Here is a 144,179-nt window from a genome sequence, read left to right as displayed (position 1 = left end):
ATAGTAGTTTAGATTATCCATAAAAAGCAATGGCAGTGTGCACTCATCTACCTTGGCTGTTTATCAATGCTTTTATCCTGCTTATTCAGAAATGCTTTATTCTCATTCCCTAATTCTGTTAATCATCTAGAGGCGCACGGGGGAGGGGGGCGGGGTGGGAGCAAGATTATTGTCACCAAAGACACGAACTCAGATGCACGAACAATACAAACATAACAAATAGGCTCTCGAAATGAAAAATGAAAGAGACGCGGAAGGCGAGGGAAGGGAGCAAAGGAGGAGAGAGAGAGAGAGGGAGGGAGGGACGGCGTCAGAGAAAGAGACTGTCAGGGTCAATCACTGGAGCATAGCCACTGTCTGACATCTTCTCAATTTCATTTGATTGAGCGAAACACGTTTATGCTTGCGATCGGAGGACGCCAGGCGGAGGAGTGAATGATTCGGGCCACGGCCTTGACAAGCAGGGCGTTTGCTCGAGCTATCGATGGGCCATAAAAAGTGCAGTGTGTGTGTATGGGGGTGAGGGCTACCCTCTGAATGGGAACATATCGCAGCCACAGTTGTTTAGTTAGGATAGAGATAAATATAATGGCGATAATCCTCCCTAGGCCGCCCCCAAACTCTTCCAAAGGGCAAATGTTTATTTTTTGCAAATGTTTATTGTTTATTGTTTACAAGAATGGATATCATCCCTTTTTGTCGTATCTTTAAACCTAGTTGCTCCTCTCAAGTAGTGTGTAATTGGGCAGCCTTTGAGAAATCTAAACTCGGCATAAAGTGATCTCTCTTTAATTTAAAATCACTTTTCGTTTCTCCCAACTGCTACGATGAGAGTAAGTTGAGAGTAAAATTGAAAACACTCCCCCCCCCCACACACACAGGGCTTCCTACTGTAGCAGTCTGCACACCACTAGGAGAGCCTAACTTGATACACAGTGCCTTGGAAGACTGCCATGCTGGCCAGCTCAAAACAATGCTGCTGCCTCTGCTGCTAGGCCAGCTCACTACCTGGCTTAACACACACCCACACACACACACACACAGACACACACACACACACACACACACTCCTGAAAAGAGGGCACCTTGCTAGAAAAACAGAGTCTGGCACTAGAATGTGTGTGTGTGTGTGTGTGTGTGTGTGTGTGTGTGTGTGTGTGTGTGTGTGTGTGCGTGTGTGTGCGTGTGTGTGTGTCTAAAAAGAAAAAGAGAGGGAGAGAGAGGGCGGGAAGGAGACAAAGAAAGATGAGTTTCTCTGATGAGTGGGCATTACTGAAGGAGCTTCCATATCAGGATGTCAAGTGTTTGGCAGCATGTGACCACAGGGGCCAGAGCCGGGGACATAACCCTGTCACAGCTGCTGCCTGCGCGTGTGTGTGTGTGTGTGTGTGTGTGTGTGTGTGTGTGTGTGTATGTGTGTGTCTGTGAGTGTGTGTGTGTGTGAGTGCGTGTGTGCGTGTGTAAGTGCGCATGTGCGTGCATATGTGCATGTGTGTGTTGCGCGTGTGCACTCTCCGGCAAAAGTGTTCCTCATAATAACCAAGACAGGCCTCCCTAATGACAGAGGGAGTGTAATCAGAGACATAAACACCAGCATGTCCTCTTATGCCCCACACAAACAGGGGACCACAGGGTCAAGGATGGGTCTCTGTGTGCCAGGAGGAGGAGGGGGGGGTTGGGGGCTGCACAGCAACTCAAGGCATGACACAGCTAAAGCCGGTGCCACCACCAGCCTGGCAACTTGTGAGGAAATGACTGGCGCCCGGCCACGGGGTACAGATGATTCAGTGGCCAGGGGGGAGTTCTGGAGAGAGACACGTCCCTCAGAGCCTCTCAAGGATGAAGTGTGACCACCAGTCTGTGTCTGTGTCTGAGACATTAACAGACGTAGATGACAAGGCTGATCAGAGGTCAGACTCATGTCCCCACACTTCTCCACGCCAAAGCAGATACAGCTAAAACAACACACTGTATTCGTACACTCCTGTGGCTCATCTGATCAAGTCAAGGTTTGAACAACACTAATCAAATGTAAACAAAACAAAAATTCACATTGGATACAAGTATCTGCTAAACTAATAAACCTACAAATTGAAATGTATATGTAAATGTATGTGACTTCTGCTTTGTAGCCTCCCTTCCTTAAAAACTGCACAAGGTCGGGCTCGTATCCCCTCTTCAGTCACTCTCCCCAGATCACGCCTCGTCCCAAGGCCTTGTCATGTAACACGTGTCGGCGGTGACAAGTCATCCCTCTCCAAATGAGGACGGCAATGATGTGATAATGAGGTGTGTGCAGGTTGCTGCCCGCGAGCGCCGAGCAGCAGCTGTGACTGTTGCCCATCGAGAGTGCAAGAGAGAGAGAGAGAGAGAGAGGGAGAGAGTGAGAGAGAAAGACAGAGACAGAGAGTAATATGGATAAAGGGCGGGACAGAGAGAGGTGGAAGAGAGAGCAAAAGGGAGAGAGAGAAAGAGAGAAAGACAGAGAAAGAGAGGCACTCATTCACTCAGTCACTCAAAAGGCCTTGCGGGAACCCCCGTGAGTAGCTGGAGGCTAGCGGTTAGCGTCCTACCTTACAGTCATTAGAGGCAGCTAGGTGAGGCTCAGGCAGAAGGTAAGAAAGGACAAGAACCTCATCGGAGACACTTTGAAATCCAAAAACTGCACTTGAAAAAAAAAAAAAGCATTTGAGGTAACAAGCCACAAAAGTGATGACAAAAAATGCAAGCATGTCTGGCAAAGCATCACATTGATTTCCGCGGTTTATCTACTCTCAACAACAACTACAGTCACCACTTAATCTAACATAAAAGGTTCTCCAGCGGTCTGGAGTCACAGATTTTCTAGTATGGCAATCAGCCAGTGAAAGGGGTTAGTTTAGGCTATAACCTTCTTAAAGCAGTGTTTGGAAATACAGTTGCACTAGAAGGGAGTAATGTCGATACTGATTGGTTAAAGGTTAATCCAATTACTTCAAATTGAATTCTGGACTACGCCCTTTTTTGAGGTCATGAACTCCAGAGGGAATCCAGTGGGGCATCGCCAGACGGCGATGATGACAGTGACATTTCCAGGAAGGCCAACACCTGGCTAAGAGATAACTCTTTGTTTTGTGTCCAGTAAACACTTGTGGTTTTTGTGGTGCTGTTCCTGACACCTCAGTAAGCAGGTTCTCAAATTCACTTTCAATGTGAACGTACGACAGAACCTGTCCCCACTGCGTGAAGAAGCCTAGTTCTTACTTGCATCCGTAGATGGCTTTACAAGAAGAGTCCGTACACCACCCAGTTTGTCCCTATAGTGTTTATCAAAGGAAATCTCCGACCCCATGATTATCTATTGATTAAGCATTGAACAAAACCTGAAACCAATTCCAATATTAGGTCTCAGAGCGCCTTAATTAAATGTAAATGTTGTGTGATTAAGCCTCTGTAGGGGCATTAGGTAAATCTGCTCACAGATCGGTGTAACACAAGGGACGCTTGTTATCAAGAATACGGTAGACGGTGTGTGTATGTGTGTGTGTGTGTGTGTGTAAGGCATGAATGGTCCAGCGAGGGCTCCCTTTCATACAGGCATTCAGCACTTCCAATGCTGCGCACAATAAGAGCCAGGCCGGTGTAATGTGTTATGTGCAGTGTGCAGTTAGGGGGAAGAGACTGACGGACGGACTCGGTGTGAAAGCACAATGAGGCTGAGGAGGGGCACCGACAGAGGAGCAGCCGTCTGAATAGATCAAAGCTGTGGACAAACACCGACCGGCATTTACATACACACATAAACACTGGGTCTCTCACACGTACATATGTTCATTTACACACACGCGCACACTCACATACGAATACACACACAGATACATAAAAAGCACACACGTACACACACGCACATAATAAGCATAGGATACTTTTCTCATTACCTTTCAAACATAGGTCTGACTAATGCTGGAGAAATCCCAAGATTCAAGAATGTCTGCCAGACGTCAGAAAACACTGGGTGACTCATGTGCACTTCTGCAAAGTCCCTTTCCGCATCAACATCCCTTCTGAGTAACTCCAAATGCTACAAGGTCACACACACACCTGCTCAGCATGAGCGGTGATGTTGGGAGCTCTCCCTAATCTCACACTGCCACTTGCATAGCCATTACCAGCGCTAGCTTTTTCTCTTTGCACGACAAACACATACACACACACACACACACACACACAAACACACACACACACAGTCACAGACACAGACACAGACACCTTAACACAAATTAACACATGCTCTCACACTTCCCCATTCAAGAGAAAAAAACTACATCAAACTCCTACTTTAATAGTGCTGGGGAAAAAAAACATCTCTAGGAGCTCGTAAAATGTCGAGTTGAATTGTTTGCAACTGCAACGGCCTTACAGTGGGGATACACCACCAAACTGTTTGGTACATTCAGTGCTGAATTTTCGGATGTCAACTGTACCACGAGTGTGCTCACTAGCAATTGGGGCACACAGGTTACCTGGGCAAGCAATTAAATGTGCAGTCCAGCACAAACAGGAAGAGCAAGTATGGTGATGTCACCATGTGGAATGTCCAATGGAAATCTCCAGTATCCTGTCCTGAGCAAAGTGGAGAACCACAGTGAACCCCCAACCCCAGATGGGGTGGGGGTTGGGGGTGGGTCACGACCTCTGCAAGGACTTGTAGACTTGGCTAAGAATACCAGTACCACACCACTTTATTAGCCACAGCATCTACATCAGCCACTCACTAAGTGCTGAGGGGCTAGTTAAAAGCAATTAGCATAGTTCGGCTGATATCAAACAGATGTAATATAAATCCCTCTGCTACATCTTGGCTGGTGCTGGAGTAGCTGTGATGCGAGAGGATTCTAGAGCAACTAAAGGTGGCATTCAGATATATAATGATAGCATAGATAAACTGACAGCAAATGGGAATCTTGAAACAAGGATTATGTGAACACTGTAACATCTGCCTATATGTCTCTTCACGTCTGAGAGCTTGATGCTTGCTGCTGGTATTTCATTACCTGTTCATTTTTCCCCCCAGATGCAAATGATCAAATTGACTGAGGTGACCCTGTGTCTGAGCCGCGTGCCCTAGCCACCAAACCTACAACCACTCTGACCACACCGGTGGGTCTGGGGCGTGTGAACAGCCAACGGCAACGTGCCCCTCCGCGGGGGCACCGGAGTAGGTGGGCGCCGCCGTACCACACCACACTTCACTTCGCCGACAGCGCCTGACAGCGTGAGCTTTGATTGACTTCCCGATGATTGGACTGGGTGACTCCAGAGAAATTAAAACCGGCTTACAGGCGCTTCTCCCTTCCTCAATTAACCCATTGAAATGAGATTAACCCAAATTATTGCCTGCTACTCTTCTTTTTCCCCCCCTCTTCTGTTTTTTTTTTACCCTCCATCTTTCATCATTTGATATATGCTTTTTGCAGTCACTCCATGAAGGGGGCATGAATGAGAAGGAGAGAGAGAGACAGAGACAGAGACAGAGAGAGAGAGAGAAATTGAGGAAGGAGGGTAAGAGATGAACACAAAAGCTTCAAACAGGTGCGGTGCGTGCCCCTCCATCCCTACCCCCACCCCCCAGGAGCCTTAGGCTCCAAACAGGTGCTTTTATTGGGTCCTCCACTGGCTGCACCTTTACAAGTGCTCTGCCTCACAAAAGCATGGGGCATTGTTTGATGGTGTTCTGTGGCGGAGCTTTGGCCCCGGGAGGCGAGTGAGGCAAGCGACCTAATTAGAGCAGCAAGCATCCCCGGGGCTGAGTGACGGATGGACCTGCCAATCAGGGGGAGGCTCACACACATGCACCGACACACAGACACACACACACACACACACAATGAGAGTCACATTATGCACACATTATATACACAGACACATGCCAGTGGAGACATATACACACATACAGTCATCCAAACATAAACATGGACATGGATATAATCTCACACAAGACACACACACACAGACACACAGACACAGACACACACACACACACACACACACACACACTTAGGTTAAGCTCTCTCCAGTGTCAGTCTCCTGTGACTTCTCACTTGACAGAACAAGGGACAGAGGGAGGATGCAGTGGAGGTGAGGGTGTGTTTGACGTGAACAGAAGACAAGCCCACACCTGTGACAGAGGCCCTTTCCTGAGCGCGACACAAAGACACGTTTCGCGAGGGCAGCCACGCGGGCTTGCCACTTTAAAAAGCACAGGAACAACCTCAAACACTGGCCCTGGATTAGGCTACATTATTGATGAGGAAATAAATAAACCAAGCCCTTCTTTACCAGCTTGTCTCGTGTGCAACTTAATTAACTCTGACAAGAGCAGGCAGGAAGAGAGCAAGAATAAGAAGGAGAAAAATGAAGAAAAAACGAAAGATGGGGTTGGGATGAGGGGGGGGGACACGAGGAAAAAGGGGAACTAAAAACAGTTGCTAGGCAACATATAACATCTGTAAGACTTGAGCAACTTATTCAATTTTCAAGCCTCGGTCTCCAGGGTTACGGCAGAAAGATAACATTTTGAACAGTTTAGGGGTGTTTTCTATTGAGTGTGAATTACAAAGGGAAGTAACAGTCTCTCTCTCTCCCTTCTCTCTCTCTTGCTTCCTCCTTCCCTCCCTCTTTTTTTCATTTTCGGCCTCTCTCTCTCTCCACAGTTCCACCTCCCCATGTGTAGTTTCCCCCAACACCTGGTTCTCATTTGTGCACTCAATTTGAAAAACATAACCATCTCATGACTAACACATAAGAAACCGCCCACAGAATCAGACTGCAAGATCTGGGCAGTTTTGAAGATTTATCCCACAGAAGCCCCGGTCAGACCAGCCATGATGGCTTTTTAAGATGCTGAAACTTTACCCTCACAAGAAAAGCGTTCAACCATAGTCCACGGTCTGCTTATAGAAAACAATACAAAGACAGGGAACTCTGAAATACATCTGTCATGTGAACAAGGGACCAGTGGCTGATAATATCTGGACATGCTTAAACATTTGTTATCTTAGTAGGAATGATTTCCCTTACCCTCCTGGAGGTATTAGTAAGGTGCAATCTCCTCTTAGGCTGAAGGGGGGGCCAGAAAAGGACATGACCCGGCCGTGCACCTACCACCACCCACCCCCACCTCCCCTTGACAACTTTCTCCTCTCAGCTGTTGCGAGTCAACATGACTCCTGGGCTTTAGAGCTGATCTGAGCCATGCAGGGAAGAGGAGGAGCCACAAGCCCAGGAGACAGCTGCAGATCAGGGCCAGAGCCGTGCCAGACCTGAGCCGGGCTCTGCTGCCCAAGAGTTAGCCGTTAGCCGCTCTATGGAGGCCTGTGTGCAGTCCAGCATGCTGGCTGCTGTCTGTGGTGGGAGAGAGAGGGAGAGCGCTGAGGCGGATCTTCTCCATGCCCGAGAACAGGTCTTGACCTGCAGCTGGCAAAACCCAGTCAGCGCCTGTAATCTACTGTTTGCTTACAGAGCGGGGTGTGTCAGCGAATCAGATATGGGAGAGAGAGAGAGAGAATCAACTGAGTTTGCCCTGCCGTCCCCCTTTCTCTCTCTCTTCTTCTCTTTCCCTCTCCTCCTCTCTCTCTCTTCTTGTCTTTCCCTCGCCTCCTCTCTCTCTCTCTCTCTCTCTCTCTCTTCCACCCTCCCTCCTTTCCCTGGCCCTCGTCACTCTCCCACTCTCCCCCCTTCGCATGGCAGAATGTGACCTTAATAAAGTCTTCACATTCCCTCAAGCTCTTTCTTGTTTCTACCTCTCCCTCTCTATGTCTCTCTCATACACACACACACTCACTTTCTCTCCTCCTCCTCCACTTGCTACAGATACACTGAGTTGACTTGTGAGGATCAACATCTGGGCACAGCTTGGCCTGCGGCTCCCAATGCATCGGTTGACTTAGTATGGTAAACAATATTGGCATCAACATGTCTCAGTGACTTCATGGGGAATACCATGATGTGTGTGTGTGTGTGTGTGTGTGTGTGTGTGTGTGTGCATAAGGCAACCGTAATTCTCCTTCCCATTTGGTTAAATCGAACCGTTCCAGATCATTCCAATGAACTAACCAGGCAAACTCAAACAATATGTTGCCGTCGCTGGTTTCCATGAGCTATGATCACAGAGGAGTAAACTCCAAAGAGGTTCCGCGTGTGAGGCAGAGCAAGTTTGTCGGAAGTCGTGTTTGACATCATTTTTGTAATAGAGCAGATTTGCTCTCGATCCCCTCTAGATGGGCTTTTGCGGTTTGCAATGCCACTGTGCCATGCAGTCTTTTTATCTTCACACACAAATTCTGCTGCCACCTGTTATTTTAGACTCTCTGGGTGGTTTCAGTCAGTTGCACAATGGATATTCCCCCTTTTGTGAGTGTACAAGGTTCATCAAAACAATTCCACATCCTTGCAATATTCGCAGTCTTTGGGTAGTGATTGCTTGAAATCAACATGAGGTTCTGCCTCTGACTCTCAAAATAAACACAGCCGATCACACACAGAAGAAGTAGTTTTTTTTCCCTACGCAGCAACACAGAGCAGAATGCTACATTACCTAGAGAAAAATGCTACAGATACAATAAGAGTTGTAGCGCGCGAAAACAAACACACAGGCCCACACTGCATCGGCTCATAGACAAGGGGGTGGGCACACACTTTTGAGCAGCGCAGGACTGCATTTGATTGGCCGAATAAAACCAGTAACCTGAGACAGGCAGACAACACTGCGGCTCAGTGGGTATCACCTTTCCTTATCATCTCCCCTGGTAGCCGCCAACCTGCCTGTTTCAGCCACTTTTCCCCTTGGCCTCCACCTCTACCTCCACCTCCACCTCCACCCCGCTCCTCCTCTGCCCCCCTGTTACCCTGTGCGCGAGACAGCCCTCGCGGACTAAGAATAGCACACAGCTGGCAATGCGGGGTCTTACATATTTCACACTCGGTCCGCCGTCGCTCCCAAAAACCCGCCCTGGCGATCTCTCCCTTCTCTCTTTCCGTCGCTCTCTGGTCACAGGCAGGGGTCGCTGTCCAGCCACAGCTCACCTTAACCTAACATCGATCGCATGCATCTCACTGCACTCCCACACACAAACTGTACTCATACTGCACCTACACACGCACCATCTCTACTTACACACACACACACACACACACACACAAACTCTAAACACACTGCACCTACACACTCAAACTCTACACACGCTGCACCTACACACACACACACACACCATACGCAACCGCTCGAACAATTTTAAAAGGGGAGAGTATTTATTTTTCCCAAGATTCATTGTGTGGAGGGCCCCTCTGACAACAGTCCCTCCCTCCTTCAACTCTTCCCTTTACCTCAATCATGGCTTCGCCAGTGGAGGCGACAAGGCTCATTAATAGATCGATTTGCAGTGAGGTAATCTATGAGGGAGAAGGAGGAGAGGAGCTGGAGGAAGCCCTCTCCAGATGCTAAGGATGCTCTCTCTGAAGGATGCAGAGGAGGCAGGGGAACATGGGGAGCGAGGGGTGGGGGGGTGTGGGATAGGGGAAGCGGACCACCGTCTGGCTCTGGATACGTTCCATCATCTGTGACTTTGTGTGCCACCCGTAACCAGCGCCACCACCACTATGACAGCGGCAGAAGGAGCAGGAGAAGGAGGAGCAGCCGTGATGGGGTGACTGGCTGGGACTCCCAGCAGCCTGTGCCCGTGGGGAATGCATTTTGGACAGGGAGCAGGGAGGAGAGCCTGGACACCGGTCTGTTGGCACAAACATACCCACACACACACACACAGAGAAAGAGGGAGAGGGGTGGGGGGGAATGTACTGGCCAAGGGACAGATTGAGTGTTGGCCCAGTCTCAACAGGCATGTATACACTCCTGAGTCAGAGGTACATCTGAGTGTGAGAGTGTGACTGTGACTGTGTGTGTGTGTTGGGGGGAGGGCACCAAACCATTGTCACACATCCCAATGCAGGCCACTTGCACCTTCATGAGCAGAGCAGGCCACTAACCTACATAGAGCGAGTCACGTTTAATCATGCTCTCTTCCTCTCTTACATTCCCCCCCTACCCCCTCCCCCTCTCTCTGTATGTGTCTCCATCTTATAAAGCAAAGTCATCATTATACTTTGCACTCTCTATTGGCATACAGTTTGGTTAATGAGCACCTCTCAGCTGATCACATTATACTTCCACTTGACGACACTTAATTAGCAGCATTTCAGTTGGAGCAGCCTTGTCTGGGGGGAAAGGAGAAAGCTCCTTTAATTAAAACAAGACAAACTCAACATGTGTTTGTTGGAACACGTGCCTGTGCCTCTTCCGAACTGTTTGTGTGTCTCAATGTCTGTGTGTATGTGTATGTGTGTGTGAGTTCTCTTTCTCTTTAACACACCCACCCACCCCCACCCCCACCCCCACACACACACACACACACACAGGCTGTGTTTTGACCCATGGTTCATATATTTCAACTGTGGCTACAACATAAGTCAGTGAGACCTGCCCAAACTACAGAGGAATGGCTCGCTCCTCTTGCCAATGGGCCGCAGCTTGTACTCAGGAAATGCACATCACACATAATACTTTCCTAAAACGAAAACAGATTCCCCCTCCTCCTCCTGCTGCTGTTGCTGCTGCCTCTGTCCCTCTCCCTCTCTTTCTCTACTCACTCGCTCACTCACTTCTGTCTTTTTTTCCACAGAAGACAAAAAAAACACACATAGACTTCACCAGGGCATTCTTTGAGCTTAAGACTTTACTAACTAAACTATTTATAACTTTGTTCTTCTCTCTGCCTACCAATTCCCTCACTCGCCAGGCTTTGCCATGCATGTGCTGGTCTGTAGCGGAGTGAAATAAAGCCCGTAGAAGTATACCCAAAAGTGCCATATGTTTTAGATTTTTATTGGCATGGCGGAAGAGAACTCAACAAATTGATCTTAAAATGCTCTGCAGTGTGGTGGGTTTTTGTTCAGGGAACATTGTTCAACAGGCTACAGACGTGTGCGTGCGTGTGTATGTGTGTGTGTGTGTGTGTGTGTGTGTGTGTGTGTGTGTGAGAGAGAGAGAGAGAGAGAAGAGAGAGAGAGAGAGAGAGGACTGGAGTGGGCAGGCGCCGTAACTGTCGCACAGACGACTGGCTTTAACGGCCAGAGAGATGCGTAGCATAAAAAGGTATTACTCTTTTTATTTCCCTTTGCTCATTCTGAACAGCTTTTTTATCTATCACCTGTGCAACCCCCCCCCCTTTAAGTGAGCAATCTCACTACCTACTGCTCTCTGCTTGACACGCTGGCCTGCTGATTCAAATTTCATCTTCAAAGGCGATCTTCAGTGCAAAAGTTGCACTGATAACTTTGCCTGTTCACAGTTGCACATTGTTTCTCATAAGCATTGTGGGAGTAGGTACACAAAGTGGCTCTGTACTAGCACCGTTACATTTTGACTCAAGCTATTTGCATGACGAGGCATGTTAGATATTAATGTTATGGATTCAGTAAATTGTATATGAGAGCAACTCAAACAGGCCTGTAACTCTCATCACTGGTACACTAGTTTTATATATCTTATCGATTTACAAAATGATTTAGTGCCTTTATGTCTGCCCTCAAATCCTGATTCCTTCCTTATTCAATCATGTTATCTAAAATATAATCAAATGTAAATATGAGTGCACAACACAACCACAGAAAATACCTGCAACATTGCAATCAAAGAAGGGCGTGTTCATGTGTAATAAATACAAAAAAAACTTCTCTTGTTCTGATACATCCCTTGTTTTCCAGGCACCTCTGCCTGACTGCCATTGTCCATTAAATCACATCCTTCAATCAATCTCCTGTCTGCAAAGTCCACAAAAGCACCACCATAACAACAACAAAAACTTGGGAAAAAATAATTTGGGAGATGGGCCGGATTCAATGTCCTGATAAAAAATTGCAATTTGAAGAAATAACTTGCCTAAATCCAGTGTCTGCCTGATAATCTTGAAGAGCTACTGCTGATCTTTCAATAATGACTTTCAAAGTGGCAATTGCGCTCCGAGACAACTGGAGACATGGGGGCTGGAAGCATTGCTCGTGAATCCTCCCACAAAATCACTCCATCTCCCTTCTGCTTTTGACTAGATGTTGAATAAATTGGTTTTCGGGTATCTCTCATTTAAGTTAACGCCAGGTACAGCAGCCCCTTGCACGCATTTCAGGCGACTGGATATGTAACATAGCGCCTCATTAAATGGTAGCCTACTAGCACATTTTTCTTTGGGGAGATAATATATCAATATTATTACATAACCCATGAATAAAAATCAAGAAATATCTTCCGTTTCAACTAACTTGCTGCATGCATGGATGCATTGCTGTGCAATTGGTTTAAGTGACCTTCATGTCTGTGAAATGTGCATGTGGATTTTAAGGATATAGGTTATTACCAAGGCTCAGCCCATTGCCTGTCACTCTTTGTTGCCACGCTGCCTGAATACGTTGTATAATTTAACGATAAACACGCACCCTCCACCCCCCAAGGAGAAAAAGAAACAGCACTGAACGATCTTAGCATAGTGTGTGAGACAACACGTTGTTTATAATGAGAGAAGGTACTCGTGTCACCCAAGTGAGGTCCCTGCTAGATGATGCTCTAGGAATCTGATTGATGTATTCCACACTGTAGTCTCCTCACCTCTTGTTAATGATTGGCAAATAACAGCACCAGAAATTGGTTCACCTTTGTACCCAACACACAGTTGGGCTACTACTAGGCTTCCCTGCATGTGTCCCTATTTAAGCTACAACTGGTGTTTCACATCGTATTAACATGTATTTAGATTTGTAAGCATAATATGTTTCACTGTACCAGGGAGAAAATGTTGGAATGGCAGTCTTCAAGGCTTGCCCCGTTAGCCACCCAATTCGCTGTTGTAGTCATAATCGTCCGCCGATGGGGTCGTCAGTGCAGGGCATGTCGAAATCCGTGATCGGTATCAGAACCGAGCAGGGGGTGGCAAATCGGTTCCCTCACGAGTAAGCCACGCCACCGCTACAGCACAGAGAGCTGACCGCCAGATCAACGGTTTACTCTGTTCAGTAAAATTGTAGATAAAAATGTATCTGGAGGGGTGTGATGAGGGTAAAAGAAACAAAATATTGGCTAACCCCTCCTATCTATTCCAAGAACGGACTAATAGTTTGTTTTGTAAATCCAAGTATGTTCGCAGATTAGAGAAATCACACAATCCAGGTCAGGCGGTCCAAACCTAATCATTTTCAGATGTAAAATATGTATCCGTGTTTTTAATCCCGGAGGGTAGAAATTGCGATCCGTGTCCATTCCAGTCTTCCTGCCGATAGTTTAACGATTAAATAACAGCATAATCCATAAGAAGTTGACCTATTCAGATTTTTCCCAGTGATAAAATCCATGAAAATGAACAAATATAGATGTTCACAGAATCCAGTAACTTCTTTCAAATGATCCAGTCGTGGTTGTCACGTTTATTTCGCTCTGCCTTGAACAATAAACAGAGCATGCAAGTGTCTGCGACAAAATTTCTCAATAACTGGTAACGAAGAATGCAAAAAAATCTATTCCGTCAGACCAACAAGCTTGTGCACCAGTTGTGATAGTTTTCGAGAATTGCAGGAGCTATTTATAGAAATGTTTTCTTACCGCCGCCGTGCACAGTGTAACGCTGCTTGCCTACTACACAACAGGCAACAGAGAACAGGAATGTTTAATCCTTCTTTCACTTTGCAAATAACACCAGTCTGCAGACAAGCAACGATGAAAATACCTGTCTATCACGTTCAGCCACCCGCGGTTGTTACAAACACAAACGTCGTCTCGAGAACAAATGTTTCAATCTTTAGATAAAAATGTTCTCATTTCTCCAACAAACCAAAAAGTATAGTCCGTCCACCATCAGGAAAACGGCAGTACAGCGCACCAAGGTTTAAAAAAATCCTTCCTTCCTTTCTGTTTTATATCATTACGAAACGTCCTCCCCCAGATATAAGGCTGCAGCTGAAAGATTTCTTTTGCTTGTTACAAGTAACAATAGCAGCAGTAATGTGTATCACAAAGACGATGACAGCCCAGAAATGGAGGCAATCCTCTGGCGTTATGATTAACAAATAAATGCAGCCATCTGACCAAAGCGGACGAAATTGGTTATCTCCTTCAAATCAGCAAGAAATCAAGCTGAGGTTTGTTTAAATAATTGTACAAACGTCCAGAATACACCAGCCAGCAATCTTTCCAATCCATCGGGTTAAGAAGCAGTGACTCCCTTTTCAGGCATTGTTTATATCTCAGTGTCTTTACTGTAACATTCGTAAGTGAGCGTATGTGTGTATGTATGAATATGTGTGACTCCCACTTTGTGTGTGTATGTGTGTGTGTAACTGCTTACGCTAACAGCCGCTAGCAGCCTCGCTCACAATCCGACAGCCCACCACGCATAGCGATGTAATGGCGGCCGGCAGTGTACGAGGGAGACTCGCTTTCCCATTTGGCAAAGTAGAGCACTCACGTGATCAAAGCAAAGGATTACAGCAGCGGTTTAGCATCTTTGATACACGCCTTGTTGCGACGCTAGAGGCGCCCGTTCCGAGTATACACCCTGACTGCCAGTCATGAATGATCACACAATTTCTTTACTAAAACACTGCTTAAGACATTTTCTTGTCATCATAAAAATAATTCCTGTTGTGATCTATCATAAAGAGAAAGACCCCCTGTAGTCAGCTGCAGAATTATACTTATTTCAGAAGCCACATGTATGTAATTTAACCCCTTTATCACTGTAGCCTATCTTATTTCACACAGTGAATAATTGAAAATATTTTTTGCCTTAATAAATGGACAAGTTAGAGAGAGGAGAGCTGCGTCCAGTTGCTTTCATCAGGGGGTCAAAGGGCGCAGAGATTTGCTGATGCTGTGGCCATCCCCCAGCACTGAACCGCAAAAACTTAAAACCCAGAGTAGTGAATTCTGCCATGCCTCTGAATTCCCTAATCAAATCAAACATCACTGGACACAAATCGTGCTCCTTAAATATCAACAAGTAGATTATTACATGCAATCAAAAGTTCTGATGTTGTTTGTGGGAGTGACAGTAAGAAAGACTTACAGAGAAAAAGTCAAAAGAATATGAGGACATCAATTAATGCTCACACAAATGTGACGACACACAGGGTGCTATATTTCTGACGACAGTCAAAAGCAGGCCTGATAGGTGCTCCACTGCCTCAGTCAGATGTCATTTGGAACTGTGCCTTTCCTTACAGGGTTCAAAAGAATCACAGGAAAGAGATAAAGAGATATGAATCAGAAAGTGGGAGCTTAGCCTAGCAGTTATTGATTCTGCCAGCTCAAGGAATATAGCCGAATTCATTTGTAGTCCCCCCCCCCAACTCTCTTTTTTTCTCTCTCTCTCTCTATTTCTGTCTCTCTCTCTCATTCTTTCTCTATTTTCTTGTTCAATATCTCCTCCAGGCTTCTAAAGCACTCTCCAAAGTATCTCCACACCTTTGTAGTGCAAAGTCTCTGAGCTCATACAGTGAAGTGCTCTTCTCTTTAATAAATCTACTGAATATAATACTCCCAAACTTAGCTGTGTACAGTATGTAGAGGATGCAGAGGAAGACGTCACACTCTAATGTGAGCGGCGTGTCTAGACCTGGTATTGAGTCTTTGTAAGGTGGTGCTTTCTCTGTGTGTGACTATATTCCTTTTGATCTGGTGGCATTCCTGAATTTTTAAAGAGTTGTGGGACACTGATGGTTAAATTCTTCCTGGAACTGTTCTTGGAGATCAAAGCATTTCTGGACTACTTGACAGAAGTATATTGAAATAAACCTCTGTGGAATTCAATGTCGTTCCAGTTTTTTTTTTTACACAAAAGACATGTTTTCAGTATATTAATTTCCTCTGAATGCTAATGCAGATTACATGTTTAATATTTTGTGCTTGTATAATTGGTTATTATTTAGACAGACTATCATTCACGTCAACACATTTCCTTTTTCAGTAAAAGTAGACATCTCCTTTTTCCAGTGTAACACATCCTTTCTCAACTGCTGGCATGAGGTCATGTAATCAAGTTTCCAGAGCGAAAACCACATTATCACAGCTTCTCTTATGAAAACAGGTTCATACTGCAACAAAATGTACTTAAAAAAACTGAAAATTCCCCACAATCACATCCCATCTCTCGTTTTCTCTCTCTCTCTCCAACCACTCCAAACAAGGGGATGTCTGGGGGAAGAATAGATGGTATGCATTATAATGAACAGGGGCTGACACTGCCCCATCCATCATTCTGCCCAGGAAAATTATAGTGGTCCAGCCAGCGAGAGAGCCACTCAAAGCCACTTCCCAAGGCACTAGGGCTGGCTAAAGGTCCTGAGCCTTTTCGTAAGCTGTCGTCGCCCGGGTAGCAGCCTCATCAGCCTCCTGCCTCCATCCGCACTGTCCCAACGACTCTACACATGGGGGATCAATAGTTTTATACGTCTGGAATAAAAACGTCTTTGTGTTTAATACTTTATTGTTGGTGTATTTTCCCCCTTTCCTCAACACGTTCTTGTTAATTTCCAGTTACTCATAAAACCGCTGTCTGACTTCTCTCTGATGAATGACGAGTGTCTTTGTCCCCCTGTTGTTTATGGCTTGGGCGGCTAATTAATGCCATGCATGTCTGTGTTTTTGAAAGGAATGTGCACTCCTTGCCAAGGTCCTCTCAAACTGCATCTAGTCTGCCTTGCCCAATATAATTCCCCTTGATTTGGCATTATTTCTGGCATATGGTGGTTATTTCATTTTATGTACTTTCCACATTCCTTCTTTGGTGCTCCCAATCTTTGTCTCTGAGCTCAGAGGAGAAAAAAGTGTTTTAATTATACTGAGTGAAATTACTCACTTAACGCTTTAGATACATTTGTTTTTGGCCCTGCTTCTGTTGTGCGGATTACGGTTTACCACTTATCCCCATCCGTTTGGCTTGTGCCAGCAATCATATCTCAGAAGGCTTTCCCCCCTTTCATACAGACCCCAGACAGCGCTGTCGGCATTTGCCTGCGTGATTTGTTTGGAAATCCTTTGTTAATTCAACAGCACATTCATTTTTGAGCCACTGTAGTATACAACATCCCCCATTATATCAGCTCTGATTCCTAAATTCCTCTGATACTCATAGTTCTTGTCAGACTCTGATAGTGCTTTGGTTTGCACGCTGCAACCTTTCGGACAGCACTACTTGTTTCGTATTGAATAAATGGTCAACACCATCTTGTTATATTCACCGATTCTCACAAGGCCACTGCAGCTGCACAGGCTGCGGAAAGGCAACGGATTATTGACTTAACCTCCCCATCTTTCTGAGTTTTTTAGCATTCATCCATTATTGATTTAGTGCTATTTACTGCCCTGTTATCTGACCACTTTGGAATTTGTGTGCTTCTGCCCCTTTTCTATCACGGTTAAAATTTAGATGTGCTTGACACCTGATCTTTCCTGAGTGCTCAGAACGTTGCCGTTTCTGTTTACACTTGCCCCTGTATTTACACACGAGTCTCACATTCATACAGACCTGAGTCAAACTGACACTGCCATTGTCTGAGATCCTTTGGAGCGGGTGAAAGGATTTGATTCTTCTGATCTGAATTTCCTTACAAGATGTCATAAGACTCTAACAAGGTCCAAACCAGTCCCCTTTGCTCACCCCCTAAAAATCACACTTAATTTCCCCATGAGCAAAACTGGTCTTAGCCTTAAGCTGACCTCAATAAATTAAGCCTGTTTAAATAAAACACTTTAGTTATTGCCTCCAGAGTGACCCCTCGTCCACCCCTGACCAAGCGACAATACATTGCGATCCATGTGTGTTATTGAATGATATACAGTATTCGTGTTCTCCTAACCGTCCTGTACACGTAATGCTAAAACTCAATACTGCTTGCAGTCAGAACATCAGTCACAGAACTCTAATCCGTCCCCATTTGAACAGCAGTGAGTGGCTGTGACAGAGGGGAGGGGGAGGCCAACTGTGTCTTTAAGGAGAAATTGACATGGTGAAAGAGAGAGAAGGACTGGCACACTGAATAGGGATGTCTTCACAATTGCACAGGAGCACCAGATCAAAGAGGACAAATCCCCTGAATGTTTCAGAAATGACCGATCAGTCTCAATGAATCATTTCTTATTTCCAGCAATATAGGGTCTCTTTTTTGCTTAACAATTGTAATAATAGCAGCACAAAATAATACTGGTATTAATGGTTTTATTATCACCAGAGTTGTCTTTTATCCGACATTTTTATTTAACATCCTTATGCATTATTTTCCACTCTGAGGAGCTGTCTTGAATTATTCTGACAAAATAATTTTAAGGCGCTTTTGGAATTGTGACAAAGAGCAAGCGGATGTCTGAAGCTTCAACTGTCTTCACTTTCCACATTGCAGCACAGAAGATGAGGCTGTGTGTGTGTGTGTGTGTGTGTGTGTGTGTGTGTGTGTGTGTGTGTGTGTGTGTGTGTGTGTGTGTGTGTGTGTGTATGTGTGTGTGTGTGTGTGTATGTCTCTCTGTGTATGAACACACAAGGGGTGAAGGGGAACCCTCTTGCCCACTTGTGGCCTTCAATACAAGGCACAAATCAAAGAGGTCTGTGGCCATCGAAGTGACAGATGAACAATGTTCCCATTCTCCCAGCCCCTCTGAACACCCCCATCCATCACCGGCGGAGAGATTAATTCAATTCATCAGTTCTTTGTCTCCTTAGGGCTCCTAATGTGACCTGATATTGCTCAGGGGTGCCTCATAATAAATGTTTGTGGATTTGATCTGGGACCGCCTTACTCACAACCGAATTAAAACATTACTCTTAGCCGCGCACCGCAACACGTTCCCGCTGTGGCCGCGGTTGCTGCTGCTGTTGCTTCTTCGCCCTCCCGAACCTGCCAATAGCAGCAGAATTTCAATTATTATAATGAGCGAGAAAAAGGCCAGCCGCAGGCGAAAAAAAAGTGGAGGAAACGGAACAAGGGAATACAGGGGGTCTGGAGAGAAAGATGGGCGCTTGGGGAGTGTGAGAGATTGCTGTTGATGGTTGTGGCGGCAAAGTGAACTCACCTCGTTTCTCCTTCAGTAAGATGTTGCCAATGTGTTTACAGTTGTCTATTGCTACTAGGCTGCTACATAAGTTATATTGTCAATTAGGCCTATACTGGCGCCGACTGAGATCCAGTTATTTGGTAAATAATAAATCTGACAGTAAACATTAAGACTGAGGTTCTAGTATGCATGGGGCATTATGCCAGACATCAAAAAGCCCGTGTGCATGGATTTGTGCAGCTTATTTTAAAGTTGATCAATCTCGCCGTGTTAATTTTAATGCATAGGCCATGACAATATTGTCTCTATAGCATGCATGAATGCTGCATCTTGTAAAAAAATAAAAAAAATAAATAAATAAAAAAATCACAATAACATATACGATGTCTCAGTTTGGGCTGTCTTTAAAATGCCTGTTTGAATCACTTAATGAAAATACATTAGCTTTAACAATAAATGCACATGCGACTGAAAATGATCAAACACGAGCCGGCATCCATTTAACAACTGCTTTCTCTCTCCATCCACTTCATTTTTATGCGCCCCTCCCCTGCCGTGTCCTTCTGTTGAGACATTTTTTTCCACCGTGTGCATCAAACCCAGGCTTTCCCAGGAGAGCCGCTCGCTGCCAGCTCCTGGAATCGCTGGCTGCGTAAACCAGCCATGCAGGCTCTCGTCTTTGACAGGCGCACAATTGATACCGCTAGTGATTGCAGAGCCCCCTTGTGGATTAAATAGCGAACTGTGCTGACAAGGTCAAGGGTATTCTTTTCTGTTTAGTCAGGTAATACGGGCGAAAGACCAAGGTATTAGATTCCAAAAATAATCACCGTGTTGTCTTTTAAAAAGGCGATGAAAATGTGGCTAACAGATTTCAGCAATAAAACAATAATTATTCAAGATTCCTTTACAGGCATCTTTGGCTTCCGCCTTTGAATCACTAAATATTAAACACATTTCGCCATTATGCGAGGCAATGGATCTCATTAAACTAATCTAAAGCACTGCTAATATGAGATGCTTTCACTTTGACATTCAGTGACGGTTCATAGCCAGCTAAAAGGTAATTACGTTTGAAATAGAATTCAACAGTCATTACAACCACTTATTAGAAAGGGAAAAAAGAACGACAATCTCAGAGTTCCTTAGTTAATATTTATTTAATAGGTCCCTGCTGGGACGGTACCCAAGTCTTCCACCCCTCCATACACAGAGATAATAGCTTAGTGCCAGAGCTCCCGTTGCAATTAATAACACCAAGGGCACAGCCACGGTGAGGAGCCAGAATGTACCTTTACCTAAACCTGAAAAAGTAAATATATGCATAAGTAATACATACATATAGACCATCAACACAAACATGCATTATGTAATGTAATGCACAAGCCCACTTTATATTACACACCCTTGTAAGTGTATGCAAATATGCATGTAAAACGAACCTTTTGCACCTTTCCAAAGTGGATCTTCATTTGATTCAGGAGACTCCTTGAGGATTCTTATGGGACCAACAATTACATCCTGCCACAAGCCTCCTGGAGAAAATACAATTGAAAAATACTCAAAACTGAATGAGAGATTTGAGGAGATCCAACATTTGGAGAAAGAATGAAGTAAACAACTGAACATACCACTGCTTTTTTTGCATATAGAGTTACAGCAACTGCAGAGATCATTTTGGGAAGCATCATCAAGCAGCTCCCATCTCTGCTTCTCCTTCCTGTAAGAACAGGCCTTCTTGTTAACGTCAAGCCTGTGGGCCTCCCATGAAACCAGCCTACAGTGGAGGTAGACCTGGGGACATAGAACCTCAATGAAAAAAAAAAGAAAAAATGAAAAAAAAAAGTTGGAATAGCTAGTCAGTGTCACACACACACACACACACACACACACACACACACACACACACACACACACACACACACACACACACACACACACACACACACACACACACACACACACACACACACACACACACACACACACACACACACACACACACCTCGTCTGCATCAACAAAGCCGAACGCAGTTAGAGAGAGACGGATTTCAGAAGGTTTCTCTCTGGGCAGAAATGTTGAGTTTCCATACTTGCTTTCTAGAAGACACCTTGAAAAGGACAAACATGTGCCTTAAACATTTGCAACATTCAGAATATAAAATTTACAATGGAGTTCCAGTAGTGGAGTTTTTTTTAATTAAATGGTAAGGTCTAGTTTTGATGGTTAGTAAAGGAAGACCATACCCATCGTCAGTGATCACAGTGTACGTGTCATTGGCTACGTTTGGATCTGGAGACGTGGTCATAATACATTCATCCAGGAAGATCTGCTGTGGTACACCCGTCTGCTCAGCCACCGAGGCCCTGAAGGGGATATTGGAACCCACAGTGAAGGTAGCAGATTGAGCTGGACCACTGAAGTCACCTGCAGCAACATAGAAATCGTATCAAGTGCTTCAATTGAACATGAACAACAGCCTCAAACTATAGATGCATAGACCATTGCATTTCATTTCAAAGAAACACAATCTCTTGTGGACACATGTCAGATTTCCCTTGAGGTGTGCAAGGCTAAATGATCCTTAAATACAGGTCACATATTTCACTCCAGCGCTGATCAGGTTTTATGTTGTGTTCCATAACAAGCCAGGATGAACTATAGTGCCCATGGCAGAACTGTACTTTAAATGTGCGGACCTAGTCTCATCCTGGTAGACCTCTGCCACCCACTTTTGGACAGCAGTAATTTAGATGCAAACCTAGCCAGTCTACCGGTCTCAAAAAGGACAATATTTGAATGATGACAGCATGGTAAAAACGGTCATGATGACGTAGCACAGGAAAGGTTAAGGAGTATATATATTTTAGAGTGCCATAGAGAGAACTACAGTGACACAAACTCACCATTCATTATCTCCATTATGAAGATCGGTTTCTCGTCATGTATGCCAGGCTGAACTGATGGGGAAGTCAACGGTTCAGGCCTACAGAGCATAAATAATGAAATATTTTTTTTAGAGGTTAAAGCCACCAGAGCATCCAGCATACCTGATGTAGTTCAGGAAACCTTCACATGCACACATTCACACAAACAGGTCACAACCACCTGTCAAATTCACAATCCACAATGTAAGATACAGCTGGAACAGCTAGGCCTGGTCTGTAGGTTAGCAAATTCATGAAGATGATCTTACTTCCAGAGTCCTGAAAACAGAGAAAATAGGAATAAGGTTTAGATGAACTGATACAACTCTTGATGCGAAGTCACCCAATGCTTGCAGGCTTACCATTCTCTGAAAGAGACAGTCGTTAAAAGCTACATGGAAGACCACCTCGTCCACACTCACACTTGAGGGGACACAGTTACCCAGGAGAACAGTGTATGGGTTTTGTATTTGCTCTTGTGTCAGTTTTAGGGGCCATTTTATTGTGACCGCATCAGTTTTGCAGGATTTATGAAAATAGGCTGAAAAGAGAAAAAGCAAGAAATGCTAGATACAAGTCTATTTGTAAGTCAATTTAAGTCATGGGTTATGGTAATCAACATTAGCCTACTGATCAAAAGTCAAGGCCATCTTCATAAATTGTTTACCAACATACTCTACAAGTCATCTACATTAGACAGGCAGATAACCGTATTACCCTCCTGAGCCACATAAGCTGCAATAAGGATCAAGATGAGACCTCCCTGTAGAAAGAACATCTTCTGGCCTGACTGACAGTGTTAACACTGCTTGGCTTTTGTCAGCTAATGACGGTTAAGCCAATCAAAATGATGGGTGGCAGCTGGAAGCCTACCAAGATCTGCCTCAAACAAGACCCAATTAATCAATTTAAGAACCTTGGAGAAAACACAATTTGTCAATTACAGTAAGACGTCTTCTTGAATACACGCTCATGTGATTACACTGGACTGGCATTGACTGTCACAGCGCTCTTAGGTTTCTGGCAGGTATACTACACAAAAGTTGACAAATCAAAATATCCTTTTTATTTTAGCAAATGTCAAATAAGGCAATGAGTATACATCCTGCCTTTAATGCATTACATATTTTCCGAATGTAACACCATGCAGTGAAATAAATGTCGGAGGATGCAGCTATTTGTGAAAATTAGCTTGTGAAGCTACCCGATAAAGCAGTGCATGTGGCCTCTACAGAAGCCTGGGGCACGTTCAATCTGAAAATAGTGTGCACCGTTTTGCTTTCATCAGGCCTCGAAAACTTTAAATAAACATGTTCTACAGTGACTTGCAAAAGACATGAAAAACATTTTAATTTTCACAATTACATAAGATCCTTAGCCTACACATAATTTCCCAATCAGTACTTTTTATTATATATTTTCCAAGGCAAAAAAGTGATTTTCCAACATTAAAAATAAAAAACGACTTGCATAAGCATTCAAAACCCTTTAAGTTTGAGTGCCAGATTAAGCAAGATGACATATTATTCACAGATGATACAGAGGTGCCACTATGACCACAACTGATCATAATTACTACCCATGTGGTTAAAGTAGGCTACAGATCTCTACAGATTATTTAAGGATCAACAGGTTGTGAAATAACTGAGGGAATAAAGACTAAAGATATTATTCTATGATTTCTATGATGCTATGATGAGTAAAAGACTTTAAGAAAGTATCCAAGTTTTTTTTATGTCCAATTGAGCACCATTGAATACAATGAAAGTTGTAGAGCCTGTCACACCACCCAGATGCTTTGTAAAAATAGCAAGATATTAATTACTGACGGAGGCCACCGCTGTCCACACATCTCCCTAAAAAATCTACACATTCAGTGGTTGAAATTGGGGTTCAGGTGTAGGAGTGTACAATCTTAAGAGCCATCCATAAAACTGGACTCTATTGGAGGGTGGCAGAAAAAGCATTGATTTAGAAGATCCACATTAAAGCATGGTTGGACGTTGTCTCAGATATGGGAAAAGGTTTTTATAGTTATCTGAGAGTCTAATCAGAGATAGCATGACACAATGACAATACTGATGAAAATATGTGTAAGTATCTTCTGTAAAACAGAAAATGGTGATGACCTTTTTTCAAATCACTGTACATTTTGTTTGGGGTCTGGGCAACTGTGGATACTGTATGAAATAATTCATTAATAAACGTTGTCTCCCTCAAATATCAGTGTTCTCATCTGACCCGATAATTTTTTTTTTAAAAACCTGTCGACTCAGACTGACCAAAGTCGTCATCCAGCAGATTCAGCAAGCACACAATCATGAAGTAATTTCATGGGGTAAAGGTGGAGTACAAAGAAAATTGGTGTTAAAGTCATGTAGCCCCCAAATTAAGAAAGTGCTACTAACTATACTTAAAAAATACCTGCAAAAAAACTATCATGTAAAAACTACCATGTAAAACCACAAAAGTCACAGGCCAGTTCAGAAATGTCTTTGTTTAATGGCATGTGCATATGACATGTTACAGGTGGAAAACCTTGCACTGATACAAACTCTTACGGTTTGTATACATTTCTGTGAACAGCAATGAAAGGAACAAACCCTTGCGATCTTTGAAGACAATTTCACATTATATACTGTAACACAGTTTAGTACTGTACTTGTTGACATTTGTTGTTAATATTTTACACATACATTTACAGTTATAAGTTCCCAAATGAGGTCCATTAGGTGGCACAAGCCAGCTGAAAAGGCCAAATAATTTTCTAGTTTGAATTCCCAAAAAATAAATGCCTTAACAAATATCTTTAAAACCATTGAAAGACTGAGTATAATAAAATAAATGTAAACAAAAGTAAATTATTCCCTTCACAAAGAAAAGGATGACATGCAAACTTCACAAAAAATGACAACTCTGAAACCAAGTATAACAAGTGTGAAATGTTTTCGTAGTTGTGCAATGAAGTGCTACACATAACCAATGTGACATGGATTTAAACCTCAACCGTTATTTACTCCTAAAATTATTGCTTTCTGTTTTTTAAACAGTACAACCTTTTGCTAATGTTGTCTTTCGTTACACAAATCAAATAACCTTATTGGCTAGAATAAATATAACTTCCTTTATCATTTCTGATTTGTACAACTTTGGTACAACTTGCATAGCAGATTGACATAATGTAACCATATATAACTCAAGACGCTTACATTCCCTTCATCTCTTGTGTGTTTTGCTCACTACCGTCATCACGTCTTTTTGTTATCTGACTTCTTTTGCCTCCACATAAATCATCCTAATACAGAATCCCTTTAGAAATAACATCTTAAGATCCATGGCTAAATCAAAAATAATAATCCCTTTGTGCCCAGATAGCCTGCCAAGCAATCTCAGTTACAAGATTTTTTGCTTATTAAAAACTTGGGCCAAGTGAACTGTATAAGGCCTCTGTAGTTCTACCATGGCAAAGATACATGTAAGTAAATGGACTGTTAAAGCACTCACTGACCTGAAAGAGAAAAAACATATTTAAGCGTTTACATTGCCACATTTAGCCAGCGCAGAGGTATGCTCACATGAAACAGAGACTTAAAGGTAAAGTCTGCAATTCCGACGAAAGGTTGTTGATGGAATTGTTTATGGCTTTTTTTTAGTGCATACACAGAAGGGACAGCCAGCGAACCAGAGTAGCAATTCGCTGAATGTGGCTGGAAGTAAACTGGATTTGAATCGTGGACCCCCACCTTTAACAGAATACAAAGGGAAGAGTGAAAAACTAGCACCATGATGTATTATAGGAACTACAGGAGCTGCCAATACAGGGCTACTGGTGTTACTTCTTACTGGCAAAAAGTCTTAATGAACTTTCCCAGCAGTCAACAGTATGTCATTAATCTCACACTAAGATGTTAATGTTAACATATGATTATTTATTTTACATTTGGTGTCATTAGGGATGCACTGATCAATATACCAGTAACAGGTATCAGGGCGATTCTGTGCTAATATAATTCTCAGATACCACGCACCTATACCACTTCCTGGTAACATTACGTTAAACTCAAGGCAGCTTTTCGAAGGAGTTCTGTCATCAGAAACAGAAATTAATATAACACCAGCAAAGGCAAATGATTAAGTACTTCGTATCAGCAAGTACACAAATGTAAGTACTCCCACTCTGTCTGAAAAGTGGTATCATTGCATCCCTTGTTTTCATGTTTCACATTTTGGCTTACAGTTTCTTGAGTACTATCTGGTTCCAGCTGATAACAACATTCCTTAGTTGTTAGCAAAGTTTTCCTCATTACTACAAAACATAATATGACAGATCCATTTTCTTAGACATTAATGTTAAACCAGGTATTGCCTTGGTCCACCGAATGAAACAAGCATTATTTCCCCCGACAACTGCATAGCTGGTACTGTCTGACTTTATCAAATGCAAGGGCCAAAGGTTTCGAAAGGGTCTAAAATACAACTCCATGCACCATTCAAACTATCATACATGGGTGATGCTTCCACGTCAGCATATTGCTTGACTCCTGATACTCCTGACACCCGGTATTGTATCACCAGGATACCTGAGTTTAATGATAACAGCGATTACAGTAGAAGCATTCCTACCCTTGGTTGGCGTACAGCCCAACCAACAGACAAGTATACCAATTCTCTAGCTACAAACATTCATGTCCTCACTAAACAGTAACTATATAATGGATGGCTCTCAATTCAGCATACTAGCATGTTGATTCTCTAACAGACATTCAATATGTTTACTACAAACTACTCCACTAAAACAACTTTAAAAGTTTAATCTGACACCTTGATGTTGAGACTGTGAGGTGCATGGTGGGACAAGCAGACAAAATGGTGGATAGGAGGAGGGACTGCATGGCTTTGTGCTTCACAGTGAGGTTTCCTCGACTTGAGAAGGCGTTTAGAAAGTAGCCCTTGCTGGAGGCCAGGCCAGGGCAGGGTTCAGGGAATCAGGGGTGAACGGTTTTGCCTCCAACAGAGTTCCCTCAGCAGGGGTGGGGGGTTTACTCGTGCTTCTCCCCACCCCCGTACACCTTCCGGAGGCTAGAGTCCAGCATGAAGTCTACGGATCTGTTGGCGGGTACAACAAAAGTCAGGTACAGCTCAGCATCCAAACACTTCATTCCAATGTCTCCATCACTGCCAAACACATAGACTACAGGCATGCTTTCAAAAACACTCACCAAATGTTACCTAATCTTCATAAATAAGGTATGTATACTTGGTCATCTGTCAAATGTAACTGCACAAATAATGTTCATAAATAATGCATGTCTATACGTATAAGTGTATGTGGTCACTTTTTGTTTACTTGGAAGCTCAGTCCAGTTGGGAATACGGCGTCAAAAATGTTAACTAAATGTCAAACAGTAAATTTGAGTGACAGTAACAGTTGGTGGCTCATGGAACAGACTGCTTGTGAAAGACGGCATGACTACCAAGGGCTTAGCTATGAGGTCACATAAATAAATGGATTCATGACCTAATGTTCATTTTACTTCAGTTTAGAAACTAAAATAGAAGTAGTAAGTAAAGAGTAGTAAAATGTATGTAATAAATACAAAATCTGCATATGAGGAAATACATATTCATGATAACATACATAGACCCAAGCAGCTTCCATTCTATCTCTCTCTATCTTTCTGACAACCCATGTTTATGTTCAGTCACAGACACACACATGACTACATAAAAACACAAAAAACACCAACACACTGACCTGTCGATAGGTTTGATAATAAAAGGGATGGTGGAGAGGCCGATGGCGGTGGTGGTCCATTTGCGCACAGGCAAAGGCCAGCGTGTGGCCCTGCCCAGCAGGTAGAGCGAAGCAGCGCACACCCGGTTGATGGTGAAGCCTGGGATGGCTACGGAGGCCAGAGCCTGCCAGATGAAGGTGTCCACCATCGCTACGCCAACCCGTGTCGTCTTCCCAGGGTTGTCCCCATGTGCCTGGGCAAAATGAAACCATGAGCCACATCACTACAGGTAAAGAGCATTCCATTTGATTCAATTTGCAGTGCACCTGACAAAGCGCCATAGTCGCTATTTTTGTATTACTAATTGGGTAGTTCTGAGGACACTGACAGGGGGAAGTTTTTCCTTCTGCTTGTTTCCATTGCCTGAGCTCAAGGGCAACGACTTCTGGGCAAACACCATGTGACATTGAGAAATTTGACACTGTCAAGCGTCATGGCAGTTCAGCGTGTTTCCGTGACACATAGCAAAAAAAGCAAATGTGATGACGTGCAACATCGGGTTAGTCTTCAGGCCATCACACGTTCACAGAGATGGGTGGTAACAGAATAACAATTAAATAAACAACAACAATCAAGGGTCATTGGCTTAGCAGGTGACAAAATTAGCTCTCTCACGCAAGCATACTCACAACAGCAGCCTTTTTGCCCTTGTCCACCGCATCAGCCGAGACGTATACCGTGGCAACAGCGTAGCTGGCCCACACCACACTCGGGGGCACCAGGGCTCGGAAGGCCTCTCCCACCTCGTTGGCATAGCCTGCGGGGCACACGGCACACCAGTGTAAGAAATGAGGGCAATTAAAAAACCCTTACCAAAATAATGACCTCACTGTTGTTTACAGCCTCTCTGAACAATTTAGATGCCACCCCCCCAACCCCCATTCACCATGTCTCCACCAACCACCTCTGTAAGGCAGGACTCAGATGCTGGCACCAAAATATATCAAACTAATAATTCAAATTTCCGCCCACGAGCTGAAGGCGCTGCGTACAGGGGGACAGCAACAATGAGGCTATATTATACATGCTATTATATTCAGACAAATTAATAAAAGCAATAACCCTGCTGACACATCTCCTTACTGAAAGTGGGCCAGGGCCTTTAATAATGCTACACCACAGTTGATCTCACACAGACAGCTTGACTAATAAAGTGCACAGGCAGTTGTATGTGTGTGTGTGTGTGTGTGTGAGTGTGTGGGTGGGTGGGTGGGGGAATATGTGCAGTCCTTAGGCTTGGACTGCACTGCCATCCTTCTGCCAACCATGTAAACACAGGACATGTGTAAAGATTAGGTTTTATATTAAATGTAAGGTTTTATATTTTATAGGTTTTATATTAAATGTAATACATAATGCAAGGAAGGGGGGCAGGAGACAATCATTCATTCAAATGCTATTCCATCAAACAAATATTTTCTACATGACTTAAAAATGGCTATGGTAAAAACATCTGCCAAATACGTAAATGTAAATGTATCATTTCTTTATCTTCAGAAATGCAAATAAAGCCTTTTCATCTGCTGAACTTCTTATCTGAAAACTCAATAGGCAGTCTGCATGGGCAATTTGTGAACATGATAAAAGACAGACAATGCAGTGCAAAACATGTCACAACGTTTTCCATATTTGTTCTTGGCTTCCAAGATGGATTTAAGTATGCCATACATTACAGCCTTAAAACCTTTACACATTACATTCATGTGACGAGAGTTTTTTATTATTATTACAAGTATGCCAAGGAGGTTATGTTGTCGTTCTCGTTTGATTGTCTCTCTGTTTGTTTGTTCGTCTGTCAGCAAGATTACTGAAAAACTAACAGGACGATTTTCATGAAACTTAGCAGAGGGGTGTAGAATGGATAAAGGAAGGACCAATTACATTTTGGACCAGATAACGTGTAGATTTTGCATTAGATTTAGTTCAGTTGCTGAGCGGTGTTGAGTGCGCTACTTTAGAAAGCCACGGTCAAGAATCACCCTGAGTTTTTGAAACAGTAACTCGTGGAATTCTTGAGCGCAGGGTACTGCATGTGTGTGTGGATGGACCCAGCTGCCCTCAGCTTTCAAATTAGTCACAGTGTGCAGTCACCTTGAGCCACTGTCCAGCATGTCGATACATTCACAACCTAGGCTCGCTAGTAGTCATCGACCACAACTAATTTGCCAAACAGCCCAATGATGGCCTTACTACAATAGTTCATCTTAACTAACAGCAATCCCAGTGAGTTTGTAGGCGTACTAGGTGTTCCTATCGCATTTGCTGACATTAGTGAGCATGCTTGTGCCCTGGTTTAAGCCTTAGTAATGTCTGACTGCGTTACGTCCTTCACATTTGATGATTATGATTTGAGCATTGTAATCGTATCTGACAGCATCCGTAACTGAAGCTAACGTTATCCGTTTCACCTCAACATGAACAGCACACCAAAATACCAACACTGATTTGATTCATTGGGGTGTGTGCCAGTTTATAAATGTATCCCTATTTATTAAAACAGGGCATGGGCGTTCCCTCGGTTGAATGACTCAACCATGCCAAGTTAGGACAGCTAACTTAGCTTAGGAGCTAGCCAAGTAAACTGGGCAATCGATAGAGACATATCGCTAACGACACTGTAACTTCTTTAGACACACGTTAGATTGTGTCACTCAGTGCCCTTACCAGTCATAATGGAACGGTTATTATTCTTAACGGCTGTTAACGGCTGCTAACCATAACCGAGTACCAAGGATACTATGACCCTATCGTAACATGATCTTTTTTTTTTTTTTTAGATCGAATAACTGAAGGCTAGCTACGATAACATCAAATCACACCTTACCCAGAAAGCGAACCCATGTGTCGCGATAAATATCAACTTCTTTGCTTGTTAGCTCTGGTGGTGCCTCCATAGTCCTTATCCCATAACCTGTTAAAGATCAATGTGTGGGAATCTAACGTGATTGGATAATAGCCCAGGCAGGTTCAGCTGGGCTCAATGCAGCATGTTTTGAGGGTACATCTATGTGTTACTATATGAGTTGAAAAGGGAAGAATAACCATACATCAGACAACTAAACTGTAACTGTATGACATCATTGTCACTTAATTCATAATTATTCTATTCCTGTGTAATGTTTATCGAATTCACAAAATGATTGTAGGCGGTTTTAAATCTCAGATGGCCCCTTGATTTGCAGATAATCCCTTGATGTAATCTAGGGACAACACACGCATGTACTACCGGAAGTGAACGTTCTATACATTTGGTTCTATGCTGTGTCAACCTGTACTACCTATGGTGTAAGACATTTTAGAAAAAGACTGACATGATAACCATCACACTTTCCAATTTTTTTTTTCCCTATAATATTCATCCGAGTATATAAGTGTTCCTATTATTTGCCAGGGGGAGTAAATGCTAGAACATCTCTTTACTGACGTGCAAGAAGACCAATGAAAATGCGCCATGTACCTACACCAGCCAATCACATCCATTAGGAGAGTGCTAGTCCGTGGGAGGGGGAAACGATAGCTGACCCGGTGAGAAACATCGAAGCACGGAAGGGATCCGAGTCGGAATTTGCAGACACTATCAAGCAAACATGATGCGCTGGATACATTTGACACTTGCCTTGATTGCGAGTCCTTGCTTTTCGGACGATGGTCATGAAATGGAGGAGTTTCTCAAAAGAGAGTATTCTCTGTCGAAACCATACCAAGGTAGCTAAACTGTAACCAGTAGCCTGTCAAGTCATATGCATACCCGTTCGATTTACATGTATCCTCTGTTGCAGTATTTTTTAAATAGGTTCATCTGTGTCATAATGTTCAGTTAATATTCAAAATGTTATTTATTCGTTTTTAATTGCAGTTCCATCGTTTTTGAGAACAGCTGATGTAGACTAGGCTACTTATTATAAGCAGACGTGCCAGATGCAGACTGTGACTTATCCTGACATCCACACAAAAACAGTACCCGCTTAGTCCAAATGGGTGCAACTTTGTTGTAAAGCATAAGTCAGTAGTTACACATTGGGATACGTTTTTAAAAATACCATTCTACATTTCTGTTCTTGTTCCTTCACTAAGGTATTGGATCAGCCAGCTCTTCTCACTGGGAACTAATGGGAGACGCTATGGTAACACTCGACCAGGTGCGCCTTACACCAGACATGCAGAGCAAACAGGGGGCGGTCTGGAGCCGTTTGGTGAGTAGTTACTCTTCATACATGTTCGGCAAACCTAATTTAGCACACTTGTGTACTTAAGATGGTAAGTTGCGAAGCTATAAACATGCAGGAAGGAAGGAAGAGAAGGTGTCCTCTCTTTTTGATGCTCATAATCAATTGATTTCACAGCCTTGTCACCTCAATGACTGGGAGCTCCAAGTACACTTCAAGATCCATGGCCAGGGCAAAAAGAACCTCAATGGTGATGGCATGGCCATTTGGTATGCGAAAGAACGTATGGATGCAGGTATGATGACATAGATACTCCCTTCACAAGACACAATGCAAAATATTAGCATGATAACAATGACATACATGTGAAATGTTTGTTTGTTTCATTGCAGGCCCTGTGTTTGGCAATAAAGATAACTTCACAGGGCTTGGGGTTTTTGTTGACACATACCCAAATGAGGAGAAGTACCTGGAGGTATGGATTTCTTCTCTATTCTGTTACTCAGAACATTAAAAGAACATTGTGGCATACCTTGTTTCAGATAGTAAATTGTGTAGACATAGACAGACATGTGTAAAGGATCCATTGTGTTGTTTTGTTGCACCCCTTTCGGAACTAGGCGCAGAAGAAGAGGTACACCCCTCGCTCCGAGGTACTACACCCCACCCCAGAAGACAGCATGCAATCCCATACCTCTCATCCACTTTACTTGCACCCAATTCTTTTTCATCAGCTTCTCACTGGCGCCAGTTTCATGCTGAATGCAGTCACTGTTTGCATGAGAATACCTCCATTCTACATGTTTAGGCTGATTGTCACATTTGTGGTCTGCCTGCGTCTTTTATGCTTTGCTTCCAACTGGAAGTAAGTGGCTGCAGGTTGCTAATTGTATAATAGGACACCTGATCATGGTCCAGATTCCGTATTGACAATAATTAGATGGAGAAATTTCAGTTTTGTTTAAAACCAGCACTATAGTGTGTTGTTCATGAAAAATAATGCAGGATCAATTGGTAAATGTATACATGCAGAATTATAAAAATGTTCATACATGCTATAGATGTACAGTACCTCTTCACACTGCAAGGCTCTGTCACAAAGCATAACAGTCTTGGTGTCCATTATCAATTTTAGTAAACCATAACATAAAATCAGTATTATTGATATCTGTCCTATTTTTTTACCAGCGAATTTTCCCATATGTGATAGCGATGATTGGGAACGGGACCATAGGTTATGACCATGAGAGGGACGGACGTCCCACAGAACTAGGTGGCTGCAACGCTATGGTGCGCAATCTCAAACACGACACCTTCATCTTCATCAGATACGTGCGCCGCAGGCTAACGGTATGGGACTTCTTAAGCCATCTCAGAGCACCAGAGCACACTCACACTCTAAGTTAAACATTACTCCATTTAAGTTAGAATTATACTTTCATAAAAATACCCACTAGTGTTCCATTTATACACCACACCTACATTTTTTTATGGATTTGCCAGATTTTTGACTCCGTTTAACTGTGGGATTATGAACGCAAACATACACATACATTGAAATGTGTCAGTAACACATTGACTGTATTGATAATTGCTTTTTTAATCTTGTGCGGAAGATCATGATTGATATTGATGGTCAGCATGAGTGGAGGGACTGCCTGGACATTCCGGGGGTGCGGTTGCCACAGGGCTACTATTTTGGGGCATCAGCCCTTACCGGAGACCTGTCAGGTACCTCACACCCTCTGGGTCTGACATGCATGAACATACAGTATGTCTGTTAGGGAATAGTGCCATCAATTAATACTCATGACTCACAAGAGATTTGGAACTATAAAGACACAATGACATGAGATTTCTTATTTCTATCCCTCTGTCTTAAATCTGTATTTTTTGCATTAGGTTACATTGTGGATTTGAACATTTTGAAGTTATAAGTAAATAAGCTGTGTGAAATACATGGAAATGGAAATGACTTCAGAAACACATAATACTGTAGGTGCTCAGTCTAAAGGCAGGTTGTAAAACACTCTAGTGCACTTTTCCTTAAAGGTTGCTGAGGGCTGCATTTCCTAACCTTACAATCTCTTTATAATTTATTGTTCATGAATGCTGCTAGTGGTTAGCATATGTAACAGAAGTGCATATCTTGTTTGCAGACAACCATGACCTGATTTCTTTGAAGCTGTATCAGCTGACAGTATTGCGCAGTAAACTGGAGGAAGAGGAGGAGGAGGAAGAGATCAAGGTTCCCAGTGTGGACAATGTGGACCTCCTGAAACGTATGTATTCTATAGAGCCTATCTACTGATGTGTGAATAAGTGTCTGTCCTTCAGGGCCCTGTAAGTAAAAGTGCAAAAGATGTTAGCGGACAGTCTTGAGGAGAACAGTTGGGGCGTTGTTGCATTGGACTAAGGAGAGGAGGCTTTTCAATGAGCTTTGTAAATTTTGTGTAGGTAAGAGTTGTCTTAGTGAGTATTTGGCCATTATGCGCTCATTCTCTTAAAGTTGCGATTAAGGTATTTGGCAGATGCTTTTGTCCAAAGCGACTTCTAGAACCAGAAAAGTAGTTAATTATACCTACTATGAAGGCATAAACTAAAACTGCACAAAACGTGGGTGTTATAATTGATGACCAACTTAAATGATATGAGCATGTGGCTTCTGTCTCAAGGTCTTGTAAGTTCACACTCTATAATATTCGGAAGATCAGACCCTATCACACACAATATGCTACAGAAGGTCTTGTGCAGGCCCTTGATATTTATATACTAGACTAGACTTCAGAATGCAGTGGCATGTTTAGTCTTTGATCAGCCAAAGAGGACACATGGAACTCCTGCTGGTCACCCTTCACTGGCTTCCTGTAGCTGCTAGAATTACATTTGAGTCCCTCACTCTTGCATATAGGACGGCCACTGGATCAGCACCAGCATATTTTAACGGCATGATTCACCGCTATTCACCCTCTTGACCACTTCTCTCCTCTGATGAACGTCTGTTGTCTTTGCCTTCTCTCTGTAGCAGGAGATTACAGTGAAGACTCTCTTCATTCCTGACACCTCACTTAGCTAGTGCTGTCTATTCCAGAAATGTTTTTTAAACACCATTTGTTTAAATTAGTTAATTTAGTCCAGTTAGTTCATTTTTTTAGGCATATTTCATAAATATAACGATAGTTTTGCTATTTAGTATTATTATGATTATTAGTAATTCAATTGATTGTCTTTTTCTTTAAATGCTTTTGCTTTAATGTTTTGTATGTCAGTTTGGACAAAAACATCTACTTAATACTGCAACTGTAACTATAATCCACACAATAATAATAACTGACACTTCTGTCCTTCTCATTCACCATTGACAGCCTATTTCACTGAGGAAGGGATGAGCGGGATAGCCATCTTCTTTACGGCTCTCTTTTCCATGTTGGGTCTCTTTCTGCTAATTGTGATAAGCCTGGTTGTCTACAGTCACTGGACGGAGAGCCGAAAAAAGCGTTTCTACTGAGGGAGAAGTGGCCGCATTAAACTCAATCTTTTATACACAGAAGCGTTACAGATTGTAAGGAAACAAAACTCTATCCTGGAATATTTCCATCACAGTGACAACTCCAAAATCCCACCGCTGGCACCAATGGATGGGGGGGTCAAAGGTCCTTTTCTTTCTTCTTTTAACTCAACAGAAGACACTGACACATGCCTTCAATCAAAAGACACTTTTATGACCTAAGGTTCCTCTACTACCCCCATTCACCCTTGCGAAGTTCCCCACTGAAGGACACCAGAAATCAGGTGGTTATTGCCATCTTCCTGCAGTTCTTGGCACTGATCTCAGTGATTAGAGTGCAGTGTAGCTGAAACGTTTATTGTGAGTTCCTAGAGTGCCTAGACTGATTCGAGGTGTTGCAAGATGTGTCTTCTCAAAAATGGTGTGGCTATGTAATTGATTAGGCCCCTGAAGTTCACCTCAACCATGAAATCCATCGTGTGTTGCACTGATGACTGAAATGCCCTGTATGCCGCGTTTAAGGCTATGCGCTGCGAAGCTACAAAATATGCCACTGACTGAATCGATTATGCTGTTAGCGAAAAAGGGCCTGCCCTACCCCTAAAGCAAAGTCATTCTCCATGATAGCAGTTCTGTGAAATCGATGGAAATGTTGTAGTTCTAAGACAATTGCTCCCTTGTTTTGTGTTTTATTTAATTTATAATGCAACAGAAGCTCCTGAAACTGAATGTGATCATGCATGAAGATCAAGTTTTTAAACACTATTTCACATTTTCCAGAATAGACCAATTAAAAAAATAATGTTTATGACTGTATGAATGAGCACTGAAAAAAAAAAGACATTCATTCTTGAGTATAAAGGATGAGCTATCCAGCAAGGAGAATATTTTGTCTTAAAGGCACCCAGTGGAACTTTAGAGGCTTAAAAATAAACATTTAATTTCTAGTCTTTTTTAAACGTAGTAAGTTTCAATAACTCCATACCATCACATATCGACATTCAAGGAGAAAAGATGAGACGTCGTCGTGTGGTGAGAACTGATAGAAAATCGATAACAACAACAATCGACACCATTTTTCTTTATTTTTTGTAACCTACAATAAATACAGCAGGCTTCCAGTCAATGGAAAAATGGCCTCTCCCCACCGGCGATTGTTGTTGTTTACGATTTTCTATCAGTTCTCACCACACGACGACGTCTCATCTTTGCTCCTTGAATGAGGATATGTAATGGTATGGAGTTATTGAAACTTACTACGTGTAAAAAAGACTAGTAATTGAATGTTTATTTTTCATTGAATGTTTACATAAAGTTGCACTGGGTGCCTTTAAGTAGAAAGCTGTTTGTAAGTGACCTTCATCATGTTTTTATTGCGAGCCATTTTACTGAATTTGTTTTCTGCACATTGCAACCTCATGGAGGAGGGCTGATGAGGGGTTTGACTCAGCAGAAGGATTGAGCTCTGCTGTCCTCCCCTTTCTCATATGTGAGAGTTATGTTTATGCCAGTCACTTTCTGTTTGTCTTCTCTCCCAAAGGTCTGCCTAGCTTGGTACAAGTTTGGTGCTGTGATATGACAAACAGTGTGGTACTAAATGGAGAGCAGGATTTTGGGATAGTATCCCACAATGCTAGAGCACACTGTTGAGTGGGGAAATAATTTCTCACTACACATAATTGTTTACAAGCCTTATATTTATGTATATTTATTTATTGATGTATTTTATTTATTTATTTACATTAATCTGCAATTAAAAGTGTGTCTGCTTGGTGTGTTTCCCCTATGGCCATTATCAATTAACCTAATAAAATTGATACCTTTTGTGCTCCATTAACACAAGTGTGTTGTTTTGAGGGGTTGTGACGGTTTTTTAAATGGGCATATCTGAAGTCATTCTTTCCTCTAGCCACATGAGGGCAGCATTTCCATGTGTTTCTGGAAACCAAACCAGAGCTGGTTTATACTGAATAATTCAGTGCGATAGATCTCAAGGCGAGTCTTCATGATGGCTTCTTGATCAGCTGCTAAACAAGATGTCTGAACCCAGAAAGGAGGGAGTATGTAAATAATACAATTCCTAAAGCGCTGAGTCATGAACACACTAAACAACTATAACATGAGCACACAAAATTAATAGATTTATGAATGTCTCTGTTTATAGAAGCAATCTGGATGGCCCTTGTCTAATTTCAGTAGTTCTGTCAGGTTAGTACTGACCCATAAATTAAGATTCCTGCCCTTGGAACCATTTCATACGCGTCCTATTCTGCCTCCTCGTAAACAAAGTTAAATTTACCTACACCAGGGCACCTCAACTTGCATCCCAACCACAGGCTTTGGATGGGCCTCTATGACACTGTGAGTACTACACAACAAATAGTGTCTCCCTTCTGCAGATGAAAGACCCCTTTATTCCAGCGGCGCTGCAGGGAAGCACTCTATCCTTGTGCTGTTCTCTCACCCCCCGTAGCAGCCGACTCGGGGAACTGATCTGGCCCAGATGAGAACCAGTGCTGCTGCTGGGCTCTCATGAATAATTCCTGTTGTTACATGGGAGAGCCATTAGCGTATGCCATGGAGAGTGGGGTGAGGCCCTGCAGAGTGCCTCAGGCCACCCGCCTCACTGTCGGAAAACAAAGAGGAGACGCTTAAGAGCCAATGTATTGATTTTGTTTTATTACAAAAATAAAATACAAATGATAAGCAAAAAGAGTACACTGCAGACCTTTTTATTTATTTATGTATTTATTTTTTACCTAAAACCAGAGGATAAGAACATTCCACTCATTTCAGTGCTTGTATTCACGTTTGTTTTTCTCTTCTTTTTTTTTTGGCGTTGTTTAGGGTGGGGAAAAATGTGAGATGAGCCTGTGCTTGTGAGCAACTACTTCCTGTTAGTACCCTCCTCCCCGCCCATGTTTCATTCTGCACACAAATCAGCCACAACGTTGGCATGTGATTAACCACTACCACCCAACAAAAATGAGAAAAAGACAAAATAATAAGAAATATCAGTCATATAAACCAAGCATTGTGTGAAGTAGTGAGTATATGCTGCTAAGCTGAACATTGTTTAACAGCATAACTAAATGTGAGCCCCATATTGTATGAGATAAGTATATCAGATACATGTTAAGGAAATGATAACTGATCCTTTATAATATTATGGCATCAGGTACAGTATCTTTGACGATGCCACAAATAATAGTCATCCATGTCTTGGTTGTGGCGATGACATTACATCCATTGATCTGGCAGAGCCTGCAAGCACACCCGAGAGCAAAACCACACAAAACATTGAGTAGAAGTGGTTGTAATTACACTCAAAAAGGCTACCACAGAGACTGAGCTTGGTAATACACGTCATCCCGTACACAAACTTCTGAGGAGACGAGATTGATAAAAGGCAATGACATCAGACATCAGCTTGCTGGAAAACTTCCAACAGTGTTCATGAAGACCACAGAGGATTACTCACAGTGAATCACACTGCAATAACATGCAGGGAGAAAAAAACAATGATAAGTCCATTGTGAACTAAAGTACTTTCACTTTAACACAAAACAATATGAATAAGCTTAAGAATAATCACCTTATGGACTTATCTGCCTGAACAAAATGGCAATGGCTTTTTTTATTATTTATTTATTTATTTAATTTCTTTTAAACCCAGAGGAAATAATATAAATGTATAGTCTGAGGAGCAACCAGCACAGTAATGAACAAGCGTTTGTTTCATTTTGTAAAGTATTTTTTGGAAATAAAGAAAATGACATATTGCCAAAATGGGGTACAGTGCAACAAGTAGGGAGGGAGAGTATTGCTCAGATTGACCATCAGGAGGACATACAAAGAGAGGGTTATTGCAGCATACGACAGTAGGTCATCTGTTTTTTTTTTTTTTGCATAGCCTTGTTTGTTACAGTACAGGACATTGATTGAGGCTTTAGCTGAGGGAGAGAGACAGGGGAGGGGAGAGGCAGGAGCAGATGGGAATGCATCACTCAAGAGAGTTCTGTCCTAGTGGGAGCAAGGCACAGAAACTGTAAACATCCACATTACGAATGATGTTCTACTGATGAAACCTGTCCTTAAGGAACCTGCTAGCCTCAAGCATGTTCCAGGATATATTGTTTTTCTTTGTAGTCTGTGAAAATAATTGAAGATATGACACAAAAACACGAGGGCTATTAACGGGACTGCTGGGATCAAGATGTTTCCGATCTACGAGTCTGAATGGGAATAATAAATGACATAATAAACAATGCTCAAAGCTGTAAGAATTCTCCCAGACCTAGTGGATCAGAATTCTTTCATATCATGGCAACTAATATGAGTATAAACTAATCAGAAAAATCAATCAGGACATTACATAACCGGTATATTAATGGGCAGCCCATGACATTCATTTAATTTTTCTCATATGCCACCCAACCACAGAGAGGAAAATGGTTCTATTTGACATTTTCGAATTGCTAACCTTCTTCAATGCAGAGCTCTGTGTAACTATGGCCTTACAGGATTACATGAGGCACGACTGCTGGCCTCCTGTGTGCCTCTGCAACAACAGGCACAAGGAAAAAATGAGAGAGGGAGTTGATGCTCTGGGACCAATGAGACGGAGAGACACAGGTGGTACACACCCCTTGATACTCGCTGAGGGGTAAACAAAACTATTTGTTACACAACTGGAAAAATGACAATTACTCATGCAGAGATACAGGGGGAGAGAAAAAAAATTACAATCGTACGTGTTTCAACGTGATCATAAACTGCAGTGGTGGATGCAAACCATTGCGCACATGAAATGTCATGAACAATAGCCCTTATTTTGGAGAAAACAAAAAGAAGAAGGAAAAAAAAGTAAACATGTCAGGCCAAAAAAGTTTTTGTATTTGGCAGAAAATGTGCTCACACAAAAATACTGAACGAGCACCACAAGGGCCATATAGGGGCCCTTATCCCTTACATCAGAACCATTTAAATCCGGTTTCAGTAACTTTCAGGAAGGGACGGAGATGAGCAACAAACAAACAAACTCATTCATTTCTATTGCTTACAAAAACATGCAGTTCTAGATCGATTCACAGATATCCCCAAAAAGTAACACACACATCTAGGGGGCACCAGTAAATAGCATTCCCCTTATCTGCCAAAAAAAAAAAAACATGCTTTTCAACATGTGCCTCAAACTCTCAAAGTATTAACTGAAGAGCTGAGGCAGCATTACTTAGTTCACTGAGAGAATAGGGGCCGATAAGATCATACACAACTACAGGCTTTAGAGAAGACGTCTATCTACAAACTGAAGAGCACACTGAGGGCTGTGCTCCCTCACTGCACCACATCCTCCACACTGTCAAGCGTGAACTTCCTGAAACTCAAGTCGAAGGAGGTCATGCTTTGTTTGTGCTTCAATAAATGTAAGAACAAGCGAGATACAGTTCTCTAACCGCAATGTTCACACTCTCATAAGGCCATGGCTGAACCCAGGCTGTCCTCTTACATAACAGCCATTTTGTTCCTGATTGAACCAGTGCACTTCACAATACGCCCATCTCTATGGAGACGTACCAAGCAAGGCAGCTTCTGGTGTAGAACAACACCTCCAATCAATGGTGGCCTGCAGCCCTGCTTTGTTTGTTTCACTGATTGTTTGTGTACCACAAGTTTGTTCACTGTTCTCCACTACAGACACACAATGTTAAATGTGCCGATGCCCATCCTCCTCAGCACATGTTTTTATTAAGACGGTGGAATTTTTTTCTGTCACAGACCAAGTCAATCTCTCACTGTGCGTGCATGTCCTGCTTTTGAGTGCTTCGATCCCCAGGGACAGAGGGAGCCAAGCAGCTCACACAGTGCACGGAGTAGAACCGTCTTGTGCTTGTACGGAGTGCGACCTCGGAGGTCACACCCTATGCCACAGGAAGACCATTTCTATGACAACGCTTTTACACATTTTATCAAATGTGTCACAGACAGCCTTGGGGGGGTTTGAGGAGGCTTGGGAGTAGTGGTGGTGGTGGGGGGGAGGGGGCACACTGGCAACAGCAGCGCGGAGATAGAGGAGCTCTGTGCGCAATGATAAACCCCCCATATACCCGGCCTCCTCAGTCATCTGTGTGTCAGAGAGGCATTTACCACCACAGACTTAAAGTGAAAAAAGAGAAGCTGATGCAGCCTAAAGTACTTTGAACACAAACACACGTTAACTCGCGCATGTTTGGCGCCTCTACCCAAACCAAACGCGACGGCAGCAGGTCGGTTAGTCTGTCAGTTTAAAGGCCTAGCGCCCAGCTTCAGCAACCCAGCCCTGCAGGACACCAAGTACGTGTCGCTTAAAATATTCACACCTGCAAGATCTCAATGCATTTTACCCACACAATTATATAAAAAGACACACTCATTGCAGTGGTTCGAAGTCAGGTGTGTTAGGTGAACAACCTAAACGCACGCCACTTCATCACACACACACACACACACACAAAGAGCTATCCACACACTCACTTACAAGACATTAGTGTTACACTTCTGCCAAAGTCCCAAAAGCAGAAGGGGACACTGAGCAGCTCCACTCAGAGCTTTGTTAACTAGGTCAATATGAATTAAAGCAAAACCATTCGAAAGTTACACTGAGGAGAAATCCAAGGACAAGAATTCACAAATTAATTTTGTCCCACTTTTCATCGTCGCATCTAAGGATGTTAGAAGAGTTTTGAAAGTCTTATGGTGCTATGAAAGATCGGCCATCCTTCAGGAATGTGCCACCCACCCATACCCCCCACCCCCACCCCAACTCACATACACTTCCTCATTTGTGGTAGGCACTATTACGTCACTGATAGCCGGCTGGTCTGCACAAACACACTGGCGCACCCATATTAACACACGCACACACAAGCTTTTTTTAGACCCTAACTAGCAAGCCCAGCGCTGGGGGATAATGTCACGGGCCACGCAAAGTAGAAAATGGATCAAGTTCCCCCCCCACACTACTGATCGAAGGTTGACTCAAAGGCCATACAGAAGGCACAGTAGCTTGGTTTTCTTTCCAACCCCCCTACCAGACCTCACCACCAGCTCAACATCTCTTATCCCTCCTTTAATTCCTGTCATTAGGGACACAGGCTTAAGCCCCAGAAAGAAGGAGAGGCTGACAGAAAAGGCGCTGTGGGCTGCATGATAACTCTAACCCTACTATCAAAAGGAGAAAGGAAAAAGACAAAACAAATTCATGACAAGCATATGTGTGTGTGTGTGTGTGTGTGTGTGTGTGTATGTATGTGTGTGTGTGTGTGTGTGCTAGCCTCACCATGCCCAGGGGACTGCAGGGAGACCCAGTCTTCTAACGTGGCATTGCCATGTGCTGGGCGTTGAGGACCTGAGCCGCTGGGGTCGTATGGGAAGGCTAGGCGGCGGGCGGGTACATGCCAGGCGGGATCAAAGGAAAGGCGGGGGGTACAGAGGGTGGGCGGAGAGAGAACATGGCGCTTTAAAAAGCTCCCGCCATCAGCCACTCCGTGACATGGCAGCTGTTTCACAGCTACCATGACCTTTCAGTTCCAGACCTACACAAACTAGAAATCAACACAATGTTCATTCATCCATGACAAAAACAACAAGAAAAAAACAGAACAAACAAAAAACAATGAAGAGAAGCTATCCATGGGAATGAACAACTTTAACCCCAAGCCGTGTAATAGCAAGTTCCAAACCATATGAGCCAGTTCCATCATCATCATCATCATTAGCCATCTATCACCTTAACCATTTGACACACAGAAAGCCGACATACGGCTTAATTTACATGGAGGGATTTGGGGAATAAAGACCATTAGGGAAGGCAGCTTTCTTATCATTATTCACGGCTTTTGCCTCATGGTAACGTCAATGATGATGACAAAAGTGGCTAGGCATCGTCCTCTTTGAATCCGTGTGTGGCAAGCAGGCACAGCGCAGGGAAATGTCTCAGACTAGTCTGTCCCCGGTGCTGGATGGCTTGGTTCTGGGCTCAGGGCTGTGCTCTTTGTGTCGTGCCACGGCCTCCCTCTCAGCGCAGCAAGCCCCCCCAGTGCCTCCCTGGCACAGCTGCTCGCACTCCCCCCTCTCCTCGCTGCCGCCGCCGTCCTCCTCGCCACACAAGCCTTCGTCCACATCCATCTGGCATATGCACACCTCGATCCCTGAGTCGCCAGTCACGTGCCTCCGTCTTGTCCCCAGCTCCTCTTCCTCCTCCAGCATGGCTCCAGGCTCTTCCTCCTCCGCCACCTCGTGCTGCTGGTGATTGGACAGGCTGGCAGAAGCGGCTGCTCCTGCCACCACAGCCACTGCTGCGGAGCCCTGTTCATCTCTGCAGAGCGGTGCCACCGGCTCTATGTGGGGCTCCAGTATGATGGCAGCAGCAGCAGAAGCCTGACCAGGAGGGGAGGTCTCGGGGGGCATTTCTGAGTAAGGTGGAGGGGGCGTTGGGGGATGGCCAACCACCTCCTCATAATCTGGCAGTTTGCAGTCCGTCCAGAAGCCTGGAGTGAATCACGGATCACACCAGAGGGGAGCAAAAAGAGACAGAGAGCGATAGAAAGAAAAAGATTAAGCAGGGCTAAGGTAAAAAAAAATACTGTATGGTCAGCTGATCTGTATGAAAGTCATCACTACCTCTATGTTTTCAATTGTCACTTGAGGCTGCTGTGCACAGCAAAGGCCTTGTTTACTGTAACCGTATGAGGGAGATGGAGGGGGTATGGCTGTGTAACTGCAGATATGACTACCCCTGTCAAAACAGAACATGACCTCCCGGGATTGCCTCACTTCAGGGTGCACGGTATCCCCGGCCAGAATAACACATGGAACAGATGGTATAACCATCTGAGTGCTAATGTATCAGATATGGGTGTAATACCACTTGCAGAGAGAGAGAGAGAGAGAGAGAGAGAGAGAGAGAGAGAGAGAGAGAGAGAGAAGGGAAAGGTGTAAAGAGACCGAAGAGTACTAAAAGAAAAAGAGTGGTAATAAGAGTGCGGTAGGAAGACACTTATGCAGAGCCTGAGAGGGGGTGTGAGGGGTGCGACAGACACTGAGAGTCCTAGTTATGTAACGTTAAATTGGGGCAGCTCAGCAGACTTACGCAGATTTAGGGGAGGTGGGGACACGAAAGAGCTGGAGGCCCCCTGGTAGGCCATGAGGCTGATCTCGCGCTGACGCTGCTCCTGTTGGAGTCGCATCTTCACGCGCCGGTGACGGTATGCACAGCAGCAGCTGAGCATGATGATAAGGGTCCACACCAGCCAGAACCCTGCGAAGTTGCACGCATATTATTTCTGCTAACGTCATACCACAGGCTGGCAGCCCCAGCATGTGAGCACTTCATGTGTGGCATGATAACATTACACGAGCTTGCAAACTTAGGTATTTACCTTGAGGTTAGGATGGTACATTACGTACTAAAACATTCGTACTTACGTTACATACAGAAATAGGCGAACAACATAATTTTTGGAATCTCTCAAAATAACCGTCAGTCAGCCTGATGTGAAATACAAAGTAACAGCGTACAACTTATGTTAAATGTATGTAGGAAAACAATAGATAACATACACCACAATTCGTAGTAATAGGTACAGCACTCCGTTTCTCCGCAGCAGTAACCCATCTCGCACCTGTATTGTTCATTGTTGACGCCGAAACAGAACTCTTTCGCCTGTAAAACAATCAAAAACACATTTCGCTGTCTCAACAAAACAGTGGGACGATTTAGGCTGTTACGACTAAAGGTATTTTAATAGACATGTCATTAACGCCTTAAATACATCAGAGATGCAGGAGCATTTCGATGCTTTCCTAGTGATTAAAACGTTATTTAAGTGGCATAACTCGTATCGCTAACTCTCTTAACTAAAAACAATGTAATCTTCATTTTTCTTGATCACTGAGAAAGCAAACAAGCGATAGACTATTGTTACCTAGCGGACTATTACTGTGATGTTTATTCTGTTTAGCTGGCTTTTTTTGCCTTGATAAAACAGTGAAAGAACTTTCAGATTAACTTTTCTTTTTCTAGTAAAATCAAAGCCTACATTACTGTATAGCCCTGTGTTATCACTGTATGGTTACCCAGCCAACTGGCTAACAATTCCTCGACAGTGTTACTTGCTAGCTTGTTAACAAAGGTCAATCGGGATAAAGTTAACTAACTGACCTGTCTGGTTGACAAGCCGATGTATGTGGACAATGTGTTAAGTCTCCCGTGGTGATATCAATGTAAAATACCTTCATGCGAATTGCATTCATTTACAGGAATATTAACATAGGCTAACGTTCACTAGCTAGCAACCATCCAAAGATTTGTAACACCGCTAGCGTTAACGTTACTGTCAGCTTCCTAGCTAGGTTGCTAGCAGGCAAACTATCAGCAAACGAGAGCAAGTATTCGCCTTTGTTGGCTTATTTCTGACAATGCTAGCTATAAGCTGTTACATCTCAGAAGAGTGACTAAATAATACAATTAAAGGTATGTTATATTTTGAACTTAATAGTGCATGTGAAATGCAGATATAATGGTTGACAGTTCGTCAAGGAAAACACAAACAACTCTGACGTCATTTAAAGTTAGCCATATCCAAGTTCCTTTGTGGACAAAACAAAAACGCACAATAGAAGGCCTACTTCCAGCTGTGATCCCGGAGCTCGATTTGAATGCGCCAGCTATCTGAAAGCAGTATTACAGCCTACCTGAACCACAGAGGCACCGGTGCAAAGCAGCCCTATAACGGATCCCAGTGTTTTCTGTGGCATCTTTCTGGGTTCTTGGCCAAATTTGCGAAGGAAATCATATAGGTTTAGCTCCAAAATCGCACAGAATCACCAAAATAATGTAAACATTCCGGTTCGCGAACTGCCAGCTACATATTTCCGTCCCGAGTTGGACTGAAATGTCTACAGTCCACATCGACCAGTAGAAGGCAGCAACGAGTAACTAACATAATTAGTTTAGCCCCTAGTTTAACGCCTACTTCAGAAGATGATGTATGTTTGTTTGCCAGCATCTCATGAAATGCCAAACCAGTAACGCATTGTTTCCATACATCTGGAACAAACATTTGTTTTTATTTTGAAGAACCGAGGCTACAGTCCTAGCCTAACTAATATTCACCTGATGACTCAGTACTGATGCTGCATACCATGCATTTTGTAGCCTCATGTGAAAAAAATAAAATGTCCCAGTTCTTTTAGATGGGATTAAGTCCCTATCCCATGCAAGTGTTTCATTCCTTTTCAAAAGGACTTGCTATTGCACTCTACCTATACCTTTGCATATACTTGACGTTATATTAAATTTTCTTCTTATTTTTGCACTTATCTTATTAATGCTCTTTTTTTACTTTGCATAGAGCACATAACCTTCACGTAACTTAAAACACTTCAGTATGACTTCAACCTGTGATGCATCTGGAAAAATCATGCATGCAACTAGAAATTGCTGTTGTGTTTTCTATGAAACGTATACATTTGGGTACAAAATAACATAATGATACAGTGTTGGATAAAATGATGGAAGACAAAAGTTTACATTGCTTACATGGACGTCATGGCTGCCATAGTAACAGAGGGAATGACAGCTTGGTCAGGCAAGTGATGTCAAATCCCTGGATCTGTGGGACTGTGAAATAGTCCGGGCAGAGTCACTGAGCGCACCAAAGAATGGTAAGTGACCATTCTATTCAATCTCATAGCGTTTGAATTGTTCTTCATCGCTCCGTTGGTAACGATATCGGCACAAATGCGGACATTTAAATAAGCCGATTCGGCAAACCCATTAAACTATCAGTGCAATTAACTTTGCCTCGCTAATGTAGGCTAATGTTTCTTCGGTGTTAGCATATCTATAAGCATGTCAGCCAACACTCATCTAGTCAGACTTCTCCTATGTATTCCACAGTCAACAGTTTTTGTACAACTTGTGACTTTCTGATGTCCTGACCTGTGATGAAATGCAAACATGGACAAACCGGCAGCATTAGGATACCTGCTGTTCCCAGCAGTTGATACTCATATCTTTTTTTACGTTGCCATGAATGGGACAAAAACACATCCTAGATAGCAAACACTATTACATGTATTACAATCTATATAGCATCGTAGCCTTGTTCCTGGCTGTGAGCCAGTAGCCCACATTTTCACTAGAAAAAAAATACTACCGTTAGCTAAAGCCAACGGGGTCATGACAAGCTTAGTGTTGAACCTTGAACTTAGTGCTGCATTTGGAGTTGACAGGTTTAATGATATAGGTCTGTTTGATGTTACTCCGAAACACCTGAATTATTATATTGGCCTACGGCTTCAAACAAGACCGAAGGTGTTGGTGGTTTGGAAGTATGGAACCTCAGGTTATTTTTGAAGTCCTAGTATGGATCAGATAGCATTTCCATTAGGCCTTCCTTCCTTGTATTTCTATAATAACTTTGGCGTCTCTAATAATCTTGCTTTAGGACCTCAAAGTCTCAAGGTTCAGAAGTAAGAAACAACCTGCTCTGTAATCCTCAAAACTGCTTTGTCAGCTCCTCCCCTTCTATGTATGATCCAACTGTAGGCTACTGTATTTATAGGCCATGGCGACATGGCTGAAAGCTAATTGAGTGTATTCTTGGCCACATCCTCAACTTGTGCACAAGTGCAGTAGTTGCTGTTGCATCCTCTGAATTAATCTGTGTCAATCCCAATCCTTCCAGGGTTGTTGTGATTGGCGGATTTCCAGTGGCCTTCCTCATTGGTTGATCTGTTGTTCAGCCTGTGACAAAACGTCTAGGTCAGGGTTGCTGTTCTTTAACCCTGTGTTAACTGGGATAGCTGTATTTCCTGGATTTAGCCTAGTCCTTTGTTTACTTTAAAATGAGAGAAGGTTTGATATATTTCTGTACAAATAAGAGCCAGATGTGTATGAAAAATGTATGGAATAACAAACAGACAAAATAACTGTGTCTGCCTCTTATTTCTGTTTGTTTGTGTGTGTGTGTGTGTGTGTGTGTGTGTGTGTGTGTGTGTGTGTGTGTGTGTGTGTGTGTGTGTGTGACCTCAGGGTTTGTTGGCAGTCCTACGGAGGTTGAAGACCACTCCTGACCAGGAGGTGAGAATCCTGCTACTGGGGCTGGACAATGCTGGCAAAACCACCCTGTTGAAACAGCTTGCCTCTGAAGACATCAACCACATAACCCCTACACAGGTACACCCACCCACTCACTCACTCTCTCACTCACTCACTCACACACACACACCTGCCCACATACACACAAAAACACACCATGCTACTGAAACAGCTTCTCTTTATTGACAATAGATATCACCTCTTCACAGGTACAGACAGAAATATAGACATTCTACACACTTTTATGCTGTATCACACGTACCATATAATAATACACAGAGACAGACCCTGTATATATGCCCATGGAAAAGAATACACAAAAAAAGATATTTAACTTTCCATAATCAATACACATCACATTGGTTTTCTTCTTTCTGTATCTTGACCTTTTACACAATATCTATACAGCCAATAGTGCTGAAAGCGTTTGGATCCTTAATTGACTTCCTATTCTCCAGGGCTTCAATATCAAAAGTGTGCAAAGCCAGGGCTTCAAGCTCAATGTGTGGGACATCGGAGGCCAAAGGCAGATCCGACCTTACTGGAGGAACTACTTTGAGAATACAGACCTACTGGTACGTTTAATTTGGCAGCAGCCTGTTAGAAGTAGTGTCCTAGAAAGCACAGGAGTGATTAAAACTTTCAGTTCAGACACTTTGAATAGTCCTTGTCTCTATCACATTAATGTAGAGACATTGTGACATTACAATTTGTAATTTAGACAAGTGGGTGACGTCTTTACATGATCAATCACAGTGGAGCTAAGAAACCTGATTATCAGACACAGAAAGGAGATTGTGTGAGTTTAGTGTGCGGGTATAAGATGACGTGTTAGTTGATTTGTGTCTGAATCCACAGATCTACGTCATTGACAGTGGTGATAGGAAGCGCTTTGAGGAAACAGCTGAGGTACGGCTGGAGAGAAGAGATCTGTCTGTCTGTGTGTGTCTGGGGGGTGATAGTGATAGTGTTTGTTGCTTGAGTGTGTGCATTTGTGTGTGTGTGTGTGTGTGTGTGTGTGTGTGTGTGTGTGTCTCTATGTGCATTCGTTTTTCTTGGCAGTCATTGTACCCTGAGGGTGTATCTACTTCCTCCTTCAGTGATGAATGACTACTAGTGTTCCTCTCTCTCGACCCCCTCTTCCTCCCTACACAAACACACCCCACAGGAGTTGGGTGAGCTGCTTGAGGAGGAAAAGCTAGGTATGATCCCCATGCTGATATTTGCCAACAAGCAGGACCTGATGACGGCGGCCTCCCCCGCCGAGCTGGCTGAGGGGCTCCACCTGCACACCATCAGAGACCGTATTTGGCAGATCCAGGCCTGCTCGGCACTCACCGGAGAGGGAGTGCAGGTAAGGTCACAGTACTGTCAATACACACAGCAATATACTGACACAAATATGCTCTGACTGTCATATTCAATTATATGCAGATGATACTGTGATCTACTTTTTTTACGAGCCTGACATCTATCTCACAAGTCCAGTGTACATTACAGGTTGATTGGGATGATGTTCAGAAATGTTTTTTTTTCTAAAGAATCAATTAGAAATTGTTTAGCACTAGATCTGAACTTTTTTTCATCAAACCCAGAATTAGTAAACATTTTTTTTAGATGGGAATTCAAATAACTATATCTCTAGCTCAATCTTTTTAAGCCCCTTATTAATTCAGAAGCAAAAAAATGTAGTGCAGTGTGAGAATAATCTAATAGAATAGAATATAATATTCTATTAACTCTTTCACTCTACAGGTCAGAAAAATAATGGTTTCAAAGTTTAGCATACCCAACACTAGATTATGCAGATATTGTCTTTTAGAACAGTGGTTCTCAACCTTTTTTGCCCCATGACCCACATTTTTAGATACCAGTGCAGTTGCGACCCACAAATTAATAATCAGCAAGAATCATCAGGCCAATAATTTAACAATTGTATTATTATTTTATTATTATGATTACTACCACTTCTTCTAGGCTTAATACTATACCACTGTTTTACCATTGAAAACACATGCAACTGTTTAAAAGTCAGGATCAGTTATGCAATCATGGACTTCTGAACTTCTTTGAACAAAAATGGACTTAAGCCATACATTTTCAACTTCTTAAGAAGAATCCATGGACTTACATGTTCACCTTTTTAGTCAGAGATGGACAAACATGTTCCACTTATCACAGGACTTATGTTGATTTTCTAAATGAGAAATCCTTACTTACATGCTCAACTTCTTAATGAGAAATGGACATGTTCAAATAGTAAATGAGATCCCTGAATGTTTTCCTGTCATCGAGACTGCCCCATCCGTTGTCACACCAACATACTTTGACCAGGAGAGCTGACTGAGTTAAAGTATGTGTCCATTGCAGAAAAAAATCTATGCTGGCTGCAGTGGTAAATGTTGGCAAATCTGAATTAAATAAGAACTGCTCTTCAAAGTCATCATTCTGCACATACCGCACATAAACCAAGAGAATGGCATGGCTAGCCACGTCTGTGGATTCATCGAGTTGTAAAGGCGATAAAGTCAAAAGCGCAGAGTCGTTCAGTGATCTGCTGCTCAACATCATTTGACATGTCACATATCCTCACATGAACAGTGTCGTTTGTCATGGGGATTGTCTTTAAGTTCGCTGCTTCTTTTTCACTTATGAGTGCAGTGCACAAATCGATGGCAACTTCTGCAACCGTATGAGACGTTTTGCTCTGAGCTAGTCGGTAGGAGACCAGCTAGGATGCACGCAGTGCCTGCGCCTAAACAGTGATGATGGCACGTTAAAATGTTTTTTTTTTTTTTTTTTGGCTCATACGTTTAAAAAAGTTTTTATCTTTATAGTTGGCCTGCTTTGTTTCAAAATGTATCTGCAATTTCAAAGGCTTCAGGCTTTCAGTAGCCAGTATTTCGTTGCATAACACACACAACGGCGGGTGCTCACCGAAATACCGGGTCACAAGCCTGAAAAACTCCCTCTTTGGTTCTTCAGAAGAAGTCATATCTGAGCTGGTACTCGTTTTACACGAAGATACTCTGTTGACTTTTTGCCTACACTAGTCGCCTCTAGACATTCTCCGGTCATGTCAGAGCATATTATCGCGCAATAGATGTTGGTACATTTGAAATATCTTATATGCAAATTTGATTGGCTGAATGTTCGAACATGTTATTGTTAGATAGGCCTATGTGCAGAACCATTGCCGGCTTCTGTAGTTTAATGTCAGAACTGGGGACAGGGATTCCCTAATGGACAGAGGGAGCATTGCTTGAAAAAAAAGTTTTACATTTAGAATTCGTCTTGCAACCCTTTCAGAAACTCCGGCGACCCAAATTTGGGTCGCGACCCAAGGGTTGAGAACCACTGTTTTAGAACACATCAGAAACCAATCTTCTCCCTCTCAGTGTAGTCAATTATGGTATCTGTAGAGCTCTTTTAAGGTGTACTTTTAGCCCATGGCAATTGCCCCCCACCTGCCGCCCTCCACACACACACACACACACACACACATACACACACACACACACAGATAAGCACCCACACACACACACACACTGTGCACCAGATAGGCACACACATGCACAGACACACACACACACACACACACAGATAGGCGCACACACACACACACACACACACACACACACACACAGCGATAGGCACACACACGTACAGACACACACACACACAGAGAAAGACACACACACACACAGATAGACACACACACACACACACATACACACACACACACACACACACACACACACAGATAAGCACACACACACACACACACACACACACAGATTGGCACACACGCACAAACACACACACACACACACACACACACACACACACACACACACACACACACACAGAGATAGGCAAACACATGCACACACACACACACACACACACAAACACCACACACCACACAATAATAATTGCCCGTCTCCTTTTGTTTCAGGATGGCATGGTATGGCTATGCAAGTGTATACCCACTAGAAGAAAATAACTGTGAGGACCACAGGTTTGAGGTTTGAACAATCTGAGTATGCGGAACGCCAACAACAATAGGCATTGTGTTGTTTATTTTCACAAGTAGGTGATATCTATGGTTGGTTTTATATCAGGGTATATGATCACATCTAAGGTTATTTTTTTTAAACCTGAATTGCTTATTTAATATTACTAGTCACGATGTAACATTTGTTTGCACTAAAAGACTGTATAACCCTGCAGTTACTGCGGTGACCATTTTATGTTGAAGGTCTTTGCCTTTTTGATACAGTGTGTGTGTGTGTGTGTGTGTGCATATTGTAAGAATTCAGAAGCAGAGAAGTTTGTCAATTAACTTTTTTTTTTGTAAATTGTTTACATTACTGATGAACTGCATGTCAGTTTTTGAATAAAGCGGAATTATTCTAACACCACTGTGTCATTTATGGCTACTAGGCATTAAAATGCAGAAAAATTCCAAAACATCCTGAGCATGAAACTATTACTACTTATGCAGTACTATTTTCAATAACCAGTTATCTGTGCACTGAATGCTGGTGCATTTAATTACAGTGTTGCATTTTAAGTCTCAATGGTCATTATTGTTATTCTTAAAACCACATAATTGAAATCATACTGAGATAGCAACCCACTCAGAACTGCTTTTTAACACGGCCTCTGGTCCAAACTCATGTCTTGTTGTCACGAGGTCTCTCCATCTGCTCATGACATGTACAGAGGATATCAATCAAGATGCAGTTCAGTAACTCGTTGTGGCATTTTCACCAGTTAAACAGTGAAATATTTTGACAGCTGTGTTTGATAGCTGAAGTTACTGCTCTTTCCCGCGTACAACACTAGAGGGCGGTGTCTTACCATTCTTCTGTTCCTTTGACTATGTCCTATTTGACTTCTAGTCAGCCAACAAAAAAACATTACTAGCGTGAATAATATGGTATTTGTATTGGACATTTGAATTGAAAGAGGTGTATCATACTGTTAGATGACACACTCCTTATTCAAACACATTCGGATTAGTTTATTCTGTATTTATTTTTCTATTTAGCTCCATGAAACTCAGTTACCACACTGGAATACCTATTTAGTCCTAAATAGTAGTCAGATGGTACAAATAAGCCATGTCTAGTTTAAAATGCCCATCCAAATCAGAGTCAAGTGAGTGCATTACAGCTTAACCCCATTTCTCCTTGCTCTTTCATGCAGTCACACTCCTGATGGTGATCAAGTGTATCTGTACATTCGCACATGTACAGTCTTTCTCGTCTACCAGATTACCCCATTCCCCTCCACCATACACATTCATACGTACGATCACCAGTCATACATCGCTCTTGCATACACTATAAATCACGACTGAATACCTATTCAATTACGGGACTTTTCCACCTTGTTCACCATGATTTAGCACGAGGCGATGGCATTTCTCCCCGTTCTATTTGGTGTTTTTAGCACGGCCCATGCTAATCTGGCCAGGTTGAGTGCCCTGCCATGCGCACACTGTGGGTGGTGGTGATTGGGGGGCTAGCATTTACATACCACCCCTTTCTGAGCACTCTAATAGATCTCCAAAACAATTTGCATTTATATAGCTCTCTCTTCATACCAACATGATTTGGGTGCTTTGCCATGATGAAAACAAACCTAGTGCCGGCCTTGACTTACGATCTCGGGCCCTGCGTGCCCTCTCTCCTCTCTCCTCTCCTCTCCTCTCCTCTCCTCTCTCGCCGTTGCCCACAGGCTCGGGTGCGTTTAATAGCTGTCGATCTGAGGGCAAGAGACTGGAAGAGAAGTTAGGCCGGGCCTCAAGGTGAGTTGACAGTCAGCAGTAATGTGTGTGTGTGAGAGAGAGAGAGAGAGAGAGAGAGAGGGAGGGAGAGAGAGAGAGAAAGAGGGAAAGGGAGAGAGACAAGAGGATCCAGGTGGTCATTTCCATACGCAAGCAAACAAATGAGGTGCTTAGCCAGGCAAACAGTAGAGGAAGCCCATCAGATGGAGGGCAGTGCTGCGCACGTATACCGTATGCCGAAAAGCCTTAGAGGTCAGGAAGTAGGCCTTGAATTTCAGTGCATCTGTATATTCATGCTGCCGTGTTACATTGGCTTACTGCTGTATGTAACCTTCCATGTTAGCCTATCACCCTCTGTGTCAGCTTGTTCCCAAAAATATCACAAGCCCTTAGGTATTTACATACATATATTCATATGTAGACTCAGCCTAGATGGTTTTTCAAGGAAACTCTTTTGAAAGATGCCTTTGTGGCTCTTTTTCCTCTTACTCTTAATAATTAACTGCGACTCTGTGAAAGAATAACTAAGTAATGGGATCTCTTCTACCACCCACTCAGGTCCTAACGGTGAGGAGCTCATATCCTGAGGAAAACGAGCTCCATGTCATCATGCAGTGTGTGTGTATGTGTGTGTGCGCGAGTATGAGAGCATGAGTGTGTATGACTGTGACAATGCGTGTGTATGTGTGTGAGAGTCATGGTGGTGGTGTTTCAAGTGTCCATAAATTCTAATGAACAGCGTGTGATTACCAAATCAGAGAGAGAAGAAAGGAGAGTCTGGGGCAATCAGGCCACGGTGCTTCCACCTCCAGCCTCTCAGAGGGGGAAGAGAGGCAGGGGCAGTCAGGCCTGCACTACGCCATAAATCACAGGACTTTCCCAGCGTCTCAGCCCAGCACGCTGGCCTCCTCCACAGGGTACACCAAAGACAGATTGACTGGGTGGGAGGTAGAGGAGAGAAAGAGAGATCATTGGAGCTAATTAAGTGTTGGGTGTTCCTCTCGCCCCGTTCAGTTGCTGTATTTGTGCTTTATGAAATTGCGCTTGTTAGCTGTCGCTAATGCTCTCTTTTGCTCTCACTCTTGCACCCTGTGTTCTCTATGTCTTCCTCTGTTTGTGTGTTTCTATCACAGAGTATTAGCAATGTCTTCGTTTAACTCCCTGTGCTTTACTAATCACAGCTAAATTACTATTAACATGCACTTGTCTGTCACCGTTCCTTCGATGTTTTGCAGTAACTTGGTGTTCTCCCCTCTCCCTGTTATTTGATTTTTTTTTCTTTTTCTCCAAATTAGTTTATTTGTGTGTGTGTGTGTGTGTGTGTGTGTGTGTGTGTGTGTTTGTGAGTATGTCATGCACATGTGAGTGAGTCAGTGTGTATATGTGTGTGGATTTGTGTTTGTGTGTGTGTGTGTGTGTGTGTGTGTGTGTGTGTGTGTGTGTGTGTGTGTGTGTGTGTGTGTGAGTATGTGTGTGTGTGTGTGTGTGTGAGTGAGTGTGTGTGTGTGTGTGGATATGTGAGTATGTAAGTATGTGTGTGTGTGTGTGTGTGTGTGTGTGTGTGTGTGTGCGCGCGCTTGTGTGTGTGTGTGTGTGTATGCGCGCGCTTGTGTGTGTGTGTGTGTGTGTGTGTGTGTGTGTGTGTGTGTGTGTGTGTGTGTGTGTGTGTGTGTGTGTGTGTGTGTGTGTGTGTGTGTGTGTGTGTGTGTGCGGTGTGTGTGCGGTGTGTGTGCATGTCTGTCTATATAATCACCCTAATGTGAATTAGTGGATAGAAGTGGAGCTGCAGCACATGGGTCCAGGGGGGGCCCTGCACTCATCCTGTGGCTCATCCGATTTGAAAACGCAGCTGAATGAATCAATGATTGAAACGAGAAAAAAAGGGAGGGGAGGAGAGAAAAAAGGCAAAAAACTCAAACGAATGTCAACATTCCACCCATTTTGGCTTTGATGTGGCTCTCTTTAGGGCCTTTACTGTGCTGAGTGGGTGCCTTCCAGGACGAGCTGGACTTTGGGGTCCCACTGCAATCATGCAAGGGGCCATAAAGACAATCACAGAGGGAGGTGGGGGAGTGGTTGTTGGGATGGCGTGGGGGTGTTTGTGTGGGGGGGTGTAGAGCGAAAGCAGGAGGTTGTTATTGGAGGGAGGACGAACGAGCCGAGATGGGAGCTTGGCATGTGTTGTAGTGGGAGCAGGGAGGTGGGGGGCGTTGATAACAAACGGGTGCAGGAGAAGTGGCCTTTACGTGGCTTTTTTTTTAGGGTGGGGATGGGGGGAAGCTGGCTCACACCTTCCTCTCAGGTCAACTGCAGTGCAAGCTCCAGGGGTCGTCTCAGGGTCCAGCCCAGTAAGAGGGTCCACTGTTTGATACAGATAGAGAGAGAGAAAGAGAAAGCGAGCGAGAGAGAAGACAGACAGCGTGGCAGATAGAGATAGGGAACAGGCCAATAGAACTCTTCACATCAAGAAAAATTACAGGCCAGTGAGAGCCCAGCCACAAGTTTGAGCTAGGCACTGTTGTTGTTGCTGTCAGGTTAATGCACCCATGGCAACAGTTGTTTAGGGAGATAGTTGTCCTAGCGAGCATGTAAGTTTACGTTTCAAACAGACCCGAGTCTTGATACAGGTCACTGGTCCAGCATCAGTTCCTGTGACATGAAGCTTTTACTCGTAAAACATTACACTGAAGACAACTGGAGAGAGAGCTTTATCTTTTACTTGCAGCATGTCAGAGACACAGTGATGAGTACTGGGAAAAGTGTTGGGAAGACTGGTGGGGATCCCTGGGTGTGGGGTGGCTCAGCTGTAAGGGGGAAGGTTAAAGGTCACGCTCTTGACCCCTCAGTGACCCTTAACTCCAGACCGCGACCGTGTCACACGTGGAAATGACGCTACCCATCGCTCATGTTCGCAGCCCTCCCCCCAAAACAAGAGAGGCGTGCTTCACTGACTGATTACCCTCATCTCCTGACGGATTTTTTTCCCTTTCTTCCTCCTCTTCATCTTCCCATTCTCCTCTTTTTTTCTCAATTCCATCTCTCCGTCGCTCTCCCACTCTCTCTCTCTCTCTCTCTCTCTGCTAGTTTCTCTCTTTCCTTCTTTCTGTCTGTCTGTCCTCACCTGTCTTTCCAGCAGTCGTAATTTGACTTTTTATCACCTCGCGCCAACCGCCGGAGCCGCCGTCATCAGTCATTACGCCACACAATGACAGCTCCTCACACATGCATGAAAGGAATGGATTTTTACATTTGACTCAATCCAGGGGGTTACTTTACTGTAACCGATTCGATATTCTCAAATGAGCCTGCCGAAGAACACGGGCCGGGGACCAGACGAGATGATCTATGGAGCAGCCTTAATGGGTTTTTGTAGACTTCAAGAGGCCGGTGCCACTTGGGCAGAGAAAAAGACATAATGTGCGCAATAAAAACATAATTATTCATTTGATTAGGCCAGTAATTTATGCCAGTTGAATGTTGAGCTTGTTCCTGAAATGTCGCCCGCGGTGAGCCGACCAGGTTAAACTTTCCTGAAATGACCAAAAGAGAGCTGGAGAAAAGAATCAATCACTAATAGAAGGTGAGCAATCTGTTAAACGATATACAATAGGTATGTGACCTGCTAACAATAACAACAACAACCACAACAACAATCAAACACCTTAACTACGGTATATGCTTTGAGAGTCAGGACTAGTCGCCATGGAATGCTTTGATGATAGTATCCATTCAATTTATCCGTGGAACACATTACAACATTCTTCATAGTGTTTTTAAGAACGTTATACTGACACCCTAGCTGAATTAATTAAGAGCTTATGACCTAATGTTATTGCCAAAATCCCATTATTACACTACAAAAGCCACATCTGATCTATTTACAGACATAAGCCTAACGGTGGTGACATCTCTTAGTAATGTCTAACTCAAGACTGCAGTCAGTAAATAACGGTTAACAGTGAATGGTGGCTATGGTAGGGAGTATGTCTGTGTTTGTATGAGCCTGGGTGTGTGTGAGAGAGAGAGAGTGGGGGCGAGAGAGAGAGAGAGAGAGAAGGAGGGGTGTTGTTTTTGTTTTTGTTTGTTTAAATATCTCCCTCTTTTAATGGGCTGTGTTTGAGTTTTTGTGTGCACGTGTGTTTGTGTGAGTGTGTGAGTGTGTGTGTGTCTGTGTGTGTGTGTGTCTGTGTGTGTGTGTGTGTGTGCACGCGCGCACACCAGCATACGAGCGGGGGAGAGAGAGTGCGAGAGAAAAGAGGAGAGTATTCTCAATTTCCCTCTAAAAAGAAAATTCATTTGCAGTTGCTAATGTAATGTCATCGCTGTGTTTACCGAGCGTGGATGATGTATAGGGGATGTTGCATTGAGTGAGACTGCTTAATGATGCATAGAATTAAGTCTGTGGCTTTCAGCTGAGCTCTCCTCTCGCTCATACACTTTCTCTCTCTCTCTCTCTCCCTCTAACTCTCACTCACTCCCTCTCTCTCCCTCTCCCTCTTTTTCGCTCCTCTCCTAGTGTAGGCTGGAAAGAGGGAGGCTGTCTCGGACTGGTAACCACACACCTCTCTCTGCTCCGAAGCCTCACTCCATCAATCACCACAGAGAGAGAGAGACAGAGAGAAAGAGGGAAAGGATGAAAGAAAGAGGTGGAAAGCGAGGGGCAAAGGGTATAAAAGAGATATTGATGAAAGGATGAATAGAACCCGCAGAAAAAAAGAAAGGGACAGACAGACAGAAAAAAAAGAGACATAGAAAAAGGAGGGATGAAGAGAAAGATTGAGAAAAAGGATGCTCCTCATCAGCCTAATTAATATGGTGTCTCCAACGAGAGCGGCTGCCGTTGCTGTTTAAATAAAAATGCTAGAACGAGGACGATGTTTGAATGGGCCTGCGCGATTGTAATTGTTATGGTGATGATAATGATTATGAAGATGATTATGGTGGTGATAACTATGATGACCAATAGAACTACACCGCCCAAGATGATGATGATGATGATAGTGATGGTGATGATGCCTATTATGACCATCGCTTATCCTCTAGTATTCAGCACATTATCCACGCCAGAGCACAAACTAAGACACATGATTACTTTGAGGAAGCTATGGAGTTGGTACACTCGGCCACCAGTGAGGTTTTTGCTCTTTACCTTTCAGCTCTCACCTGTTCCCATTGTTCGCTAACGCCTACAACAAAAGCTGGCCATGATCAGCCAAGTAAATAAAGATGCTGGATCTATCTTACTTAAGATTTCTTAAAAACACCTTAAAGAATACCAGCACATATAAACCGAAACAGATTGTCTTCAGATGGACAGTATGAGAGCAACTGTGTTCAAATGATAAAGAACAAAAAAAGTTCAAAAGTAACAAATTAAAGTTAGATCAGCATGATCCCACTGTGTATAAATGCCCCTTCTCACGGCAGTTTAGTATTGCAGTGTTGGCCCCGCATAAGAGATTTCCAGGCTTGTAAAATAAAGCTGAGTATTTAACTGTCTCAGTTTATACGTACATATATAGTCTACCATCTGTCATGCCTACTACGATGCTGCAAAAGCCATTTGATTGGGCCAGTTCATCTCTTCTGCTTTTTACTGGCTTTTCAAAATGAAAATATATAAACTGTTGGATAGATCAACACAAATATGCTATCATATACATATAAACACATCACCTCACATCACCTTTTTTTATATTTCCAAACCTTCACTAAATTCAGTAAAGAACTCCCTTTGCATAATTTGACCTGGTTGTTAACTCACTCAGTATAGTTGCAGCTATAGTCGATGCCAGAGTGGTGATTGGTTTACAATTCAGAGTCTCTACATCCAGATGAATGGGAATGTTGGAGGGGATGAAAGCGGCTGTCGTTCTGAGCCACCAATATAAAAACAGTGAAGTTTATCAGGTATTGAAAGGTCTACAGCTATTTTTATTTTTCACCTTGATTGTGAATCAAATCTGTCACCACTGCCATCACCAGTGCAACCATCTCATTTTGAGGGCCTGTGCTATTCTACACCTCACAAAGTTAAACTCTTAACTTTTACAATGACTATGCCATCACATTCAGCATTCAAATTTTTTTAAGGTGATACCCAAAAGCCTTTTCACGGCTCAGAACCTTCTGCAGATTACAGGCACTGAAAACATATGAATCATAGTGGTTAACGCTACTGTGTTAAGAGTTAAATGAAGCAGTGACTTCCATCACAGGGAGGAGAGGGGCCAACACCTTCACCTGTGTGTGCAGGTACCTGCTGACTGAGCAAGGCCTTGGGTCTCCTTCTTCATATCAGGACCACTGGTGTTTGAGGGACACTTATCCATCTGCTTACTGGGAGCTATGAAAACACGCAAGCCTTTGAAATGGCATGAAACACTGTTTGTGTCTTGTGTCACTTCTCTCTCTCTCTTTCTCCATCTCTCTCTCGCTGCATCTCCTTCTCTTGTTCCTTTACAATCGCTCTCTCTCTCTCACTCTCTCTTGTCCCTTCAGTCTCACTCTTGCTCCCTCTCTCTCTGCTTTTATCTTACTCTCTAGCTCTCTACCCCACTTCCCCCTCTCCCTCTCCTCTGTCTTTCTCTCACTCCATTGCTCTATTGTGATCTAGCTGTCAAGGCCATTCATCATGCCGCCACGCTCCCTGTGTAGAATTATTATTTCTTTGATGTGTTACTAGTTGAAAACAAATCCATTTGGCTGGCTATCAATTTATCATTTGGGATGGGGGGAGTCACAATCCAGTTACATGGACCGCAGTGCTTTCCACTCTTCCCAACACTCTGGACAGTGGGTGTGTTTTGTGTGAAAGAGGCAGAGAGGAGGAGAGAGAGAGACAGAGACAGAGAGGGAAAGGGATAGAGGGAAAATGGCAGATCGACAGAAAGAAAGATAAACCATGTCCATGTGTCTGTCTGTCTCTCTGCCTGTCCTTGTTTATACATCTCTGTAAATGGGTCCCTCTGTGTGTGTGTTCTTTGTTTGGATGTGTGTGTTTCAGCAAGTGATAGAACAACACTGCCGTGGAAGCAAAGAGAGAGAGAGAGAGACAAGGATGGACAGGAAGAGGAACAGGAGAACGAGAGGGAGAGGGAGAGGGAGGGAGGAGAAAGAACAGAGGCAGAGGAAAGGAGAGAGGGAGGGAGGGAGGGAGGGACTTGGTACTCTCCTTCTCACCCTCCCTCACCTAACGCCGGTGATAATTTATCACTCCTTCTAGCTCGACTGACAAACTATTTGCAGGAAAATGAGTTTTTCCGCTACGGATTTGTCCTCTGGGAATGGAAAGGGGGAGCTGCAGTGTTTTTATCCCCTCTCTCTCTCTCATTCCCTCTCTCTCTCGCTCTCTCACACACACACACACACAGACAGATACTCTGACTGAGGTCCCCCATATTTATGGTGGAGAGGGGGAGGGGGGAGGGCTTAAGATAAATGAGGTAAATTAATAGAGTCACTGAAGGAAAAGATCTGCTTCCGCACCGGCAAATCTGCCAGCGTCACACTCTCTGTGACATGCTAGACAGGAGACCATTCTCTCTATCTCTTTCTTTCTCCCTCTCTATCTATTTTTCTTTCTGCCTGTCTCTCTCTATGTTTGTCTCTCTTCCTAGCTGTCTGTCTCTCCCTTGCTATCAATGCCTGTCTTTCTCACTAGCTGCCTCTCTCTCTTTCGCTCTCTCTCTCTTCCTATTTCTCTCCCATTGACTGTTTGTCTGTTTCCCCTTCTGTTTCCCCTATTCTCTCTTTGTCTCTCTTTCTTGCACTCACTTCTTTCTCTGCCCCCCCCCCTCCCTCCCTATCTTTGCTTTAGTCCTTTTCCATTCTCTCTTTGTCTATACTTAAACACACTGAACACCTTCACATACTGGCTAAGATCTCTCAAACACACAGCATCCCTTGGCTGTTAAACAGTAGACTGCACTAATACCAGACTGAAACATTTATCAAATATTTAACCTGCACTTCCACACCGGCACAGGACAAGGGGTTGGCTTTGATATAATTACAAAGCTTGACCCAGGTCACCGAATCCAATCTTCAGTGTGTTTTTTTTTCTTCTGGTTTTTGCCCACCCTCCCTCAACAAACAACATATTGACAGTGTGCTTGACAGAGAATTACAAGACTATAAAGGTCTAATTACATTCCAATTACAGCGGGCCATCCGTAATCGTCAGCCTGACATCATCGTAGGCCGCGAGCAAGGCTGTAAATGCGCAGGGGGTTGGGTATGCATGCTCAGCCCCCTGCGAATTTACAGCAGGCTTACGAGAGAGGGCCCACTTTCCCTCGTTACATGCAAACAAACAAACAGGGAAAAATGGCTAGGCTAGGCTACGGCTAATCTCCATATCAAGCACATTCCTGTTTTATTGCATGGTCACAATAAAGGCTCGTGATTAAAAGCATTGGAGGAGGCCCTGCTGTAAGGAAGTGTTTGCTGTTATCTGGAGGGGTCGCAGAATTGCCATGTCCATCCCAGCATCTGGCTCAACTCAGTCACCCGTTATTCTGATCGGGCAACAGATAGGACGGCAAAGCAAGAATGGTCATAAAGGATTTCCTTTGAAAGCAAGGCATGAAAAATGTCTTTGCAGTATTGCAAAGTATAGTGGACTTACTTACTTGCGGGTTTTTTTTTTGTTTTGCATTGTCTTGAAACAGACAATGCAAATTTACGCATACGCATGCATCTGTAAAACTGAACAAGTTTGTTTGACCTGTCTTTGTATTTATGACCTTTCTCAGTTTTTACGCCATGACATTTCTGCACTGGGTCCCCGTCAGCCTTATCGTACAGAATGACCTTCAATGACATTTTTCACATAATGACGTCTTTAATTATTAGTCCAAACTGTCCATAAGTACTAAATATTGGCCAATACCCACCTGGCCAACACCCATGCTTGCGCCGTCTACAATGAGGGACATTTTGAGTCATCCCAAATGTCTGAAAATGTAAAGGGGAAATGACAGACAATGTAATGCAGAATCTATGGCCTTCACAAGCACTTTGCATAACTGTCTGAATGGAACTCAGATTGCATGCTTTACTTGTTTTGATCACCGTGTGTGTGTAATAGTTTCGGGGAAACAGTTCCAAGCTGTTACTTTTAATTTCATTCGGTGTCTTACTAAAAAATGACCCATCTGATTAAAAGCTCCCACGAGTCATCGCAATGTCCCACCCCTCACTACTGTACCCTAGACAACTGACTCGCTCACCGTGACGTCAGTCTCCATGGCAACCCCTGGTCTGAACTGACAGGCTCCGAGAAGGCTCTTGCCAGGCAGGGGAGCTGTCAATCATCCAGACCCTCCCAGACTTTCACACATTGCCACATAGTACACCCAAACTGATCCTATTTATTTCATCTGCCTCTCCTTCTCACACCATTTCTCTTTTTCTTTCCGCCTCCTCATTATTTTCAGTTTCTCTGGACTTTTCTTTCTTGAATATTCTACGTTTCATGTCTATGACAAATAAGAACAAAATCGTTAAAGTTGACTTTCAATACGTTTTTTTCTTTCTTTCTCATTGTAAATTTTCGTCTGGTAATTTTTCTCAGGTATTTATGTTCAAATTAGGTTTTTCTTGTCCTTGTGATTCTGAAGAGACAAAATGCATCTTAGCTACTGCAATCTAAACATGGAGCAGAGATAGTAAAAGATAATACATACTTTGACAAACAGCACTCATAGATATTGGTTGAACAGCAAAACATCATCAAAAATAGTGCTAAAAACACAAACAAACACGTGCTACAATTTCTTCCTGAGCAGCTCATAATGCCCTTTCCCGTGGCATGTTAATTAGCACATAGCAAAAAGACTATCTATAAAACAATGTGTAAATTTGTCTGTGTGGCCCTTGAAAGTCTTCACCGGCTGAATTGAATGTAAGTACCCCTTGGCAAGCTGTGAAGCAACACCCATCAGTCAAACAGAACACCCCATGAAAGCCCCTGTTGTCCGACACACGGCTGCCTCGACATTAAACAAGCAGGGGCTCGACTCTGAAGTGCTGGCTAAAATAACTGGCTCATCAAAACCCCATCGGTCCAGGAGAGGGAAGGACCTCGTCCATCCCAGGCCAACAGCACAGGTAGCAGGCTCAATGAGGGGCAAACCACTCTCCTGCTAATGGCTATTAAGGCCTGTGGGCCATTGTGGGGCGCACAATAGTCACGCTGGGATTTTGTGCGGACCCACGCTGGAAACAGTTATTGGCCCCACGGAAAAGAAAAAAAAAACCTTGGGGGAGAAGGAACAAGAAGATTTGGGGAGCCGTGGGGGGGGGGGGGGGGGGGGAGTGGGACACCATTTGGGGTTAAAGGTTAGGCCCAAAGCGGAAATGGGAGGCTGTGCGGGGACAATGCAGGGGGCTGGACCGGGCAGACAAAGATGGAAGGAGAGGAGGTGCATGGGGGGGGAGCTGGCAGTGCGCACAAAACACAGGAAGATAGGAGATAGTAAGATGGGTTCAGAATAGACGGGGTGCTGAAACAGATGGCCGAGGGGAAGAAGCTCTCTGAAGAAAAGAGGAGGATTGAGAAAAAGAACCGGAAAAGGGGGCTTGCATGTGACCGTCTGTTTGGCTGATGCACTTCAGTGTCCGAGGCAGATAAAGTAATTGTAATGTTACAGAGCTCACACTTACAGAAGACAATCCCTGAGTTACAGTTTATACTTTGGAGCAACAACATCATTTTTAAGAAAGCATTAAAAACAAATCAAGTTATTTATCAGCTGATCAATGGTGGAGCCAAGTCAGATGCCCTGATAATGCTCTAAAATGCCTTCAAAAAGTATTGGTGTTATTTTCATGGGAAAATGGCAGTAAAATGCTCAAACATTCAAATGCACTTTGAGATCTACATCAAGGTGGCCCTGAAGTAAATGTAAATCAGTCAATTTCAAGGAAATTGGCCAGGATATCAGCCCAGTTTACAGCTTAGACTTCGGGGAATGGTACTACTACATGTGTGGGGTAGCAGGGAAATGGTAAAGGTATTGCATCAAGCAGGTTATCGAGGAGATTGATCAAAGTCGACAGTGGAAACGGTTAAGTTTGCAGAACCAAAGAAGGCACGAAATGTTTGCGGAAGGCTAATGGAATCATCAATATTGAGGCGTTTCTCCGCGCTATTATGATCTAATTATCTGAGTCATCTCGAGTCGCTGACCACAACGAGACAAGCGTGTGCGTAGATTTATAAAAGTTGCGATTAAGTGTGGTTTAACGTGAACCCATTCATCTTGGGGAGCGGGTAGAATGACAAGCACAGTCGCAACGGGCTTCAGAAGGCAATGCATCACGTAGGGAACAGGGTGGGTGGCGTGCACTGCCCGCGACCAGCGAATCAGGTGCCTGAAGTTTTCCGATAATTCCTCAGGTGGAGTGCTACAGCAAAAATATCCTAAGTTAATAATACGTTAGCAGAGAAGTTTACATTTTTGAATATAGCTAGAAAAATAGAAACTCGATAATGGCTATTCCAATTCATCAATTGGATGGTGAATTTTGTTTTGAGCTTTTTGTCAATTCATCATATGTAAAGCAAGGACGACAAGGACTTTCAACAGAAGAGCACTTTCGAGCAAACGTTTAGACGAAATGTTACTGGCTCGGTCGTGCTGCTTGTAGCCATAATTGTAGCGATTTTGAATATACTCTGATAGGCTTTATATTTTACAGATACCTTCGTAGATACCATCATGTCTGATGTCAACATGATCCCGTCAATCATTTCATTTATACCTGCAAACGTTGATTCAGCCATGTCTCCTTAATTCCCGAATAAACAGAACATAATGGGGTGTGATGACTCCAGGGTACACTGCAATATAGAGGCAACAAATTTACCATGATGGGTATAAACAAGGCTTTAATGTCCTTTTCTTGAGTCCTGCCAACAACACCTGACTGAAGCATTGTTGGATCATTTGGACTTGAAAGATGCGACAACATGACCCCTTGCCCTCTCATTTCCATCCAAATGTGAGGTGCGGGTCACAGACGCTGGCCTGAGGAGTTCAATCCGGAGACGCCCGGTGCACCCTCCCGTAAGACACACCCCACACATTTAACTTTATCTCCATCTCAGAACAGAAAGGAGGTTTTGTGAATGGAAACTGTTTTCCTCGACCCCATCAAACAGAAGGAATATTTTATCAGCACGGACGTCTTTACGGCATCTGTTTGAATAATGCATATGAGAGCGACGAATTGGAGAGAATCAGAAACACTAGCGCTAGCCTATATCGTTCCGATTAAAACGCCTGTCTAAAACTGAACTTTAGAAGTAAGAGAGATACCTTTTGAGTAGTGTCCCTTTACAACTAAACGTTCAAAACGGGGGTTTTAAGAGCACCTGCACAGCGCGGAACAACAGCGGATTGTCTTTCCAGTCTGAGACATCAAACATTGTGACTTAGGGCAAAGCTCAGCTAGGCACCAGACACAACTCTCTGTTAAACTTCAAACCGACTTTTATGCAATCGTTGGTGTCTCATGATTTTTTTATTTGTATTATTGAGTTGAAAGTAACTTTTCTTTGAAAATGCTTTAAAATCATTGATCAGTATAGACAAAATATTAAAAACTCTTTGTCATTTTATTCCTCATTAACTTTGTCCACCAGACCACAAAGTGTATTGTAAAAGACTAAAATGAAGTCAGAGCACAACCAGAAATGGAAATTCATTGTGCGTAAAACTATATTATTTCAGTTCCGTCTACTGTGTCTCAAAAGCGCTTTTTACCAAACAACCTTTATAACACGTGCATTTATAGCTATTTCTTCAAATTGGTCTGCTAAACAAAAAGGAATGTATTAATGACGATACTACATCACTTCAAAACTAAGTGGAAGAAACAAAACGGAAGAAATTACTACAACAGGCCTAAATATTTTGGCATGACATGCATGGACGTTTTCGTATATCACTTGTAGTTTTTCTTAAATCAAGTAATTTTTTTATTTCAGTATTTGTAAAAATGAAGTTAACTCGTTCAAGATAGATCATACATTACTGTGTGTTTGTTTTCCTCCTGGACTGTTTATTTTCACTGTTTGATAGTTTGGGGGTTTGAGAAGGTTGATGCGGTGGAGCACTGACACCTGGAACATCTGAATTCATTAAAATGTCACTATTTTCAGTTAAAAAAAAATAGCTTTTAGTGTTAGGCCAACGTGTAGCCCTAATTTTTCCTGGTGTTCCCTGGGCTATGATCGCAGTTTTAACAGGCCTATTTACGTACATGGCCTATTGTATTAGACAAAAATAATGACTAATTATGCATTACTATCGTGCTTGTAATTATCAAATGTAATGTATTACTGCATGTATTAGTATTAACATTGTTGATGCGCAGAGTTTATTCCATTGAAGTAAAATAGTCCCAACTAACCCAACTTAAATCTAGACAAATGCATCGGCTGCAGTTTTCCAGTATTGATTACGTATTACCATATTTGACATTTTTCAAATCAAGATAACCATCTTGGAGTTTTAATCCCTTGTTAAACTCTTGATAACCCCTTCTGCCCGTTTTATTTTCTACCCCTCAGCCTCTTCCCCAGGCGATGGCCTGGCGTTCGCTCTCCGACACTTTAGAGAGGAATCTTCTACCTCCATTTATGCTATTCGCTTTAGTCCCACCTCGACCGTCGTATTTATCTCAAAACACGGCCACTTTGTCCCGCAGCGGCACTAGTGTAATGGTATTTACTCAGCGCGACGTGCCAGGGAAAGAAAGAGAATGACTTCACACGTCGAGATAAAGCTGCGGGCTGCATTGACCAAAGATGCGCTGTTTAGGTCACAGGTAGTTCGCTCTTTCATCATACGTGTTTTTGTCGTAATCCGGCGCATAATTCGCCCTTCAAAAGAAATCACAAGGACTCTCAATTACTGCAAAAAAGCACTACATTAAACTTAATACGCTTTATGAACTATCAGAGGCCTGGTCTGACAATCCATATGAAGTTTGTGAATTTCTACATTAAAAATCCCTTCGTTGTTCACAAGTTGTCATTGACAAAAAATATTTGTAAATACATGGTTTTATTGACTCCTGCCACGCGCCATAAGGCCGAGAAAAACAACAATGCTGAGTAAGGGTCGTCGCCCTGGCCAAGACAAAGCCCCATGGTGAGAAAATTAAAGGTAATTTGAGGTGTTATATTTGTTTTAAAGGATTGTGAGAACAACCTACATTGTGTTAAACCATGGAGGGGGTCTCGCACCCTGTTGAGAGGATCCTTGCAAGTACATCTTAAATATGTTGCGGTGTCAGTCAAAATGATTAAAGGGTATTACAAAAAGATGCCCGTACATAGGCTCCAGTTCCACAGCCACCAAAATGAAGACACCACAAAACTGTTTTTTTCAGTGCACCTTTTTTTTCTTAGCCATCTTATGCTCTCCATTCCAACCATACCAGTAGGGTTTTTGCCCCAAATGTATTGGCATAACTAAAATTATTTGTCATTTTCGACATTTGCCAGTTTGAACTTTCAACAGCTGCATTGATGACTGAATAATTACATTTGATCTCAAACTATTTTAATATTTGGTCGAAACATCAATCTCTATTTTATTGACTGAAAGTTATGTTTTCCCTCCAGTACAAACAAAATCAAGTTATGCCTATAATTTGCGGAAATCCGAAACTTAGTAACTTAAAATCAATTACCAAGGTAAAACAATATGCCCTCAAGAAATATCGAACCTATAGGCAACCGATCAAGCAAAGTGACATGTAGGTCCATCCGGAATGAAATGATGGCTATAATGACAGATAACAGCAATCAGGTACCAAATTGTCTGTGAAAAAGTGGACCCTGTAGCACAAATGAACACATCCCCGGAAATCGTGTCACATCTTATACAAGATCTAATCGAAGTGCAGCTGTCGCTGGGGGTAAGGAAAACAAACCGGATCCTTGACGGATGTTTCCGTAAACGATGGTGTATCGCTTAGTTGCTGTGTTCTGCTGTATGAAAAGGGCTTGCTGAAAACACGAATCATCCATCCATGCTGTTTTGGAGGAGAAACGCCCATTTTCGTAAAGCCACACCTCACTCTTTTACCAAAGAATCCACCCACTGAGCTGTTATCCAATAACCGAGCCGCACTGCTCCCACCACCAGCGTTTAGGAGCGTCACTGAAATAAAACCACACAGCGAACTGACAGATGCGCTTGGACATCTACGTTTTACAGTAGTGGAGGAACGTCGTACGGTCACAAGCTCTAATCCATCTATCTGAGTAGGAATCATCTCGCGACAGGCCACAAGCCTTTAAAGCTTTCCTTCCATTGTAATCTAGTTGCGTTGGATAATAGCCTTCAAGGACTTCACTTCCCTCATCCTTCGACAAGACGCAGGTAACAGTTTATACAAATCAAAGTGCTACCAGGTGTAATTGTGATTCTCAGACTAGTAGTGTGGTCCTCTTGTGCCAATGATAGCTGACTTTACTGAGCGTCCCAAACTTGTTTTCGCCGCGCAGCCGGTCAACGGTGGGTGATGTGACTTAAAACTGTTATTGCTATACCATCTTGTTATCTGAAGTTAACAAGAGACAAGAGAACTTTCAGCAATATGCCAGAAATATCGGGGCGACACAACTATACAAGGAGAGCTGAACATCGGGAGTAATACAATTCCACTTGATTTATTTAAACGATGTATGCACGAGCGGACGATCCACTTGAGTGCGTTTAAGTTCAGTATAAAGCTGAAAAACATTGTGAACGTCGGTCACTTAGGGACGCAAAAGCCGTTATTATAACCGCTGTAATAGTAAGTCAATATTAACTACTATAATATGTCCTTTTGCAGTGAATTTACGCGTCCACGCAGGAACATTTTCATACCAGCCCCCCCATATGGACTTAAACACAGCAGATTAACTGAAAGCGTGGACCTCCTACATTTGTCCCGGACACCCAACGAACAAGACCTCAGAGAAATGTCCAGCACCACAGGCCGAGGTAAACATAACGGACTACATATAGGTTCTCTCACTGCCATGGTGTGCAGAAAATAATAATGGGTAAATGTGCTTTTAACATGCTGCAATTGGCTCAGTCTTTAAAAAGCGCTAAATAGGCGAGTTTAAATGTCACGTCAAAATACGCTTGACCTCCGAGTTCATCCAAATCAAATTACAATAAATATTTAATTGGTAGGCCTGATATTAAATAGTTACTTTGACTAAAATGATACATCCAAATATCTCCGAAATCTCTTCAGGAAATGTGAACTGCTGGTTACCACTCTGTTTGCTAGATATTTGCAATTATTATTTATTTTTTGAGACAATATGGTTACCCCCACGGCTTGTCTTTTCGTCCTTCCAAGTTTGGAAATATTGGCGAATTTGTTATTGTTATCTTCTGTGGACATTCGACCATTTGCTGCATCTGCTGACTCGATGTTGTTCCACCATTTAGCAACATCTAACCCATAGTCTTATACATGATCACGTCAATTAAATAGTTTAGGGTAACCTGCGTTGCATTTTCAGAACGACCAGAGAGCATCTACGCAAAACCTCCAGGGCAATGCTGCACAACTCCAAGCGCACTGGTGATCATCTGTTATGTAGGCCTTACAATAAGCAATTTAGGCTACAAAACAACCTAAAAATGTTGCAATTATTTTTTTATCATTTCATCTTCCACATCAGAAAGACATAGCCTATAATATTTGCGGTCAGGCACTATGACTGCAGCCATATGTTGAGACACTGACACAGGGCGCATTAACTCGCTTTGACATGAACAATATGCAACACAAAAAACCCTGGGTGGCATGCTTGTCTGCCAGCTTCGATCAGGTTGGCAAAGCCATGTGAAACCTTGGCCAAAGGCTATTTTCTTTCCTCACCTCTATAATAAGTAGTTATATTTGTATATTGATATCAGTCAGACCGACGCTTGGTAGTCCTGTCGATGTGTTCAATAATGTCAAGCGACACGGTAGCGACACGGGGCTTGTTTACACTTATTGGAGAAGGAAATGTAAGCTATATTTTGAGAATATCGTCTTGAGGTTGCCAAGTTCTGGTGTGAGCTGCTCCTGAGACAAATAATAATCGAGTATCATTGTTGGGTTTGCGTTGCAGAAAGTGCTCGTTAGGTTCAATAATTCAAGAATTGAACTAATAAATATGATATCTAAAATGTTCTGCTGCAATGCATTTGTGTAACTAGCCAGGGGTATGTTATAGCCTTTTTTGTCATCGAGTACATTTGTCAGAATATTTGCTTCAACAGGGTCGACCCCAGAACCTCACACTTTTTGTCAGTATAATAGCATATTTGCTTACAGGAGCGTTGGTCTATGAACAGTTTTATAATATGAATTAGAAATTGAGCTTTTCAACAAAATATTTTGAAATAATTTATGGCAGTCATTATCTATTTAATGGGTGAAGTCTGTGTTGCAGTTTGATGGGCCTACACTTTCGAGGCCATTTAAGCAACGATCGAGAGGCCATATTCCCTAGGGATATGCTATTTTGCAAATATACATTATAAATGTGAACTGTTAAAGTTATGTACCTCGTATAACCTCGGTGATACACTGTATATTACGCACATTTAAGAATACCCTAAGCCTAATTAGGCCCACATAAAATATGTAGATGAGTGTAGGCTAACTTAAATAAAAACAAAAATCATCAAATGAAATCATTTAAATTACATTTTTAAATAGCTTCAGCGGCAGATTTAGGTATATTATGCCACTGACCTCGTATGGGTGTGTTGGAGAAGGGAGACATTGGAACTTCCAATGAGGAAGACAGTACTGGTTTGTGTATGTGTTTGTGTGTGTGGGGGGAGAGAGAGAGAGAGAGAGAGAGAGAGAGAGAGAGAGAGAGAGTTTCTCTATCTCTGTATGTGAGTGTCTGTTGTGGTGCTTATTCCCTTGGGGTAGCTTCACTTTTAATATCCTGCCGGGTGGTGAAGCTTGGCGGGGAGAGTTTTACACACTCCGCTAGCACCGTTAATAGCGCCGTTTGATGTGGAAATGAAAGAGGGAGAGGACAAGAAAAGAGTGAGGGGAAGCAAGACCCTGAATGGGTTAAATTAAAAGTAGGGATTCTAAGCAAGTCACTGATGCAAACCACTGAGACAGAAGACTACAGACAAGACCCGAAACAAAAGGACGCGAGCTGAACCTGATCCTTACTTCCTTGCGTAATCTTAGTACACAAGTGTCACATTCTCCCACACAGGCCCAGTGACCTAAATATATTGTAATATAATTTTAAATCTCACTGTCCAAAAAGCAGTATTTTTATTATTATTCCACTGTATCTACTAGTAGCCTATAAAGCTATTATTTCAAATGGTTTAGAAAACCAACCCGGAAACACCGAAACAGAAACACTAAATGTTCAGTTAGTGACAATTTAGCTATCATTCAGGCGTCATAGGCCTAGACCTTAACATCATCAGTGGTGTTACGGAATACCACAGCACGAGTTTAATTTTACCTTTCCGATGACTGGGATGACGTGTGCTTTTCCCCCTGTTGCCCTCAGATGCAGACAAATGTCGATTTCTGTGCCTCCATGTGACCTTGCAGTTGTAGGGTTAATGGCTGGGTTAGTCTACGTAGACGATAACACGATGGCCACTTGCTCGCCATTAGTGATGTCCGGATGTCTGGTAAAACAACAGTGATACATTTATCCGAATCTCTTCAGGACCATACTGGAACATAAACCGGCTTTTGTTATTATGACAATAATAAGTGCGTATTCAATAACGTAACGTTAACGTACGGCCTGAGACTGGCGGTTCAGTTTTCGTGTAGCCCAAACAGTTCAATGATAGACTGGAGGAATGTATTTTAATCCACCTGCCAAATTGACCGGATGTCTTGAAGGACAAACGACGACAACGTGTGATCTTGGCTACTCTGGTATCTTCATAAAGAGCGCGCTTTCGACCCAAACATTTGCTCTGTTTTACAAACTATCCTTTTCCTCGTAATGTTAAGATATGTCGCACTGAAGTGAACTAGTTACTCCGCTGTTTTCTTTCATCACAAATTTCACTCAAGGAAGCTACAATATCGCCTACATTTGGCCTTGTGACTTCACAGTGGGACTGTAGACTGTATTATTTGACATAGCTGTTTTGGCACAGGACGGCAAGGCACCGCTAGCTCTGGTCCAGTTTTCCTTTTAAGTTCAAAGTTTTAGTGCAGCAGCATGCTACACTGACACACATACAGACAACAGGCAAAGGCCTGTCTACTCAACTACAATCCCCTTCCTTCTATGTCCCCATAGGAAACCCGGACAGATCCCCCTAAAATGTGGAAGACTTGCACAGAGCTGTCTAGACCAGACGCTGTCAAATTTCTAGCTAGATCCGACATAATTGGTCAGTTTACTTTTTTTAATCACTCTTTGGAAAATCATCATATGTTTTGTACATGGTTAAACTGTTCACTGTAGTCAGACGGTTTCTCTTTGCTCTGTACTTTTACATGGATATTTGATACAGATTTACTTTCAAAGAGTGTACTAGCCATAGTATACAGCCAACCAAAAAGACGCCTTATTTCTACATCCTAACAAGGGAGACTGAGACTTGAAAGATTTTCATGTTTTTTTTTTCGTGTGAGAAGATTGGGACATCTAACGATGACCGTCACTATTTATGATTTGAGAAAGGTTTATGAGTCATAATTCTCCCTCTCTCTCTCTCTCTCTCTCTCTCTCTCTCTCTCATTCTCTATTTCTCCTTCATTCGTGCTGATAACAATTGATACCAAGTATTAAGTTATTATTTTAGTTATAAAAAGGTTTTGCAGTTTTTGTTATCGCAGAACAACTATTACAACTACATTCAAATGTATATTATGCAAGAAATTACTAAATAAACTATTTGTTGTTAGTTTTTATTAGCTGTTATTTTTAATGGAATAATTTGTACCCCCAAATTTTGAAGAACATTAAGTGATACACAATGATCAAAATAGACAATGGACTATAAAGTTGGCTGTAAATGTCAAAATCTCATTAAAGAGGATTCAGTAACTAGCAGCCTGTCTGGACTTGGAGTTTGCAGCCCTGACAAATATAGATGTCCAGTCCCACCCAGAGCAAAGCCCGGCTCACTGCGTGTTTGTGTTTGTCCTGGACGGCGGGCTTTAAGGTGACGCGTTGTTTAATGTGTGTTTATCCCCTCCCTCCCCCAGGTCATGGGGGTCTTAACCAACTAGGCGGAATGTTTGTGAATGGCCGACCGCTTCCGGAGGTGATCCGGCAGCGCATCGTGGACATGGCGCACCAGGGTGTGCGGCCTTGCGACATCTCCCGCCAGCTGAGGGTCAGCCACGGCTGCGTCAGCAAGATCCTAGGCCGGTGAGGAGCCCGTGTGCCACGCAATGGCCAGACACACACACACACACACACACACACACACACACACACACACACACACACACACACACACACTCATATACAATCGCTCTCTCACACTCATATTCACTACATGCATAGTGTGTGATAATCTCACATACTTACATACATACTCGCATACATATTTAATCTGATCCTCCATTCATTCTCTCATTTTCACTCACAAGCAAATCTCTTCATAAGACAGAATAGTCTTTCTGTTCTCTGCTGGTGATTTTGTCCCAGGCACCAATACTATCTCACACACACACTCACACCCACACAACACACTCCAACTCACGCACTCCCACATTACACCACATACAAACACCCACATTAGCATTGCCGTCCTTCCCTAATTGCTTATCACTGCCCTCCCACACAGATACTATGAGACTGGCAGCATCAAGCCTGGGGTCATTGGTGGGTCCAAGCCCAAGGTAGCCACACCCAAGGTGGTGGAGAAGATAGCTGAGTACAAGCGGCAGAACCCCACTATGTTTGCCTGGGAGATCAGAGACAGGCTCTTGGCCGAGGGAGTGTGTGACAGCGACACTGTGCCCAGCGTGAGCTCCATCAACAGGTAGACACATTGGATCAGCTCATAACTTTTCTTACAGTTTATTGTGTTTGAACGACCAACGCCTGAGAGAGTTCTGCTGGTGGGTTGGGGAACAAGACTGGTGAAGGGAAAGTGCTCAATGGAGAGGGGCCAGAAAGCCATTAAAAAAAGCAAAAAATGATACTCCTCAAAAAGCCATAAAACATGGTTATGCATATGAAAACTCGTTAACCTGAAACCATGCTAAAAGATGCTCTAATACATTTTGGTTATTGCTTTCTTCACGGAGAGAGCATTCACATTACCTCTAGCATGTGGAACGCCATCACATACCTTTGTGTACTGTTTGTCAGTCATGTTTTTCTTCCTTTTTTTTTGAGGAGTTTGTTTTTACTGACATGAAAAGGAAGATGACTTAATTCATTTTTTTCTGAAATCTCTTTTTAGAATTATTAGGACGAAAGTGCAGCAGTCCTTCAACCTGCCGCTGGATAGCAAAGGACTCAGCCCCGGACACACACTGAGTGAGTGATTTTTACACCGCTGTGATGTTTCTTTGAACTCACGGGCAACAAAGCATCTTAGCAAACAAATCATTTACATAGCAACAAAAGGGCAAGCCATTGGTGGGCTTGTCAAGAACATTACATAAGTAAATTAATAAAGTACATTCTATCAATTATTTATACATATTCCTTAGTTATTTTTACATATATGAATGTAACAGCACTATATCTATATCAAACCCAATACAAGGTAAATATATCAAAACTTTTGCCACTTGATTACAAAGAAACCAGGCTGATGCATAATTAGCGTATTGCTCTAACCTCAGTCCCCAGCTCCGCGGTCACCCCACCCGAGTCCCCCCAGTCCGACTCTCTGGGCTCCACCTACTCCATTAGCGGCCTGCTGGGCATCCCACAAACCACCACGGAGGGCAAGAGGAGCCACGACGACAGTGAGTACTCCTCCAGAGTCAGCTAAAGAGTCTCTACAGATGCCTTGCATCCTCCCTCTGGGTCTAGGCACCCCCTGCTGCATGCTGCTAATGATGATTGCAGGATCCATTCAGCTTAATAAGGCCTCTCGTTCCCTCTCTTTCTCTCTCTTTGTCTGTCTCCCTCTCTCTCTCTGTCTCATTTAACCTCCCATGAGTACATAGGGCTGCTGTATTGCAATGAAATGGCTGTTTGTTTATAGGCCTCTGTACACTGTGTTGATTCAACTTGAGTTTTTCTTATTGGGACTGACTGTCTCCCCTGCCGCACCACTCAATGTTGCGTATTGATTCCATGCTAATGAAAGGACTTTGTACGTAGCCTGCGGCTAGGCAAGAACTAAAGTCCCGCCACTGACTGAGTGTGTGTTTTTTTGTCTATGTCTCTGTGTGTGTGTGTGTGTGGTGTTGGTTTGCGTGTGTGTTTGTGTGTGTATGTTTGTGTGTGTGTGTGTGTGTGTGTGTGTGTGTGTGTGTGTGTGTGTGTGTGTGTGTGTGTGTGTGTGTGTGTGTGTGTGTGTGTGTGTGTGTGTGTGTGTGTGTGTGTGTGTGTGTGTGTGTGTGTGTGTGTGTGTGTGTGTGTGTGTGTGTGTAAATCAGGTGACCAGGAGAGCTGTCGGTTGAGCGTGGACTCTCAGAGCAGCGGAGGTGGCCCCAGGAAACAGTTGAGACCAGAGCACTTCCCCCTTACACAGCACCTGGACTGCGGCTTCGAGCGTCACCACTACCCTTCCGACTCCTTCAGCTCGGCCACAGCCGGCAAAACCGAGCAGGTATACCCCGCTTGGTTTTAATCAGCTTTAACCACGTTTCTTTGTTGTTGTTTTTAAACATTACATTAGAGTGTGCTCTTTGTGTGAGGCAAGGATTTCCCCGATCAGTTCTGTTTTTTATTCTAGACTAATTTTAGACACGTCTTTCTCAAAACATTTCATTTTAAGCACTAGCAATACACAATAGGTTGACAAAATGTCTAGATTTATCTATGCATACATAGCATTGTCAATGTCAACTTGCACTTATATATAAAAAAATAGCCTCTGAAACATTGAATTCTTAACACACTACTCACACAGGTGCATGCACTGATGGAGGGCTCAGTAGTGGGCCAGTATCTCTTGTTTTAGGGTCTACAATAGTGATGTGGAGTTTGGTGTATGGCAGTCAGCTTTATTTGTGTGTCTCTTGCAGGCTCTATACCCTCTGTCTCTCATCAACGGAAGCTTAGAGGACGGGAAGGCCAGCCTTTCAACATCAAGTGCAGCCATTGGTCGCAACCTGACCGCACACCAGAGTTACGCCGTAGTTTCAGGTGAATAGACTGAATGTGCAACCTCTCTCTATCTTCTTTTGTCTTCCTTCCTATCTTCCTCTGTCTCTGTTGCTATCTCTCTCTCTCTCTCTCTCTCTCTCTCTCTCTCTCTCTGCATCTCACAAACACTACTCTCCTTCTACCAACCCTCTCTCTCTGTTTCACTGTCTTCCCCCTGTTTTGTTGTCCATTTCAGTGCAGCCTCAATTTAGCTTGTCATGCTTGCTGATGCATTGAATAGTTAATTTGGCTAATTACCCCAAATGGCCCGACTCTCTATTTGAAGCCTAACACAAAACAGATGTATGGGATGTACATCTTGCCACAGCCTCAGCCTATTGTTGCCTCAACGGCGTTCAAAGCCGACGCTGTCACCGTGCGTTCATCGTCTGTGTGTTTGATTTACTTTAATGGCTGCCGGTGGCGTTTGCAGCTGTTTTTGGTGTTGTACAGCTACTCATTTCTCATCCGTTAATTTTCATTTGTCTCATTCTCACTCCTCTTCCACCTACACACGAATCCCCCTGCCTCCCTGGCTGTCATCTTGCTGCGCCCGCCTCCAGATCACCTACAGCCCCGCCCACTCTGTCTGAAACAGGAAGTGTCGCCAGAGGTGACCAGCTCAAGCCCTTCCCCCAGCATCATATCCAACTCCGCCTTCCTGGACCTCCAGGCCATTCAGGCGCCGACATCTGTCAGTAACAGTTGCGGCAGCTCCGCCTCCCATTTCTCTCATGCCTTCAACTCATTTTCCCATCATGCTCCGGTGTATGGGCAGTTCAGCAGCCAATCACTTATCGCAGGTAAACACTCATGGCCCCTCCCCCATCACCACATCAGCCTCTCATTTGCATACCTGTGTCATGTGACATGCTTATCAGCAGTGCCCAGGACAGCTGCCCAAATATTGACTCCTAATTACTGTGTACTCATGAAATACTGTGTCCTCATGATTAAAATGTACTAATTATACTGAAAGTGGAATTTGAAAATAAATATGTAAATATTAAATGTCACTGTGTGATAAAATGACCATGTAAATACCACACTGTCAGAGTTGTGTTTGCACGTCTGGTCAATCCCTGGCAGACATATCCATTCCAGATGTATTTGATACCTGGGAGGGACATTAGCTAACCGTTATGTGTGTGTGTGTGTGTGTGTGTTGCTTGACTTTTAGGGAGAGATATGGTCAGTTCTAGTCTCCCAGGTTACCCTCCACACATCCCGTCTGGTCAGACAAGCTACTCATCCTCCGCCATCACAGGCATGGTAGCAGGTAAGCATTGTCTCTCTCACAGCACATGTTGCTTTCACATATACAAGCACACACACACACACACACACACACACACACACACATTAAAACATGTACACACATTTATATTCACATGCATATTCATATCAAAGCATACACATAACAAAACACACACACATTCCATATTACCTTTAGCTGGTCCTTTTCCATCCTCCTGGGCCAGCTTTCTTGAGTAAAATATGAAAATCTACTCAAGATGTTCTTCCTATGCTCACTGTAGGGAAGCGTGGACAGATAAGTTCATCAAAGATAATGCGATGGAACAGATGGTTTTCAATACAACCCTTTTGAATATTTAATGTTGGTAATATACATCACATGGCAGGTGATCCATACTGTGTTGAATTCCCTCCATGATAACTCGTGACTTATATTTCTATGCTATTCATATAAGTATAAGCTTCGCAGACCTTTATCTTTAATATGAAAAAGGGCTGAATGTTCAATGTTGAGTGCTTAGAGCCCAGTTGAATCATTCAGCAGAAAATTCCACACTATTTTTTCATCCCACATGAATTACAACTTTGAATCTATCCCCCCCCCCCCCAGAGGAGGCAGAGAAGCCAAGAGAAGCTGCCATGGTAGAGTGGACTGGAGAACAGCAGAAAATTAGATGGCTGAAGGACAGAATAGGGGAAAAAAACGAAAACCAGTGTTGTGAAAAATAAAGTCTGATGCATGGAGCTGGCATGGGGCCACACAGAGCGGGATGGAGAGAGAGTGGGGGGGAAGGGGGGATGCATGGAGAAGAAGAGAAAGAGAGAGAGAGTAAGGAGGAATGTAGAGGGGAGGGAGAGACATAAAGAAAGAGAAAGATTAAGGGCAAAAAGGAAGAGATAGCAGACAGAGAGAGAGAGAGAGAAAGCAAAAGAGAGGAAGAGAGACACTACAAGAGGGAGGCCCAGAGAAAGAAAGAGAGCTAGGGAGGGAGGGCGAGGGCCACAGAGCGAGCGATGGAGGGATGGAGGGAGCGCCGGGAGGGGAGGTTGGGAGATTAACAGGAAGGAGGGCTGGAGGGGTTAATGAGTAGCCTGCTCCACTGGTGAACTGCACCATGGTGGAGTCAGGGCCCAGGGGGTACGAGAGAACAGGCTGGGGGTTCCGCCCTGCTGCCCGCAAACCCCCCACCCACCCCGCCAACCTCACACACACACACACACACACACACACACACACACCACCAGGCTGCTGCCCTGACCACACATCGCCATGGGAACTGTGGGGCCCAGGAGAGGGGAGGCGGGGCTGCTATGTGCGTGTGTGTGTGTGTGTGTGTGTGTGTGTGTGTGTGTTTTTGTGTGTGTATGTGTCAGGATAGTGTGCTGGGTGGGATGCAAAGAGGGGACTAGAGGGTGGCACAGTCGGCTTGGGTAAAGAGAGAGAGAGAGCGAGACAGAGGGAGAGTAGGATGAAGAGGGAGGAGAGGGGGCAGCAGGAGGAAAAGAGGAGAGAAGGAGGAGGGCTTTGTAGTGTGTATGGTGTGATGTGCCTCTCTCGTTTTTTTTTATTATTATTTGAAGTCTGCCCTTCGAAGCGCGAAATGAGAGGCTCTGATTTATTATTTTTTTTCTCTGGTGGGGCTCTCAGTGAGGAAGCGTTCATACACAATTACTCTCCGATGGGGGGGTGGGTGTGTATGTGGGGAGGGGGGTGGGAGGGCTGCACCAGGGGGATTCAATCCTGCCGACATAATTACCAATTAGATATTGGAATGTTTAAAAAAAAAATTAAAGGAGGAGAGAATGAGGACGAGGAGGGACGTTGTTGGAGCGCTTAAAAAGGGCCGAAGAAGGAAGTGCGGTGACGGAAGGAGGAAGAGAGCAGAAAAGGAGAGAGAGGGCAGGAGAAGTGGATGGTGTTTTTTTGGGTGGTGGGTGGGTGGGTGGTGTGGTGTGGTGTGGACGCTGGAGAGAGGACGCCAAGACTAACTGTACGCACCAGTGAGCCGCGGCATTTCTGCCCCCCAGCCACAGCCGTCCACCTGGCCTGCAGATTAATGGTTTACAAGCGAGCCTTAACCGTTGGTGAATTATGTGCTAAAGGCTGAGCCCACGCTGGCGAAACGACAAACAACACAACCTCACATGAGCCCAGGAAGAGAGACACCGAGAGACGAGAGAGACAAGAAGAAACAGATAGAAAGACAGACAGACAGGGAGAAGCTGGCACAGTGAGTGACAGAAAGACAGAGACAGACAGTTTGAAAGAGAAAGAGAGAGAAAGACAGACAGACAAGAGAGAGACTGTTAGATGGTAAACCTTAAGCCCAGAGAGTGAACCAATGCCTTATCCTGCTCTAATACTCTTATGAAGGCTATCTAAACATAGGCAGTGAAAACACTAATAAAATGTCAGCTTTCGCTTCACTCTGTGACCATTGAGTTAAAGGTGCAGTCAGCAACTCTAATCCCATACACTTTTTGTCAAATTCAGCGAATTGCTCCTCACGGTCCTCTTGCTGTCGGTTCAGTTTTGCACTCCAAAACACTCTAGTGTTCATACACAGTCCTATCTCTGTAAATGGGAAACAAACGTAGCGGCCTGGATCGAGCCATAAACAATCCCAGCCAATCAACCCGGTGCCTCAGGAACACGTAAGGGAGGGGTGTAATTTCATTGGCGGACATATTCAGCTCAAACATCAACAACCTCTTGTAAAACCAAAAACTAATCGCAACTGAATGTTAAACCAAACGGCAGCAGTCTCTGGAGCGAACCCTGGACAATTCTGTCTGGGATCTGTTCCGGAGGTGTCCATCCTATCCTATGGGTCTGATCTGCTACGAACGCCCAAATGAGAATGTTAGCGCAGCACATACACGAGCGATCACAGGGCCGCGTGTGTTTGTCCTATGAAAGGAATGCATTAATAGGTGCATCCATGTGTCAAAACGTCCCGCTTGCTCTCTTGTTAACTCCTGTGATCACCCCACTCCACCCCACTGCACATGCTCTCTCTCTCTCTCTTTCTTTCTCTCTCTTTCTTTCTCTCTCTTTCTTTCTCTCTCTTTCTCTCTCTCTCTTTCTCCCCTCTGCCTTCAGAATCATGTCTGCATGTCTGAGATGCCTGAGCAGACCAAGCCCAGATAGTAGCTGACTTTCTAACAGATCCGGATGTGACTGACTTTGCATGTGTAGCTGTGTGTGTGTGTGTGTGTGTGTGTGTGTTGTTACGCAGCATTGTTCTTGTTTGTGTTCATGTTCACTCAGTGACTCATACTGATGAGTGCATGTGTTTTGCCATGTTCTTCATCTGCAGGTGCGGACTACTCTGGCCAGACCTACACCCACTCTCCCTACACCTCCTACAGCGACGCATGGAGATTCACCAACTCTGGCATTCTCGGTGAGGGGATAACGCTACATTGAAAAAAAGAGACTTCTAGCTAAACAGAATGTCTCGAATGATATGTGATATAGAGTTCAAACACACAGACACACACACACACACTTACACATAGATACACACACTAATACCAATACGCATGTAGAAAATATGTTTTCATATGTAAGGGGAATCATTCCTGTTCAACTACATCCACAGCAGCATGGTCCCTCATAAGGGCCTTTTTCACATCTGATTATACTATCATATGATTTTCATTTAATTTTCATCAATAAGAACTAGTTTAAAATTAAATAATTGGGCATTGTAGTTTAAATAGGAGACGAAGAGCCCGCAATTCTTTACTTATTTCCTGTCTTTGTGAGATTCATCAAAATAATAAAGTGCAAATACTCATCATGCCGTCTGTCTCCCTCTGCAGGCTCCCCATATTACTACAGCTCTGCCTCCAGAGCTACAGCCCCCTCCACCGCTGCCTATGACCACCTCTAGTGTCCAGAGAGGATCCGTGATCCGGGAGAAAGAACGAAGGAGCCACAAAGAGATTTAAAGTTCCTCTGGGAGGAGGAAAAGAGGAAGTCAGAGCAGATGAATTGTAATGGCATTCTGCAAAAAACGTTGGCCAGTGGTGATATCTGTAGGATCATGGACCATTAGGTTAGCCTTGCTACTGGCCACTGATGCCATTAATTTATTTATTGTAGTTCAGGGTGGCCCAACCCTGCTATTGGAAATCTACCACCCTTGCAGGTTTTAGTCTGAACGCCAATCAAACGCACCTGGTGGTAATATTCAGAAGGTCTCTCACAGGGCGTGATAGGCTGAATCAGGAGTGCTGTAATGGGGTGGCAACAGAACACGGCCGCAGGGTAGGTAGGTTGGCAGGACTGCAGGAGCCGGGTTGGGCACCTCTGAGGTAGTCTGTCTCAGCAGCCTGACACGGAGGCGAATTACAAACGTGCACAAGTTTACACAAACTCCTCATGCAGTAGTGTGTCTGTGTAGCATGTCATGGGAGTGGACATAGAGACACAGAGATACCCTCTTCGCCGTTCCTGGTGAGGAGAATGCTGTCCCTGCTCTCCCTGTCCTGGCTCCATTTTCACATGCAACCAAAGATTTTCCTTTTTTTTCTTTCCTTCTTCTTCCTTGTCTTCTTCTCATTGACTAGCCATTGGATGGTATGACAGAATCATCAGAGTGAGACTTTTAACTCAGTAAGACAGGGAATAATGCCATTTGAAAAGAAAAAAAGAACATTTTTCCTCATTCTTGCCCCACTATTCTCCGAGATTATCTTTGATATTAATTGAATTTCCTAATCCCCGGTCGTTCATCTCCATTAAGATCTTCTGAGCTCTCCAATCCGGCAGAGACTCAGTGCTGAATAAAGTTCAAAGCTGAGCAGACGCTATCAGTGTAATACTGGTCCACTGATACACTGTTGCAGTGTGCAGTATTTCTCTTCAGCCCACAACAGTGTCCCAATGTTCTATCAACACCATTGTTTTAGTACAACTGAGCTCTTAGTACTGAAACAGACAGTGTGTGATTGCAGTTACATTTCGGGTACTTCAATTCTCCCAGCATGAGTACCTTTATCCAGACAGTGCATTCAAACAAAAAAGAATGCAAACATTCAACAAATGTGAATAATAGACCTATATAAAAGTGCTCATCTACAAAATGGTACGTGTTTACAGTTTTGGGGCAATATGTATATAATGTATTATGATGATCTGTTATTACTGAAGAAAAAAAGAAATGCAGTTTTATCTAAAAACTAATTTTAAAGCAGTCCATGTAGGGATGGCATTAAGAAATGTATGATGAAGTGTTTTCAGAGGCTTTTATTTTCCTCCTATACGTATATATATGTTCTGAATTTTCTGTCATGCTAATGTTTTTGCAAGACCTTGTGATTCAAGTTTGTTTTAACTTTTGCTGTCAATAATATTATTGAAGTGTACATATGGAATTTTTACAGAAATATTTTAATTAAATAAAGCATGACAAAGTCGATTTTGCCCTCCATGTTCATTTGCATATGGGTAAGCATTCATATTAAATTGTGGCTTTATATAAAACATTAAGAATAAGATAATTTTATAATTGGTGTTTGGTAGTGTTTAAATAATTACTAATGTTAATGTTAATTATTAGATATAGACTAGATTTGATCTAGTCTGAAATTCAACGCCATCAGGGAAAATTCTGCCAAGTTAAATTATGCTCATTGTTTATGTCTATATAAAAAGCATATGAGAAGTAGTTTTTTCATTTCTAATGTTACTATGTGGAGATGCATCAATTAAAAAAACATGGCATATTGACCATTATAACAAAAGAGTGATCGAAACGTTGATTAACGTTGATAAAACAAAAATAATTCGTTTTAACAGGAGTATCCCTTTCTCACTATTTGGCTTTTTTCCGTTAAAACCACAACAATCATTTTATGTAGCCTAATGTCGCTTTCGTTTTTGCAAGTCAGCAACTTAATACACAGCGCAGGAAGAGGACAAAAGCAATGATCCTGAAAACACGCGCATCTGTTTAATTTCCTTTTTTATTTTCTGCATCATGTAGTTTTATTTGCAATTATTTCTCCCCCTCTTCGCGGGTCTCATTATTATGGCGGCGTAACGAGGCCACGGTTCGGCGGTGCCACCACGGCCCACCTGGACCCACCAGCGGTATGATGGATGACCAGCCTTCCGCGGGAACGACCGGTTCAAAACACCCCCTTTCTGTTTTGGCGAGAATAAAGCATAGCCTACATTGTAGGCGCGAAGTTCTGCGCATACGGTTTGTTCCGTCTGTTATTGGCTGAGATACCAGACCTTAAGAAGTGTACAGTATAGGTCGGCTACATTTTCATCCTAACTACGTATGTACAAATGTTAAGTAATAATAATGATGCATGTTATTGTTTGGTGGTGCTGTGGTTCTCGTTTTTGGTACAGCATTAAAATGCAGGCCTGTGTCTGGAGGAAAACCACGAAACCAACTTTCTTTTTAACGTTCCAATTGGGATCTGAAAATGCGCCGAACCATTGTGATTAGTCTAACTGAATCCAAAATTCACCACACGCTGCGGAAATGTATTTTGTTTCCGTCACCCTAGCATTAATTGGCGGGGGTATAGAGCCACATTAAAGTTAAAATGCAAGTGTCTATCGACCTCTGCTATGCAAATATTCAGCCACCAAGACGGTTTGCTAATTTGCGTTTTTTTTCCACATTGTTTCAAGCATGCATTTTCGCTCTTTTGTGAAATATAGGCTTCCTTTCTGCACTTCCCCTTCCAGTATCACCTTTGACCCTGGATTCACTCAAAACTCAACACTCAAAATAGGAAGCTGAATGGAGTCCATCTTACAGTGGCTTTTGCATTCTGATATATATAGGTACACACACACACACGCACTAAAGTAAATAAATAAACACACCACTGCAATTTGGAAAACATGCATATACGGATTCATAATACACTTACACATCCACTTGTAGGATAAGTTATATTGACAGCTCATATCCACTGCAATGATATAAATATACAGATCTAAATGTGTTCTTGGTGTGTGTGTGTGTGTGTGTGTGTGTGTGTGTGTGTGTGTGTGTGTGTGTGTGTGTGTGTGTGTGTGTGTGAGTGTGTGTGTGTGTGAGTGTGTACGCACTTGCATGGGTGCGGGCACGTGTATCTGTGATATTCACAAAGGAGGTTTTAATCTACCTGGCACTTTCGATCTTTTCAGACTGGACCAAATTAATCGGCTCCTCTTTCCCCTATAGTTGTAACAAAAAAACACACGATCAATCCAGCTGGATGCCAGCCAAAGTAATAAGGACAGCAACTGCCCACACTTATAAAAACTCCCATAGCCGACGCTAAAAGTAAAGCAGGGTGATTAAAAACAAACATAAAACCACAAACAACCAAGACCACAAAAAAAAAGACAGAAAACACCATAATACACAACCCTTCCTTCATATCTCCTGTAAAAGCCTCTTTCTATCTGTCCCTCATTCACACCATTCCCTTTGGCCACCCCTCCTCCTCCCTTCTTGGTTGAGGGTGACTGCAGGCCTATTAGTGGTGGGCTTGGGTCCTGGCTCGGGTAGTAATGAGCCCGCCAGCACAATACGGGCACCAGGCTGGAACAGCTGAGGGGAACAAAAGCCAGCCGGACGAGGATGGCGCTCGGGGTAACTACATTTGGCACCAGCCAAGGCCCAGGGTGGAGTGTGTGGGTGGGTGGATGTGAATGTGTGTGTGTGTGTGTGTGTGTGTGTGTGTGTGTGTGTGTGTGTGTGTGTCGTGTGTGTGTGTGTGTGTCTGTGTCGTGTGTGTGTGTGTGTAGGTTTAAGGAGCTGTGTGACAGTGTATGTGTGTGTGTGCACGCGCGCGCAAGCGTAGATATAGGTGTATGCATGTGTGTGTTTTGTGGATGTTTTGTGTGCATATATGTGTGTGTTTCAATGCTGATTCAAGAGACAGATAGAGATAGAGAGGCCCCGGGAGGAAGCGCGAACTCTGCCAAAAAGGCAGTGTGTGTGAGTGTGGAGAGTGTGTGAGGCGGAGTGACGGGACAACAGGACAAGGTCCCGCGTTTTACACCCTTCTGTCCGTGCCCAGTCGTCCGGAAACCTTGCCGTTTGTGCCCAGCCATGAGACATTAGTCAACAATTTCCAAATTCTTAGTAAAGCATTGTGCCACAAACAATATTTGTCTGAGTGAATGAATTGTGTGAGTTGTTGCACTGACGTTTTCTTTTTCTCTTTTCACAAGCTGGCCGAAGGACGCTGGCAAAGTTGATCGGGGTTGGTCCCCACACTGTCTGCCGGGTATTTGTGGACTCAAATCAAATGTGAGGGCAGTCATTCAGTTTCTGAGCGAAGCACTTATCCCCTTGTGGGTGAATAGACAAAAAAACAGCTCCTCATTAATTGATTTGGGGGAGCACATCGGTCGTTAATGTGAACCCTGTCCGTTTATTAGAGAGAAGCTCTCTCCTCCCTTGTGATCATTAAACAGGCTCAAAACAACCCTAAGTGAGATCATTGTCCTGGAATGGCTGCCGACTGGCTAGAATATTTCTTTAGCGTATGTCCAGTATCATAAACAATTCTCAGTCTTGCCATGAGGATATCTAAGGTTTATATCTATATTTGGCCACAGTGCGGCTTTGAAGCTGTAAACTGACAGTGGATTGTTTGCGCTGACCTCGAAAAGCTATGATAGAGGTTTGTGTGTGTATGTGTGTGTGTGTGTGTGTGTGTGTGTGTGTGTTTATACTGGGGACAAATACATCAGTAAAGTTTCAGTAGGAAAGAAAAAGCCAGGAATCCTAACTCCTAAGAAAACTTGTGTTGCCTGACCAAGTCATTTCAGCAGAACCCTAGGGGCCGGAAGCCCCATTGACCGAAGTCATCAGGAAAAACAGAAAGAAAAAAGCAGAAGACAAGAAGACAAAGCAGTTCCTTTCCGGACATGATTCTGTCACACACACACAATAACACACACACAGAAAAAAAGAGAGAGATTGAAAGACAGAGTGAAAAAATGAGAGAGAGAGAGAGAGAGAGATAGAGAGTCTTCTCTTTGCAGTACCTGAAAATAACTAGCAGGTATCAGATACTGCCCTTAGGAGACAGGTCTGAACTCCACACTTAAGGACTGTCCTCTCACAGTCAGAAAACAGCCTCTGAGAAAGAAAAGAAAGAAAGGTGCTTTAAGACTTTATCATTTTCCCCATGACTCCATGACTCTGAGTCTGTGTGCTCTTCCTGTTCTGGGATTTGTGTGAAGCTGCTGTGTAATCTACCTCAGTCCCGTGTTTTCTCTCCACTTGCGCAAACAGAATGTGAAAAAGGGCTGCTCTTGCTGCCACTCCTGCTTGCGGCCACATGAAGGGCCTGTGGTTTCGCTACACTGCGTCTCACACCCAGTGTTTCCCAATGTGTCCTCTGAAAGGCATATGAAAAACACACACAAACACATACACATACACACACACAGACACAGACACAGACACACAGACACAGACACACACACACACACACACACACACACACACACACACACATACACACACACACACACACACACACACACACACACACAAACACACACACACACACACACACACACATACACACACAGCAAACACACACACACACACACACACACACACACACACACACACACACACACACACACACACACACACACACACACACACACACACACACACACACCCACCCACCCACACACACACGCACACACACACAGCTCAAGAGAGCCAGAGTGCAGGAAGTAACATGTCCAGGGGGCAAGGGCAATGCGAGGTCAATGGGTGACATGCCCCTGAGCCAGGCACTTTACCTGAACTGCTCCACCAGTGTGACTGAGCCCAGCCACCACAAAGGCTTACATAAAGACCGGCATTATGCGGCAGGCCCCGGAGTACAAGTGTGTTAGAGAGGGGTCTGCTTGGCAAGTAAAATGCCAGTGTCTGGGTTTTTGAGACACGGAAAAAGACAACAACATTCCAGTTATTTCAGGAACAGCTTAGATACATGGCGGACAGAAGTGTTCTTAACGAAAGAAGAAAATATATGGGGGGGCATGAAATAGTTTGTTTTACTATGAATCCAAAATCTAAAATGCGTTATAAATACATTCATAAATAATTGACATAAGTCTATAATTATGTAGTAATGATTGCACTGAAGGCGTTACGATGTTATAGTATAAAACCTTACAGCTTGAAATATTAAAATGAGAACAAACCCTCTTTTACCTCTTGATAATAGCACTGATGACATCTCTGCCTTATGTCAAATGCTGTCTATTCATCAAATGCTCTTCATCGATCCTTCTGTGACTCCAAACATTCATAATAATAGATGTGATCCTTCAAGCTGTAAGGGCTAACAATACAACATTGTGACGCTTTATGAGTGCAGTCATGACTACAGTATTTATAAATATTTATATAGGCTTATGTCAGTCGCTATGAAGTATCATGCATACTTTATAAACATTCGCTTTATGCTTTATGGATACTGGGTGCATGTTACCAAAATATTTCTTGAGGAATGCATACAAAGCTAAAAACCTAAAGGTTGTTTTGGTAGAAAGGGGAACCATAGGGTTTTGTGATTGTATAAATCGTATGGTTAACAAAAAAAATCTCACAGCTTCTCCATGGTGTATGTTTCTGTCCACAGACGCTTCCACACAGCCTCAAGAGCCCTTGGAGAGGCCAGACACTGGCTCAGTGAAAAAAAAAAAACGCCCGCAAAGACCACAGCAAGTCGAGCCACGACAAGAGCCAAAGACAAACACAGTGCAAGAGAGCTCTGAGAGAGAGAGAGAAAGAAAGGAAGAGAGAGAGAGAGAGAGAGAGAGAGAGAGAGAGACAGAGAAAGGAAGAGAGAGAGAGAGAAAGGAAAAGTGGGTGCGAGGTGATAGTTAGGACAAAAAAATAGACACAATGGAATAAAAGAAAAAACAAAAGAACATTAGAAGTGGACGCAATGGAGGATTACCGCAGTGAAAAGATGAAAAGTACCAAGTAGAGCGTGCAAGGCGTCGCTAGCAGATGGAGAATGTGTGTCGGGAGGGATATTACGGGCAGGCGCGAGAGCGAGAAACAGACGGAGAGGAGGAAAGAGTAAAAAGAGAGGAGAGAGGACGAGTGTGTTGGTTTACCTTGCAATGAGATGCGGTGTACAATAAGGGAGCGCTCAAGCTAACCTCTATTGTGTGATAATAGAGAATGTGAAATGATGAAGGATTGAGAAGAAAAAGAGCTGGATCGGGAATAAAGAGAAGGAAAGAGAGGAGTGGGGTTCAGACTAAAAAAAGCAATGGAATGGAAGATAGAAAGAATGAGTGTGTGCGTGTGTGTCTGTCTGTGTGTGAGTGCACATGTGGGGGAGGTGTTAGCAGGGGAGACATGGAGAAAGGAGTGGGGGGGTTGACAAGGAGGCCCTGTTTTTCTTTACTATTATTTTAAGCCTGTGTCCACTCTTACCCCCGTATGGTGGTCCAAGCCCTTAATGAACACAACACTCTTGCCCCTTGCCTTTTTAATTACTCAACCAGGCCTGACCGGCCGCCATAATGGCCCTCCAGAGCGACGCTGAGAGAAGGACAATGGGCCCAGAGAGCAGCCTGAGAGGCCCTAGCAGAGAAGACCCGGCACCGTGGGCCTGCAGCCTGGAGATGAGGCCCCCTCCTTAGTGGGCTGGGAAGGCCACCGGCCTCTTCTGGAGAGGAGAGAAGTGGTGTGGAGATCTAGTCAGATGGCACTCGAAAGCCCTGACGGGACCCCTGACATGCTCCAGGGGGCCGCTGGCTCGAGGAGGGGTGGAGTGGCTGTCTCTGGGTGGAGGTGTTTCGGTCTGGTGGTGCAGCTGGGACTGCTGTCCTAATAGAAGAGGGTTACTGTAAGGAGAAGTGAGGCTGGACAATTAAAGGGGACATCTTCACATAGCATCTGGTGTTTCTGTCTATTGTTTGTTCTTTTTTTGCTCAATGATCAAATGGATGAAATCAGAGCGTGTATTTATCAGGAGCGGTCAAAGGACAGGGGATGAAAAAAAGAAAGGAAAAAGAGGAAGTGAGATTCCCCCCCCCCCCCCCCCATAAAAAAGTACTCCATCCTAGCGCTGACACTGCGATGAGCCCATTGGCTCGTCCCTAACGAGGTGTTTACACATCAACACCTCGCATTCAGGTTATCTGAGCGCCGAGGTCCCCGGGATATCAGCAACCCTGACACAAGCCCCCACAATGCAATGGGCCCTGCAGGTGCAATCCATCATTCCAGCACAATCATCCTGGCCAATCTGTAACAATCTCAGCTTATCTTAATGGGCTGCTGTCAGTCAAATCGCAGGATATCCAATAACCCTGAGAGGAAATGTATGGAGACAAATTAAAACCGGATGAGTAGCAGATAAAATAGGATGAGAAAGACATTTCTTTTAAATTAAAAATTGTCAAATCAATTTATAAAATAAAACGGTGTCAAGGGGTCTTGTGTGTCAACTGTGTTCATGTTTGGACACCAAGCCCCCACTATTTGAGAACAATTTGGTTCAGAGGCCAAAATGTGACAAGTTAGCTTGGCCAAGTTGCTTTGTCTGGCTGACAGGGGCTAATGGCATTCCCTATTGTCATGTCACATTCCTGTGTGTCACAAACAACAGTGACATCGCAGAGGAATGGGGCTACCTTCTGAACACTCAGTCCCCGGTGAATGCAAAGCCCTCTAAAAGAAGGAGAGTCAATTAATGATGCCACCATTACAATTTCACAGAGACAAAGAGAGAGAGGGGAGAAAGAGAGACAGAAAGGAGACGAGAGAGATAGAGAGAGTCAGAGAGAGAGTGTGTGTGAGTGGCGGTCTGCAAATTTCAATTCCCTATTTTGTTTTGAAATTATGTTTTACAAGTAAGTGTTCACTTAAATTACAAACAACAGATACATTTCCATATAATTACATTTCTCAAAAGGCTAATGTACAAAGATATTTTTAAAGCAATCCACAGAGATGTGGCACCTGCCATTCATTCAGCATTTCCTGACTCCCTGTGCCCCCTTGTGGTGAAATAGTAGGAGTGCCACACAACCATTCTTGATGGCAGCAAGTGAACGTTTCATCAGTTCAATGCACTATAACAACAACAGTTATTCATGAACTCACTTAGAACACAATTTATTTCAAATGTACAACAAAGATATTTTACACATATCTTTTTCAAAGCAAATAAATAATAACGGCTTTGATGGTGAGGTCATTTCTTGTTCTGACGAACACCACGAAATCAGGATGTCTAAGAAGATCGATAAACAAATGCAAACAACACTGCTTGGAATTGGGCAAAGAGTTATCATCAACAACAACATATCTTTGGTATGAGTACAACCATATTGCACCAGAAGCGAACTTCCCTGAGTGTAGGCATTTTAGCACTGACAACCATTGTGAGACCGGAAAAGAAAACAAGATGGAGTTCTGGTACATATATGGCACATGGTGCACCACACCACCAAAAGATGTGTGTGACAGTTCCGTTTGGTCTAATTTTCTCTCCCCCTGTGGTTTCCTGCACAGGCGCTCTGAGGCCGGCCTTAATGTTACTGTAAGTTCCTGTAGACTAAATAACAGAAAAATGTTCCAAGCTTCAACTCGCAGCAGTACGTTTTGAAAAGAAACCGTGGCACGCAGTCCGATTTCCTGTGTCCCACTCTCAGAGCTCGCGGTTGCGTCGAGGGATGATGATCTTGCGGTAGGTGCGCCTCTCCGAAATGTTGCGTCTGACTTTGACGACGGGGGGCGGCGCCATCTCCAGCTCGAGCGAGGGACTGGAGTGGGATCTCTTCATCCCTCCGTCAGCCTCGTCCTCCTCCTCATCGTGGGTGTCTCTGCCCACCTCGCGATCGAAGAGGCCCAGGTCGTTTGCGTTGAACCCGGATGTGGAACTGCGTTTTAGGCTGCTCCATGCCTCCAGCATCTGAACGTAGACCTCATAGCGACATCTCTGCACAGAGAGAAGAGGAAGGAAAGAGCCTTTAGTAGACAGCTGACAGTGCAGCTCTTTAAGTGTTCTTCCTACAGTGGACCTACATAGGCAATAAATACTACCGTACCACTGCTACCACTTATGAAAGCACACTATTCCATGTTACTAACCTTAACCTTAACGTACCCCTAACTTTAACATCCAAGTACACTGTGTGATAACATATACACATAAAAAGTTTATTGAAGTTATTAAGTAATTAGGAACATGACACCTAAGGACACTCAACACACAGGAGGGCCAAGATTGCTCAAGGGCTTCATTTAGACATGCATTAATGTTCTCTTTCACTGTCTTTCACATACATGCACACACAGAAGAATGTCAGAGAATGGACACTAAAATCTACAAAATAGACGCATTCAATCATATGAATGCAATTTACCCACAAAATCCATCATGCACAGACAAACCTTTATCAAATTCACATTTGATGACTTCATTTTAAGATAAGGCCAGTGGCATGCATTAATTCAGACGCAGACACACACACACACACACACACCTCATGCTGAAGGTACTCCTCCTTGATCTTATGCTCCTCCAGCTCCCTGGCTTTGGGCTTACGTCCCTCGGGGAAGCCCTCCTGCAGATGGGCCAGGTCCTCCTGGAAGGACTGGAGCATGGCAGCATGGGACTGAAGCTGCTTGTCCTATACACACAATGGGGCAATGGACCCAGAAGGAACACAGCTTAGTACAACACTGTGTACGTAAACTATACTTCAACTTTATAATGTGGCTTGGAGATGTACTATTTTGTTGGTTATATGTAAACATTTTGGACCCATTGCAATTTTGAAAAGTTCCATTGCCAGAAAAGGGACACTCCTGTGTTGTAGATGTCACGTACCAGAGTGAGGGAGGACTGCGATGCAGGTAGGATGGGCCGGAAGAACTTCCGCTGGGAGCCCACCGCTGCTGGGAATGGAGGGGAGGAGTACAGGGCCGACACCAGGTTTATCCGGCCAATCCAGGAGCTCATCTGCTCTGTGGAACTATGACAGACAGGAACAACTCAGCCAACAGGAGAGCTTCTCATTCCTTTCGTAACTATACTTCACTGACCGAACTGCTCCCAGTAAGAAACGCAGAATGTTAATATTTACATTGCATGTAAAGTTTTAAATACATTCACGTAAGTACATATAGTTGTTAGGCAGGTGCTTTATCCAAAGTAACTCACAGGCACGGGATATCACGATATCCTGTGATTAGCAATACATCGTCAATATTTATACACCTCAGGAATGTAACCCGTACCTCCAGTCTTTTACTTAGCAATTCTTCAACAGTAACAGTCCACTTTAGTTAGAAAATAAAAGCAAAAAAGCCTGTGGCAGCACCACAGGAGACTCACGCAGCTTCAAACAGGAAAACTCTCCAGTCCGCCGTCTGCAGCCGAAAGACGTATGGGCGCTTGGTGTAATCCACAGCTCTCTCAGCCAACGCATGGTGCACACTCACCACCTCCTCTGAGCTTTGCCAGTCCGAACTGTAGTCATCCTGAGGGGATAAGGAGCGGATGGAAGGATGGAAGATAAAAAAGATAAGACACAAAGACGGACAGACTCACTAGAAGACAGGAACAGAAAGGCAGCCACATGACAAGAGAGAGAGAGAAGCAGACAGAGAGATGGACAGACAGACAGACAAACAGCACCACCTCACTGCATGGATCTGTATAGATAACAATAGTCCAGGCAAAATAGCGTTTTAGGACAGACTAAGTGTAAATATTTTTTTTCAGCATAGATCATTTCTATGAGGTGTCCAGAACAACATACTAAAAGTCCTAAGAAATCATAGTTGAGGAAATATGTTTAATTTTCATCAATCTGAGATGTGTGCTAATAATGCATGGTAAAACTACACCTCCAAAATTTAATTTTTTCCTTTACTCGTACCAAAATAAAACTTTACAAAATGAAAGTACCCTATTTCTTTTGAAATTCATTTGAATATGCACTTGAGCTCCACACTTGTGTCCATAGGCAGAAACACCATTCATATGTATGACAAATACATCGGCCCAATCTTCATCCAATCATCCTACTGCCAATGGGAGATGGCAATGTTGCTTTTAGACTGGCCTCTAACCTGAAAACTGGCTGGCTTGGTAGTACCTGCCAGGGGTATGGTGTTTCTGCCTATGCAATCAGGACATATTCAATAAGTGTGACACTCATGTGCATATTCAAATTAATTTCAAAAGGGAAGAATTAAGCCTACTTGGGTGTTTTTTGGGCATATTCGATTAGTGTATAGCTCATTTGCATATTAAAATTAATTTTCAACTAAACAAAATGTTTTACTTTTCATGGGTACTTTCATAGTGTTAAGTTTTATTTTGATAGGAGTAAAGGTAAAAATTACACTTTTGAGGTGTATTTTTGCCATGCATTATCAGCACACATATCAGATTGATGAGAAACTTGAGAGACTTTTAGTATATTGTTCTGGACACCTCATAGAAATGATCTATGCTGAAAAAAATTCTTTTACAATTAATTATATTTTTGGCTCCAAAATGGGCTATTTTGCCTGGACTACAAGGGCATAGTAAAATGGTTGACATGACATCACAGCTGAACTCTGACCTTCTGTAAGTAGAGAACCATTCCCTTCAAAACGCAATAGAAGGTCTTCCACTTTCTCTTTCCCCAAGGGGCTGTAAAAAAAAAAGTTTTTAACACCAAGCATGCATGCTCAAACTATAACTGAAACAAATAGCCCACTATTTCCTCAATCTTTGAACTGAAATCTGAAGGATATTTCTGACAGTCCTTGCCCGTCCACCTTCCCCACACACTCACTGCGTTTGCCATCAATGTCAGCGTGAGCTTTCCGCTTGAGAAAGCCCTTGTGGAAGACGGTGGCCTTCTTGTCGTGGGGGACACTCTGGAAGGGGTTGCCCTTCGAGCGCATCAGCGAGCCTGAACCTGCATCCTCCGGTAACATCATGGAGCTCTGCAGCTCTTTATCATCACTAGGGATCCAACCATGTAGATGGATATTATCACAGAGTTCATGCTTAAGATTACATCAGCAATTAAAAAGAAAAAGGGAGGGGGAGCACGAGAGAGAGAGTGAGTGAGTGAGAGAAAGAGAGAGAGAGAGAGAGATTGAGAGAGATAAAGACATGCACAGACAGACAGTCATAGAGGTGAGATCAATAGTCAGTCCTATTTTCGTTGTGGTCTTGAATATTTTATGCAGGTTCTACTCACACTGCCCACTCCAAAGGTTCATTCTTGATAGAGTTGTATAGGCTCTGAAACACGAAAACACATTTTATCATTTACTCTTTAGCTTGGAAGTCACTTTTATTTTTCCTATTGTTTCTTTCTTTGTTCTTAAATAAATGTCTTTGTGGTTTGTTTAACAAAAAGCTGTATTAAAATAGTGAATTAAGAGCAGAAACAATAACTTGTCTTACAAAATGATACAACATCTTATACTGTAATGATAATCTAATAGTAAGCTAAGCTGCATGCCCAGTCTTACTTTCATGGGAAGGTTCAGGTCTAAGGTTACCTTTAGCACGTCCTTACTGAAGTTTTCCCCTTCATCCATCCCATCCAGATTGGACACAAAGTCAGACTGTGACATGGATTTACCCACATTCTGTAGAGCAGATCAAAGGCAACCACTGCTGAGATAATACTTAAGGAACTCAGGTTGTCAGGTCAAATTGCTTACTGTGCAACTGTGTGAATGTGCAAATTAAACATGTAGTTTTAGATGTTGGAGACTTGTATCTGTCTTAAATTTCCTATACAGAACTTTGCACACAAAATGGGAAACACATAGCCCCACGGAAATGGTATTTCATTTTGGGTTTACTAATGTGTCACTTATGAGTCAAAGGGTATGTTTGAATCACAGCATACTTCCTTTTCAGTGGTGGCATTTGAAAGGACTGCACTTTCACTCACTTGTCCATGAAGATCAGAGTTCAGGAGCATCATAGCACAGGTGAGAGTCAGAACTGCTCCTATGAGGACAAGAATGACCTTGCTTGAAGTGAAATCCATCCACATCCATCACACACCGTCTAGCTATCCAACCAGATTGGACAATCTTCTAGCTATCCAACCACTTAAGCTAGGCAACAGATGTCTATCCCGTTTACATTTCTCAAAAATAGTTTTTTGACTCCTCTAAATACACTTTCAGTGTTTCCATGGAAAAACAGACGACACAGCATGAATAGCCTGCATTATAGATAGGTCATAAATAGCTAATGACCGGCGTGATCGCTAGCCGCGGATCACATGGATTTGCAGTTTGAGCCAAAAGCTGAACCAGAGCTCTCCGAGGTTACCTGCGGAGGGGCAGGCATGAGGGCTGCATTCGTGGAAGCGGCTGGAGAACCGCTGCAGAACCCTCTCTCGCTCCTGTGTCTCGCCGATCAACACCACCACTTTCAGAAAAGCCCTGACAGGAAGGAACAAAGGTCACAGAACAAGTGGGTTTCAGTGTGACAAGACTGCTCACACGGAAGGTAGCGTGCCAGATAAATGTCACCTATTATCCAAATAATGAAATGTTGTTTCTTCTCACACACACACACACACACACACACACACACACACAGACACACACACACACACACACACACACACACACACACACACACACACACACATCAGCAAGGGACCAGACTCAACAGAGCAGAAATTCACCTCAAAGCCTTGTCCAGAGTTTGACTTGTGAAATCAAAGAATTTCAGATACTCCTCCCCCACAGCACGGCTGAATTCATTACTGAAACAGAGATGGCGTGAGTAAAACACTCCTCTCTCTTTCTACTTCACTACACAGGTAAAAGGAAGGGTAAATAAATCAACATGTACGGCAGCACAATCACATTACAACTGTCCATCACTTATGTTTGTTTTTGTTTTAATGGTTTGTTTGTTTGGCTTTTAGGGGACGTAATTAGCATGGATAAGCACTGCTGGCAGTAATACAGTGACATGATCCTCACACATAGCCCCAAGTGTCCCTGTGTGTACGCCATCACTCTTACTCTTTGTCCAGATGTTGGACCACATCTGTACGGTGAATGCCCTCCAGTCTGAAGAGCTTCTCTGCCAGCGTCCGCGCAGCCTCCCTGTCTACGGCACCTCCGTTCATGTACGGCACCGCTACACCTGAATCCCCCGTCTCCTGCATCTGTCCCTCCAACTGCTCCGTCTTCCCCTCCATATGTCTCACTAATGAGTCCTCTCCCTCCGCCGTGCTCACAGGCTGTTCTGATTGTGGGTTGCCGTCTGTGGTGGTTTGGGCACTTTCAGCCTGCTCTGTTCGTTCAGTCTGTTGTGATGCCTCCATTTGCTCTTCCGCCTGTTTGGTTTCGGATTGTTCCGGTGTGTCTGTTTGACCAGCTTCTTCTGACTGTTCAGTTGGAATCGGTTCTGATGCGTTTGTTCCTACGGTCTCGCTTGACTCTATAGCTTCAGTCGGTTTTGTCTCTTCTGTATGGTTTGTCTCGATGGACTCTTCATTTTGATTTGTCTCGCTTGACTCTTCTCCCCGAGTCTCATCTGACTGTTCTGTTGGTTTGGTCATGTCTGATTCCTCCATAACAGTCTCATTTTGATGTTCTGTTTGTTTCGCCTCATCTGAAAGTCCACCTTCCTCTGTCTTCTCCATCCGTTCTGCCTGTGCTGTTGCTGGTTCTATCCCTGAGGATTCGGATTCCACTGAACACAGTGACTGCTCTTTCTCCTGTGACTGTAAAGGGATCTGTTGCTGCTCCTCAGCCTCCATGTTCTCCACCTCTTGCTGGTCCTCCGTCTCTTCTGAACACCCAGCTGTTTCAGGCTCTGTTTCCTCCACCTCTCCGCCCTCTACACATTCAGAAGGTCGGCCCGTCTCAGTCCTTTCAGTCTCTAAAGTACCCTCTAGTGACTCCTCAATCTCCTGCTCAGTCAACGAGGATGTTTCACCTCCATGCGTCAGCTGAGTGACCTTCGACCCCTGACCCCTGTCCAACCCCTCCTCACATGCTGAAGTCTCCTCTGGGCCACTGCTATTATAGTACAGCTCACAGAGCTCATCTCCTGCCTCGGGAGGTTCCCCCTGCTCCGTACAGCCACACAGCTGTGACGAATCTGCCTGAATATCTGACTCGCTCTCTGGGGGCTGGAGACATTCCTGATGCTCTGTAGGCTCTGGCATCATCTGGTCCACAGACATGGACTCTTCATCAGGGTTACACTGTTCATCTTCCCCTGACAGTGGTATTTCCTCTGTGTCTGTGTTCTCTTGGATCAGTACAGGCTGCTCCCTTTAAATGATAAATACACACTATTATAGTACAGCTCAACATCTCCACCAAACAGCATACTGTTCATTAAGTTCTTACTTAAAAGCTGTAGGTAAACTAAGACTTCATTACACATCTTAACCCTAAAAATGTAATCTTTTACAAGTATAAAAGGTTAAGCACATTCTAGTGGTTGGTAAGGGAAGCATAATTACTTCTACATACTTGTACATACATAATTTGCATTATTTATGCATTGCATTAGTAAGCCAAGTGTAAAGTGTTAAATATAGTTATACTCACAATACTGTGTCCTCTTCACAGCACAAACTGCTGTCTGTTCCCACACATTCTCCATCCTGAGCTGAGTCACTCGATGTGTTCTCTCTCTTGTCCTCCTCCAGTGTCTCATCGTCCACCTCCACTATCTCACCATCATTTCCTCCATCTGTACTGCAGCCCTGTTGGTGCTGTGCCTCGGTCGCTGTGACTGTCTCCGGGTGTGGCTGGTTCTCTTCTATTCCTGGAGTTGACAACCTCCCTCCCTGATCAGTAGTAGTAGTACTGATCAGTAGTATCTGAATCACCAGTGTATTCTCGGTGCAATCGGCCTCTGCTGGGCCCATCTCTTCCACTGTGTGCTCTTCATGCTGACTTATCTCTGTAACACAATGGCACTCATTAATACAGTCAGACCACAGCCTCAGGGCATTGATATCACATTCCATGTACTGAACCACAAATGGAATGGAATGACTCAAGTGTCACTGGGAGGCCAGGGTACTGAGCTGGATAAAGAGAGACTACAGAAAGAGTAAACAGCAGTCATACTCCCATTAAAACACTATAATTGGTACAAAATAAACTGAACTTCATATTTAGATACAGTCTGTATAATGCTGGCAAGCAAGTTTAACCTCACCTTGAGAAAAAAAGAAACCTGCTATCAGGAGTGAGTCATTTTTGGGACAGTTTGAACCTAGAAATTCATCCAACCATGCCTAACTCAAAGAGCCAAAAAAAGGGTTCTATGAAATATCTACAAAGAACCCTTTTCATTCAAACCACACTGAAGAAAATTGTTCTAAATGGAAATATTAGGTGGTATGCTGGAGAGCCATTCTTTAAGTACTAATGGAAATAATCTGGGGTACCACACCTCCTTCCCCTGACACCGACGTCTCTTCCTTATCACATGACGCCATCAGATTCATCACCAACACTGCCTCCACAGAATCACAGGCCTGTCGTGAGAAGCACAACACAGAGACAGGTCTGCATGAGCACATACAGTAGAGCCAATGGAAAACAGGGGAGACACAACAGAAGGCTGGTTGACACAGAGACAGAGACAGACAGCGGACAGACACATGGGCGTGTGAACAGGGAGGGCTTGGGTTTGCAGCTGTCAGTGCTCTCATTCCATTCTATTCACACTCATCATGAAACTGAACTTATCTGATGACAGGAAACACACAGACCTAAGAGCATGTTCAGCACAGTCTAGTACAGTTACACTTCCACAGGAAGGAGGCAAGGGACATGAAGACACAGTAACACCCTTACTGTCTGGAAATCTGAAACACTTCCTCCAAAGGTGCTTACTTAAACAATATCTGCCCCCAAGGAAAGGAAATATTTGGTCTTTTGATCCTTTTTGCTTTACTTTGTAACTGTCTGTCACAATCACATATGAAAATATGTAGAGGTGTAACGGTAGCCAGCGCTTTCAGTGCTTTGCAGTAAGTAAACCTTACTCCTGAACACCTTGAAAGAGACGTGCCAGCGACAGACGCTCCCTGCTAACACGCCCGCCTACCATGCCCATGGTTGCGAGTTCGAGTCCGGTGTGAGACTCTGCTTGTCAATACAATACAGAGGCAGGGCAAGGCAACTTTATTTATTTTTATTTATTAACAATTCATACATGTTGGTTATTCAAAGTGCTTTAAAAATCAGCAAATGTCTGTAATGTTGGTAATGTAGAGTTGTAATACATGTTAACTTTCGATCTGAGTTCCATACCTGTTGATTGACATCGGCGTGCTGGTCTGAGATCCCTGACTGTGGTAACCTGACCCCATTTCCATTAGGCAGCATTCCGTCAGCCGACTCAGACTCTGTAAGTGTTGGCGAAACCAGAGAGAGAGGGTTCACGACCCAGTCGGGACTGACTCCATCACTACAGCTCAGCTCCTCCACAGAGCTGCTGTCTGTCCCCGGCAATAGGTCGGTAGGGGTGGACGGCTCGTCCCATTGGACAGTAGCGAAGGAGAGAGGCATGCCTGGAAGGGTGATGGGGTAAGCTGCAAGAGATTCGGGTTCATCACAGGGCATGAGTCCGCTTCCAGAATGAAGGCTCCTGTCCCCACAAAGCTCCATGGAATTCCCATCATCTGAGCTGTTGGTGAGGACACTCTGAAATCCTCCGCAATGAGGACCACTCAGCTCCTCCTCCTCCATCTTTAACTCTTGGCAAAGGATGTAAGTTCAGTTTCACTTGTGGCTGGTAAAAGGGGCGTTCATTCTGATATCCGCTGAACACCACAACAGCAACATCGCAGCCTTAGAAGCGGAGAAGGTACTTCAACACTGCACTATCTGAAAGATAGAAAAAATGTCATCATTGAACAATGATAAAAACCTTTTATCACACAGCATATTTCAATCAACACCTCAGCAATAATCTATTCGATCTCTTAATCATTTTAACATATACACAGTTTGTACAGTTACCAAAGCACATAATCTTTCTATTTTCAAAGTTGGCAAACACCTAATAACCTTTAAGTTAAACTATGACAAACATTTTATGGATCTGACTACAATCTACAAAGACACATCTAGACACATGCAGACAATAGACAAAGCAGTTGAACACGTCCTCTTTTTGAGAGGCCATATCAGCCCCTCCCTAGCAAGCGACAGTAGAAATACTAAGTTGTCCAAATAAGTGACTAACTTAACTTTCTCCAAGCATAGTTCATATTGAATAAATCTGTCAAGGGGCACATGTAAATTAATGGTAATAAGCTATTTTAAACGTACAGGAAAGATTCTGACTAAAATCAGTCTTAAACTACCGGTCTAAACTAGGTCTCTTCCTCATTGTCACGTACCTATGCAAATGGAGAGTATAAACTTCAGTCCACACTAGTCAAAGTGAACATCCTCAAAAATCACCTACTCATATGACTTAATAAAGAGAAAAAGGACTTACTGGTCACTGTCCAGTCATAATGCTCTTCAACATTACGTCTATCTGTCAGGAGCCCCAGAATCTCGAGACTGTGCCTTTCAGCCTGAGCGGATGTGCTTTGCAATGTGCCTTTTTTTTTGTAGCTGAAATGGAGGGGTTTGTTGAGCTTCCTGACCACAAAGGACAAACCTCCACTGCAACCTACTGTGGGGAGGCAGAGAAGGTGGTAAGCAAAGATTAAGTGATATTCTGGTCGCGTGGCTGGGTTTTGTGTGCGTCACTTTTCCGCGCTCACATATCTCTCTCTTCCAGCACAATAACTTAAAAATAAGATATCTGTTGTCGACTCTGTCCCTCCTTTCAGCTTGGATGCACACACATAAAGAGAACATGCTGCAAGAGCTGAGATATAGGCATTAATATTTAAATGAGACTGTTTGAAAGCCAAGTAAGAATTAAGGACCTACAGCAAGCCCAGCAGATCTGAGGGAATACAGTACAACAAAGAGGCAGGGAACAAGTGTTTCCATCCACTTCTCTCTTTTTAGGTGACTCTCTCTCTCTCTCTCTCTCTCTCTCTCTCTCTTTCATTATTTATTTCTCTCTATCTCTCTTTCACTCACCCACACTTTCTCTCAAGACACTCACATCACCTAACCAATATCCGGGTCCATGTACCCATTAGCTTCCTGTCGAAGAAAGGTATGAAAGATTAAAGCGACACATGCTCCACACTAAACACTCTGCAACCATACAAACAATGGCATACAGTACCTATAAACAGTAGGTACATCTGTATGTTGTATTACTTTACATAACATACACATGCATACATATACAGATATGGACACACTTATGAACATGTTCAGGCCTTATTCATGACTACTGACATGAGAGAAATAATTACTCTGTGCAAAAGGGCAGGTAATCGTGTGAGAGATCCGACACACAGTGTTCCTCGTCGTGTTTGGTATAGCAACAGTGACAAGGGACAACTAATCTGAGATCTCTGCCACTGTCTAAATATCAGCTGCACTGTAGGCTACACATTAGAGAAGCTGAACATTGCGGTTTGCATTGTATTTGTAGGTTTAGTAGAAATAGAGAAGGGGAACAAGATCTATCTATTAAGCAACAGACAGCATTTCCAGCAGCTGACTTTCATATTGCACAAGTCACTTCCGTCATAAAGAGGATGGAGATGTGTTTTCTTCGTTCATCTCTCTATCACACATAGACGGAGAGAGAGAGATGTCTATATCCACACCTCAGTAAGATAACATAAAGAAAGTCACTTTAAATAGAATATTTCCCTACAGCTGAGGCTGAGATAAGAACTCCAAAAATCCAATTCCAAAACAATGAAAGAGCAAACACAATTAGGCTACTGTTTAAAAGACACGGTAGTGGTACGAGAGCCACTCACGTTCTAGTCACATGCTACACCAAATGATTAAAACATATAAAGGATGGAAGGAAACTAACTAAAGGCTTAGTCTCAAACACGGCAATGCACTATGATTCAAATGATCTGCATTTACTTACCACTCTGATGTTCAAGACCAGGTCAAGTTCGTGTGCGCCTCCTAGACGTCAACTGAACACCCAAGGTTTAACCGAAGCCCTGCAGAGAGAAGAAGCTGTTCGGCTTACTGCCGCGGAATCATAACAAACCTGGCACGCGGGTGTCATAGGGGAGACACCTGCAAGGTACACAAGAACTTTCCTGCTTTTCTTTTTCCTTCATCCAGGCCCCAATGTTTGGTCTTCCTCCTCGGTAATTCTGTCATGGATCATGGGCACAGTAACAAAAACAACGTATCGGCGACTAACAGTTGCAAAGGCACGGAAAAGAGGACGTTGACAATGATAACTGGCGCTGAAAAAGCTTGCAACGACAGAGGGGAAACCATTTTTGATTGGGGGACAACTAAACGCGGAAAGATGAGGCTACCTGTAATAGTGGAGCCGACACCCATTGCCGGAGGCTATTTGACTGAATGACTGACGGTGAAGTTTAAACTGCATTCCTTCCATTCATCCGTCCACTAGAGGGGGTAGGAAAGGGAACTCCATAGTAAACCACATTCCTGCGGTCATTAGCAAAGGTGATTGTTAAGCTTAATGATGATTGCACATATGTGGCGTGAAAGGTGTTTGGCAAAGGTGGCGCAAAGCCTAGGGGCACTAGTATTAGTCTACCAGGGGAGTTGTAGGCTCACATTGATAAACTGCCTATGCCTATCTGTTTACCTTGCAGATGATGGCATGGAGACTGTATAGGGGAGAGTGGGGTGATTTGTGCCAGCGGGGAAGTTGTGCCACCCTCTATTTTTAGGGAACCATAGAAAAAATTGGTCAAGTGACCACACATTTTTGAAGTCAGCCATTTAACTAATCCTGCAAAGAAGAGAGCCTCTTTGCATGAGAGATAAGCACAGTTAAGCTAGCATGATTTTAGCTCAAAACAGCTGGATGATGCATTTTTTCCAAAAAAGTGGGATTGGGGTGATTTGTACCAAAAGGCCTGGGTTAAGTTGTGCCAGTGATCTGTATAGAGAATTGCATTCAATTTGGTCTTCATTTGAATTTCATTTTGTTCTGAACATGTGTTCATGTAAATAACCTTTGAATAGAATTGACTCAACTCAACTTTGTTCTGATGTGTTCAGGAAGCCCTGGGCCTTGTTTAAAAAAAAAAAGACCTTTGATGTGCTCATGTGTCGCAGTAGGCTTGTAGAAAATCCGCCTTTGATGTAAACCTTAAATGAGTAATTTTGCATTGAATTTGTGTAGCTTTTATATAGCATCACAGTATCTGAGATGCAAATATACTGTTTTACTTCAATAATCAATGGCACAATTTACCCCAATGTCTTCTATTTAATGGCAAAACCTACCCCGCAAGTTGTGCCACGAGACCAGCTATATTTCTGAAATACTATATTTCAGATCCAAAGTGATTGTTCCCAAGGATGCACCACATCCTGAAATATACACTACCGTTCAAAAGTTTGGGGTCACTTAGAAATGTCCTTATTTTTCAAAGAAAAGCACTGTTCTGCGGGTGAGAGAAGCTATAAAACTGGCCTTCATTTGAGCTAGTTCAGTATCTGGAGCATCACATTTGTCGGTTCGGTTATACTCTCAAAATGGCTCGGAAAGATAACTTTCATGTGAAACTCGCCAGTCTATTCTTGTTCTTAGAAATGAAGGCTATTCCATGTGAGAAATTGCGAAGAAACTGAACTTTTCCTACAACGGTGTGTACTACTCCCTTTAGAGAACAGCAGAAACAGGCTCTAACCAGAGTAGAAAGAGAAGTGGGAGGCCCCGGTGCACAACTCAGCAAGAAGACAAATATATTAGAGTGTCTAGTTTAAGAAATAGACGCCTCACAGGTCCTCAACTGGCAGCTTTATAAATGGTACCCGCAAAAAGAGTGGCAAAGAAAAAGCTATATGTGAGACTGGCCAATAAAAAGAAAAGATTGATATGGGCAAAAGAACACAGACATTGGACAGAGGAAGATTGGAAAAAAGTGTTCTGGACGAATTTAAAGTTTGAGGTGTTTGGATCATTGCAGAACAGGTGAAAGGATGCTGTAAGAGTGCCTGACGCCATCTGTCAAGCATGGTGGAGGTAATGTGATGGTCTGGGGCTGCTTTGGTGCTGGTAAAGTGGGAGATTTGTACAAGGTAAAAAGGATTTTAAATAGGGAAGGCTATCACTCCATTTTGCAACGCCATGCCATACCCTGTGGAGAGCGCTTGATTGGAGCCAATTTTCTCCTACAACAGGACAATGACCCAAAGCGCACCTCCAAATTATGCAAGAACTATATTGGGAAGAAGCAGGCAGCTCGTATGCTGTCTGTAATGGAGTGGCCAGCGCAGTCACCAGATCTCAACCCCATTGAGCTGTTGTGGAACAACTTGGCCGTATGGTGAACCCATCAAGCCAATCCAACTTGTGGGATGTGCTTCAGGAAGCGTGGGGTGAAATTTCTACAGATTACCTCAACAAATTAACAGCTAGAATGCCAACGGTCTCCAACGTTGTAATTGCTGCAAATGGAGCCTTTTTTGACCAAAGCAAAGTTTTAAGAACCAAATTAATATTTCAAATAAAAATCATTATTTCCAACCTTGTCAAAGTCTTGACTATATTTTCTATTAATTTTGCAACTCATTTGATAAATACAAGTGTGAGTTTTCATGGAAACATGAAATTGTCTGGGTAGTGTATGTACATATTTAAGTTGGAAGCATTACTGTCATGGCCTCGCTTAAAAGTCACTTTAAGTAAAAACTGGCACAACTCACCTCTCTCTCCCCTACTGTAGGCTAATATAAAGGCAGTATCGGCTATTTTAGATCACATACTATACTATAGGCTCATACAAAGCGGAACTGATTCAAGATCAGTTTGGGACAGCAAATATATCGTAGTGGTGAGTTCAACAGTTCCTAGTTTGGGAAATTACGTGTGGTGACGTGTGTTTAGTGTTCTTTAGTGTTCTTTAGTGTGGGTTTATCCTCCTGTCTGGGCTGTGTGTGCGTGTGTTTAGAGAGGGCGAACTTGTTGGTGGTGTGTCGTTTGTGTCAATGCTGGAGTGTGCTTGCACCATGATGAATAAGCCTAGATCCTCGTGTTAAATGCAATGACCCTCAATACCAGAAGTCACTCACGGCAGTAAATTAATGAAAAGCTCTGTATAATTACATATCTCTATGCTTCCCAATCATGCAATCCGCTGCAGTACTCATTTCATAGATGTTCAGTTCTGAGCTGTCTTATCTCTGACTGTGCTTAATAAGCTGATTTAAACAAATAACAACAATTGTCCCCACGTTAGTTGAGTTTGGAGCAAGACAAATAGAAGGCTCGCAGGGAGGGGGGGTTCCAGGATGTAGAGCCTCTGATCTATCCACTATGCAGTGTCTGATATTCACAGATGGATCTTCCTCTTGAATTGATCATAAATGCAGACGTAAACATATATGCAAAACCCTATACAAAGTGGCAATGTTAGTGTGTTTAGGCCTATGGTACTGACTAAAAACTATTGGGACTTCCACACTCCAAGCCACCAGGGGCGGAAGTCTTTGCTGATCTCTAACCAGGTCACGGCAAAACTACATCAGTCGCTGCAAGTGCGTCAACAGTGCCCGACGGCTTTGTTCCGTACACGGCAGCATCACACGCTTGATCACACCCTCACGGGGAATAAACCATTGTATCAAAATACCGCACTGTCATCCGTTATGAAACAACTTTTGTAGATATGGAGAAATCGAGTAATTTAAAATCGTTTTTGGAATCGTCGCTAAATGAAATATTTAAGGCAACCGTGAGTGACATTCTGGAGTCTGTTGAGCAGACATTGTCCGAGTATCAAGGTAAAATTCAAAGGATTGAAACTGAAAATGAAGATCTTAGGCGCAGGCTGTACGAAAGTGACACCAGAATAAAGTCGTCAAGCAAAGGTATGCGAGTGATGAATACGCCTTTACATGCAAGCGAATCCTTCTTCATGTCAACACTGGTGTATGTTTGTTTGTTGTATCTTGTCTGCAGAACTGGCTTTTTAACAACCTTTTAGTTTTATCATGGACTTATGTTGTTCTAATAGTTGTGTAGATGATGTATGAGATGCATTTGGTGTTGAGAAAAAGCACGTATCTCACAAGCCGGTAGCCTTATTTTAGGGGTCAAGCTAGTAAGATATTTTGCTAGACGGGGCGGTCTTACAGCTTCACATAGACCCGCCCACAAGAGTTTGCAGATATGCTTTTAACTGACCGAACTGGATTTATCTATTTGGATACTTGAGCGAGGACCTGCTACATCAACATGAACATTTTCCTAATAAAACCACTTAAAATAACATTTCATCATCAATCATTTTAAGTGAGGCACTTACATTTTGCTCGTTACACTCGGAAAGAGTTGGAAATACACAATAGAATGTAAGTTGTGTATGTAGTGTGTAGGAGTATAAGTTGCTGCTTGGTGTATGCAGCATTTAAGCCACCTGAGACAGTTTGACAGTATCATACTTCTTATGGGGGTAAAAAACTCAAATGTTTCTGTCATGTTTTTCAGCCATGGAGAGCAATCATGTTGTCACTTGCTGTGTGGACACATCAGTAGAACAGTATCCAGGGGAGCCAGCGTGTGTTGACGTGCCTTGTGGCTCCGCGCCGAAGCTCTCCAGGCAGCCCACCCAAAACAGGAGAAAGCTCAACTCCCGGAGGCCAAGGCGAGAACAGCCCAACCAGCCTGAAGGCTGTGTTCAAATGAGGACACAACCCCTACCACCAGAGCGCCCACAGTTTCCTGACAGGGAAAAAGGCCACTCCAGTGCGGTTTTCACTTTCACCATCAAATCTGACCCTGACCTGGAAGATGGCTGTGCCATTGACCTCACCAAGGCCCAGTCCCCTCTCAACCTGGCAGCTAATCAGATCAAGACAGAGGAGCCAGAGCTGGAGTATAGTAGTGGCGAGCTCCACGGCCAGCTCAGCTCAGATTCCAGAGACAGTGACAATGACGTAAGGGTCACCATTGTGTCTGATAGTCACTTAGGGACCAGCGACAATGAAGGCAGCTACTTTGGGGATTCGGAGACGTTGGAGATTGAAAAGACATTGAAGGCGGAGTGTGGAGGGGAGGACACAGAGGGGGCGGAAGCAGAGGCAGAATTCTCTGCCAGTGGAGAGTTTTTACTAGACGGAGAAGAGACTGGAGTGGTAGATTCTGACAGAAACCCGTTAGACAGCCAGCCACTGGACGAAAACGTTCTTGGGGAGGACCTGACACAGTCCACTGACACACAGCGCGCATCGGAAACCAAAACCCCTCCCAGTTTTTACCACTGCCCCGAGTGCAACAAGATGTTCAGCCGCGTCGGCTCTCTGAACATCCACCTGCGTACGCACAGTGGTGAGAAGGCGCACACCTGCGGCCAATGCGGCAAACGTTTCGGCCGGGCTGACCTGCTCAAGTCGCACAAGCGAACTCACACTGGCGAGCGGCCATTCAGCTGCAACCTGTGCGGCAAGAGCTATGGGCACCAGGGCCAGCTGCGCATCCACAAGCGTGTGCACACGGGCGAACGGCCATACTGCTGCTCGCACTGTGGCAAGCGCTTTAGCGAGCACAACCAGCTCAAGGTGCACTTGCGCACGCACACAGGTGAGCGGCCATACAGCTGCGGTTTCTGCGGAAAGACATTCAGCAACGCGGGCAACCTGCGCATCCACGAGCGCATCCACACGGGGGAGAAGCCTTACTGCTGTGGCCAGTGCGGCAAGCGCTTTAACGGCATGGGGGACCTCAAGACGCACTACCGCATCCACACGGGCGAGCGACCGTACAGCTGCGACCTGTGCAAGAAGACCTTTAGCCAGGCGGGACATCTGACCATCCACAAGCGCATGCACACAGGGGAGAAGCCCTACGGTTGCCCTGAGTGTGGGAAGCGCTTCAGTGTGGCCAGCAGCCTCAAGCTGCACCAGCGAACTCACACAGGAGAGAAGCTGTACGGCTGCTCATTCTGCGGCAAGAGTTTCAGCCGCGCGGGCCACCTGAAGCGGCACGAGCAGGTGCACACCAAGGAGAAGATGTACACGTGCCAGCAGTGCGGGAAGAACTACAGTGACATGTCCAGCCTCAAGAAGCACCAGAAGAGCCACTCGCTGGAGAAGAGCCTGGCGAAAGAGAGAAGCCAGACAGCGTCAGGTGAACCTCAGAGTCAGACTCAGAGCCAGAGACAAGAGAGCCTTAGCACACCAGACGTGCCACATGCTGAAACTGTAAAGGTTGAATGTGAATGAGGAGACCTTACAATGCTGTGTAAAGTTACTGTGTTTGTTTGTTTGTTTGTTTGTTTAAAGAACTCTCACTTACATTTTTTTTATGTTTGGTGACGTGTACTTTATTGAAGATAAAGCACCTCTTCCTTAATCACTGTTTTGTGAAACCCAGTCAATCTGACGTATAGATTGTTACTGTACCGATTCCAGTTTTTTTCTGGTTTATTGTAAATGTTTCAAAGGCTTTCAGGGGGAATACATGGCATAGAAGCTACTGTTGAGTCTAAATGTATGTATTTAGATTTAAATGTATGTCTTACTCTTTAAAAAGAGAATCACTGCTGATTTGTTTCTTGTTTTTAAGACAAATTGCAGTTCTGTAACAAAGATTACTTAAAAAAAGCTATTCACACAGTGCATTTGCAGAATGATGTATCTCTTAAAAACGGTTTAGTGCAATATTTTATTGACTGTATCATAAAACTACAGGTGAATATGCCCCACTTTTGTTGTTGCTTCAGTGATATGGGTAACTGCTGTTAGTTGCTAGTCAAAGAGACTCAGATACTTGTCTATCAGTGTGGTAATGTAAAGGATAGCACCCACTTTAAGCTAAATCAAATAACCTATACTGTAGATTGCTTCAAGAGTATGATGTATCAGTTATATTCTATTGTATCATCACCTATAGCTTATAGTCTTTTAGGTTTTTGAATGGGGACTAAATGATGACGGTGCTTAGGGAGGAAAAAATAAAGCATTGTGTAAATCATGACATACAATATTAATTAAATATTTATTTATAACTACCATGGAAAGAGTCTGTATCATTACATCAACAGTTATAGCACGATGTCCAACTGTTGATGAGAAGAGTTGAAGCGTTGTGCTGTTTATACCTAACCAAAATGAGAAATAAAATACACACATTTAACTGCCTTCAAATGTTTTGTCACGTGAAAAAATTAATATAATTCAGGATTTTTCTACTGAATTGTAACAATTGTATTGTTATTAATTCAAAATGGGTCCCTATGTGGTGATTCTGATACAGTTTGGGGTAAGATTATTGGTAACTGTTTATTAAGCCACCTCACCACTATGCTTTACTTACCTAGCCATAGAGAAAAAGGAACAGCGGAATGATTTTTGGTTTTCCTGATGTCAAATGTTTAGAATGCTGCTTTGAAAACACTGGAAAAATGTTACTCAATGGATGTTTTATCTGTGAGGGACTTATAGCGACATATTCAGTAGACATGTTCAAACACATTTACAGTTTAAGTTGGTGTTTACACGTGAACATAAACAGATGTATGTTTACATAAAAGTTATGAAGTGGACTGTAAATATTGTTTTTCTTTTTAAATGCACACATGCTGCGCAATCAAATAATCTATTAATTTTTAGGATGTCTTGAAAATAATTTGCATATGACTGAAAGCACTAGCTCAGGTAATGGTTAAACCCTAGAATCGAAGTAATCTGTTCATATTTTTAAGTAAGTTTTGTAATTACTGTTATTTTTTGTAATTTCTTATCAAAGCTCATCAGAGCATGACAATGTAATTTCTAATACCCTCCAATTTTCACACAAATCCGAGCTATCTGAGATAGATTTAGTTCTATTGTAGTAGTATGGTTTTGTGAAGATACATTTTGTCACAGTAACCAAACACAAATTTGCTTTAATTTGACGTGAGATGAGTCTTGCCAAAGTTAAATTAACAGTCTTCCAAACGGCAGGTGATACTGGACTGGATGTGGCCAAGTCTTCCACAAAACCACCCGGTTTGTTCCAACGTCACCTGATACCTGAAGTCACCATCATAGTGCCCATTACATTCGTGCCCAACGCTGTGCTGCAGTGATACACCTGGAACATACGGTGGGGATGATTTTGTTGCCGTAATCTGAGTTATGCTTGTGCGTTTGCATGACACTCCTGTTATTGAGCCTGACTAATGCTCTCACTGTGAGCCTTCACCTCTGGGTCAGCACTGGCTGCACTGAAGCAGCCGGGTCCTTCATTTTCACCTCGGGGAAATACTCTGCTTCTCCTTGGAGAGGGTCAGGTTGCCACAGGTGCTGCTGTGTTCTCAGTCAGTGTTCCAGTGAGATTGGTTGGCGATGTGGTGTGGTGACCAGGCATTTCATTAGTGTCGCTGCATTAGCACTCTTGATTAATTTAACAATCTTGGCAGTGGTTTCACCCGTTAGATGGTAGTGTTTAAGACTGTTCTCTGTTACCCTTTCACATGCAAAGCAATTATACATTTTGCCATTGCAACATCCTGTTTGGCTACTTCGTCACATTGAAAAAGTAAGAATTAAATAAGGTTATCTGTCATTACAGCACATCAAAACAGTACAATAAACATCACATGACCAGACTGTTTTTACGATTTAAAACAATTTCAGGTTGTTAGAAATCTATTATTGTTGAGTGGCTACAGCTGTTTGATATTCTAATTTGCAGTCACTTAACCTATGTTGCAGACCGTGTTTATTGTACATTTACATTTCATTGTACCACCACTTAAAAGTCTATATTCAGAAAGGTATCTGAAGGTAGGGAATACATTTTAAAAAGGAGGGTATCATTAGGCAAGCTCTTGTAAATTGCATAGAATGTACTTTTATTTCATCAATAAAAGGTGTAAAAAAAACATGTCATATTAAGGAGACATTGTCACAAAATATTCAGCAAAGTATCAAACTGCAATAAGGAAGTCTCCGTATTGCCTAGTTAAGTATCCTTATGCAAAACAATTATAATATGCATACGTTTCCTATTTGGGAAAGGCCATAAGTTTTAACAGTGTTTCAATTGACTTTACATGTAGGTAATATGCTTTTTAATGCCATGTTATCGGGAGATCAGCATTTTGTCTATGAAACAGAAAGTGCCAACTCATATAGATATAGTTAATTAAACCATGGTCATACGTAACATACTATTTGTTTTTCTTTTAACTGTTAAATTAGTTTCTTTGTCTCTCAAATCCGTCTTGTCAGTATCGTTAATATAATAAAGAAATAGATAGATGTATTTTTTATATAATACAGAAAAAGTGCTATGTAATTTGCTCAATTTCAATTTCAAGACTCTTTTACATATAGATCATATATATACAGGGTGTGTAATAAAAAAAATCTAAAACTTAAATAATAATACATTATATTTATATGAACACCAAAAGTTTCAAGCATGAGTTTGGAGTAAATTGCAGTAAATGGAGCTCACCCAGTCCCCAAAGTGGAGGTGACTAAACCATATCACATTACCAGCAAAAAAATTGCACAAAAGAAAAGAGACTATGACTTGTTCTTTCATTATATTATATTCATTACGTGGACCTGAATGTATCCTTATGTGCTCACCTGCATTTCAGCAGTCACAGAACAGCAGCAGCATCCTTTGTTTCTGCAGGAGGGAATAGCAAGCTTCACCTTGGAGAGGTACAGCACCGGCTGGATGCTGCTGCTGATGTCCATGAAGCCGAAGGCGATGTAGTGGATGTAGCAGCGAAACACGTCGTCTGTAAAGTACTCCTGGAACGGGAAGAGGGCAACGGGTGGGAAATAGTTGATGACAATGATGGCCAAGATGATGAGCACCATCTTGAAGGCCCTCTTCTTCACCGGGTGCATCTCGTCGCGGCCGGGCCCTGATTGTCTCAGGGCCCAGAGGATGGAGACATTGCAGAAGACCATGAAGACGAAGGTAGCCAGGATCATGACGGTGAAGGCCTTTTCGAAGTTTGGGATGTTCCCCACACACTTGGCGGCGGAGTACGCCAGTGTGATGAGCCACACCACGGCGGCACAGACGGGCCGGTGCTTCCGGTCCTTGAGCTCGGTGAAGATGATGGGGTGGCGTACGGCCATGTAGCGGTCCATGCAGATGCAGGCGAGGAAAAGGGGCGAGGCGTCCTTCACTCCGTAGAAGAAGCGCAGGACGTACCAGGTGGTGTCCGCCGTCAGATACATGAGATTGGCGAACTCCAGAGGTGGGATGAGGCAAAAGAAAGTGTCCAGGACAGCCAGGTGCAAGATGAAGATGTCTGACGTGGAGGAGTCGCCCTTGGTCTTGTGGATGAGCCAGAGGACCATGACGTTGGCCGGGACGCCCATGAACAGGTTGATGAACTGCAGGCAGAAATAAAACAGCAGGACCTCAGGCTTATCCTTGCACCCCTCGAACACTGTCAGTTCCACCACAGATGCGTTGGATGGTCGGTGAATGAGGAACAGGGTGGAGTTGATAAAGAGGGCGCTCATGACTGCACGGCACACAGGAAACCCTTCGTAGCTTCCCGTCCAATGAATTCAAGCTGAAATAAAGATGAAGGAATTATTATCTTGCAAAAATTAGAGAAAATAAAGCCATTTAAGGAAAATCTTCAATGTCTTCTCTTGTTTTTTTTGTTGGAAAGAAATAGTAATCCCTTCAATTAAAATGTTCATATTTTCAGTGAAGCCATATATAATACGAGATAAATACAACAATGAACAACCATGTCCTCAGCTATTTTTCTTTCTTTTGGACACGACTAAAGCAGTGTTTCTTTATTATGTGTGGCAGTGGCTAAGATCTTAAACATACCTGGTAACGCTGCACAAAATGATTAACTCTTGCAGGTCTAGGCAAACATAGGAGTCTGTTTCCAAACGAATGTAAATGAACATCATGTGCTGCCTCTGTTACCCGGGAGATGGGTCAATATGAATATGACCTGAAACCATGTACAGAGCGGTGCAGTGTGTGACATTTATGATGTTCCAGAAGTCTTTGGCACTGTTCTACATATAGCTTATATGTCGGTGTTGTAAGGTTAAGTAAAGAAAAAAGCAGCAAAACTGACTTACTAAAGCAAAAACAGCTTACATGCTGGAGCAATTCATTGGAAAGTAAAAAACAAATATTAGGAGACAATATTTGTGAAGAAACGTTTTCTTCCTCCTGAGCTTTTTTCCAGAAAGTTTGTTGCCTGTTATGACATTTATCAAAATGTTCAAATATATCAGATGAGCCATCCATGGTGTATTTTCATCTAAAAATCTAAAATTGAAATCCTTAATGGGCTGCTTTGTTGACACATAACCAACAGCTGCAGTAAGGAATCTTCCACAGGCTCTGATAAGAAGCACCTGAACCCTGTAGAACCTAGATTATGCATCATAATTCTTTAGCATTTTTCTCATATGAAAATGGGTAGTAATGATGCTTTTCATGTTGTATAATCTAGTGTATTCCTCCAAACTATGTATTAGTCAACCAAGCCATGAGTGTTAGTGTGCACGGCAGAATAATGATAAATAAATTGCCCTCTTTGGATAAGTTAGATAGAAAAATGTCCTTAGTCCTCCAGGATACCCTGCCGTGTAAATAAACCACTTCATTCATTTCAAATTTCAGTGCTAATTTCTGCATTGTGTCTCAGAGACTTATCATCTCATTTGTAGTTCATTTTTACAGTTTAAAAAGGACTATGATTTTAAATGTCACTTAAGTCACTAAAAACATTGACTTTTACATTAAAATAACATAAGCTTTTCATAATCATTTTCTCTTCAAAAATAAAATAAAATTACAGATATTTGAACCTGCTCTTTTCCTTCATAAATTCAGTATCAGTCGTTAAATATTTGATAACTCCTTTGCAGGGACTGCACTGTTTAAATAGTTAGAGAAATCAGTGACTTAATACAGCCTGTTAAATGTCAAATGGAGAAAAAAATCCCCTAAGATGTCACAAAATCACACAAACCTGATTTCACTGATTCCCTTGAGCTGGTCCCGTGCTTTGCTTTGTCTAAAAATCCCAACTTTACCACACTTCTCTCGCTCTCTCTGACCGTTCTGGCTGCAGTGTGTGTTTCAGCATAGACTGATCCCCAACCCCAAACTCTGTTCCATAGGACAACCCTACATGATGACCCAACACCACTGGGATAACCATCCTACCCAATCACGAACTACTGGGGAGGTTTAGGAGCCAAGGAGTTTTTTCCAGTGGACACCATGTCACCGATGACTCTATACCAAACACTTGGAAAATAGGCAAATTTGGTCTTTAATTATCATAGTTACCATGTAGTATGTGTTAATATACATATAGAAATGGACTTAAAAGATATTTAGGTGTTCATAAGCCTATTCTTTGTTTGGTAAGTGTGTAGTGGTGAGTCCTCATCATTCACACCGATTGGCAATGATGCAACACACCATCGGTGCCTGACAGGAATTTGGTGGTAAACAACTGATGCAACAGTTCAATGGTTCATTTCTGAAATACAGTGTAACAGTTTGTAATTTGTTACATGAGGATGCTACTTTTCCTATTTCATGTCTCACACTGGTACACACAGAAAGCGTTGTGGGGTGTGGTCCGCCTTCTGCTAGTCCACTCTCCCAGTCATCCATTTTCATTCCCTTTCTGTCGCCAAATTGGTTCAGCATTGTCCGGCTCCTAAAACAGTTAATGTAGGCTATAGAGTACCCAAACCTGGATCTACTCTCACCTCAAAATCCAAAGCCCCAAAACAGGTCATCCTCCTGATGCAAGGTAAGGTCAGAAATAAGCTTACTATAATATCCCAAAGTGTGAAACTGAAGTCTTCTTACACTTAAACATTTCAGATGTAGAGTTTGAATCTAGACACATCTTTGGTTAGTCTTATAGAAAACATTAATGTTACATGTACTGTACTGTTAATGCATTGTAGTCTAATTTGAATTATTTTCATGGCGCAACCGACAGTTCTAAGGAAGGCACTGATATTATGTTATGTTGTGGAATAGTGGCAGAATGCTGTTTTAAACATGTTCAGTAACTGAAATAATAACAAACCTTGCATGGGTGGGTTTCCTTATCGCTAATGACTATTAGAAAAGAAATACAATTGAGCGAAGTGTAAATGAAAAAATTGAAAGAGTTTTAGACTGGTTTGATGTGTTTGATGAATGTGTTTTATACATAATCATTTTCATGTCATGAAATCATATGTATATAGATATATATATATACATTTAAAGCATTTGTGAAAACACTTGCAGAAGTCTAATTGAAATTGACTGGAAAATACTTGAATTCTCTAGGGGATACCAGTATACAGGGACCTCTGCTCTTCCTCTGATCTTAGTGTGTTATATTTGCCCAGTGTATGTATTACATTGCTACTTTAAATTGGGGTAGAGTACAACACCACACCACCATTTACTGTAATTGAGTTGAGATGAAGACCTTTAAAGTAACATTTTAGATTTCTGTGGTAATATTAAATGATTTGTGTTGTTGCCAATAACAACACAGTGGCTATGATTTATAGAACACAAACTAGGCACACCGCTTATCACTAACAAACATAACCACTTTAATTTACATATCAGTAATATTGGCCTTTTTAAATTAGCAAAAGGATTCCATTTTGGGTGAACAAGCACTGAAGAGTAAACATGAGGTTATCAGAATCAGAATTGGGTTTATTTGTAGACAACTAGCTTGTTGACGGTTCCATCAGTTCCACTATATCCTGAAAGATAATTCAAATTCAGTCTTAAATGTTCACCCAAAGATTTTATATTTTTATTGTGATTTTAAATTATATTTAAATTTTCTTGGACATTGAGTGTTTTCACAGCAGTGAAAAAGAGTGAAAAACACTGTTGACGAAAATAATATCAATCTCAACTCCTTTGTAACACCTGTTACATCTTCAGCCTTTTTTCTTTTGAATGTTTACAAAATTATAGACTTCCAAAAAAGAATCCCACTTGTCCCCAGGGACAGGATTTCTTGAACCAGGCCCACCCTCCCTGTGTAATTGGAGACTACAACATGGGATTTCAAGGTGGCCAAAGCGATTTAGAAAACAGTGTCGGTTAAGACTCCAGTCAGAATCCTCAGGAGGTTTCAGAGGTGGGGAGAGGGGATGAAGTCGGCTGATTGATGCAAGCAAGGGCCACTGAATGCGATGAACAAGGGAGGAGGGTAGATAGGAGGCCAAATGAAAACGAGAGGTTAAACATTTCAATAAAGATGAGGCCCACAATTGTAATCCAATAAACTTTTTGTCAAACTTCTGTCCTCTAGCTGTCCATTCACTGTGTTCCCTCAAACAAACTCCAGTGCTCATACACAGTCCTGGCTCTGTAAATGGGAAACAAACAGTGGCTCGAACCAAGTCATTAACTATTCCAGTCAATCAACATGTTGCTTCACAAAAGAGAGGCTTGTCTTTGATTGGGTGTCGAGCTCAATCATCAACAACTTTTCACCAGAATCACAAACTCCACCTTTAATCCATTGAGTGGGAAGGTGAAGATATCATCCCCCTGATGTAAGCACCAGAGGCAATGTGATGTATGCCTCTTCTGCATGACTCTCATTGTGGCTCACATGGTACAGCACAGCATGAGTAGAGCCAAGATCAAGTGGCAAAATGATTCCTTTCACAACAAAACAGTCAATCCTGTTTTAGAATTTGTAATGCCTGCTGTGGCAAAATTTAAGCAACACCATCTTCAAAAGAATATAAAAGGTGGTCTATTACTTGCTCTTTGATTAACATTGATATACTGTTGTACAGTTGTGAAGTAACCCATAACTTTGTCACACACTGGACCAAAGCTTGTGGGATGTCCCATACTGGTCCACTGTGGTTTCTGCAAAAAATGGCACCACTAGATCAGAGATGTCTACTGATGATAGGCTACGGTGCAGCCTACCTCAACACCTGTGCACCTATCTGACCTCACAGTATTCAGTACACAGTTTTCACAGTCCAAACCCTATTGTCTTGTGTAAGAACACAAGAACACAACACTACAGACTTTAAAGAGTGAATTAAGAGCCAAAGGCTAGTCAAGAGGTAAGCATGCCTTTGCTTGGTCTGTTTTTCTTCTGTGTGTGTACCCACTCAGCACTGGTACCCTCTACTCTCAGTGTACCTAGTTGGGTACTCTCTGTCTCAGCTGTATAGCCATTTTACTCCCTGTGAAGTCTTGCTGTCTGCTTTATGTATACACACACACACAAAGACGAACACACACACACCTGACTGATTTGTCACAATCACTGATTAGCAGTGGTGCTGCCCCCAGGTGGATAGCAACAGCATTAATCCTCATTTTAAACTCACTCTTCTGAGTGCTGTATTCTCCCATTGTTATTGTTACAGTGGGTGTATGATTTCAACGTTACCTACTTCTAAATGAGAGTTTGAGAATGTGAGACAGTGAGTGTGTGTGCATATGTCTATCTGTGTGGTTAGGTCAATGAGTAAAGTAACAGGTTGTGTGTGTGTGTGTGTGTGTGTGTGTGTGTGTGTGTGTGTGTGTGTGTGTGTGTGTGTGTGTGTGTGTGTGTGTGTATGTGTGTGTGTGTGTGTGTGTGTGTGTGTGTGTGTGTGTGTGTGTGTATGAGCGCGCGCATTCTGTTTGGGAGAATCAGAGATCCTAAAAAAGAAGAATATTACTTGTCAAGAAATGGATGTAATAATGTCAACAATATCAACAGAAATATAAACACAGTATTTTTTATAGCATATTGTTTATTGTTTCAACTAATACATCAAGACCAATAGGTTGCAGCTATCGCCAGCCAGTTGGGCATGGCTGTGTAGCCTATCCTGCCACCCTGCAATCCTGACTCAAATCTGTGTGCACCATGTCAGCCAACCATAACTAAACATAAGTCATGAAAACTAAACAAATACAACTCCCATACACCTGGCCAAGCAGCCTCTCTCTCTCTCTCATATTACCTACTGTGAGTTGCTACCTAAATGTATCTCCTTATCTGTTTATCAAATTGATGTCTACGAACAATTTTGTTTATTTCCTACTGGTTATACTAATTGTTAATATTCCAACCACACTGGTTATTATATTGATTTTTAATAGAGTACACAGATTATTGAGTTTTTATTCACACACTTTCCACCACCTGCGCGTCGTGGAGTTCTTTGCCCCGCATCGTCCATCAACTTTGTAGAACTGTAGCCTACAGCTCGTCAGCCGTTATCCCTTACATGTACGTGGTGGAAAGTGTGTGAAGTAAAAACAAACATTGAACATTGGTATGAACATTCCGTGTGGAAAGCTATGCTGATCATTCACTGAACTTGCATGCATGCAGAATTAGTCAAACAAATGGTATCTTTATAATTGTTTTAATGTTTGTGCTTTCATCATACCATGTAACCGTCTCTGACATTTCCTTTTAAGATACTGATGATGTCATCAGGATGTGACCCTTCCATATTTTCATTCTCCAGACCCATGATGTCACTGAATACAAACGGCAAAGCTCTGTGATGCCAGTCTTTAATATGATAGGCTTTAAACTGAAAGGAAATACAACAAAATGACAAAAAAATAGATAAAATAAATGTAAGATGCAGTCATTGACCCTAGTGAAAGGTTGCTGATGTTTGAGTCAATCAAATACACCTCTCCTTTCTGTACTCCTGAAGCAACATTGCTAATTAGCTGTAAAAGTGCATAGCTTGGTCTGAGACACTTTATTTTCAATTGACAGAGCTTTTTTCAGAGCATACACTGGACAGACAGATGTAAAAATAGTAGTGCTGTCAAACGAATAAAATATTTAATCGCGATTAATCGCATTTTTGTCATAGTTAACTCAAAATGAATCGCCCATCATTTTTATTTTATTTTAATGCTGTTATCAACATGGAAATGTGGATTGGCTTGCTTTATGCAAATGGTTTATTTAATTGAAAAACAACATTGCCAAACAGGGCGGTACAAAATCAAATTATAAAGTGCACATTTCAGGTAAACAAGGACTCGGCCTATAGTGCAGTTAAACCATGGCTTAATATTTTCTTTTCTCAAGTTTGCTGGGAACATAGAAGCCAGGCCTCATATTTCAGAAACCATGAAGAGTAACAGTTAGGTTACCAATGAAAGGTAAGCCTATACTTCTTTGCTTTCAGCCAGCTTCCTGGGTTTTTCACACAACAGGGAAGCCCGTTCTTTTGCACATCACAACTTTTAAAAGTAAACTTTCTATTCAGAAGCTTTTATTCATCGATTTCGCCGTATCATGCTCACCATTCACTCAAACCGTAACGTTAGCCTACGACACTGTTTTCGAGGCCAAAAAGAACGTTAATCTAAATCTAAATCTAAAAAAAACCAAAAACATTAATCGCACGATAAAAAAATTAAAGGCGTTAAAATGGGTTTGCGTTAACGCCATTAATAAAGCGTTAAACTGACAGCACTAAAAATAGTAGTATGGGTTTAGACTTTTAAAGGTGTAACATTAAAAAAATCACTCCAAATGTATGTGCTGTACATTCAGAAGTACCACATAATATGATAACCACTCAACACCCACTTCATTGCTAATTACTCACAGCTTTTGTGAAACTTGTGCTAGCCTCTGCGGCGGTCAGCGCCCCAACTTCGACTCTCTCCTTGAAGATGCTTTGGATGGAGTTGATGATGCCGGACTTCCCACAGGGCCAAGCAGCAGGAAGCGCAGGTGTTTAACCTATGGGTTTTTGAGTGTGAGGTCCTCTAAGTTGTGCTTGATGGACACATTTTCCCTGTAAAAAGAAGCAGAAAATTGCTTTTAAAGCAATGTTTTAGCATGTATTTATAATGATTATTGATGCCGTTCATTATTCAAGTCAGCATAATCAGTATTCTTAAATGTCTCTATAACTTTTCTGCAGAGCTGAGGTTGTATTTTGTGCAAGCAAGAGCACTGCTCTATCACATATGATATGGCGGCTGGTTTGTGTTGAATATTCTTGTTCCGCAATTCAACGCAATATTCAGTAGTATTCAGTATTCAGCACTCAGTACTAATGGGTTAGTATGTCAAGTGTGAGGAAACTAGCAAAGACAAATGAGAAAAGGAATCTGTAACTGAAAGAAACTGTTATTTACCCCCATTGTATGGATCGCCAAATCTTTTCAAACTCCGTGGGATTATTCCTTACCTACCCCACTCCCCCTCATGCTATATTGCTTAAATATAGCTATGCATTAAATGCAAATTAAGAGTCTGTCAACACAACATACCAGGAACAGTGACTTTAACTGTGTGTGAGACACTGTCAGTGTGGACACATGTGTCCAATTTCCGATTTCAGTCCGATTTAAATTGGATATTGGACACATGTGTCTCCCCAGAACTAGATTCATTGTGTCCGACTTGAGTCCGACTGGACTCCGATGTAAACCCCTGGACACACGATTCGATTCCGCTGGTAATTGGACTGGGCGCGCATGTGTCTCTCGTATCTGATTCAAATTGGACAACAACAACTTTTGCACGTGCTTGAGATCGTGCCCACAGACATATACATGCATCATATATAATGTATATGATATGATAAACGCTGCTAGACGCTCAGTTCTTGTGCTCCCTCTCATTCACGTTGAAATACTGAAAGCGAAACTGAAACTTTGAAACTGGAACGCAACTGTTTGGGACAGAACGCTAATTCAGTGAACAAATATTTTCATATTTCTTTCCACCAGTTGTTAGTCATGTAATCCATTCATATCGATGTGAATCAATCAATACTAATACAACTTTAACTGTGGTGTGTTTTTGTTTCATTTCACAACGTATTTACTGTATAATCAACGGTAGCAGATGTAAACATTCCGCATTTGATTTGAACTGACGCGGCCAAGATCTAGATTTGTCTAGATTTGTCACTGCCATGTGCTTTGAGATAGAGCAGTTAACCCCCCATGGAGACCCCATGGAGAGAATCGGATGGGATCAGAGTGCTGCCATCATGTGCCCGCACTGTGTGTGAACCTTTGCTGAGCCGTAGGGTGTAGTTGCCCTCATCTTCTCCCTTGGCACCTTTGATTTTCAGACTTAAATCTGTCCCACTCTGCTTGATGATGATCCTATCACTCATACCCAACGTCAGTCCATCCTTCTCCCATATGACCTTTACGCCCTCAAGGTTGTTGGCCTTACACTGGAACACAATGTCCTCATTTAATTTCACTCTCTTGTCCTGCAGCTGCAATGTAAGCTCTGGGAATCAGAAAGTCAGATTTTTAAAAACAAATTCCAAATGGTTCTCAACTATTTTCTCAGGTGAGAGAAATCAGCTGTTGCTTCTAAAAAACGTATTAATGTTGCTGTGGCACGTTTTATTTTATTTAGGAGCTTAATATTTTCAAATAGTCCAGTTATAATAACATTAATGTTTAAAGGCACCCAGTGCAACTTTCGAGGCTTAAAAATAAACATTCAATTTCTAGTCTTTTTTACACGTAGTAAGTTTCAATAACTCCATACCATTACATATCGACATTCAAGGAGCAAAGATGAGACGTCGTTGTGTGGTGAGAACTGATAGAAAATTGTAGACAACAACAATCGCCGCCATTCTTTCCCCAAATGTTTATTTATTGGTGCCACCAATAAATAAAGCAGGATTCCAGTCAACGGAAAAATGGCCTCTCCCCACCGGCGATTGTTGTTGTTTACGATTTTCTATCAGTTCTCACCACACAAATACGTCTCATCTTTGCTCCTTGAATGTCGATATGTAATGGTATGGAGTTATTGAAACTTACTACGTGTAAAAAAGTCTAGAAATTGAATGTTTATTTTTCGCGTCTCAAGCCTCGAAAGTTGCACTGGGTGCCTTTAAGATAACTAGTGATGCTTTACATTTTCCAGACATAGTAGCCTAACTCTACAGTAGGTATAACTATTTTATTTATAACATACCTGGTTTTGAACTAAATAATCCCATGATTGTTTCTGTGAAGATGGAAGAATGTTATTATGTTAACATTTACAATTGTAAAATTATTAAATCAAAGCAAAGTCCTATAAGCACCACATGCTCACTACTGAATAAGCTATAAACACACTAAAAGTAGCCCGGTATACTCACACACAGCTCATTCAAAGCAGCTATTTCAAGCACACTGTCTTCATAAGTGAAAGCAGAATTTCTTCAAGAGATTAAAAAACTACTCAAATGGAGGTCTAACACTAGAGAGTAATCTACCTAGAAGGCATACAAAAATGACCAACAGCAGCACAGTTGGCGCTCATTACAGCTGGATAGTCGATATTTGTGCTTACAATTTCGGAGGATTTCGCTAGGATCACTGAATTATAGAGCACATAGCTGGGGCGTGTGAACGGCAGATGTGTTCACCTGTGCTTCACACCGTACCATGAAAATTAATTCAAAGATTATACCAAAACTAGCTGTCAATAAAAACACACCTTAAAAAGGCCAATTTAACAGCATACTTATCACTGTTACACTGTAGGTCTTTTCTAGTAGTACACCAACATAGTATTCACAGTAAGATGCCTACAGTAAAAAAAGTTGTACTTTATTTACAGTAAATTACCAGAAGAAAGAGGATACAAACACAGTTTGAAACAAAAGAAATCACTCTTTTTTACATGAACAAGCTTCAAAGAGCATATTTGTTACATTTTCAGATAGTCCAGTTACATTACCATTGGTTATATTTTTTTAAGACAACTAGTGATGCTTTAATGTTTCCAGACAAAGTAGCTTGACTATGAGGTAAATTATCTCATTCATTACTTACCAGGTTCTGTCCTAGGACTCACTCCCAGCGACAGTCAACCACCTTTACCCCACTGTCATCGTCTACTATTAGTTCAGGTAAGAAATAATCTGCATCAACTGTTGTGCACACCAGGAAGAACAACATGTCTCTGGACATGCAGACTATAAAGCCATTAACAACCGGAAAAACCTGTTACGTAAAATATCAAGATTAAAAACAGTATTTTGTATCACACAGTAGATCAAATATGAATGGTATGACCAAAGGCATCAGCCCCACCCAGAAATGTTTGCAACTGAGTCATAGATTGTATCAATCTACACATAGGCCAAATTACTCTACAACACCTATATGTTGGAAAAGTGATACAGTTGTCGGTAGTCCTACAAAAGACTTCATTACCCACAATTCCCTTATCACCTAAAGTCTTATCTGCAAGACAGTAATTGGCTGAAAACAAGGTGGTAAAACCGTGACGCACCTTTTCCCTTATAAGCTGCGTTAAACATACATCTTTCTCTTTGCGCACTCTCTCTACTCTGGGGTTGGCCAGCTCACACCTCTCTATCTCTTGGCGTCGGCCAAGGAGCGTCTCCGTCCTTCCACCATCAACTGGTGAAGGCCTACTCTTTTGTTCTCAACAAAGACAATCTCTCGTTAGCCAAACACTGCCCGCTAACTGAGACAAAGTAAGTTTAGCAAAGCAGCTAACATTAGACCTGCTAACTAGCTATCTCTGCAACCGGGACAAAGCACAACAGAACTCACGGAAACTGCAACATTCCGAGCGATCAACTCCTCCGAACTTAACTGCAGTGAAACAAAGACTTCGCAGCAAGGACAACTTCTCCATCTCCGGACAGCATCATCTCTTCTCTGCCTCCTCAGCGTCGGATACGCCAGCACGACTCTTTCCAAGGGACTGGTAACATCGACTGGGCAGCTAGCTATTTATTCACAACCTGGCTAAGCATAGGACTGTTTACATATGCCATTGTTCATGTATTGTATCTGTTTTGTTTACCAAACATAACTGTTATATACTTTCATTGTTAGTTGGTAGTTGGCTTCGCCACACCATCCAAGGGAAATCGTTAGGATAGCTTATCAGACACACGAGTCTTGCATGCATTACTAACCATCTCTTTATTCTAACATGGCATCTTAAATCACATACGATTACAAATACATTGGCCTTCATATAGCCACACACGCGAAGCACAAAATCGAACTTCGCGCTGGCTCGTCCTTTGTCACATCACACATGTATGTTCACGAACGCGTACACACATGCACGCGGAACTACGTGGTCAGACAAAGGGGCACACACACATACTTTCAGGCGCGCTCCTAAAAGCGCAACTCAGAGCGTACAAGCTCGCGCACACACACACTCCCTCTCCCTGACACATACATACTCCTTCAATTCATTAGTTAGATACATTTAGCTAGATTACATATTGTGTGTTATTTCTTTATCATTGTGTAATAAATACTTTGATTTATATACGCTGGTTTATTTAATGTTACACAAGAATGGACGTTGTCAACCTCTTCTATTCAGAACTCCAATGACCTTCAACCATACTATTAATAAGGTAACTTTGTTTGTAGTTATTAATTTAATTATTAATCAGAGTTCCAAATTGATAGTATAATATATTTTATGAGACTGATATATTTAATGAGACTGATTTGTGGATTATCAACTTAATTGATCTGCCTTTGTGTTGAATGGTTGATCCCTGTCCAATCGGGTGAGATTACCAACATATTGTTGCTGTTGCAAGGACAGCACCAGTGTGTCTTGGTGGCCCTCGTGGAGACAATATCACAATTCATACACAATTGAACCCACATTCATCCGGCGCCTGCTCACTGGGTAAGATACCTACATAATCTGGTACTCCCATATGAGAATGGTACCCATTCCACCTACACAGTGGTCAGTATGGCGAGGGAGGGTGTGACATTCAACACTCTAATGTTACCATCACTGCCTTGAACTTCGTAGATGTGGCAGCTGGGCTGTCAGCAAGCTTACACCTCCCTCTGCAACCTTTATTTGTCAGGGTTTAGGCAGGAAAGGATCCAATGGCAGACCAGATACAGTTGAACTCAGGCTTTATTTCCAAAAAGGTTAACGCACAGAAGATCCAAAGCAAAAACTCAGAGGATCAAAAATGGCAAGACTCGAAAAAACAGCAAAGAGACACAACAAGGAAGCTAGGCAGAGAAGGAATACATTTAACAAAATCTCTCACCATAATACTCGAAACTGGGAACACAAGACTTGGACTGACGTTGGACAACGACCCGACAAAGGACACAGGAAACACTGAACTTAAACAGCACAGGGGACAGGTGAAACAAATCAAACTAACAAACAGGGTGATATTGGGAACAGGTGAGGGAAGGAGAGACAACAAGGGAGCACATGTCAGGAAACACAATGACAAGACACAGGAAGTAAACCAAAAGCACATGTACAGGCAAACAAACACAAAAGCACATGGGCACACAAGTAGAACTCGAGTTGGCGGCCTCTAGAGGCCCGGAGGTCCCAACTGGTGACACAGGGTGTCAAGTCGTGACATTATTAGCCATGAGGAGGCGGTCACCAATGGAAACGAGAGATCAAACGTTTCAAACTTTTGTCCTCTAGCTGTGAATTCACTCATTCATTTCAGTCCGATTTAAATTGGAGATTGGACACATGTGTCTCCCCAAATCTAGATTCATTGTGTCCGACTTGAGTCCGACTGGACTCCGATGTAAACCCCTGGATACACGATTCGATTCCGCTGGGAATTGGACTGGGCGCGCATGTGTCTCTCGAATCTAGATAAAAATTGGACAACAACAACTTTTGCACGTGCTTGAGATCGTGCCCACAGACATATACATGCATCATATATGTCTATGATATGATAATCGCTGCTAGACGCTCAGTTCTTGTGCTCCCTCCCATTCACGTTGAAATACAGAAACCGAAACTGAAACTTTGAAACTGGAACGCAGCTGTTTGGGACAGAACGCGCTAATTCAGTGAACAAATATTTTCATATTACTTTTCCTTGTTAGTCATGTAATCCATTCATATCGATGTGAATCAATCAATACTAATACAACTTTAACTGTGGTGTGTTTTTGTTTCATTTCACAACGTATTTACTGTATAATCAACAGTAGCAGATGTAAACATTCCGCATTTGATTTGAACTGACGCGACCAAGATCTAGATTTGTCACTGCCATGTGCTTTGAGATAGAGCAGTTAACCCCCCATGGAGACCCCATGGAGAGAATCGGATGGGATCGGAGTGCTGCCATCATGTGCCCGCACTGTGTTCGCTTAAACAAACTCCAGTGCTCCTACACAGTCCTGGCTCTGTAAATGGGGTGGCTCAAACCAAGTCATTTACTATTCCAACCAATCAACATGTTGCTTCACAGAAGAGAGGGTTGTATTTGATTGGGTGTAGAGCTCAATCATCAACAATGTTTTACCAAAATCACAGACACTACCTTTAATCCATTGAGTGGGAAGGTGAAGATATCACCCTCCTGGAAAAATCGCTTTGAGAGGTTCTCTGCTCTCCGCCCGCACCAGTTGTCTTTCCGAATGGGTGGAGGTCAGGGAATACCTGCTGAAATCTGGTCAAACCTATGACAGTCACCCAGACAGCAGCACCAGTCCTCAGCAGAAGGGGGAGATACTGGATGGACCCTGCACACCGTGAGTGAGGAATCTTTACAAACATTTAGGATTCTCGATCAATGCTGTATGTGTGGTACTTTGCTTCAGATGGGGCAGCAAAACATTAATGTGCAATTTATAGTATATACTGTATATCTTTTTTTTTAGGCAATGGGATTTACTGGTTAGTGAAGGAATACAGGTTCCATAACTATTCCTGTATTTCAGAAGATTTTTCAGCTTTATGTTTTTTTTTTAATTCTTTGACATCTGTGTATATATGGTGGCCTTAGTATTGTAGGCACCAGAGGCAATGTGATGTATGCCTCTTATGCATGACTCTCATTGTGGCTCATATGGTTAAGCACAGCATGAGTAGGGACAAGGTCATGAGTATCATTTCAAAATCATTTCAAAATCATCAGACTTTAAAGAGTGAATTAAGAGCAAAAGGTCCGTCAAGAGGTAAGCATGCCTTTGCTTGGTCTGGTTTTCTTCTGTGTGTGTACTAGAGATGCGCGGTTGGCGGTTGAACCCGCGGACTCCGCGGTTAAACCGCGGATCGGGCGGGTGACGTGACAAAAAATTATATTTTAATTAAATTCGGGCGGGTGGCGGTTTACCCAACGAAATTCAAAATATATACACATTGTTAAATGTCGTTACCTACATCCAAGCACATTTTCAAATAATCACATTTTCATCAGGCAGTAAATTGGCCTTGTTCCGTGTATGCATACAAAGCAAACAAAGGAAGCAAAAAAGTTTAAATTAAGTGATGATCCCTATCATGTCGCGTCTCTTTGCAACGCCGCAAACCTGCAAGCTATAAGTCAGCTGTCAGTATTGGAAGAAGCCTTAACGTGTCGTAGATGAAGCTGCCTGGGTTATTTTGTTTCGTTAGGCTATTAGTTATATTTTAAAACAGCCAGTCATTGTAGCCTACCACTCGTGGAATAAGGAATTTCAAAGAGATGATGGAGTGATTTGACTCAGAAGTGACATTGGGCATTGGCAGCGCCAGATTAACAAGTTAAACTTCTAGCTCAGTAACTTCACCAGCTAAGAAAGAAGGTAAGAAAAATAGTCGGAAAACTTTGATTTGCAAGGCAAGCAGGCAAGTGTTGGGGTTGTTACAGTATAAAGCCTACAATGCGGTGAAATTTCGGAATTAATAGACTCGGCGTTTCCTTCTAAACTAAAAACAGTAGGCTATATTACCATATTAAAATGGTGTACCAAATTGCGTTTTATTACAATGATAAAAAAGTGTAGGCCTACTAGCCTATGGTAAGGTCAGGTTTGCCGATGTGCTTGGCTATTTTAAAGTTTCTCCCTGTGCATCGATCGGAGACAGACGTCACTTCACTGATAATATTCTGGGGATAGGCTACAACAATAGGCTTTCATACTAGGGGCTTTATCCTTTAAATATCTTTGCGGCATTGGATCAGTCTCCTTTCAAGAACAGGCAAGAACTTTCTAGCCTTGCGTCACAGCGCCTATACCTAAAAACAACAGGCGGATGGCGGGCGGGTGCGGTTTTGAAAATTGGTCAAAAAAATTGGTGCGGATGGATAGCGGACGGATCATGCATTTTGTGATGCGGTTGCGGATGAAATAATAGCCCATCCGCGCATCTCTAGTGTGTACCCACTCAGCACTGGTACCCTCTACTCTCAGTTACCTACTCTCAGTTTTATAGCCATTTCACTCCCTGTGAAGTTTTTCTGTCTGCTTCCAGTACACACACACCCACACACAAAGATAGACAGACGGATACACACACACGACTGATTTGCCACAATCACTGATTAGCAGTGGTGCTGCCCCCAGGTGGATAGCAACAGCATTAATCCTACTTTGGCATCACAGTGCCTCCGGTGGATGACAGTTGCATTGCTAGACATTATCTCGGTTGAACTCACTCTTCTGAGTACTGTAGTCTCCCATTGTTATTGTCAAAGTGGGCATACGATTAGAATGTTATCTACTACTGAATGAAAGTAAGAGAATGTAAGACAGTGACTGTGTCTGGCTATCTGTGTTAGGTAAAGGAGTAAAGTATCAGGTTGTGCGTTTGTGTGTGTTTGTGTGTGTGTGTGTGTGTGTGTGTGTGTGTGTGTGTGTGTGTGTGTGTGCGTGCGCGTGTGTGAGTGTGCTTATTCTGTCTGTGAGGATCCTAAAAGAGAAAAAACTTACTTGTCAAGAAATGGATGTAACGACGTCAATATCTACAGAAAATAGATTCAACATTTTATATAGAATATTGTTTGTTGTTTCAATTGTAATACATTCTACCCACACTGGTTATTATATTAATTGTTAATATTGTACACACACAGATTATTGAGTTTCCATTCACATATTTCTAACCACGTACATTTACACATATTGTCAGCTGAACTCTACCCACTCACTTTCTTTCTTTCTTCCTCTTCTAGTCTAGACTATCTTCGCTGCGGGGTTCTGCTGTAGTCTCTCCACCCGATCTACTTTTAGAAACCCTCGGCCTACACATTCCCATTCCCACCATACTGTCATACACTTATTCTACACCATACTCTATGCTTACATTTTCCTGCAATGTAAACAATTGCCACCATCAAACATAGTTTTCTGTTCTTATTCTACTTACCCTTGTAATAGTAACCTCACGAGCACACTGTATACCCACTAAGCTGTTCTGTTTGTATCATGTATATACCATATGATGTTTTTATGTATTATGTATATTTACCACATGCATGCAGTGTACATTTACCCTATGTATGGTGCGTACATTTACTACTTGTATGCTATCATGCTCATCATGCTACATATATGATTTCTTCTGCTATGTTCCAGATTGTTTCCCCTCCCCCCTTTATGTGTCGTGGTTCTGCTTAGGGTTCCTTACTGATTAACAGGAAGTTTTTTCTTGCCCCTGTCGCCATTGTGCTTGCTCTAAGGGGGTTCAGGCCCTGGGCTATGTAAAGCGCCTTAAGTCAATGTTATTGTTTTGGTGCTATATAAATGAAATTAAATCGAATTATACTACTTATTTTTTTTTTATACAAATAACATGTGAGGTTCATAGTCGAAGACATAACTCCCACCAACATTGACTTTCATAGTTCACATTAATTATCTAGAGAAGAGAGGCTTGTGACCAGCATGAGGAGGAGGTGCCAGGCTGTTGTGGATTTGTATGGTTCTTCCACACGCTACTGAGGCTCCTGTTTGTTAAATGAATACATTGTTAAATGTTCAATACGTCTTGTTTCTTCAAACTTCAATCATCCAATCCACCAAACACCAAACAAGAGCAACAGCAAAATAAGCTGTTTGGTAGTGGCAGAGAAGATTTGGCACATTTTTCATGGGCGCAACTCACATACTCAGCTCTGCTGCTCATCCCCCAAATGTATGTTTCTTACAAATGTGGCACCATTTAAAATATAAACAGGCTTTTCAACGGTATATGATTTATTGCCAAGAAGCATTGTTACAACAAAGAAATAATCTACCAAACACAAATTTCCTTACTTTTTGTGCTATGTTTATATATTTTTTTTTTTTACTAGGCGCAGTTTTTGGCGCCTCCCTCTAGGTGGCGCTCTAGGCAAGTGCCTTTGTCGCCTATAGGAAGGACCGTCCCTACCTGGAGGGGTCTGGCCTAGGCTATTTTACACCCCCGGGTATATTTTGGCCTAGAACAGTTTATCCCCTGGGGTATACTCTGGCCTGGAGGGGTATAGTATGGCCTAGGCGGTTTTACCCCCCCAGGGTATAGTTTAGCCTAGGATGGTCCACAGGATGGCTGCAGGAACTCTCTAAATACCGGCTGATGTCCTTGAGAGCCTTCCCTGTCCTACTGCACACTCATTCTTGTTTTAAAAGCTTGGCGCATTTTAGGCCCCCCTGTCCCACTGCACACACACATTCTTGTCCTGAATTAGGCACATTTTCCAACCATGGGTTGCTCAATAATATGCCAGGTGCAGGTGATTGGGCCTCTGCCATAAGGGGGAGGCACTGATAACTGACCTGATATGACATAATAACAACAGTTTCAGGCCCAGATATTCCAATTTTAAAAATACATGTATTCTATAGGGAGGGCCATAGGTGATTTAGGGTGACAGGAGGGTCTCTTCAGATGTATTAAAAGACAATGTTGGTATTGCACTGGCATAATAAACCTTTTTGCCAGACTTGACGTTTTTGAAGATATTTCCTGAATGACCAAGAACAGAGTTTTATTCAGATCAGATCTGATCTCATTCAATAATAATAAATATTAAGAGGTTGGACCAAAATTAAGTCTTACCCTGCATGTTTTTGTCTAACCCTGTGTATGTCATACGCTTATCTGAAAGCTGAAATCCATGGTGCAATGGTGTGTATGTGAAACCGAAAGGCGGCCGTGTAGGTGGAACAACAGATAACCTACGGGTGACTGATAAGCATATAAGGGCATCTGTTCAGAAGGCCATCCACTGCGAGTGCAATAACTCCTCGGGCAAAAGGCAGATGCACGTGGAACACCACATAACCTGTATGTGACCAGACTCTGCAGTAACCAGTGCCACACCCTGGAAGACATTGTTGATGGAGTTGATGAAGGAGCTCTTCCCAGCACCCACTGGGCCATGCAGCAGGATGCGCAGGTGCTTGAGGTCGGGATTCGGCCCTCTCAGTTCTTTCTCCATCCTGTTTCTGCTCACGATGCTAGAGCATAGTAGAGGCCAGTAAACAAACAAACTGCTTTGGAGTTCAAGTGATTCCCCTGATACAGTGCTGTGAAAAAGTATTTACCCCTTCACATTTTTTTCTATTTTTGCTTATTTCTCACATTTAAATGTTTCATATCATCCAACTTTTTATAATATAAGTCAAAGACAACGTGAGTAAATGCAAAATTCAGCTTTTAAATGATCATGTCATTTATTGAAGGTAAACAGTTATTCAAAACCTACATCACCCATGTGAAAAAGTAATTGCTCCCCTAAACTGGTTGTGCCACCCTTGGCAGCAACAACTGCAATCAAACATTTGTGATAACTGGCAATGGGTCTTCTTTTTTGGCCCACTTTACTTTGCAGAATTCTTTAAATTCAGCCACCTTGGAAGGTTTTGAAGCACGAACTGCCCGTTTAAGATCATGCCACAGCATCTCAATCGGATTTTCAGTCAGGACTTTGACTAGGCCACTCCAGAACCTTTATTTAGTTCCTTTTGAGCCATTCAGAGGTGGACTTGCTTGTATACTTCGGATCATTGTCCTGCTGCATTACTTAACTGCACTTGAGCTCTAGGTCACGGACTGATGACCAGATGTTTACCTTCAGGATTTTCTGGTAGAGAGAATTGATGGTTCCATCAATTATGGAAAGTCGCCCAGGTCCTGAAGCAGCAAACCAGCCCCAGATCACACTACCACCATCGTGTTTGACTGTTGGTATGATGCAAAAAGTTCCACTTTTGACTAATTACGGTGCAAACCCATGACACCGTAATGAGCGACGCGATATTCTAAATCCCATGCATTTCAACAGGAGCCAATCCATTGTGACGTAGACCACCGTTTTGAGCGACGCGACTGATACAAGTTGAAAAAAGTTGAATCCTATGCAAATGAGGAGCGATTTTTCCCGGCGCGGCCAATCAGATTGTTTGGTGTTGTCTCTGACGGTGGACTGTGGCGTTGTTTGGTTGTATAATTTGCTCAAATGAAAGGCTTTAATGGCCCTGTAAGGGCTTGTTGTTGTTCCTGGTAGGCAACTCTTTACAGTAAGACTCCATTATAAATGGTTTATAAATGGGTTCTAAATAGGTTATAAATTAGGTTGTAAACCCTTTGTAAGTCATTAATAAGCCCTTATAAATGAGTTATAAACACAATTTGTATACATTGATGCAGGCTCACTATTTGGGAAGATCCCCATCTTGGCAACCCACTGTCTTTCCCTTAACTTGCTCTACTAGCCCAATTGCACACTGCCTACCATTCTTGTATCTCTTACTAGAGATTAAACCCCAGGAGGGGGTAACTGATTAATAAAGGGTGATTTGTTGTGTAATTAGTACTAAGCAGTAACTTGATCTTGGATGGATGGATACTTTATTAATCCAGAGGGAAATTTTAGGACATCCAGTATCATCCAAACACAACATCCATTTTTTTTTCAATTTGAATTTGAATTACATGGGATGCACACTATGGTCTTATCTGGTTTTCCAGAGCTGATATAGAACAAAAGAAAATATATTTAATATTTAATTGTGCTTTCTTTGTTAGCTAGTGACGTAACGACATAGGTCAGAAGTTCACAGACCAGCGCGCCCACGGCAAATAGGGAGCTTGAGTTTTATATCTTGCCTATATGGGGGGGGGGGGGGGGGGGGGGGGGATGGGGGGCTTCTTGTGTTTCCGTTCCGTTCCCACTCCTTTTGAACGTGTTCTTCCTATGTGGATGTGATTTGTGGATGTTGTGTCTGGATGCTACTGGATGTCCTAAAGTATCCATCCATCCAAGATCAAGATACTGCTTACTACTCATTACACAACAAATCACCCTTTATTAATCAGTTACTAACATTTATAACTGGCAAAACGGAGCCTTATTGTAAAGTGTGAAACACATCATCATCTAGTAATCACTTACAAACATTTATAACTGGCAAAATGGAGCCTTATTGTAATTTTTTTTTTTATTGGGGGAGGGGGGGCACGGTAAACCCCCACTCCTGGGGTTTAATCTCTAGTAAAAGATACAATAATGGAAGGGAGTGTGCAATTAGGCTAGTAGAGCAAGTTAAGGGATAGACAGTGGGTTGCCAAGATGGGGATCTACCCAAATAGTGAGCCCGCATCGACCTATAAAAATTGTGTTTATAACTCATTTATAAGGGCTTATTCATGACTTACAAAGGGGTTACAACCTAATTAATCACCTATTTATAAACCATTTATTATGAAGTCTTATTGTAAAGTGATACCAGACAAGGGACTAGATAGCCTACTAACTGGCTAGCCTGCTATCTAGCTCAATCGTCCAATCTGTTATGATATTTCCACACGCTGCACCACGCCCACTCAAAGCGATGGAAGTGCATCGCATTGCTGTCATGGGTTTGCGCCATTAGTCAACAAAAACGTATCCCAAAATAGGGTGATCCAGATGTTTTTTGGCAAATGTGAGATGAGCCTTTGTGTTCTGTTTGATAAGCAGTGGTTTTTGCCTTGCAACTCTCACATGGATGCCATTTCTATCCAGTCTCTTTCTTATTGTGGAATCGTGAACACTGACCTTAGCTGAGGCAAGTGAGGCCTGCCTTTCTAATGATGTTAGTATGGGCTCTTTTATGACCTCCTGGATGAGTTGTTGATGCACTTTGGAGGATTTTTTGTTGGCCAGGCTACTCTTGGGCAGATTCACTACTGTTCCAAATGTTCTCCATTTGTAGATAATGGCTCTCACCATGGTTCCACTGGAGTCCCAAAAAACTTAGAAATGGCTTTGTAACCCTTTCCAGACTGATAAATGTAATTTACTTTGTTTCTCATCTGTGTAGGAATTGCTGTAGATCGTGGCATCATGTACTGCTTTTTTAGACCTTTAGCCTACTTCACATTGTCAGACAGGTTCTATTTAAGTGATGTTTAGATTCAACAGGGATGGCAGTAATCATGCATGGGTGTGTCTAGTGGAATTGAACCAAATTATCAATTTAATTTGTTGAGTTAGTAACTAAGTGGGCAATAACTTTTTTCACATATGGCCACGTGGCGACGGTTAGCTTTTTTTCTTTAATAAATGACATCATCATACAAAAAAATATATTTTGTGTTTACTCAGGTTATCTTTTACTAACATTCAAATTTGAATTGAATTGAAAGTTGATGATCTAAAACATTTAAGTGTGACAAATATGCAAAGATAGAAGAAATTGGGAAGGGGGCAAATACTTTTTTCACAGCACTGTATTTCACACTTGACTATGTAGCTTATTTAGAGTATTAAAGGGGTTGAACCTGTGAAACAGTGTTGTGGATTTGATTATCAGAAGCTACACTCATTCATCACTGACCTGACATTATCATCTTTCAGTAATACACAGTGCATTGTCCTTATCCACTCTTTGTTCTGTTGTGGATAATTTCTTCAACTAATTATGAAATAAATTCTCTTCAAGAAGATTCTGAGTCCGGAAATTTGTTGAGTAGTAATGCTTTTATTGAACATCAACAAAGGGAGGCTAAATCAGAGTTATTATAGTCTTAAGTATTCTAATAGTTAATCCATTTTCTTATGTCCCATTTCTTCTTTCTTCCTAATTCAACAAATTATGACATGTTATGCTATCTGGGTTATGGTGGCTTACAGACACCATTTTGTGGAATACTTCACAGTTTTCTTGTTAATGCTTGTGAAGGTGATCCACATAGCTTTCGGCAAAGTTTACAACGTTCTTCAGAGCATCCAGTAACAAACTGTCCATGTTCCCGTTAAGAATGTTCTCCTCATGGTAGTTCTTCACTGGAAAGATGCAGTTCATGGGGATACCCGTCAAGACACTGCACTGCTGCATCTGAACACACACATACACAATTGAATGACATTTTATATTTGAATATTCATTTGTCCGGTTTAATTGAATATATCAGAAGTAGATAATAATCTTACAGCAACCAAAGGAGTTCAAATACAGTCAGAGCACAAAGTTAGACATGATCTTGTACATGAACATTATTATAAAGGTCTTAGCTCAGTTACATGAGACTTACACAATCCCACACACACACATTTGCACAAATACGCATACATATGCACAAATACAGACACACATATACTCTTAACCAAGACAACATACTTTCTTCTTTATATTTTTGCTTGAATAGATGCGCTTCAGGTCATCTTTTACTAGAGGACAGGCCAAATCCACATGGGTCATGAAAACCACCTGAGGGATATCTGTAGATCCAACACACACACACACACACACACACAGGTTACGAGATATAACTATAACTGTTCATAAAAAAAAATAACATGCTAATTTTGACAGTTCTATTGGATAATGAAGAAAATCTTACCCAAGTGACTGGCTTTCTCTCTGATGTCACCCATCTTTTTAAAAAGATTATTCTTCTCCATCATAGATATTTTATCAGCTGGGAGCACGCTGATCAGACAATGAATCTTATCACTAGGAGTAGGACTGCTGTTGTAATTCCGGTCGTTTTCGGACACTGGGGAACTTGAATTAAACTGAACACCACCAACATGTAGTCCATTAATAAGTGTTTGGCAGTCTACACTTGAGTGTGTGTATGTGTGAGTGTGTATGTATTCACCCATATGTGTGGGTGTGTGGAAAGCTATAATGATCATTCACTGAACTTGCATACATGCAGAATTAGTCAAACAATTTGTATAATTATAATGGTTTTAATGTGTGTGCTTTCATCATACCATGGTTCCCTCTTTGATATGTCCTTTTAAGATACTGATGATGTCATCAGGATGCGACCCTTTCTTATCTGCAATCTCCAGACCCATGATGTCACTGAATACATACGGCAAAGCTTTTTTTTCAATGTTTTCAATTTGATGGGAGTTGTACTGCAAGGAAATTCAACAAAAATGACAAAAAATAAGATTTAATAAATGTATGGCGCAGTCCTTTACCCTAGCGAAAGGCTGTTGATGTTTGAGTCAATCAAAACCCCCCCTTCTTTCTGTACCCCTGAAGCAAAGTCGTTGATTGGAAGTGAGAGTATATAGCTTGGTCTGAACCTCTTTATTTACAATTTACAAGGCTTTTTTTGAGAGCATACACTTGACAGACAACTAGAGAAGTGTAACATTTAAAAAATAATTTTAAATGTATGTGCTGTACATTCGGTAGTACCACATAATGTGATAACCACATAATTCCCCCTTAATTGCTTATTACTCACAGTTAACGTGAAACTTGTGCCAGACCCTGCAGCGGTCAGCGCCCCAACTTCCACTCTGTTCTTGAAGATGCTTTGGATGGAGTTGATGACGCTGGACTTCCCAGCACCTACAGGGCCATGCAGCAGGAAGTTCAGGTGCTTCACCTGTGGGTTTTTGAGTGTGAGGTCCTCTAAGTTGTGCTTGATGGACACACTTTTCCTGTATTGATGCCATTCATGATAAAAGTAATTATAATCAGTATTCTCAAATCTCTCTCTAACTTCTCTACATAGCTGAGGTTGTATTTTGTGCAAGCAAAGAGCAATGCTCTAGCAAATATGATATGAAAGCTGGTTTCGGTTGAATATTCCTGATCACTTCCTGATCACAAACTAGCAAACACAAAGAAAAAAGGAAACTGTAACTGAAAGAAACTAGTATTTACCCCCAGTCTATGGACCGCCAATCCTGGTCAAACTCTGTAACACACATAAAGTCAGTCTAGTAGGACTGTATTCTCTAGTTATACTCTACTTAGTATATAGTCTACTACCTTATTCCTCCACATATAAGATGGCAACCCTCATATACTCATGCAGAACTTAAGAGAGGATTGAAGTATAAACATACAGTATAATAATATTATATAGCTATGTATTAAAAGCAAATTTAGAGTCTCACATATAATACATACCAAGAAGAGTGACTTTAACTGTGTGTGAGACACTGTCTGAACCTTTGCTGAGCCGTAGGGTGTAGTCGCCCTCATCTGCTCCCTTGGCACCTTTGATTGTCAGACGTAAATCTGTCCCACTCTGCTCGATGCTGATCCTATCACTCAAACCCAACGTCACTCCATCCTTCTCCCATATGACCTTTACGTCATCAAGGTTTTTGGCCTCACACTTGAATACAATGTTCTCGTTTGATTTCACTTTCTGGTCCTGCAGCTGCGATGTAAGCTCTGGCAATCAGAAAGTCAGATTCTTAAAAACATTTCAAACGGTTTTGAACTATTTTCTCAGGTGAGCGAGTTCAGCTGTTGCTTCTGAAAAATCTAAAGTTACCAACTAACTCAATGTTTCTGTGGCATGTTTTTTGTAATGTATGGTAAAAAAGTCCAGTTATATGAACATAAGTCTTTAAGAGAACTAGTGATGCTTTAATATAACTATCTTATTCATGACATACCTGGCTTTATATTAGCTCCTCCCATGATTGCTTCTGTGAAGATGGAAGAATATTATTATCTTAACACAGATAACAATTATAAAATCTCTGCAAAACAGGCTATGAAAAAATCAAGGCTGTTTATCCTCTTGGTCTTCCACTCAAAATATTGTGCAATTATTGGCACCCCTAGAACATCTTATAATTCAAATCGACCTGAAATATATTTCCAATCATGTTTTGCATTTTTAAGTGGTTTAAGTGGTTAACCATGACTGCCTGTTTCACTGAAACATAAAAATGAGTGTTACACAGGTAAAATTCCCTTTGTCACTTATCACTGTAGGAAAGACCCAAGAACACAGTGACAATGTGAGATGAAAAGATAAGAAAATACCATAGAAACAGTATAAAATACCCCAAATTTCCATATAATGGTAATAATTAAGAAGTTTAAAGCGGCAGGAGATGTTAAGAATCAGCCTGGAAGAGGACGTGTGTGTACATTGACCCCGCGCACCTTGAGACGGATGTTTCGACTGGCAAAAGAATCTCCAAGGATCACAGCTGGAGAATTGCAGAGGTTAGTTGAGTCTTGGGTTCAGAAAGTCTCCTAAACTAGCTTCAGATGCCACCTACATCACCACAAGTTGTTTGGAAGGGTTAGGGTTAGGATTAAAAAAGCCTCTGCTGTCCATCAATATCAAACTAAAGTGCCTACAATTTGCCTAATGTTACTGGAATTTTTAATGGGACCTGGTTACATGGTCAGATGAGACCAAAATAGAGCTTTTTGGCAACAAACAACAAAGGTGGGTATGGCAGAGACAGAAAGATAGCCATACAGAAAAGCACCTCATACCCAATGTGAAGTATGGTGACGGATCATTGATGTTGTGGGGCTGTTTTGCTTCCAAAGGCCCTGGACATCTTGTTAGGATACATGGCATCATGGACTCCATCAAATACCAGCAGATATTAAATGAAAACATAACAGCCTCTGCCAGGAAGCTTAAAATGGGCCGTGGTTGGACCTTCCATCAGGACAATGATCCGAAGCACAACTCAAAATCTACACAAAAATGATTCACCGACTGCAGAATAAAGGTTTTGCCATGGCCATCACAGTCCCCTGACCTAAACCCATAGAAAATCTGTGCTAAAGAGGAGTGTCCACAAGCGTCAACATTTCGAATCTGAAGGATCTGGAGAGATACTGTAGGCCTATGGAAGAATGGTCTAAGATCCAGTGCCATGTGTTCACCAACGTCATCACGCATTATAGGAGATGACTCAGAGCTGTAAATCTTGGCAAGGGGAGGCCGCTCAAAATATTAAATAAAGGGGTGCCAATAATTGTGGCACAAGTAAGAATTGAATGTTTCTTACAATTTTGTTACTTCAAATAAATGTTATATTTGTGTGAATATTTTTAATGAAAGATCATGACGATAAACAATAAAGATTTGATTTCGCATCACGTTTTGCTAAGTTTACCTAAAGGGTGCCAATAATTCAAGCCCCGCAATCTCACACACATCTGATTTAAAGCAGCTAATTCCAGTCCACTGTGAAAGCAACATTTATCAAAACTACTCAAATGAAGGACTAAATACAAAGTTGGCACTCATGAGAGCTTGTTAGCTTGCTAATACTCAAATGAAGGTCTCTGCATACAAAGTTGGCACTCATGAGAGCTTGTTAGCTTGCTAATACTCAAATGAAGGTCTCTGCATACAAAGTTGGCACTCATGAGAGCTTGTTAGCTTGCTAATAGTGTCTTTTGATCCTCGTTTCTCAACGTGTGAGGCGCAGAGACGTGACATGTGGGTCGCGAATGCGATGAAAGCAGAATTTCTTCAGGAGATTAAAAAAAGAGTAAATTGCTGTCGGTATTGGCCAGTTATACAGTGTAGCTCTTTTTTCTATTGTACCGATATTGCAATAAAATCCATTTTCATCCAGTATTTTTTTTCAGAATGTCTGATATGTTTACGATAACAAGCTACAAAGTCTACAAAGAGCATTTTTGTTAAATTTTTAGATAGTCCGGTTACATTAGTATTGGTAATTAATTTTAAAGAGACCCATGATGTTTTAATGATTCCAGTCAAAGAAGCCTAACTATTTAGGTATTATTATTTTATTCATAACTTACTTCGTTTTGTCCTAGAGCTTACTCTCTCCCAGCGACAGTCAACCACCTTCATCCACTTCAACCACTTGCATCGTCTGCTCCTAATTTCACGGGCGTTTTTATGTAATCTTGAGAAATCGAAAGTGAAAGGGACCCACACAGCGACTACTGATAACAGAAATGCAGTAAGGCAAAGAGTTTATTGATTCACATTCAAATTTTAAAACCTTAATTCTTTGCTACATCTTCGAGGCAGTCGATATTTATGGCATTATTATTCCTAAACAGGTAGTGGGCAACTTTGAGCACAGAAATATATATATTTTGCACGCACAAAATTATATATTGTAGAGTTTTTTTTTTCTCCCACAAAGAAAACACTTTCATTGAACATCTTTCTGGATTGCTTGCTGTTTCGTCTCTGCATGCGTTCAAATTGCCCTGGTTTAGGATACATCATGTAACCTTACCTTTTATGATTTTCAAATTAGGCTATCTGTTAGATGTTGAATACCATCCATAACGATCATTTGCATATTTTTTTAATTATTATGGTAAAATGAACGTGTCCGATTCACGGAAAACCTTAGGGCAGTTCAATGGGGAAACAGTGAGCTAGCAATGTGTTACCAGTGATAACAGTTTAACCACATATTAAAATGTCCTGCAAGAGAAAGGACAAGTTGGGCTGTCAAGTGTAGAATTACATAAAGTAAAAATCAGAGCCTAGTGTTTTATGTCTTGCTTACAGTCTTACTGTCAATACACTGTGTTGCTCTGCGGAACACATGTCCATACGGGAACTGATTTTAGGGCATAATCGGTCTCTGTATATGGAACATATCCGATGAAAAGGCTTCAGCCTCGGTCTACTCCCAGTAAAGAATTTGTTACTTTCAGTTTACCTTGTATCATTTGCACTTGTCTTATCTGACGCTCTGAAACTATTTTATTTTTAATAAATCTAGTTAAAAATACAGTCTCTAGAGGACAAACACCTGATGAATTAATGCCCTTGAAGAGGATATAGTGATTAAAGGTAAAACTGGGAAACAAAATGATTGACAGCATGTGATGCTGGAATCATGGAGAAAAATCTAAAAGTATAAAAACTTACTTACTATCTATGCTGCTAGGCAGCTCACTAATGTAACTGGTGGATTTGCTTTGATTTGACAATAAGGTACAGCTGCGCGTCTATCTCCTCCTTCAAGGAGTATCTTCCCCTTCACCCAACTTCTCTTCCCAGGAAAAATACACAGAGGGCAGATGATGAACTGAATAATATAATGCATATGAGATTTAGAAATTCAAATAATAATTTACCACAAGTCCTGTGACAGTAATAAATGAATAATGCTAACAAGCTAGCATAGCCTTGAATATAAATTGTAGTTGTAAGCCAGCTAACCTAAGTAATGATGTTAGCTTCATGAAACAATAATATATAATGGTCGATATAGGGCACTACATTTATGAGCTTGAGGTCACACAGATGGTCACAAGGTCAATATGTGCACAATCTAACTAAAACAATACACAGAAGGAGATTTGAACAACAGCTGGGAATAATTCAAAATGATGCTACCACAAACTAAGTGGATCAGCTAAACTGTGTAACTTTAATTGACCCAGCTTTGTGGAGGAATAACATTACTCACACAGCGAGCAGGCCAAAGCAGTACTTATTGACAGAGGAGTTACAGTGTTTCAGAATATGTGAATGAACAAATCCCAAAAGGAGCTGTATTACTGATTACTGAATAGGTGACAATCGCCACAGGTCTGTCAGGTTAGAACAAAAATTGATGCCAAAGTTCTAATGATGACTGGTTTATTTCCACACACACACACACGAGACATGACTTGAATGTTGCAGATGACTGAATAATGACAGTGAATATCTTTATCTTTGTAAGGGACTTATATCCAAGGCTGATAATGAACTGAATGAAGACCGTGGTTTCTATAGAATGTAAATAACAAAGACATACAAATATGAACAATTATACATTATAAAGACAAAACAGTATATACATGCAATGATAATGACAGCTATGATAAATACGGATCTGACCCTTTTATATCGTGCCGCGTAACGGTGGTCATTCCAGTACCTCCGATACCAACGGTAAATCTTTAAAGTAGCGGTAACCTGAATGAGCTATGACTGTGAATGATACTAACTAAACTTACATATATGACATACCCTGATATTTTTTTCCACCAAATCACATCAGTTTGTCACTGACTTGGGACAACCAGAGTATCCTTCATCAACTTCCTGGGGGAGGGGGGTCTACGATTTAGGGGACCACGAC

At 42.6% G+C, this 144,179-nt stretch overlaps 9 protein-coding genes across 9 annotated transcripts in view; 3 read left to right on the top strand and 6 right to left on the bottom strand.

Annotated features, from left to right (window-relative positions):
* LOC308372853 (mediator of RNA polymerase II transcription subunit 13-like) overlaps positions 1-12,992 on the bottom strand; it is a 94,249-nt gene extending 81,257 nt beyond the window's left edge. The window contains exon 1 of the mRNA XM_080848197.1: positions 12,869-12,992. Coding sequence (XP_080704323.1) covers positions 12,869-12,940 — 72 coding nt within the window. The 5' untranslated portion in view covers positions 12,941-12,992. The remainder of the gene's footprint in view (positions 1-12,868) is intronic.
* Positions 12,993-20,272: 7,280 nt separating this feature from the next.
* Positions 20,273-22,829, bottom strand: LOC308372618 (zona pellucida sperm-binding protein 3; the record flags this gene model as incomplete). Its single annotated transcript, XM_080847833.1, has 9 exons — positions 20,273-20,427; positions 20,566-20,658; positions 20,755-20,917; positions 21,129-21,234; positions 21,371-21,551; positions 22,031-22,110; positions 22,233-22,330; positions 22,414-22,592; positions 22,769-22,829. 9 exons carry the CDS (start codon positions 22,827-22,829, stop codon positions 20,273-20,275), a joined length of 1,116 nt encoding a protein of 371 aa, XP_080703959.1.
* Positions 22,830-24,529: 1,700 nt separating this feature from the next.
* mtfp1 (mitochondrial fission process 1) lies at positions 24,530-30,806 on the bottom strand. The gene is made up of 4 exons (XM_080847784.1): positions 30,671-30,806; positions 28,476-28,603; positions 27,807-28,039; positions 24,530-27,157 (listed from the first exon to the last, which is right to left on the bottom strand). The coding sequence occupies exons 1-4, from the start codon at positions 30,738-30,740 to the stop codon at positions 27,091-27,093; spliced, it is 498 nt and encodes a 165-aa protein (XP_080703910.1). The 5' UTR covers positions 30,741-30,806; the 3' UTR covers positions 24,530-27,090.
* A 613-nt stretch (positions 30,807-31,419) lies between these two features.
* Positions 31,420-36,479, top strand: lman2la (lectin, mannose-binding 2-like a). The gene is made up of 9 exons (XM_080848155.1): positions 31,420-31,551; positions 31,921-32,039; positions 32,190-32,307; positions 32,405-32,487; positions 32,633-32,665; positions 33,201-33,362; positions 33,629-33,743; positions 34,172-34,294; positions 35,378-36,479. Exons 1-9 carry the CDS (start codon positions 31,434-31,436, stop codon positions 35,518-35,520), a joined length of 1,014 nt encoding a protein of 337 aa, XP_080704281.1. The 5' UTR covers positions 31,420-31,433; the 3' UTR covers positions 35,521-36,479.
* A 1,769-nt stretch (positions 36,480-38,248) lies between these two features.
* wbp1 (WW domain binding protein 1) lies at positions 38,249-46,436 on the bottom strand. Its single transcript, XM_080847878.1, has 4 exons — positions 46,255-46,436; positions 45,121-45,223; positions 44,651-44,818; positions 38,249-44,048 (listed from the first exon to the last, which is right to left on the bottom strand). Exons 1-4 carry the CDS (start codon positions 46,315-46,317, stop codon positions 43,495-43,497), a joined length of 888 nt encoding a protein of 295 aa, XP_080704004.1. The 5' UTR covers positions 46,318-46,436; the 3' UTR covers positions 38,249-43,494.
* A 674-nt stretch (positions 46,437-47,110) lies between these two features.
* LOC308372341 (ADP-ribosylation factor-like protein 3) lies at positions 47,111-52,670 on the top strand (the record flags this gene model as incomplete). Its single annotated transcript, XM_080847498.1, has 6 exons — positions 47,111-47,122; positions 48,599-48,742; positions 49,123-49,239; positions 49,523-49,573; positions 49,833-50,018; positions 52,623-52,670. 6 exons carry the CDS (start codon positions 47,111-47,113, stop codon positions 52,668-52,670), a joined length of 558 nt encoding a protein of 185 aa, XP_080703624.1.
* Positions 52,671-70,452: 17,782 nt separating this feature from the next.
* On the top strand, positions 70,453-82,937 carry pax8 (paired box 8; the record flags this gene model as incomplete). The annotated part of the gene is made up of 11 exons (XM_080847997.1): positions 70,453-70,474; positions 74,706-74,871; positions 75,293-75,490; positions 75,917-75,993; positions 76,305-76,430; positions 77,070-77,242; positions 77,661-77,781; positions 78,345-78,584; positions 78,962-79,060; positions 82,359-82,445; positions 82,867-82,937. 11 exons carry the CDS (start codon positions 70,453-70,455, stop codon positions 82,935-82,937), a joined length of 1,380 nt encoding a protein of 459 aa, XP_080704123.1.
* A 30,777-nt stretch (positions 82,938-113,714) lies between these two features.
* LOC308371996 (uracil nucleotide/cysteinyl leukotriene receptor-like) lies at positions 113,715-114,626 on the bottom strand (the record flags this gene model as incomplete). Its single annotated transcript, XM_080847086.1, has 1 exon — positions 113,715-114,626. The coding sequence occupies one exon, from the start codon at positions 114,624-114,626 to the stop codon at positions 113,715-113,717; it is 912 nt and encodes a 303-aa protein (XP_080703212.1).
* Positions 114,627-137,028: 22,402 nt separating this feature from the next.
* Positions 137,029-141,931, bottom strand: LOC308372340 (interferon-induced protein 44-like; the record flags this gene model as incomplete). The annotated part of the gene is made up of 9 exons (XM_080847497.1): positions 137,029-137,199; positions 137,482-137,582; positions 137,705-137,879; positions 138,084-138,233; positions 138,572-138,770; positions 138,997-139,030; positions 139,246-139,515; positions 139,743-139,775; positions 141,880-141,931. 9 exons carry the CDS (start codon positions 141,929-141,931, stop codon positions 137,029-137,031), a joined length of 1,185 nt encoding a protein of 394 aa, XP_080703623.1.
* Positions 141,932-144,179: the final 2,248 nt, after the last annotated feature.

Source organism: Sprattus sprattus, assembly GCF_963457725.1.
Source record: "Sprattus sprattus genome assembly, chromosome: 11".
Classification (NCBI taxonomy): Eukaryota; Metazoa; Chordata; class Actinopteri; order Clupeiformes; family Clupeidae; genus Sprattus; species Sprattus sprattus.
Note: the sequence above shows the minus strand (reverse complement) of the source record. Positions and strands in the feature narration are given on the sequence as shown.

Excerpts from the sequence above, each read along its gene's own strand:
- mtfp1 (XM_080847784.1), bottom strand. The coding sequence starts at position 30,740 with ATGGAGGCACCACCAGAGCTAACAAGCAAAGAAGTTGATATTTATCGC. Across the intron at positions 28,604-30,670 it reads CACATGGGTTCGCTTTCTGG|GCTATGCCAACGAGGTGGGA; the intron begins GTAAGGTGTGAT and ends TGTGCCCCGCAG. Across the intron at positions 28,040-28,475 it reads AGGGCAAAAAGGCTGCTGTT|GCACATGGGGACAACCCTGG; the intron begins GTGAGTATGCTT and ends CATTTTGCCCAG.
- lman2la (XM_080848155.1), top strand. The coding sequence starts at position 31,434 with ATGATGCGCTGGATACATTTGACACTTGCCTTGATTGCGAGTCCTTGC. Across the intron at positions 32,308-32,404 it reads GAAAGAACGTATGGATGCAG|GCCCTGTGTTTGGCAATAAA; the intron begins GTATGATGACAT and ends GTTTCATTGCAG. Across the intron at positions 32,666-33,200 it reads GGTACACCCCTCGCTCCGAG|CGAATTTTCCCATATGTGAT; the intron begins GTACTACACCCC and ends TTTTTTTACCAG.
- wbp1 (XM_080847878.1), bottom strand. The coding sequence starts at position 46,317 with ATGCCACAGAAAACACTGGGATCCGTTATAGGGCTGCTTTGCACCGGT. Across the intron at positions 45,224-46,254 it reads CCGGTGCCTCTGTGGTTCAG|GCGAAAGAGTTCTGTTTCGG; the intron begins GTAGGCTGTAAT and ends ATTGTTTTACAG. Across the intron at positions 44,819-45,120 it reads CTATTACTACGAATTGTGGT|GGTTCTGGCTGGTGTGGACC; the intron begins GTATGTTATCTA and ends GCAACTTCGCAG.